The sequence below is a fragment of the Lycium barbarum genome, chromosome 11, assembly GCF_019175385.1.
Source record: "Lycium barbarum isolate Lr01 chromosome 11, ASM1917538v2, whole genome shotgun sequence".
Classification (NCBI taxonomy): Eukaryota; Viridiplantae; Streptophyta; class Magnoliopsida; order Solanales; family Solanaceae; genus Lycium; species Lycium barbarum.
In genome coordinates, this window is record NC_083347.1 from 109,603,386 (window position 1) to 109,747,564 (window position 144,179).

The 144,179-nt window shown below is 38.5% G+C and overlaps 1 protein-coding gene and 3 long non-coding RNA genes across 7 annotated transcripts; 1 reads left to right on the forward strand and 3 right to left on the reverse strand.

The window, feature by feature from the left end:
• The first annotated feature begins 37,600 nt into the window (after positions 1-37,600).
• On the forward strand, positions 37,601-43,435 carry LOC132616642 (uncharacterized). The gene is made up of 3 exons (XR_009573312.1): positions 37,601-37,816; positions 38,300-38,374; positions 43,131-43,435. It is a non-coding gene; the product is annotated as an uncharacterized LOC132616642 (long non-coding RNA).
• Positions 43,436-50,517: 7,082 nt separating this feature from the next.
• LOC132620101 (glycosyltransferase BC10-like) lies at positions 50,518-51,973 on the reverse strand. Its single transcript, XM_060334811.1, has 2 exons — positions 51,737-51,973; positions 50,518-51,165 (listed from the first exon to the last, which is right to left on the reverse strand). Exons 1-2 carry the CDS (start codon positions 51,971-51,973, stop codon positions 50,518-50,520), a joined length of 885 nt encoding a protein of 294 aa, XP_060190794.1.
• A 14,162-nt stretch (positions 51,974-66,135) lies between these two features.
• On the reverse strand, positions 66,136-72,908 carry LOC132618927 (uncharacterized). 4 transcript variants are annotated; one of them, XR_009574391.1, is made up of 6 exons: positions 72,667-72,908; positions 72,182-72,259; positions 70,664-72,044; positions 67,352-70,479; positions 66,490-66,562; positions 66,136-66,352 (listed from the first exon to the last, which is right to left on the reverse strand). It is a non-coding gene; the product is annotated as an uncharacterized LOC132618927 (long non-coding RNA). The 4 variants fall into 4 exon arrangements; XR_009574390.1 differs by having other exon boundaries at positions 67,352-69,373; positions 69,487-72,044; XR_009574388.1 differs by having other exon boundaries at positions 67,352-72,044.
• A 99-nt stretch (positions 72,909-73,007) lies between these two features.
• On the reverse strand, positions 73,008-81,355 carry LOC132618928 (uncharacterized). Its single transcript, XR_009574392.1, has 3 exons — positions 80,314-81,355; positions 74,386-74,534; positions 73,008-73,535 (listed from the first exon to the last, which is right to left on the reverse strand). It is a non-coding gene; the product is annotated as an uncharacterized LOC132618928 (long non-coding RNA).
• Positions 81,356-144,179: the final 62,824 nt, after the last annotated feature.

A 144,179-nucleotide genomic window follows, 5' to 3' on the forward strand; every position in this document is an offset into this window, starting at 1 on the left:
CAGGCTTCCCCCAGTGAGCCACCCAGACAGAGAGCTCTTGAGAGTTCGTTTTCAGACCAGTAGACAGGGTTGTTTTATCTGGGTCCTCAGCTTTAGTTTATCAGCCTTCGTCCCTTCTGATCTGCTTTTCATGTGGAGAGGTTGGACATATTGCTAGGAAGTGTTCCCGACCCAGACGGGATTATCAGCCATAGAGGACTCCGACATCGTCTGGTGGTCGAGGTGGTGCTTCTCAGAGAGGCGGTGCTCAGTAAGGCCGCGGTGGTTCTCAGGGTTCCAGAGGTGGATCCCAGGCAGCTAGAGGTGGGTCCCAAAGTGCGAGAGGGGGATCTCAGACTGGACGTGGTGAGGCTCGTTGTTACTCATTTCCGGGTAGGCACGAGGCAGAGGCCTCAAATGCTGTTATTGCAGGTACCATTTCTGTCAGGCATAGAGAAACATCTGTTTTATTTGATCCTGGTTCCACCTATTCATATGTATCTGCATATCATGCCATTGGTTGGGATTTGCCTTGTGATAGCATAGATATACCTGTTCATGTGTCTACTCCGATCGGAGATTCTGTAATTGTTGATCGAGTTTACCGGTCTTGTTTGATTACTTTTATGGGGTATGACACTTGGGTAGATTTGATGATTCTCGATATGGTGGACTTTGATATTATATTGGGGATGTCCTGGCTCTTTCCTTATCATGCGATATTGGACTATCAGGCCAAGACAGTTACCTTAACCATGCCGAGAATTCCTAGGCTCGAGTGGAAGGGTACTCTTAGTCCCACTCCGAAGAAGATCATTTCATTCCTTCAGGCGAAGAAGTTATTAAATAAGGGGTGTTTAGCCAATCTGGCTCATATTCGTGATACGACTGTTTCAACTCCACCCCTTGAGTCCATCTCTATTGTGAGCGAGTTCGCGAAGGTATTCCCGTTGGATCTACAAGGTATGCCACCCGATCGCGACATTGATTTCTGTATTGACATGGATCCGGGCACTCACCCAATTTCTATTCCGCCATATCGGATGGCACTTGCTGAGTTAGCTTAAGGAGCAGTTACAGGATTTCTCGAGCAAGGGGTTCATTAGACCGAGTGTCTCCCCTTGGGGTGCTCCTGTGTTATTTGTGAAGAATAAAGATGGGACCATGAGGATGTGCATTGATTATCGCCAGCTGAACAAGGTTACTATTCGGAACAAGTGCCCTATTGTCACGACCCATTTTGACTTAAGTCGTACGGGCACTTACCTTTCCCACCTCAGTAAGCGAACCCTCAACCCAACGAAAACGAAATACATGAATAATAAATCAACCAAGCGGAAAAGAATAAATATGTAAGTCTCACAATGATATATAATAGAATAGTGCGGAATACGGAAAAATACCCCAGGGTCTGATCCAAGTCATACAAGAGCATCTATGAAAATATACAAGTCTGGAGTAATAATACATAAATCTGTCTATGTCTCTGAATAGGAATAGTAAAACATAAAATAGGAAGAATCTTCAAGGCAACGAACGACTCGTGCTCACCCTGGAAACTCGCAACAATGCTGATGACGATGATCAGCCACGAGCGATGGAAGTAGACCCAACCTGATACTGTGTATTCATAAAGGAATGCACCAAGTGCAGATCAGTACAAAATAACGGTACTGGTAGGCATCATCGGCTGACTAAGCATAAGTAACATAATTCAGACAATAAAGCAAAATAGGCAGGTAAAACAACAAGTATAAGTGAAACATAATCGAAGCCAAGTACACGTCATCGCCTAAATAGAGCATCTAATCCCAAATGTGTCAAGTCTCAATATATCAAATCCGAATCCAACATCACAAGTACAACACCAAAACATCTCAATGTAAGCTGTGATGCAATGTAATGCAATAATGTGTGGATGCAATGCAACACCATGCAAATGTTGTGTACACATGTACTCTGGACGGAAATATCGACATCTTGGCAGCGTAACCCAAGGTGACTCGTGAAGTCTAAGTTCCACTCGTCCAAGATCTTTTCCCAACAGACAGACGAGACCCCGAATTTTTGGCCACGTGGGGTTCTCACAGGCACCACCCTGGGGGACCCGCGGAGTCCATGCACTTACTCAATCTACGATTCCAGAACTAACATCGGATATTGGACTCTCACGTCACTCTCATATTAAAACCGAGCCCAGCTCATCACAGTGTTTCATCAAGTACCAACAGTGTCTCAACAGTATATCATGAAGAATAAGAGTGCGTCCAATGCATGTATCAACATCAATAATCATGCTCAGTATCACAAGTACCAACAATAGGTAATCAACACTATATCAGAATCACAAGTACCAACAATGGTACGCCAACAATATCATAATCAAGATGGAACAGCAAATTCCAATATCTACTAACAACGCGTGACATCAAGCCAACACAATAGAACAATCAATCACAACACAACGGGGTGGCTAGCCCCAATCACGCAACAGGGCGCAACCTAAGACAATAACCAACCCAACTTCATACGCGAAGGTTTACATGCTTTCTCCGACGATATAATCTAAATGTATGCTTCGCTATACGAAGTATCACCAAGGGTAAGCCATAACCTACTTGGATGGCCGAATAGTAACACCAACAAATCACTCTATAGCCTTGCCCTTCCACTGAGCCTCAATATCAAAGAAGTCTAGGCATATTCGAAATCTAGATTAGAAATTATGAAGAACGATACTAATACTGCTATCATTCAATTTAGGTCAAAACCAACTCTAAAATTTGGGAAAACGGGGCCGACAAGGTCAAAACGAGAAATTCAGGAGTAAAATATCAAATTTCGCACTAGGCGATCATAACCCAACAACTAATTGCTAAATTAGCTTATGGAATCCCCCAATTTCGAAATTGAAGCAAAACCCCCACTTTTGGGTATAAACCCTAACTCTTTGATTCATGAATTCAACACTAATAATGGAAGATAAACGATCAATAACTTTAGATTAATCAAAATCTAGCATAAACTCCAACAATTTCACCATTAATAAGCCTAGATAGCAAAACCACCAAACCCATTTTTAATCTTCCATTACTAAAGAATTGATAAGGAAAGAGAAATTCTAAGATGATTATGATTAATGAAATAGTAAAAGGATTAGGAGAACTTACCACCAAGAATCTTCACTAAAAATCTCCAAGAACAGATCCCAAGAGTTCTATTTTCTTAATGATAATAAATGAGGGACTTAAGGCTTTTAACACTTCATTAACTATACTCACTGCCCGTCACCAGCTTTGGTGACGCTGGGACCACTCCAGCGGTCCCTTAACCGCTTCAGCAGTCAAGCCCAATTAGCTTGGACAGTTCCATGTAGCGGGTCGTATTTTTTCCTATTCAGATTCGCACTTGCCTCATTTAAAATGGAAAGTGTCCCGGGAAAGTACAGTTGTCAATCGTATCTGGAAAAACGAAAAAATATACTTCTACCAAATGGATATTGTTTTAGAGTCGTACCTAATTTTTAGGAAATTAGGAAAATCATTTCGAAAAGGGTTAATTTAAAACGGTTAAATTTTAAAAGAAACCTAATCTGAACCAAAATATAGGTAAGGGTTCTGTTGATCCCCCGGGGAAGGTGTTAGCCACCCCGGTATTAAGGATCCGTAGAATACGGTTGACCTACGGGTTCTAATTGTATGCCTTGTGAATATAAATTATTTTTTTGATAAAACTGCTTTCGTTTTAGATTTCTGCAACAAAAGGTTAGTCATTTATGCAAAAAATACTACATTTTTCAAGAAATAAAAATGGCAGAGTTTTGCCCAAAATTGGGCGTTGGGTTTCGGACTAGAACACCTAGGTTAAAACCCGAAGGCGTTTAACCTAAGTAGAACACCACGTAAGCCACCCGTTTTAAATTTTAATCTTTTAAAAGTTTTTATTTAAGTGTAAAAAATAGTTTTAAGGCATACTATTATTAATCGTTTATTAACCGTATTTAAGATTTTTTAGGCCGATTTTAATTTTCCAAGTTTTTTTTTTAAAATAATCCAAGTTATTAACAATAGTCAAACAGTCCCATAAAATTCCAATTCAGTCCCAATCAGTCCTCAGGTCCACAAAACAGTCCACAAATTTCTTAAATATTCATTTCAGTCGTCATATTTTAAAAATCGATCAGTTTTCATCCAAATTGCGAAATAGTATTAATTTTAAAAGAGTTGTATGAGTCATGTCTCTTTATTCGAATCAATTTGTAATATTTTCGAAAAGTCAAGTTTTGGCAACTCTTAAACTATAGGATAATTTTTAAAGGTTCCAATAAATAAAATAAATGCTCATATTTGAAATATAAAATTCGTAAGTAAAGAGATAAGGAATTGGGCCGACCAAGCCCAATAAGAATGTGTTATGCATTTGGGGTAACCTCGGGTTCAAAATACGTATGCTCCAAGTTTACGCTCCAAGAGATGGGTTGACTCGATCTAGATACGTTAGTGGGCCCTGTTGGGGCCCACCAACTGGTTTGGGTGGACAAAAAATACAAACGGGTATACATGACATTACAATACATTCATGAATTAAGCTAAGTACAAAATTAAAAGCCTACATAACTATTACATAGCCAAAAAATGAATTACAACACCATTGTGCCAAGCCTATATGTGATAAATCACCCAAAAACCTGAATTTTAACAAATAAAGAGAGCCCAGGAAGTAGGCCTAGAATTGTGGCCCAAAAACTGTCTTCTTCTTTAAAATTTTTCTAAGTGTCAAACTGTGGTATACATAATATACCACCAATATACCTACCAAGACAAAGAGCAAAACCCCATGAAGGGCATACCCTTTATCCACCTAATGGAAAGGTAAGTCAACATTTGTATACCCTCAAATATACCCAATATATACATATTCTCAATCAATCCCCACTTCAAGAAGGACTAAAACTGTAACCAAAATTCTCAACATCTTATTTTTTAGCTAATCCTAAATTTCTAATTGGTTTTAACAGACTCAAAATTTCAAAAGAAACTAACAGAAACAATCAGTGATTCAACTATACTTAGAAGAACCATTGCAGTTTACTTAATCTTAAGTCTAGGGTCTCATTACTAATCTCAGAGACAATCAGAATTCTATAGAGTTCAAGCAATGCAAAGAAAAGTAGTGCAAAGACACAGTAGGTGTTAAAACTCAGAAGACAGCAATAGAAAAGTCAAAAAGAGCATGACAAGTTTCAAGATGGCAAACAAATAGCAACAACAGTGGTGGATTAAGGAAGACAAGGCAGCACATGATTAAGAAGTAAAAGAGGCAAGGCAAGGCAAAGGCCACAATCAACATGCTCAAAATCTTGGTTTCTAGTTCTTTTTAGGAAATCAGTAGTTAATAAAAAATAGGGCAATGAATGGTCTAGTCAAAAGTTCATTTTTAGCCAAGAAGAAACTAAATCAAGTGCTAGAAAAACCATTTCTCTAACCCAATCCCCCTTTTTACTGGACGTCTCTGAGGTAAGTTTAAAGTCATTCTTATGTCAGTTTTAACTTAAATACGTCTAGGTATTAAGCAGATTCACAATGCAAGTCCCTCAATATTCCTTAGTCCCTAAATCCTAGTCTAAGTTCTATCATTTGATCACAGAGGTCTCAATTAATATTCAAGGATCACTTTAATCTATAAACAGTCTCATAGGAACATCTGTAAAAATTTAAAATGATGGTTTAACTTAGTTTCAATTCCAGAATTAAATAGATAGGTCCAAACGCAAATGCAGGATCAAGTAGGGTCTTTATAGGCCATAAAGGGCAGTCAAGACAGGATCAGTAAATTCTCAGTCAGCAGAAGGAACATGGAAGTTTTCCTAGGTGCAGATATGTCTCAAACTGCAGTCATAGCAAGTCACAAAGTGAAAAGAGACTTCAAGTGGGAGGAGTGACAGGTTTCAAGAATTCCAAAACTAAGACAAAAAGGTTTATGGCACTTTCCTAGGTGCAAGAAATGGTTCATTAGACATTACTTGATTCAAACAAACAAACAAAGTCAAGTAACTGAACATTCCAAGTGAGTCAAGTACAAACAGGATCACCTAAACATGGTTTCAGTTTTAAGGTTCACTTTAGTCTACTAGGTGATCATATTAGGCAAGAGGGATTAAGCAAGATATAAGAAATATCAGTATAAGGAGGATACAGAACACAAATGGCAAGTTATATGGACACTGCAAACAAATGGCAAACAGGACACAAGATAGGAATAAGATAAAATCACCAACAATACTAGCCCTTTCCCAGATCCATTATTCCATTTTAAAGTCAAGACACAAGTCCTTCTCTTATAGTCTTGAAAATCACATGGCAAGAATAAGAAATCAAGGTTCCTTTTAGAAGTTCTTAGCATTAATAGGTTCCATACTTTCCAAACACCTTTCAAGTCCCAGTTACAAGTTATATTGGCAAAATTGGAAAGGTCATTTTTTCTGGAAAAACAGTGGCCATAGTTTTCAAAATAGAACAAGCCAAGTAAGCAGAGGCCATGGACATCTTTAGTTTAAGCTAGGTAATCAACACAGAGAAACAAAGGTATATTTCAGATTTTCAAAAATCATTTTTTTAAGCTCAAGATCAGTCTTAGAGAGTGTTATAGAGTCCACATATAACATACACTACTATATACTAAAACAACAAGAAACTCCAGGAATACTTAAGCATACCAAAGCACAAGCAACCTATGTTTCAAAACCATTTTCATCCAGTTTTATACCTAAGGGTTTTCAAGTCATTTCAAAAAGACACAAAGTATTACAAGACACCTTTTGGACCAGGTTATTGTCATTATCAACAAGTGAAGGAAAACAAACTCATTTTTGGTCTAAAAACAGTTTCAAACAAAGAATGAAAGGACTTATTTTCAAAAAACCATTTTTTAAACTTTTTGACCGTTAAAACTCATTTCTTAAACTCTAAGCTATAATAAGCAAGTATCAATCTCTAGTCTTTAAACTAGAATCAGTAACTAAGATGATCAAATTCAAGAGACCAAAAGCTACCACAAACGAAAGAACTTCAGAATCTAATGAAACAGTAACAACACAACAAGGATCAGAGAAGAACCACCTTAATATCCTTCAATACAACACTAAACTTCACAGAAAAATCACATGACAAGTTCATATCTCAGAAAATCCAATGTAACAGTAAACTATAAGCTAAAATAGACCCTTCTCCTCATTTTAAACCATTTTCAAACACCAATATCAACTAACAACAACCCCAAACTACATAATATCATCATCATAAAATAGATAAGCTATTCAACGGTTAATAACACAGCAAAATACCAAACATAATCCAAACTTCAATAAACCGATTTCAACATATAAAGACAACATAAAGTAGAGTAAATAAGGTGGAATAGGAGTATTACCTTTTCGAAGGGCAACCTAAAGATCAAAATGAGGGGTTGAATCACAAACTTCAAACACCAACACCCAAAGACCTTAAACAACCCCTTGTTCTTGAAGTTTTCAAAGTAGTAATAGTATTTTCGGTATAATATCAGTGTAATAGTGTAATAATAGTAGATTTTTTAGGTAATATAGTAGTAATATATCAGTACGATGGGCAGATCAATGTGACAATCGAACCCTAGTTGTCAATGAGAGGTTTTAGAACTCAAAAACCATCTCCCTTATAATGTCACCTATACTATATATTTATAGGACACCAAATAAGAACCTTACGGGTATAATCGACCTAAACTGAGTGTCATCCACGAAATTTTCTCTCAAATTCCAAATAATCAAATCAGAATTCAAAAATCAGTAAAGAAAAAAAGAATTCTATCCAAATCGTACCAATTGTAAAATCACGCGTGATAGTACACCAGAGGTACAAAAACGACCCGAATCAGTGTACAAAAATAACAAAAGTCACAAATCGTATGCCTAATCATACAAACAAACAAATTGTACTCGAAATCTATCCAAAAAGGACCGTTATAAATCAATCCAAGCTTTACACGTCGTGCAAACCAGTACAAAGGATGAATTTTGTAGCCAGGTGTCGAGCAAATCACCACAACACCATCTCTCATGTGTGGTGTGGTGGCACCAGATGGCTAAGAGCTCAAGGCTCCGCCCAGGGCATCCCACACCATGAGAGATGGTAGGGAAATACCCAACAATGGCTCAAAAATGGTGGAGGAATGGTGGTGGAATGGTGGCTTATGGTAGAAACCCTAGCACCGCCTCTACTTTCTCTCCCAAGAGAGAGGAGATGAACAGCTAGGGTTAGAGAAAGGCGTAAAAATGAAAATAAAAGGGGAGGGGTAATATTAAAACCCCTCCTTTAATAAAATACCCTTTTTTTTCAAAACATTATACCCATTTTTTAAAATTAAAATGCATCCTCCTAAAACATATTCGTCTAAAATTCCCTCGTAAAATAATTTTTGATGAAAACAAGATTTATAATAAGTAGTTTTAAAATACGAGCTTTAATACGAGCCCAATGCTGACATTGTTCCGAGCAATCTTTAAAAATGTGAAAAATGCGGTCAAAATGAGCCGTAATTCATACGTCGTTTTAATTAACAATTTTCTCTAGTTAGACGGAGCGGGATTTTTATATTCTTTTCAAAATTTGTTTATGAAAGTAAATAACTCGTAATTTTCTTGTAACCGTTAAATTTCAGGAGATAATAATTAAACGTCGAATTTTGCAATCTTCACGGGATTTTTAAAATTTTAAATTTTAAGGGTGCATCCTTACTCCGTCTCGGACTTTGGAAATTTGAAAATCAAAATACGCGTCTTATGAGGTGAAAATTAGGTGTCAACACTGCAGCGGCAGGGTGACCGCTCTAGCAGTACCGCTGCCGCGGTGCTGGTGCCGCCAAAGCGGGCACCAGATACTAGAAATCCACCCAAGTTTCACAATTCAATCCGATTTTCCAACAAATTCCCGAGGCCATCTGCTCACATACCACACACATAGAGACACATGAAAATAAGCTACGAACACGCTCGTGGCCTCAGAATTCCCAACGGAGGTCTCGTTGACCGAGTCAACCCCGATACCTTAATTTCCATTTCCCAACCCAAGTCCCAAAATCCATCCGAGTGCATTGGCAACCGAACCAGATATACACACAAGTTCTAAATGACCATCCGGACCTCTCGGAATTGATGAATTTTCGAAAAAGGTTCGTTTACCCAAAAGTCAACATTGGGTCAACTCTTTTTCACTTTAAGCCCATATTTCACATAAGTTGCCCGAATCGGATCTAGACACCTCGGGAAGCGTGCCAACGGTTCCCTCGGGTCAAAAGTGTGCTAACCAAGCTTGGAAAAAGGGCAAAAATGCCGAAAAGGTTTGGTCGTTACATCAGATACCAATTGAACCATCGCTCTTCCTCGAGCCATTAAGAGAAAAAGAGCGGGAAATACCTGAATCAGTGAATAACTGGGGATATTGGCTACGCATGTCGGACTCGGTCTCCGAAGTAGCCTCCGCAACAGTACAGTGCTTCCATTGGACCTTCACAGAAGCAGTCTCTTTCAACCTCAACTTTCGAACCTGCCTATCCAAGATCACGATAGGCTCCTCCTCCTAAGTCAAATTCTCATCAAGTAACATAGAATCCCAACGAAAAATGTAGGTACCGTCAGCATGGTACTTCTTCAGCGTCGAAACATGAAAAATCGGATGAACTCCTGCCAAGCCTGGCGGCAACCCCAACTCATCAGCTATATCACCCACACGGGCAATAATCTCAAATGGACCAATATACATAGGGCTCAACTTGCCCCTCTTACCAAACCACTTAACACCCTTCATGGGTGAAACCTTAAATAGAACTTGATCACAAAAAACAACCTTTAAATCTCGGACCTTCCGGTCTGCATATATCTTTTGCCAACTCTGAGCTGCCAAATGCTTAGCCTGAATAACTCTCACTCTATTAAGGGACTCCCTCAACAGATCCGTACTCCAAGGTCAATCCTTGAACCCATCAAACCAACCAACCGAAGATCTACATCTCCTACCATATAACGCCTTAAAAGGCGCCATGCCAATGCTCGAATGATAATTTTTATTGTACGCAAACTTTACCAATGGTAAGTGATGATCCCAATGACTACTAAAATCAATAACACACGCTCTCAACATGTCCTCGAGCACCTGGATGGTCCTCTCGGACTGGCCATCGGTCTGGGGATAAAAAGCTGTGCTGAGATCCAATCGGGTACCCAACTCCTTATAGAAAGCCCTCCAAAATCGGGAAGTGAAGATAGTACGCCGATCAGATACAACAAAAATAGGAACCCCGTGTAATCTCATAATCGGTTGAGCGGACTTAGTCAACCAATCAACTATCACCTAAATAGAGTGAAACTTTCCCAAGGTCTTAGGAAGACCTACAACAAAATCCATGGTAATCCCCTCCCACTTCCACATGGAAATGGGCATCCTCTAAAGCACGCCACCGGGTCGCTGGTGCTCATACTTTACCTGCTGACAATTACCACACTTAGCCACGAAATTAACTATAACTCTCTTCATCCGACGCCACCAATAATGTTGTCTTAAATCACATTACATCTTAGTCGCTCCTGGATGAATGGAATGCGAGAGGTATGAGCCTCAGACAAGATCCACTGAATCAACTCACCAACACGAGGAACACACATGCGTCCCTTAATTTTCAAAATACCCTCAGAATCAACCACGACCTCCTTGCCTCACCTCTCAATGCTCTATCTCGAATCATTCTCAACTGAGCATCCTCAAACTGATGAGTCCTAATCCGGTCCAATAAAGATGACCTCACCTCTACACAAGCCAAAATCCTTCCTGAGGTTGAAATATCAAGGCGAACGAAACTGTTGGCCAGAGTTTGTACCTTCATGTCCAACGGACGCTCGAAAACAATCAATCGAGCTAAACTCCCCATACTCACTGCCTTGCGACTCAAGGCATCAGCTACCACATTGGCTTTCCCGGGATGGTACAGAATAGAGATGTCATAGTCCTTCAGGAGCTCCATCCATCTGCGCTGCCTGGAATTAAGATCTCTCTGGGTAAACACATGCTGAAGACTACAGTGATCAGTGAAAACCTCACAATGAACACCGTACAAATAATGCCTCCAAATCTTTAAAGCGAAGACTACAACAATAACTCTAAATCATAGGTAGGGTAATTCTTCTCATGAATCTTCAATTGACGGGAAGCATAAGCTATCACTCTACCCTCCTGCATCAATATAGCACCCAAACCCACACGAAAGGCATCACAATAAACCGCAAAATTCTTACCCTCCACGAGTAATGCTAAGATCGGTGTTGTAGTTAAAAGAAGCTTGAGCTTTTGAAAGCTCTCCACACAATCATCGGACCACTGGAAGGGAACCTCCTTCTAAGTCAATCTGGTCAAAGATGAAGCAATAGCAGCAAAATCCTTCACGAAGCGACGGTAATAACTGGCCAAACCCACAAAACTACGAATCTCAGTAACAGTAGTGGGCCTCGCCCAGCCCCTCATAGCCTCAATCTTCTGTGGGTCAACCATTATCCCATCCTTAGACACAACATGGCCCAAGAATGCCACAGACTCCAACCAGAACTCACACTTAGAAAACTTAGCAAACAGGCTATGCTTCTTCAACAACCCAAGAACAGAACGAAGATGACTCTCATGCTCCTCTCTACTCTTGGAATAGACCAAGATATCATCAATGAACACAATCACGAAGGAATCAAGGAATGGCCTAAAGATGTCATTTATCAAAGTCATAAATGCAGCCGGGGCATTGGTGAGCCCAAAAAACATCACCAAAAACTCATAGTGTCCATATCTCATCTGAAAGGCTGTCTTCGGAATATCCTCCGCCCTGATCATCAACTGGTGGTAGCCTGAACGCAAATCAATCTTTGAAAACACCGAAGCACCCTTAAGCTGGTCAAAAAGATCATCAATACAAGGCATAAGGTACTTGTTCTGAATAGTAACTTTGTTCAGCTGGCGATGATCAAGGCACATCCTCATGGTCCCATCTTTCTTCTTCACAAATAACACAGGGGCACCCCAAGACACTCGATCTAATGAACCTCTTGCTCAATAAATCATGTAACTACTCCTTAAGCTCCCTCAACTCGACAGGTGCCATCTGATATGGCGGAATAGAAATAGGGCGAGTGCCCGGGTCTAAGTCAATACAGAAATCAATGTCATGATCAGGTGGCATACCCAAAAAATTCGACGGGAATACCTCCGCGAACTCGCTGACAATAGGAATATACTCAAGGGGTGGAGATGCAACAGTTGTATCACGAACATGAGCCAAATAGGCTAAAAACCCCTTATTGAATAATTTCTTCACCTGAAGGAAAGAAATGATCTTCTTCGGAGCGGGACTAGGAGTACCCCTCTACTCAAGTCTAGGAATGCCCGGCATGGCTAAGGTGACTGTCTTGGTGTGACAGTCCAATATCGCGTGATAAGGAGAAAGCCAGGACATCCCCAATATAATATCAAAGTCCACCATATCGAGAATCATCAAATCTACCAAAGTGTTGTACCCCATAAAAGTAACCAAACAAGATCGGTAAACTCGATTGACAATTGCAGAATATCCGATTGGAGTAGACACATGAACAGGTATAACTATGCTATCACAAGGCAAATCCCAACCAAAGGCATAAAATGCAGATACATACGAATAGGTGGATCTAGGATCAAATAACACAGATGCTGCTCTATGACGGACATAAATGGTATCTGAAATCATAGCATCTGAGGCTTCTGCCTCAGGCCTACCCGGAAACGAGTAACAATAGGCACCACCATATCCAGTCTGAGATCCTCCTTCAGCACTCTGGGAACCACCTCTAATTGTCTGAGATCCACCTCTAACTTCCTGGAATCCACCTCTCGAACCATGAGAACTACCGCGACCTGACTGAGCACCGCCCCTATGAGAAGCACCACCTCGACCACCAGATGATGTCGGAGTCCTCTGTGGCTGATAATCTCTCCTGGGTCGCGGACATCTCCTAGAAACATGCCCAACCTCTTCACAAGAATAACAGGTAAAATGAGACGAAGGCTGATACACTGAAGCTGAGGACCCGAATGAAGCAACCCTGTCTACTGGTCTAGAAAATGAATTCTCTGGAGCTATCTGCCTGGGTAGCTCACTAGGGAAAGCCTGTAAAGCTGAATGCACAGGACGACCAGAATATGGCTAATACGGCTAGAAGACTGACCGGCGCCTCTCAAACTAGAACCACCATAACTCCAGTCTAACGCAGTCTTTTGTCACTACAACCAAATGTACGGGCCTTAGCACCCTGAACCATAGAAGCATGCTCGATAGTGGACTGGAAGGAAGTCCTCATAGCCTCCATCTGAAGGCAAGGAATCTGTAGAGAGTCGACTAGCCCACCAACAAAAAACCTGATCCTGTCGGCCTCAGAAAGGGATCAAAGGAGTGGAATAACGATCTAGATATACAAATCGGGTCACATGGGTCTCCAAAGACATATCCCTCTGGTCAAGATGTAGAAAATCCTCTCTATGAGCCTCTCTCAAAGATCGGGGCACATACATCTCAAGAAAGGCCCAGTAGATCTGAGTCCAAATCAGGGGAGGGGAACCCTCAGGTCTGCAAGCCACAAAATACCTCCAACAAGTCTTCGCGTCGCCGCAAAACTATTAGGACACATAGTCAACCCTATGGGTCTCCACGATCCCCATCCGATATAGCAACTCATGCATATCTAGAATGAACTCATAAGCATCCTTAAAGAAAGTACTAGAAAACCTCGGCGGTTCTAACTTTCTGAATCTCCCAACAAGTTCCTGATCGGACACGGTCATAACAGCGCCCTCTATGGGCCTAAGATCATCACCAGGAGTGGGTATCATATCAATGTAAGGAGCCATAGCTGCAGCGAGATGTGCTACCCGAGTAGGTCCCAACTCAGGGGTCTGCGCCCCAACTCTGGTCTGTGAATCTCCGCTAGGAGTAGTACCACCGGCGGTCTCCTGCTGGGCATCAAGATAAAGTAGAACCCTAGACATAGTATCCTGCATGGCCTAATTAGAAGTAACCTCAGGTTGTGTCCATGCTGGAGCCACATCCTCGGGCTTTGGAGATAGAGATCTCTCTCACTGTGCTACCGCAAGAGCCCTGCCCCTAGTTGGGGTAGCCCCGCGGCCTCTAGCTTTGGCGTGCCTTCTGGCTGTCGCTCGCCCTAGGGTACCAGTCGTAGCTGCGGGCTCTGGTACCTGGCCTCAGACCATAGTAGCTCGAGTCCTCCCCATCTATGAGAGAAGAGATAAGTGTCAGATACCAATTTGATCTTTCGAGATACCAATTAGAATAAAGTAACACGCAAGAATGAAAGAAAGTGAGATTTCCTAAATATCCTATAACCTCTCGCAGATAAGTGCGGAGATTATCGTATCGATCCACGAGACTCTACTAGACACGCTCTTGTATTGTAGATCGAGAAACCTAAGGCTCTGATACCAACTTGTCATGACCCATTTTGACTTAAGTCGTACGGGCACTTACCTTTCCTACCTCGATAAGCGAATCCTCAACCCAACGATAACGAAAGACATGAATAATAAATCAAGCAAGCGGAAAAGAATAAATACGTAAGCCTCACAATGATATATAATAAAATAGTGCAGAATAAGGAAATATACTCCCAGGGTCTGATCTAAGTCATACAAGAGCATCTATGAAAATATACAAGTATGGAGTAATAATACATAAATCTGTCTTCAAGGAAGCGAACGTCTCGTGCTCACCATGGAAACTCGCAACAATGCTGATGTCGACGATCAACCACGAGAGATGCAAGTAGACCCAACCTGATACTCTGAATTCATAAGGAAATGCAGCAAGTGCAGGTCAGTACAAAACAACGGTACTGGTAGGTATCATCGGCCGATTACGCATAGCTAACATAATTCAGACAATAAAGTAAGATAGGCAGGTAAAACAACAAGTATAAGTCAAACATAATCGAAGCCAAGCACACATCATCGCCTAAATAGAGCATCTAATCCCAAATGTGTCAAGTCTCAATTTATCAAATCTGAATCCAACATCACAAGTAAAACACCAAAACATCTCAATGCAAGTCGTGATGCAATGCAATGCACTAATGTATGGATGCAGTGCAATTCGATGCAAATGTTATGGACACATGTACTCCGGATAGAAATATCGACATCTCGGTAGCACAACCCAAGGCGACTCACGAAATCTAAGTTCCACTCATCTCGAATCTTTGCCCAACAGACAAATGAGACCCCGGATCTTTGCCCACCGGAGGTTCTCACCGGCACCACCCTGGTGGACCCGCGGAGTTCATACACTCACTCAATCAACAATTTCGCAACATACATCGAATATTGGACTCTCACGTCCCTCTCATTTTAAAACCGAGCCCAGCTCATCATAGTGCTTCATCAAGTACCAACAATGTCTCAACAGTATATCATGAAGAATAAGAGTGCGTCCAATGCATGTATCAACATCAATAATCATGCTCAGTATCACAAGTACCAACAACAATAATCATAACCCAACAACTAATTGCTAAATTAGCTCATGAAATCCCCCAATTTCAAAATTGAAGCAAAACCCTCAATTTTGGGTATAAACCCTAAATCTTTGATTCATGAATTCAACACTAATAATGGAAGATAAACAATCAGTAACCTTAGATTCATCAAAATCTAGCATAAACTCCACCAATTTCATCATTAATAAGCCTAGATAGCAAAACCACCAAACCCACTTTTAATCTTCCATTACTAAGGAATTGATAAGGAAAGAGGAATTCTAAGATGATTAGGATTAATGAAATAGTAAAAGGATTAGGAGAACTTACCACCAAGAATCTTCACTAAAAATCTCCAAGAACAGATCCCAAGTGTTCTATTTTTGTAATGGTAATAAATGAGGGACTTAAAGCTTTTAACACGTAATTAACTATACTCACTGCCCGTCACCTGCTTTGGCGATGCTGGGACTGCTCCAGCGGTCAAGCCTAATTGGCTTGGATCGCTCCAATAGCAGGGTGACCACTCAAGCTGTACCGCTGGTGCCGCCACCTAAGCGGGCACCAGACACCAGAAATCCACCTAAGTTTCACAATTCAATCCGATTTTTTGACTAATTTTCGAGGCCATCTGTTCACATACCGCACATATAGACACGCATAAAAATATGCTATGAACGTGCTCGTGGTCTCCTAAGTTCCATCGGAGGTCTCGTTGACTGAGTCAACCCCCGATACCTTAATTCCTATTTTCCAACCCAAGTCAAAAAATGCATCCGAGTGCATCAGAAACCGAACCAGATATGCACACAAGTTATAAATGACCATTCAGACCTCTCAGAATTGACGAATTTTTGATAACGTCCGTTTACCCAAAAGTCAACTTTGGGTTAACTCTCTTTTTCACTTTAAGCTCACATTTCACAAAAGTTTCCCAAATTCAGTCTAGACACCTCAGGAAGCGTGCCAATAGTTCCCTCGAATCAAAAGTGAGCTAACCAAGCTCAGAAAAAGGGCAAAAATACCGGAAGGACTATAACGACCCCGGGTCGTTACACCTATGCCTCGTATTGATGATCTGTTTGACTAGCTTCGGGAAGCTTCAGTATTTTTGAAGATTGATTTGCATTCAGGCTACCACCAGTTGAAAATCAGGGCAAAGGATATTCCGAAGACAAGCTTTCAGACGAGATATGGCCACTATGAATTTCTAGTAATGTCTTTTGGGCTTACTAATGCCTCGACTGCATTTATAACCTTAATGAATGGCATTTTTAGGAAATTCTTTGATTCTTTCATGATTGTGTTCATTGATGATATCTTGGTATATTCCAAGAGTAGAGAGGAGTATGAGAGCCATTTTCGTTCTGTTCTTGGGTTGTTAAAGAAGCATAGCTTGTTTGCTAAATTTTCTAAGTGTGAGTTCTAGTTGGAGTCTTTGGCATTCTTGGGCCATGTTGTGTCTAAGGATGGGATTATGGTTGACTAACAGAAGATTGACGCTGTGAGGGTTTAGGCGAGGCCCACTACTGTTACTGAGATTCGTAGTTTTATGGGTTTGGCTAGCTATTACCGTCACTTCGTGAAGGGTTTTGCTTCTATTGCTTCATCTTTGACCAAACTGACTCAGAAGGATGTTCCCTTCCAATGGTCAGATGATTGTGAGGAGTTCTTTCAAAAGCTCAAGCTTCTTTTGACTTCAGCTCCAATATTAGCATTACCCATGAAATGTAAGGATTTTGCGATCTATTATAATGCCTCTCGTGTGGGTTTGGGTGTTGCGTTGATGAAGGAGGGTAGAGTGATAGCTTATGTTTCCCGTTAGTTGAAAATTCATGAGAAGAATTGCCCTACCCATGATTTGGAGTTGTTGGCCGTGGTCTTCACTTTGAATATTTGGAGGCATTATTTGTACGGTGTCCATTATAAGGTTTTCTCGGATCAACGTAGTCTTCATCATGTGTTTACCCAGGCATATCGTAATTCTAGGCAGCGTCGATGGATGGAGCTCCTGAAGGACTATGACATATCTATTCTTTATGATCCCGGGAAATCCAATGTTATGGCTGATGCCTTGAGTCGCAAGGCAGCGAGTATGGAGAGTTTAGCTCGATAGATTGTTTCGGAGCGTCTGTTGGCCATGGAGGTTCAGACTCTGGCCAATAGTTTCGTTTGCCTTGATATTTCATCCCCGGGTAGGATTTTGGCTTGCATAGAGGCGAGGTCATCCTTATTGGATCGAATCAGGACTCATCAATTTGAGGATGCTCAATTGAGCAAGATTTGAGTAGAATTTTGAGGGGTGAGGCCAATGAGGCTGTGATTGATTCTGAACGCATTTTGAGGATTAAGAGATGCGTGTGCGTTCCTCGTGTTGGTGATTTGATTCAGTTGATCTTGTCTGAGGCTCATCGCTCTCGCCATTCCACTCATCCGGGGCGACTAAGATGTACCGTGATTTGAGACAACACTATTGGTGGCGTCGGATGAAGAGAAATATAGTTGATTTCCTGGCTAAGTGTGGCAATTGTCAGTAGGTAAAGTATGAGCACCAGTAGCCCGACGGTGTACTTTAGAGGATGCTCATTCCCGAGTGGAAGTGGGAGAGGATAACCATGCATTTTGTTGTGGGTCTTCCATAGACCCTGGGCAAGTTTGACTCTATTTCGGTGATAGTTGATTGGTTGAATAAGTCTGCTCACTTTGTTCCAGTTCAGGTTTCCTATACCGTGGAGAAGTTAGCCAAGTTGTACATTCGGGATATTATGAGATTGCATGGGGTTCCCATTTCTGTTGTATATAATCGGGGTACTATCTTCACTTTTAAATTTTGGAGGGCATTTCATAAGGAGTTGGGTACCCGATTGGATCTCAGTACAGCTTTTTATCCCCAGATCGATGGCCAGTTCAAGCGGACCATCTAGGTGCTTGAGGACATATTGAGAGCATGTGTTGTTGATTTTGGCGGTCATTGGGATCAACACTTACCATTAGTAGAGTTTGCGTACAATCACAATTATCATTCGAGTATTAGCATGGTGCCTTTTCAGGCTTTATATTGTAGGAGATGTAGATCTTTGGTTGGCTGATTTGATGGTTTGAGGCTCGACCTTGAGGTACGAATCTGTTGAGAGAGTCCCTTAATAGAGTTAGAGTCATTCAGGCCATGCTTTTTGCAGCTCAGAGTCGGCAGAAGATGTTTGCTGACCGGAAAGCCCGAGATTTAGAGTTTGCTATTGGTGACGAGGTTCTATTGAAGGTTTCACCCATGAAGGGTGTTATAAAGTTCGCGAAGAGGGGCAAGTTGAGCCTCAGGTATATTGGTCCATTTGAAATTGTTGACCATGTGGGTGATGTAGCTTATGAGTTGGCATTGCCACCAGGCTTGGCAGGAGTTCACCTGGTTTTTCATGTTTCGATGCTGAAGAAGTACCATGCCGACGGTACCTGTATTGGTCGTTGGAATTCTATATTACTTGATGAGAATTTAACTTATGAGGAGGAGCCTATTGCGATCTTGGATAGGCAGGTTCGAAAGTTGAGGTCGAAAGAGATTGCTTCTGTGAAGGTGAAATGAAAGCACCGTCCTGTTGAGGAGGATACTTAGGAGATTGAGTTCGACATGCGTAGCCGATATCCCCAGTTATTCACTGATTTAGGTATTTCCCCGTTCTTTTCTCTTCTTCGCTCGAGGACGAGTGATGGTTATAGTCTTTCCAGCATTTTCGCCTCTTTTTGAGCTTGGTTAGTTCACTTTTGACCCAAATGGACCGTTGGCACGCTTCCCAAGGTGTCTAGACTTGATTCAGGTGACTTTTTTTTGAAATATGAGCTTAAGCAAAAAAGAGTTGATCCAAAGTTGACTTTTGGGTGAACGATTTGTTTTTGAAAATTCATGGATTCCGAGAGGTCCGGATGGTCATTTAGATCTTGTGTGTATATCTAGTTTGGTTTCCAATGCACTCGGATGCATTTTGAAACTTGGGTTGGGAATTTAGAATTAAGGTATCGAGGGTTGACTCGGTTAACGAGACCACCGTTAGGAATTTTGAGGCCACGAGCGCGTTCGTAGTGTGTTTTTATGTGTGTCTATGAATGTGGAATGTGAGCAGATGGCCTCGAGAATTAGTCAAAAAGTCGGATTGAAGTGTGAAAACTTGGGTAAATCCTAGTGTCTGGTGCGCGCTTTGGCGGTACCAGCACTGCGGCAGCGGTACCACTAGAGCGGTCACCCTACCGCTGGAACGGTCCTAGCCATTTGGTCTTGATCGTTGTAGCGGACAAGGCACCGCTGGAGCGGCATCGCTGAGGCAGCCTTAGCGTCGCCAAAGCGAGTGACGGACAGTGAGTTCATTTAATTAAGTGTTAAAAGCCATTAGTCTGTCATTTAATACCATTATGAAAATAGAGCTCTTGGGGTCTGTTCTCTGAGAACTATTGTGAAGATTCTTAGTGGTAAGCTCTCCTAGCCTTCTTACTATTTCATTGTTCCTAATCATCTTAAGGATTCCCCTTTCCTTGTCAGCCCTTAGTAATGGAAGATTAAAAGTGGGTTTTGATGAATTTTATATCTAGGCTTATTAATGATGAAGTTGATGGAGTTTATGCTAGATTTTGATGAATCTAAAGTTGTTAATCATATATCTTCTATTATTAGTGTTGTATTCGTGAATAAAAAAGCTAGGTTTTATACCCAAAATTGGGGGTTTTGCTTGAATTTTGAAATTGGATGAATCTTTGAGTTAATTTAGCAATTGGTTGATGGGTTTTGATCACCTAGTGTTTAATTTGATATTTTACTCTCGAGTTTTCCGTTTTGCCCTTGTGGCCCCATTTCCCCAAATTCTAGGGTTGGCTTGGACCTAAATTGAATGATAGCAATATTAGTATTATTCTTCATGATTTCTAATCTAGAATTCGATTATCCCTAGACTTCTTTGATCTTGAGGCTCAGCCGAAGGGAAAAGTTATCGAGTGATTAATGGTGTTTGCTGTTCGGCCATCCAGGTAGGTTATGGCATACCCTTGGTGAGACTTCGTATAGTGAAGCATATATCTAGATTATATTGTCGGAGAAAGCATATAAACCTTCGGGTATGAAGTTGGGTTGGATATTGTCTTAGGTTGGGCCCTGTTACGTGATTGGGGCTAGCTACCCCGTTGTTTTATGACTTGATTGTTCTATTGTGTTGCCTTGATGCCACGTGTCGTTAGTAGATACTTCAATCTGTTGTTCCATCTTGATTGTGATATTGTAGTATCTTACGGGTTGATGTTGATACGGGGATGAAATTCTATATGACTTGTGTAGACTTTCATGATATTGTTGGCGTACCCATGTTGGTACTTGTGACATTGATATGTTGATGGCGTACCCCTTTGTTGGTACTTGAGATATTGAGTTGATACTTGATGTTGACACATGCATTGCACTCATTCTCATTCTTCATGATATACTTTGATACACTGTTGGTACTTGATGAAACATTGTGATGAGCTGGGCTCGGTTTTTAAATGAGGGTGATGGGAGAGTCCGATATCCGACGTTATTTTTGGCATCGTGGATTAAGTGAGTGTATGGACATCACGGGTCCCCCAGGGTGGTGCCGGTGAGAACTCCCGTTGGTAAAGATCTGGGTCTCATCTGTCTGTTGGGAAATGATCTGGGACGAGTGGCACTTAGACTTCGCAAGTCACCTTGGGTTGTGCTACTAAAATGTTGATATTTCTGTCCGGAGTACATGTGTACACAACATTTGCATGGCATTGCATTGCATTCATACATTATTGCATTGCATTGCATCACGGCTTATATTGAGATGATTTGGTGTTTTTACTTGTGATATTGGATTCGGATTGGACATATTGAGACTTGTCACATTTGGGATTAGATGCTCTACTTAGGCGATGATGTGTACTTGGTTTCAATTATGTTTGACTTATACTTGTTGATTTATTTTCCTATCTTATTTTATTGTCTGAATTATGTTAGCTATACTTAGTCAGCCGATGATACCTACCAGTACTGTGGTTTTGTACTGATCTGCACTTGCTGCATTATTTTATGAATGCAGAGTACCAGGTTGGGTCTTCCTCTGTCTCCCATGGCTGATAGTCTCTTTCTGCATTAGCATCGAGTTTCCAGGGTGAGCACGAGTCGTTCGCCGCCTTGAAGACTCCTTTTATTGTTATGTCTTACTTTTCTGCTCTGAGACATAGACAGATTGATGTATTATTATATTCCAGACTTGTATTATTTCATTTAGATGCTCTGGTATGACTCAGAACAGACCTCGAGGGTATTTTTCTTATTTCGCACTATTTCTATTATATATTACTGTGAGACTTACGTAATTATTCTATTCCGCTTGCTTGATTTAATTATTTATGTCCTTACTTATCGTTGGGTTGAGGGTTCACTTATTTAGGCAGGAAAGGTAAGTGCCCGCACGACTTTGTCAAATTGGATCGTGATAAGTTGGTATTAGAGCCCTAGGTTGCCCGGTCTATAATACAAAAGTGTGTCTAGTAGAGTCTCGTGAATCAGTACGATGAGCTTCGTACTTATCTGGGAGAGACTATAGGACATTTAGGGAATCTCACTTTCTTTCATTCTTTCGTGCTACTTTATTCTAATTGGTATCTGGAAAGATCAAATTGGTATCTGACTCTTATCTCTTCTCTCACAGATGGTGAGGACTCAAGCTACTATGGCCTCAGGTCAGGTGCCAAAGCCAGCAGCTACGGCTGGCACCCGTGGGCGCGGTAGTGCTAGAGGCCGCGGGGCTGCCCCAGCCAAGGGCAGAGCTCCTGCGGTAGGACAACGGCGAGAGAGATCTTTGTCTCCAGAGCCTGAGGAGGTGGCCCCAGCAAGGACAAAGCCTGAGGTTACTTCTGATCAGGCCATGCAGGATACTATAGAAAGGGTTTTACTTCATCTTGATGCCCAACAGGTGTCCGCTTGTGTTACTACTCCTGGTAGAGGTTCACAGACCAGAGTTGGGGCGCAGACCCCTGAGCAAGGACCTGCTCGGGTAGCACACCCCGCTGCAGCTATGGCTCCCCATATTGATGTGATACCCGCTCCTGGTAATGATCTTAGGCCCATGGAGGGCGCTGTTATGACCGTGTATGATCAGGATTTGGTTGGGAGGTTCAGGAAATTAGAGCTGCCGAGTTTTTTGGATACTTCTTCTGAGGACGCTTATGAGTTCATTCTAGATATGCATGAGTTGCTACACCGGATGGGGATCGTGGAGACCCATGGGGTTGACTATGTAGCCTACCAGTTTCGCGGCGACGCGAAGACCTGATGGAGGTATGTTGTGGCTTGCTGACCTGAGGGTTCCCCTTCCTGACTTGGACTCAGTTCTACCGGGCCTTTCTTGAGAAGCATGTGCCCCAGTCTTTTAGAGAGGCGCGTAGGGAGAAGTTTCTACATCTTGAGCACAGGGGTTTATCTTTGGAGACCTATGTGACCCGCTTTCTATATCTGGCTAGTTATTCTACTCTTTTGATCCCTACTGAGGCCGACAGGATCAGGCGTTTTGTTGGTGGGCTAGTCGGCTCTCTGCGGATTCCTTGCCTTTATATGGAGGCTATGGGGGCTTCCTTCTAGTCCATCAAGCATGCTTCTATGGTTGAGGGCGCAAAGGCCCGTGCATTTGGTGGTGGTGACAAGAGACCGCATCAGTCTGGAAGTTATGGTGGTTCTAGTTCGAGAGGCATCAGTCAGTCTTCTAGGCCGCATCAGCCATATTCCAGCCGTCATGTGCATTCAGCTTTACAGGCTTCCCCCAGTGAGCCACCCAAACAGAGAGCTCAAGAGAGTTCATTTTTCAGACCAGTAGACAGGGTTGTTTCTTTCGGGTCCCCAGCTTCAGTTTATCAGCCGCCGTCCCCTCTGATCTGCTTTTCATATGGAGAGGTTGGATATATTGCTAGGAAGTGTTCCCGACCCAGATGGGATTATCAGCCACAGAGGACTCCGACATCGTTTGGTGGTCGAGGTGGGGCTACTTAGAGGGGCGGCGCTCAGTCAGGCCACAGTGGTTTTAGGGTTCCAGAGGTGGATCCTAGTCAGCTAGAGGTAGGTCCCAGAGTGCGAGAGGGGAATCTCAGACTGGACTTGGTGGGGCCCGTTTTTACTCATTTTCGGATAGGCTCGAGGAAGAGGCCTCAGATGTTGTTATTGCAGGCACCATTTCGGTTCGTCATAAAGCAGCATCTGTGTTATTTGATCCTGGATCTACCTATTCGTATGTATTTGCATATCATGCCGTTGGTTGGGATTTGCCTTGTAATAGCATAGATGTACCTATTCATGTTTCTACTCCGATCGGAGATTCTATGATTGTTGATCAAGTTTACCGGTCTTGTTTGGATACTTTTATGGGGTATGACACTTGGGTAGATTTGATGATTCTCTATGTGGTGTACTTTGATATTATATTGGGGATGTCCTGGCTTTCTCCTTCTCATGAGCTATTGGACTGTCACGCCAAGACAATTACCTTAGCCATGCTGGGCATTCCTAGGCGCGAGTGGAGGGGTACTCCTAGTCCCGCTCCGAAGAAGATCATTTCCTTCCATCAAGCGAATAAATTAGTCAATAAGGGGTGTTTAGCCTATTTGGCTCATGTTCGTGATACGACTGTTGCGTCCTCACCCCTTGAGTCCATCCCTATTGTGAGCGGGTTAGCGGAGATATTCCCATTGGATCTGCAGGGTATGCCACCCGACCGCGACATTGATTGCTGTATTGACTTGGATCTGGGCACTCGCCCTATTTCTATTCCGCCATATCGGATGGCACTTGCTGAGTTGAGAGAGCTTAAGGAGCAGTTACAGGATTTATTGAGCAAGGGGTTCATTAGATAGAGTGTCTCCCCTTGGGGTGCTCCTGTGTTATTTGTGAAGAAGAAAGATGGGACCATGAGGATATGCATTGATTATCGCCAGCTAAACAAGGTTACTATTCGGAACAAGTGCCCTATGCCTCGTATTGATGATCTGTTTGACCAGCTTCAAGGTGCTTCGGTGTTTTTGAAGATTGATTTGCGTTCAGGCTACCACCAGTTGAACATCAGGGTGGAGGATATTCTGAAGATAGCCTTTCGGAAGAAATATGGCCACTATGAGTTTCTAGTGATGTCTTTTGGGCTTACCAATGTCTCGGCTGCATTTATGACCTTGATGAATGACAGTTTTAGGCCATTTCTTGAGTCCTTCTTGACTGTGTTCATTGATGATACTTGGTATATTCCAAGAGTAGAGAGGAGCATGAGAGCCATCTTCGTTCTGTTCTTGGGTTGTTGAAGAAGCATAGCTTGTTTGCTAAATTTTCAAAGTGTGAGTTCTGGTCGGAGTCTGTGGCATTCTTGGACCATGTTATGTCTAAGGATGGGATTAATATTGACCCACAGAAGATTGAGGCTGTGAGGGGTTGGGCGAGGCCACTACTATTACTAAGATTCGTAGTTTTACGGGCTTGGTCAGCTAGTACCGTCGCTGCGTGAAGGGTTTTGCTACTATTGCTTCATCTTTGACCAGACTGACTCAGAAGGATGTTCCCTTCCAGTGGTCAGATTATTATGAGGAGAGCTTTCAAAAGCTCAAGCTTGTTTTGACTTCAGCCTCGATCTTAGTGTTACCTATGAAGGGTAAGGATTTCGCGGTCTATTGTGATGCCTCTCGTGTGGGTATGGGTGTTGTGTTGATACAGGAGGGTAGAGTGATAGCTTATGCTTCCCGTCAGTTGAAAATTCATGAGAAGTGTTACCCTACCCATGATTTGGAGTTGTTGGTCGCGGTCTTCGCTTTTAAGATTTGGAGGCATTATTTGTACGGTGTCCATTGTGAGGTTTTCACCGATCAGCTTAGTCTTCAGCATGTGTTTACCCAGAGAGATCTTAATTCCAGGCAGCGCCGATGGATTGAGCTCCGGAAGGACTATGACATCTCTATTCTTTATCGTCCCGGGAAAGCCAATATTGTGGTTGATGCCTTGAGTCGCAAGGTAGTGAGTATGGAGAGCTTAGCTCGATTGATTGTTTCGGAGCATTCGTTGGCCATGGAGGTTCAAACTCTGGCCAACAGTTTCGTTCGCCTTGATATTTCATCCCCGAGCAGGATTTTGGCTTGTGTAGAGGCGAGGTTATCCTTAATGGATCGGATCAGGACTCATCAGTTTGAAGATGCTCAGTTGAGCAAGATTCAAGATAGATTTTTAAGGGATGAGGCCAAGGAGGTCGTGATTGATTCTGAGGCCATTTTGACAATTAAGGGACGCGTGTGCATTCTTTATGTTAGTGATTTGATTCAGTTGATCTTATCTGAGGCTCATAGCTCTCACTATTCTATTTATCCGGGGTCGACTAAGATGTACCGTGAATTGAGACAACACTATTGGTGGCGTCAGATGAAGAGAGATATATTTGATTTCGTGGCTAAGTGTGGTAATTGTTAACAGGTAAAGTATGAGCACCAGCGACCCGACGGTGTACTTCAGAGGATGCCCATTCCCGAGTGGAAGTGGGGGAGGATTATTATGGATTTTGTTGTGGGTGTTCCAAAGACCTTGGGCAAGTTTGACTGTATTTGGGTGATAGTTGATCGGTTAACTAAGTCTGCTTACTTTGTTCCAATTTAGGTTTCCTATACCGCGGAGAAGTTAGCCAACTTGTACATTTGGGATATTATGAGATTGCATGGGGTTCCTATTTCTATTGTATTTGATCGGGGTACTATCTTTACTTCCCAATTCTGGAGTGCATTTCATGAAGAGTTGGGTACCCGATTGGATCTCAGTATAGCTTTTCATCCCCAGACCAATGGCCAGTCCGAGCAGACCATCCAGGTGCTCGAGGACATGTTGAGAGCGTGTGTTATTGATTTTGGTGGTTATTGGGATCAACACTTACCATTAGTAGAGTTTGCGTACAATAACAGTTATCATTCGCGTATCTACATGGCGCTTTTTGAGGCTTTATATGGTAGGAGATGTAGATCTCCAGTTGGCTGGTTTGAAGGTTTCACCCATGAAGGGTGTTATGAGGTTCGGGAAGAGGAGCAGGTTTAGCCCCAGGTATATTGGACCATTTGAGATTGTTGACCGTCTGGGTGATGTAGCTTATGAGTTGGCATTGCCGCCAGGCTTGGCGGGAGTTCATCCGATTTTTCATGTTTCGATGTTGAAGAAGTACCATGCCGACAGTACCTGCATTGTTCGTTGGGATTCTATATTACTTGATGAGAATTTGACTTATGAGAAGGAGCCTATTGCGATGTTGGATAGGCCGGTTCGAAAGTTGAGGTCGAAAGAGATTGTTTATGTGAAGGTGCAATGGAAGCACCGTCCTATTGAGGAGGCTACTTGGGAGACTGAGTCCGACATGCATAGTCGATATCCCCAGTTGTTCGTTGATTCAGGTATTTCCCCGTTCTTTTCCTTTCTTTGCTCGAGGACGAGCGATGGTTTAATTGGTATCTGATGTAACAACCCATTTGGTCGCTATAGTTTTTTCGGCATTTTCGCCCCTTTCGGAGCTTTGTTAGCTAACTTTTGACCCGAGGAGACCGTTGGCACGTTGCTCGAGGTGTCTAGACTTAATTCGAGTGACGTTTTGTGAAATATGAGCTTAAGCGAAAATGAGTTGACCCAGAGTTGACTTTTGGGTAAATGGACCTCTTTTAGAAATTCGTCAATTCCGAGATGTCCGGATGGTCACTTAGAACTTATGTGTATATCAGGTTCAGTTCCCAATGCACTCGGATGAATTTTGGGACTTGGGCTGGGAATTTGGAATTAAGGTATCGGGGGTTGACTTGGTCAACGAGACGTCTGTTGTAAATTTTAAGGCCACGAGCACGTTCGTAGCGTGTTTTTATGTGTGTCTATATATGTGGAATGTGAGCAAACGCCCTCAAGAATTAGTCAAAAAATCAGATTAAAGTGTGAAAACTTGGGTAGATCCTGGTGTCTGGTGTCTGGTACCCGCGTTGGCGGCACCAGCACCATGGCAGTGGTACCGTTGGAGCGGTCCTTGCAATTTGGGTTTGACCGCTGTAGCGGTCAAGGCACGGCTGGTGCGGCCTTAGCGTCGCCAAAGCGGGTGACGGATAGTGAGTCCATTTAATAAAGTGTTAAAAGCCATTAGTCTGTCATTTAATACCATTACGAAAATAGAGCTCTTGGGGTCTGTTCTTGGAGAATTATTGTGAAGATTCTTGGTGGTAAGCTCTCCTAACCTTCTTACTATTTCATTGTTCCTAATCATCTTAAGGATTCCCCTTTCCTTGTTAGCCCTTAGTAATGGAAGATTAAAAATGGGTTTTGATGGATTTTATATCTAGGCTTATTAATGATGAAGTTGATGGAGTTTATGCTAGATTTTGATGAATCTAAGGTCGTTAATCATATATCTTCTATTATTAGTGTTGAATTCTTGAATCAAAGAGTTAGGGCTTATACCCAAAATTGGGGGTTTTGCTTGAATTTCAAAATTGGATGAATCTTTGAGTTAATTTAGCAATTAGTTAATGGGTTTTGATAACCTAGTGTTAATTTGATATTTTACCCTCAAGTTTCCCGTTTTGCCCATGTGGGCCCCGTTTCCCCAAATTCTAGGGTTGGCTTGGACGTAAATTGAATGTTAGCAATATTAGTATCGTTCTTCATGATTTCTAATCTAAAATTCGACTATCCCTAGACTTCTTTGATCTTGAGGCTCAACGGAACGGCAAGGCTATCGAGTGATTGTTCGTGTTTGCTGTTCAGCCATCCAGGTAGGTTATGACTTACCCTTGGTGAGACTTCGTATAGCGAAGCATATATCTAGATTATATTGTTGGAGAAAGCATGTAAACTTTCGGGTATGAAGTTGGGTTGGATATTGTCTTAGGTTGGGCCCTTTTGCCTGATTGGGGCTAGCCACCCCGTTGTGCTGTGACTTGATTGTTCTATTGTGTTTGCTTGATGCCATGTGTTGTTAGTAGATATTGGAATCTGTTGTTCCGTCAATATGTTGTTCCGTCTTGATTGTGATATTGTAGTATCTTACGGGTTGATGTTGATACGAGGATAAAATTCTATGTGACTTGTGTAGACTTTCATGATATTATTGGTGTACCCATGGTGGTACTTGTGACATTGATATGTTGATGGCGTACCCCTTTGTTGGTATTTGAGTTATTGAGTTGAATCTTGATGTTGACATATGCATTGCACTCATTCTCATTCATTATGATATACTGTTGATACCCTATTAGTACTTGATGAAACACTGTGATGAGCTGGGCTCGATTTTTAAATGAGAGTGATGGGAGAGTCTGATATCCGATGTTAGTTTCGGAATCGTGGATTGAGTGAGTGCATGGACTCTGCGGGTCCCCCAAGGTGGTGCCGCTGAGAACTCTCGTGGGCAAAGATCCGGGTCTCATCTGTCTGTTGGGCAAAGATCCGGGACACGTGGCACTTAGACTTCGCGAGTCACCTTGTCCTGTGCTACCGAGATGTCGATATTTCTATCCGAAGTACATGTGTACACAGGACTTGCATGGCAATGCATTGCATTCATACATTATTGCATTGCATTGCATCACGACTTACATTGAGATGATTTGGTGTTTTTACTTGTGATATTGGATTCAGAATGGACATATTGAGACTTGGCACATTTGGGATTAGATGCTCTACTTAGGCAATAACGTGTACTTGGTTTCGATTATGTTTGACTTATACTTGTTGATTTATCTGCCTATCTTGCTTTATTGTCTGAATAATGTTAGCTATACTTAGTCGGCCTATGATACCTACCAGTACTGTGGTTTTGTACTGATCTGCACTTACTACATTATTTTATGAATGCAGAGTACCAGGTTGGGTCTTCCTCCGTCTTCCGTGGCTGATAGTCGCCTTCAGCACTAGCATCGATTTTCCAGGGTGAGCACGAGTCATTTTCCGCCTTGAAGACTCCTCTTATTATTATATCTTACTTTTCTACTCTGAGACATAGACATATTGATGTATTATTTTATTCCAGACTTGTATTATTTCATTTAGATTCTCTTGTATTACTCAGACTAGACATTGGGGGTATTTTCCTTATTCCGCACTATTTCTATTATATATTATTGTGAGACTTACGTAATTATTCTATTGAGCTTGCTTGATTTAATTATTTATGTCCTTATTTATCGTTGGGTTGAAGGTTCGCTTACCGAAAAAGGAAAGGTAAGTGCCCGCACGATTTAGTCAAATTGGGTCGTGACACAAGGCATGTAACTTGACCTCGTATTCCGCAATTGACATATCTTCCTGCTCTAACCCCTTAAACTCACTTCTCTTGAGTTCCTTCGAACTGCGGGGAACAAACTGGTTAAGAAATACCTGAGAAAACCGAGTCTATAAAAGTGGAGGTCACCTAGCTAGCCTACTAGAAACATAATCTCTCCACCACCACTTGGTAGCGTCAGTCATATGAAATTTAGTATAATCTACCTCTTGAGACGCCACCAATCCAAGGTATTTAGCTTCTCATGACAACTGATAAGGAACCCATAAGCATCTTCATTAGGATCGCCAGTAAAGGGCCGAGGGTTCATCAACCTCAATTGGTCGAACATTTTCTGCTCTTCAACAAACATAGTGGGTCTGTTAGCCAAATGGGGTGCAATACCCCACCATCAACACGGGGAGCTACAACAGCAGCTGGCTGAGACCCTGGAGTCTGGAACCTTAGAGCAAGTATCTAATCTGGAGTCTGACTTCTAATTGGGGTGTGTGAGCCATGTGGGGTGACAGTCAAAACAGCCGCCTGAGTCATTCCCCTTAGAATCCCAGCATATAAACCAAGGTGTCCTGTAGCACTGGAGTAGCAATAAAATCGGGTGGCACCTATGCTGATCCATAATCCTCAGCATAATCCGACTCACCCTCGTGAACCACCTCCAGATCAGGAGATACTGCTCTAGCATGGCCCTGAGCAGCTACAGGTGCTCAGGCTCTCGCAGGTACTGCACCACGACCTCGACCTCGCCCCTGCCTCTACCTCGTGCAACGTCCCTGAGCAGCTATAGGTGCGGGTACAGGCTCCTGATCTCCACCCACAGATGAACGAGTCCTCACTATCTGTGATAGAATGAAATAATGAAATTAGAATCCAAACAGAACCAAGTACACACGATAAGGAATGAAAGAATAGAAGTTTCATAAATGTCTTATTTCCTCTCGAATATAGGTTTAGACATCTTTGTACTGATCCGCAAGACTGTTCGGTAAGTACTTTGAAAATGATCGAGGCAGAACTATGTGAGAGTACACTTCTGGTGAAGATAAGGTGGATAAAATTTATTTGGTGAGTATATTCCTGAAGCTGATTAAATATTAGCAGCTTTTTAGAAGAAAAAAAAAGAGAATGGTTAATATATAAAGTGTGGCCACACAAATGACGCTAACCATTCTTATATGTTGTGATACTACATTAAGTGTAGCTTATAATCAAATATTGATAGATATTCTCATTATCCATTTATTATATGAGAAGATACTGTAGTCATGGGAAACATTGGGCTATTACCATTTTAATAGAGATAATCTTGAATGACATCTACTCTTTCATGTGAATGTTAGTCATAACTGGGAATTCATATTTTAAGAGTTCAAGGATTAGTCTTCAAGAATTATCCAAGAAATGTTAACGCCGAGGTTACATTTATGGTGCATATATATACTCTAGGAATAGTGGGGGTGATAATACATAGAAATGAATTGCTATTCCTTGAAGGCCTATGTTTGACTATATGCACTGATTTTTCACACAATAAGAAGGCTGAACTTTATTCTTAACAATCTCTAGCTTATAAAGTGGGGTGATAAAGCGGCTGTAGACACCCTTGATGAGATTGCCTATGCATGTAAGAAAGTGAGAGGCCGCTTTCTAAGGATTTTAATGGTGAATTCTATAGAACTTGCTGAACAGGATTGAGCGCAAGGCTCATATTAATCGGCGTCGCCATTGCAGAACAAGAACTCATGTAAATTCGAATATGGATTTTATATTCATATTCATTCTAAAGGTTCAAGGCTGGTTAGTTACCTTTACTTATGTGTTATACAAATACTAAATAATATCCTTCGTGCGTTTTCAAGTCCGGATATTATTATTATTAACTAATAAACGGGGATTGTTATATATATAAATAATAAAGGTCTACTAGTTAGGTTTTTTGAATATTTCTATATATATATATATATATATATATATATATATATATATATATGTGTGTGTGTGTGTGTGTGTGTGTGTGTGTGTGTGTCTATAAAGGGCTACTAGTTAGTTTGAATATTTCAAACGTTGGCTTCTGTTGTTAGTTTAACAGTTGTGTTGTTTCATCATTTAATCCAACTATTGCTTTTTGAGGTTAAAGCACCCATTTGGTGGTGATTTAAGTTTTGCTTTTAAAAAGGCATTGGCAGAGAGCTATAAATTACGAATGTTTCTGCCATTTTTCAAAACAATAAACATATTCCTTCATTCTTTTGTTGTCTTCTCCAAATATCCTTTCCTATTGGGTTGATTTCTTATGGTAGAAGAAATCAAAGAGTGCATTGTTGTAGAAAATTCAAAATAATACAATGGAGTGAAATTGTGCAAGCGAAATCAATAAATAAAAGAGAAAAATTCTGTATAAAATTCGTATACAGAATTCAATGGAAAACACGGAACGAATAGGCAAGGTGCTTCCAGGAATGTTATATATATATATATATATATATATATATATATATATATATATATATATATATATATATATATATATATAAGTATTATTTAAAGAAATAAAAGGAGAAGGGCTACTAGTTAGTTTGAATATTTCAAACATTGGCTTCAGTTGTGTTGTTTCATCATTAATCCAAATGTTGTTTTTTTGAGGTTAAAGCACCCATTTGGTGGTGATTTAAGTTTTGCTTTAAAAAGGCATTGGCAGAAGCTATAAATTATGAATGTTTATTCCATTTTCCAAAAATAAAACATATTCCTTCATTCTCTTGTTGTCTTCTCCAAATATCCTTTCTCATTGGGTTGAGTTCTTGTGGTAGAAGAAATCAAGAGTGCAACTTTGATTTCAAGAGTAGGCATTGTATCCTAAGGATGTACTTTCTTGTTAACCACTTGCACAGTGTGGGGTGACTTAGTATCCTAAAGACAGCTTCATGGAAGTGCCTTGCCTACTTGTTCTGTGTTTTCCATTGAATTCTGTTAATGGATTTTTCTCTTTTATTTGTTGATTTAGCTTGCACAATTTCACTAATTGTATTATTTTGAATTTTCTACAACAAGCTCTACGCGAAATGAATTTTCAACTTGTAGTAGCGAAAGGATAGAAGAGATATGTCACGAACAAAATTCCAAAGTTGTGAAGGCACTTACTCCCACCTGGTAGGCGAACCATCCACAATCAATTAAACCAATTTTAACAAGTATATTATATGGAAAGAAATAAATAACGTCATTTAAGAGCCATAAACTAAATCTCATAATCATAAATATGCGGAATAATTACAACCACCCAAAACCTGGTGTCACTAGTACAAGAACCACTACGAAACTGATACAAGTTTGATAATAGCTAATACACTGTCTGAAACAAGGAGACATGAATAATTAAATGAAGAAGAAGAATCCGGTGCCACGAATCAGCTAGCAGCTCACCCCGAATCCTTCAAGACAGGCTCCTCAACGATCGACGAAGCCTCAAGACACATTAGCGCTAGGGACAGAATTTGCACACAAAAAGGTGCAGCAAATGTAGCGTGAGTACGGGAAACAACATGTACTCAATAGTATCGTCGACCGACCCTAACGAAAATGGAGACGAGGGTTGGCCTATGATTGCTACTTCCACACTTAATCGCCATTAGTCCACACTAATTCTAATCACAATAATCTCAACAATATCAGGTTATAAGCCTAGGTAAAAGCTTCTAATCCACACGTCCGTCAAGTTTCTATGTCGGCATTTAAGGTAAATCAAGCAACAACTCAGGCAAATCACAACCAAATTAATCAATGAAGTCATATAATATGCAATGATATGAAATGCAATGCAATGCAAGGCCTTTCCATCACCCAGTATACACACATTCAGACATTAGTGAAAAGTGACCTATAGGGGACTCGCGAGGTCCATATACCACCTGAAATCATTTCCCTTTGAGTTCCTTAGCCATCATTAGGCTTCCAATCTCATAACTTAGCCCCGTAGGCTACATATCACAAAACTTACCCTTAGGCTCATAACACCTATCTCTAACCCATTGGCTCATAATACCATCATCACTCCATTCGGAATCACTTTCCCTCCGACATTTCACAAGTATCCTCAAATTCACATGAGTCACTATAATAAGTATGAATATGACATGCAACACAGTATGCAATCAAGCTAAGCAATAAAGACTCAATCTTTAGCTCTTATCCACTTTTAAACGAGTATTTAGAAGTAATGAGAACATAAAATCACAGATAAGAGAGGTAATAAGCATGGAAACAATAAATAAGGACCTCATATACCAATCACATACACAAATCAATCTATGCTATTATCTAATGTCCAAAGCATGGCATTCAGACTGGACTATGTAATGGAAATTACACAAATACCCATACATGGAACCGGTACCCAATACAAGTGTTCATCACCTCACAAGCATCAGGACCCCCTTAATTTACCCAATTATTCCATCATATTAGTCAAATTTAAACCAACCATGACGCTTAAGTTAAGGTTCATAGTCTCAACATGCCTAATTTGAAGTCCGAAGAACAAGCGATCACCACGCGCCCTTGCCCTTCTTTCAAGCCCCCGAACGATCCCAACTATTCAAATTCGAAATCTACATAACTATATGAGTCGTAGACACCCATATTGCTTGGATAATAATTCGGGTGCAAAAAGTCACTCAAAAGGCCAATTTCGAGCCTTAAAGGGTAAAATTGTAATTTCATTGCAAAATCGAGTCCAGTATAGTCAAAATAGTACTCTACGAGTTTAAACGAGTCTAATGATACCCATATTGGTATACTTTGATTTGGAACCCAAAAAGGTGACTCCGAGCCCGAAAGGGCAAAACTGAAATTTTATTTCAAAATTGGTTTACCCATAGCTTAATTAGTGTAAATCTAGAAAACTCATTCAAAAATCCTTCATCTTGATCCTCAAATCCATGGTTTACCACTTTTCAACTTTTGGGTTCAAAACCACAGTTTGCCTTAACCAAACACGGATAAAAGCGATAACCAACAAAAATAATCTTGAAGAAACATTAAAATAAGGGTTAGATACTTCCCCCCTCGATGAGATGAGAACAATGCCGCGAAAATCACCTCGAACGGAGCTCTAGAATTACAAATATGCTCAAAATACTAAATATTTTGGACCGGTCGATTTATACACTGTTCAAACATTTTCCTTCTTCGTGATCGCAAAGGACATTTAAAAAAAAAAAAAAACACACCAGAAAACCAGCAATGAAATGTTTTAGTAAAATGGTTATATCTCCTTCTTAGGATGGCGAAACGCGACGATTTTTATTGCTATAGTTCCAAAATTACGATATGGTTCTAACAGTTCAATCGAAACACAAATCAAAGTTGGTTTACTCAATATGGTACCCTTTTTTCTCAAAACGTCGTCAAAACCGAAAACAAACACCATACAACCCAAACCCATCTAAAACTCATCGGAATCTAACCAAAATTTGTGGACAAGTCCAAAATCATCATACGAACCTGCTTGAAATCTCAAAATATCCAAATGGGACCGTCTTGACCCGATCTTGACCGTGGTCAACTCCAAATCACCTCAAAAGTTAGTTTCTCAACCAACCACCTAAATCACACCCGAACCTCTTGGGAATAGAACCAATGACTCGACTAAGTCATAAACTACATTCCGGACCTAATGGAATTGATGAAACTTCAAAAAAGACTCATTTACCTCTTAGTGGACAATATCACTAGTGAGCTGGGCTGTTACAGAATAAACTTGCTCTTAGTTGTAAAATTGTAAAATACATTGGATTGTTACTAGTGAGCTGGGCTGTTACAGAATAAACTTGCTCTTAGTTGTAAAATTGTAAAATACATTGGATTGTTACTTGAGAGCAATCTCTCTTATTTTCCTTTGCTTATGAGGTGATGGACCACTTTACCCGCTTTCTAGTTAGTTTTATCTTTGTTAGTTTATAAATCAAAAATCAAATATTGAAAGAGTGTTTGTCTTAGGGTAGAAAGTAAAAATTCCTTACTTGCTTGATCGCCTAGTATGTTGTTCCCTTTGGGATTCGACCCGAATCATAGTTGGGTAAATTATATTGCATACGACTGTGTACACTTTCTTTTTGAAGAGTGGATTTGGACGTTATCAATTTTCTTTATCATTAAAATTCTCTTAATGGCATTCTTTGTGGTTCATTTGCTTCAGATATTCGTGAGTTAGTTCCTTCCTGAAGTGTTTCATCCAAATGTTGTTCAGTATTGTCAAAGTGTTCTTTGACAACAAGAACAATATTTGTTATTGGTGCGGAGTAGGCACATTCATGGGTAATGGAACATTTACCCTCACCTCATTTATTTCCACACCTTGTCATTTAACAATCCCACTAACTTCACCATTCTTAATGAACCTTGCATTATCGGTTTCAACAAAGCAAAGCCTACACCCTTTAGATTTCTCAGGATAACCAATAACCACTTACTATTCAAGAATCTAATTTCTTTTCATGTGGATTATAAATTTTAGCTTTTGCTGGGCAGCCCCAAATACGCGGGTGCCTTAAACTAGGTTTCCTTCCAGACCACAGTTCAAAAGGGGTCTTTAAAGATGTCTTACTAGAAACCCTATTTAATAAATATACAACGGTTTTTAATAGCATACATCCACAAGGATTTGGGTAATGAGGAATTACTCATCCTACTCCTAACCATATCCATAAGTGTCTGATACGCCTTTCTAACACACCATTTTGTTGAGGTGTTCCTGGCATAGCATACTGTGCACATGTGCCATGATCCTCAAGCAACTTTATATATGGACTTAAACATTGTCTCGATTCATTACGTTTTAATACTATTCACCCTAAACTGAGACATCAAACGGTCTTAATATATTTGGTGTGTATAACCTAAGAAGTTGGATACTTGGCTTCTTGTGGCACTTCTCTTATTTTGTTTCTGTAACAACCTATTTGGTCGTTTAGGTATTTTACCCTTTTAATCCCTATTGACCCTTTCCCCAGCGTCGTTGGATTGTTTTTTACTTGTAGGGATGGGTGGAACGGTCCCTGAGGTGATCGGATGAGTCTTGGTTGATTTTGAGGAATTTAGAAGTTTTTAAGTTGAATAAGTGAAAAATGGTTGACCAAAAGTTGACTTTTGGATAATTGCGTCCGGGATCGATTTCTGATAGTTCCGTTAGGTTCGAAATGTGATTTATGACTTAATGGAGTCGTTGGTTCGGTTTCCGAAGGGTTCAGGTGCGATTTGGGTCATTGGTTGAGAAACTAGTTAAGTTAAGGAATTGGAGTTGACCACAGTCAACATCAGGTCAAGACGATCCCGTGTCGATGTTCTGAAAGTTCCAACAAGTTCGTATGATGATTTTCAACTTGTCCGCAAATTTTGGTTAGATTCCGATGAGTTTCAGATGTGTTTGGGTTGTATGGTGTTTGTTTTTTTTATTTCAACATCGTTTTGAGCAAAACGGGTACCATAATGAGCAAAATACCTTTGTTTTGTGTTTCGATTGAACCGTTAGATCCGTATCGTAATTTCGGAACTATAACAACAAGAATCGTCGCATTTCGTCGTCATATGAGTAGATATGGCCTTTTTTTCTAAATTTTGTTGTTTCTGATTTTCGGGTGAGATTTTTGCTAAAACTTACCATTTTGCCCCTAAGTTCGTCCTTAAATTTTCTGCATTCTTTCAAAACTTGAAAACATTATATCTCTCTCATTTTAAGGCCAAATTGGGTGATTCAAAAGGCTATCTTGGGTGAAATATCGCAAGAATTTTATTGTGCTTGTCAAAAGTGAGCTTCTTGATCATCTAACACCTGATTTGGATCGAATCAACTGCTGCGTTTTTTCTTCTTCACTTGTTTCGGGATTTAGTTACTTTCTTGCAAGTTTGGGAGCTCAGATTGAGGTGATTTTCGCGGTGTTGTTCTCGCCTCAACGAGGGGGTGAGTATATAACCTTTATTTTGGTGTTTCCCCATGATTATTTCCGTTGGCTATCTTTTATATCCGTGTTTGGATTGTAAAAATTGGGGTTTTGAACCCAAAAGTTGAAAAGTTGTAAATCATAGATTTGATGATCAAGGTGATGGTGTTTTGAATGGGTTTTCTAGATTTAGACTAATTAATCTATGGGTAAACCAATTTTGAAATAAAATTCAAGTTTTGCCCTTGGGGGCTCGGGGTTACCTTTTTAGGTTTGTTTTTAGGTTCCAAATTAAAGTATAGCAATATGGGTATCACTGGACTCGTTTAAACACATAGACTACTATTTTGACTATATTGAACTTGATTTTTCAACGAAATTATAGTTTTGCCCTTGTGGGCCCGGATTTCCTTTTTAAGGGTTGTTTTTTCGATTCGAAATTTTTTATGGCAATATGGTTATCGTTAGTCTCTGTTTCTAATGTAGATTATATTGTTGCATAGACTTCGAATGTCCGTAAGCTCTTCAAAAAGGAAAGGCTCTCGTGGGATAGATCGCGGCACCTGCTTGACATTGAGGTAGGTTACGGCTTACCTTTCAGTTAGACTCCAATTAGTGAGGCATATGTATATTGACGGAAAAAGCATGTTAGGCCTTCGGGTATGGAGTTGGGTCATGACAGTTTCATTTGCTTTACCTTAATGCATTCCAAGAACACATCAAAATTAGTAAAATTTAGATTCGGAAGAATCTCATTAGTTACTAATCTTTTAACCTTTCTTGAGATATATATGACCCCGAATGTGTGTCACAAGAAAGTTAGAATATTTATCTGGTGAACTATACTTAATTTCAATATGGTGATGAAAGAGATTCAAAAAATTACATTATGAAGATTCAATCTATGTAGAAACCATTAATAAGAACACCATGACCTTACTAATAGTATTCTTTGTGTATAGATTAAAACAGTCATGTCCAAAGCTCAAAATTAAAGCCAGAATCATCAAATCTTGAAAGAGAAAGCATATTCCTAAACATTGAAGAGACATATAGTATCGATAATTGATCAAGAAGATATTCATTATCCAAGATAAAGTCATAAGTCCATATTTCCTCAATTGGCATCTTCAAACGATTACTCACAAACAAGAAAATTCTGGATAAAAATCCTTTCAACACAAAAAACATTTGAGTAATTACGCTAGAACCCAAGCACCAAGTATTATGAGGAACTTTAGCTAAGTTTGATTCGAAACATACAAAGCAGTTAACGTACATTTCTTTTCAAACCAAGCTTTACTCCTAAGGCAATCTTTCTGATAGTGTCCTTTTCATTTTATGGAATTAAAAACTATCTAGCTTAAATTCATTTATAACATCTAGTAAAACATTAGTAGGTGTTTTATTTTATTTCTTATACCTGTTGATTTAGCTTTATATCATTTACCAACTACTTGACTTACATGATGACAGGATAACTCTTCTAATTCTTTGATCTTGTTTCCTCTTAAGTAAATATACTGGACAATTCACAAATATATCACTTATTCTTAATAGTGTAATTATTTAGAAAAGTCCATTCTTAAAAGTAAACAAGTTAGAGATCAATTGCATGAAGAATGAGCTATCCATCATCCTTACTAACTTTAATCTCGTTGCTATCGTTACACAATGAATTCAGATGCACCGATTATTAGAGTGTATCACAGTTCTCCTTCGGGTAGATACTATGACATACTATCATTATTTAGGTGTCTTTTAATCTTCATTAGGAAATTAAAAATTCTTAATCAATCATATCAGATATCTTTGGATACACAAATATATTTCAATAAAGAATATTAATTGATCCCATCATGTTCACTATTCATAGAGTAATTAATTCACCTTTGGGTAGATTCGTCTAACGATAATGAATGTCAATTTATCCATTTATTTTCAAGCAATAGGCATCTCATTAATATCATGGAAAAATGATAAAATTTATGCATGTATGTCTTTCATGAACATACTAGTTTGGCCACTTTGGTGACTAACAAACTAGATGAATGTGAATACATGCATGAAATAAACATTAGGTCACTTTATGCATGTGTATATTCTCAACATTTTAGTTTGGCCACTTTGGTGACTAACAAACTATAAACATTAATGCATGCATAATATCCATGTATGGACATTCTATGTATGTGCATAAATTATCATTCTAGTTCGGCCACTTTAGTGACTAACAAACTATATAAGCATAATCACGTACATAGAATGAACAAATAAGTAATTTTTTATGTATGTACAAATCATAAACATTCTAGTTTGGCCACTTTGGTGACTAACAAACTATATAACATAAATACATACATTAAACGAACATAAGATTGTTTTATGAATGTTGATACTTTTCACATTCTAGTTTGGCCACTTTGGTGACTAACAAACTATATAACATAAACACATACATTAAACGAACATAAGATTGTTTTATGAAAGTTGATACTTTACACATTCTAGTTTGGCCACTTTGATGACTAACAAACTATGTAACATAAATACATACATTAAATGAACATAAGATTGTTATGAATGTTGATGCTTTACACATTCTAGTTTGGCCACTTTGGTGACTAACAAATTATGTAACTTTAAACACATACATTAGGTAAGGACCACTTTCAGTTATTGTACAATATAAATTTCAAATCATCATAATTGTATTACTTGAGATGTAAGTGAAATGAAATTATGCAAAATTCATGGTCCAAAAATTTTAAGATTAAAACTTTATTACCTTAGTGGTCCAACTTAGTTTAGATAACCCAGGAACATAAGAGTGATGTACTAACTTTCATGGACCAGAACATTATAATGAGCCTTATCCAATTAAATTAAACTCAATTTGAAATAAGCAACCCACGCTTAATATGCTCAAGTGCATGTCCGTAATTCATTCACTAATAAATGACTTTAAAGTCGAACAAATAAAATAGACTTACTGTGGATTGAATATCATTTTAATAGGGTCATTAAACGAATAAACTTATAAAACACTAAAAAAATATGTCTTGGCCGAGGAGGTTACGAAACTAGCCACTTTAGCCGTCAATCATCAACCTCCAACATCCTTCAATTACTTCAATGGCCAAAATATTTAAACAGTGGAAAATTCTTACCATTAAAGCCCAAAATACTAATTGGCCGAAAACCTAAAATAAATGAATTTTGGTTCAAGGATCTCAATTGATGATTCATACTAGAGCAAGATACAAATCACAATTACACTAAATTAATTCTTTAATATATATGTCAGGTGTAACACTTTGTAAATCCGGATTAGGTGTGAATGTCTTAAATGAGTATTAAGGTGACATTTTAGCCACATGAAGTCCCATCAGAATGAGTTTGGGTGGAAATAATTGTTTCGGAATCAAGACGAATAGTGAGGTGTATAAGATTCGATAGAATCAACTAAGTTTACGGTAGGTCTGCCTTCCAGCCTGATTTCTGAAAATCTGTTGGGAATTTGAGAAAACTTAAAACATGAAAGTTGTAGTCCTTTGAAATACCTTTCCAACGATATATGGGAGAGCCCAAACAGAGCTCCATGCTGGGAGTTATGCCCATTATACCGAACACTGCCAGAACGGCGTAGCGCCCCGCCAAATTTTCAAGAAAACTCAAAATTTTGACACCGTGTGTGACGTGGGCTGCCGCACCCCCACACACCGGGTCAGGCCATTTTATTCTTGAAACGATTTTTCCCGAACTTTTATAAAATCCTAACTTCATAAAACCTTTCCCACTTCGTTCTAAACCGTCTTTTTGGAGAGAAAACACCCTTGGGCTTCCACAAAGCATCCAAGGTGAGTTCCTTCTCAAACCCCATTAATTATTACATCATTCTAACAAATATTAACGTTAGAATCCTAATCTATTCCGTAGATAATAAATTGAACCTTCATCTTGGACAAAAGAACCCTAGAATCCGAATTCAAGAGACTTGAACGTCAAAAGGTTAAGACTTTCCTATTTCAATTGATTATAACCTTGTATTGGTGATTATAGACTATAAGTTCATGAGATATGAGTTGATGGGTTTGATAAAGAGAATCATATGAATGATGGTAGGGTTTTGGATTGTTGACTTAGGATTGTTATAACCATATGGGTGATGAAGAATGGTGTTAATGCTATCAAATTGAGATTGTAGAATCACCTAGAAGTAATAGAATGAGAATTGGGTGAAGAGAACACCATTAATGGAAGTTGTGGAGCTTTATGCCCACCAAGTGTTTGATAAAATGGCCAGATGGCCAACAACTTGAGTGTTGTTGCTAATAATGATTCCTTTGACATATATTGATATAGATTAAAGTCGAAAGGAGGAGACGAACGTTGTAATACACTTCAAGGTAGGAATTAAGGTATGTAGGGCTTTTATCCACGTGTGGGAACATCATTGTTCCTCCCCACACCACGTTTAATTCATGAAACACGTTTTCTTCTTAGAGTTAGAGAATTATGTCTCAGTTCATGATAGACCCTAGATACATGTCAATAATTCTATATTACCTTGCTTAATCATGTTTCCGTCATTTGTATTCATGAATGTCAATTCGATTACCGTGAATCTGTCCGTAATCCACGAGTACTCATGTTTTGAATTCCATGGGTTTTTAGCTACAAGTCATGAATCAAGATTACTCTATTCCATGCATTTTACATGTTTCCATGCTTTACACAAGTTATATATCTATAGACATATAATATTATACTTACAAGTCATGTTTACAACTCATGTGCATAAGTCATGTTTACAAGCCATGTTAACAAATCATGCTTACAAGTCATGTTATAAAAACCATGGGCTCATATACCACATATATTCATGTTCATGTTTTGGGAGTAGTTTAGGTTTACCGAAAAGGTGTAGACCACCTGAAACTATGTATGCCAATGTAGGGTGAGGATTGCTCTGCCCAGTTAGGACGATACCTTCAGACTATTGATTGGATCCTTTCATGCCATGTTTATGTCTCATACTCTGGCAAGGTATGAGATTGCTCTGCTGATCAGGCCGGGTACCAAACTCCACGTACTCAAGTGGTGATTTCATGTTGTCGGTTATACTAAGGCTCTCCCACTTAAAAATATTTTATTATGTTATATTATATTCATGTTCTTGCACAGCTTGTAGTTTTGTTTCGTATTTCTTAATGTATCCATGTTATTAATTGGGGTTTCCATTCCCCGAGCAGTCGACTTACTATTCTTTCATTCAGTTGCTTTACATACAAGTGCAATTCAAATGTACTTACGTCTCTTTTGCCCATGCAGGCATTGATTTACAGGATATCGGATCTACTCACTAGGATTTCTCGTATCAGCTATTTGTGAGCCCCACTTCATACAGGGTGTTATTATTATTTTATGTCAATGTCATGTCATGTCATGTCATGCAGTAGAAGTATGTCGGGGCCCTTGTCCTGGAAAATAGTTTAGCGTTCAGATTCATGTTCAGAAGTTTCATAGACTAGTCTAGCATGTCATGTCAGATACTCAGTTATGTTTAGCCTTGTCGGCTACATTATCATGATTTCCGTACTTATGTTCAAAACGTTATTTTCAGACTTATGATTACAAAATTTCATGCTTATTTAGACTTTCATGATTTAACCTATATTCCGCATCAGTATATGTCCCATGTTAATTCAGCAAGACATGTGGTTCGCTCGGTCACATGCAGCAAGGTACCGAGTGTTGTGTTACGCCCAGGCCATGGTCCAAGGCTTGACAAAGCTTGGTATCAGAGCACTAGGTTCAGGTGTCCTAGGAAGTCTTTGAAACCCTGTCTAGTTGAGTCTTACTTATGGGTGTGAAGTGCGCCACACTTATAATTGGGAGGCTACAGGGCATTTAAGAAAGGTTACCATTCTTTCTACTATAGATCATGCCATAGAGCTATGTGATAAGATATTGTTTAAACTTCTGTCCTTTCTATCGAATACGCCTCATCTCTAAAGGAAGAAGAAGATGTAAAGCTAATCATTATCGACTTGTTTCTTTCAGATGGAGTTGTCAGGAATGGAGCAAGTTGCACAGGAACATGTGGGGAGAATAGACCAAGCCCATGGTGCATTTGAGGCTTTTATTTTGAGGAGATGTGCTATTATTCCCCCTTCCGGTAATGCAACTCTGACTCCAACACCTAATAGAGTTGCTCGTACATAAAAAGATAGAAGAGGGCCACTTTTACCAACATACCAAATTTCCCTACCTGTGGGAAGCGCCACTTAGTGGAATGCTACATGAGACTCGAAATATACTACCATTGTGGTAAGAGGGGCCACAAGAGGACCCAGTGCCCCAAGTTAGGTTTTGGGGAGCGTCGCTCAGCTCCTTATCAAAATAATGCTCTTAAATGCTTCGTTTGCAAAAGATTGGGAAATCTACAAAGGGAATGCCCTCAGTTTCATAACAGTATAGGTTTAGAGTTTCAGCGGCATCCTCCTTGCAGCAAGTGTAGAAAAAAGCATGCAGAAGAGTTTCGTATAAGTATGGATGTGTGTTATAAGTGTGATTTGCGAGGCTACATGCAAAGAAATTGCCCTTTGATCAGGTATAGCAGTGCCAATAGTGGTGGTGGTGGTGGTGAAGTTCCGCCCACCGCACCAACTACAACTGCATCAGTAGCACCTTTCCCAGCCCTTAGAACTCAAGCATCAGCAAGCCGAGGCACAGGTAGGGGCGAATTGTCAGGATCAAATGAGGATCAGTTCTGTTATCATGATATGGGGGTTCATTACGATTCAGAGGCGCCAGTAAATGTTGTCTTGGGTATACCGACAGTTTTTTTCCTTCTTGATATATATGAGTCGGTGGGCTCCTGGATATACTTTGTCTTATGTGGCTCTCTTATGTTTGAAAGTTCAGAGTGGAGTATTTTAATTCTTCCTTCAAGGATGTTGACATACTTCAGTGTGACTATGTATGTGGCTAAAGAGGGTAGTGTTCAACCAAGAGAGATGATTAGATGATGTTGAGTCTTTTGATATAGTCCTAACTTGCTTAAGTGTTTTAGGCAGAATTAGAGGGAGTGGTGTTAGTAAGTCGTCTTAAGAGGATTAATTTTTTGATGGTTAATAGAGAAGGTAGGTGAGGAAATAAGAGGATAAGTCTTACAGTGATAGTCTTAGATGGGGAATCAGAAGTATGATCGGATGACGACTTATTGCTAAACTTAAGGGACCCACAGGTTTTAAACGTTAGCTTTTGAACTAAGGGTGAGATGGTACGATAAGGTACTAAGGTATATCATGTGTTCCATATATAGATAAGTGTCGAGCAAGAAAAAATTAAAGTGATGTAACGTTTCCAAATTCAGAGTAATTCAAGTACCATATGCTACTTATGCCCAGATGTACTCTACTCAGACCTTATGAACCTATGTCATGCCCATGTTAGAGCTTTACTCTCCACATTTATGATTCAGGAATTTAGACTCCATAAAGATAATAAGCTATACGAAAGAAATGTTTTATCGAGTTTCAAGCATTAGGTTGTGCTCATGTCTAAACTTAAAACCATATTCTTGTCTCACGTATCTATCATGCTTATATACCCATGACCATGTTCTATCTTCTATGTTCTTTCCAAATGTGGGGGATCCACACCCATTTCTTGAACAATAGGAGAATGCCTTAGGTAAATGATCCTAATGATTATGCCACCCACCTTACCATGTACTCATACCCACCACTTCTATTCTTCATGCATTCTACTTATAGCGGTATCATGTACTCATACCCACCACTTCTATTCTTCATGCATTCCACTTATAGCGGTATCATAATAATGATGTTGATAGGTAATGATAAAAGTAAGTCAAGATGGACGTCCTACCCATGATTCTATGTATTCGTGCTTATGTTCCTCTCGCTAATGGTTTACGATCATGATGACAATAACCAATTATGAGGGTAGGTTATGAGTGAAGGGATGTTGGGCAAATGCTGAGTTTCCTCTCTGAGGGAATTTTTTAAACCATTTTGTAACTTGGCACAAATGATGCCCTTTTCTTTTCCTAAGTACCTATGCCCTGTTTATGTTCAAAGTGGCTTTCTACTCATGCCTTAGGTGCTTGATGAACGAAGTATTCATGCCTATGATCTCTTCTTTCATGAGTCTTATTTTATAATGAGGATGTCGACTTACATTTATAAGAGTAAGCTATGTTGAACCATGTCCCATTCTTTCAGTATATTTAAGTTCTAATGGTAATGCTTTATCCATGCCCTATGTCCCTAACTCAAGAGTGAAGCCTACAATTGTACTCCATGCAAGTTAGACTTATGCCTTATTCTTACTTCAATGCTCATGAACTCATGTTCGAACGCCATGGTATGCAGCTTCAATGTACTCATGTAAATATCAAGTTACTCATGTACCCATGCCTCATGTCATGCTATTCACATTTTATGCTATATAGTCACGTTTCCATCTATGCATATTTCATTATACGTCATTTATGTTCAATATACCGAAGCCATGTTTATGCTCTGAAATGAAGTGTCTCATATGATTCGTACGAATGATTCCTTTTGTCTCAATCCTTCATGATCCGCTCACGATAATAAGCAAGGTAAGCCAAGGTATTCATATCTATGTTTCAGAGTGAAGAATGTAAGGTTTAAAGTAAAGTATGTTCCAATTTCAAAAGGAGATAGTATGTTCCAATTTCAAAAGGAGATCCTTTCAGGTACCCTGTGGTACTTATCTCAGAAGTATTCCACTCAGGTTCTACGTATTCATGTCATGCCTACTCTAGAGCTTTATGCTATATATTAGGATCATATTTCTGTTATATGACTCAAGTATGTCCCTTTCGCACTGAGTTGCGCTTATATTCAAAGCGTAAGTCCTACTCTTATCCCATGTGTCTATCGTGGTGCCATACGGACATCTTTGATCAAGTCTCTAAGTGTTCTAATGACGATAGTAAGGTCAGAGGAGAAAAATAAAAAACAATGAGTCATGTTAAAAGAAGTTGTCCTTATATGTTCGGATGTCGACAACGATTAGATCTCAAAGACATCGAGAAAAGTAGCGGAAGGTTAAGCTAATTCAGGGGTGTTTGAAGATGGCTCAAAGTCACCAAAAGTCCTATACATATGTGCGACGTGGAGAGTTAGAGTTTCAGATTGATGATTGGGTATTCCTAAAAGTTTCACCTATAAAGGGTGTCATGAGATTTGGGGAAAAGGAAGCTTAGTCCCAGATACATTGGACCATATAGGATTCTACGAAGGATCGGGCAAGTGGCTTATAAGTTAGAGTTACCACAAGAGTTGGTTGTTGTACACCCAGTATTTCACGTATCTATGTTGAAGAAGATCATGGGGGTACCCGTTTCTAGTTGTTCCTACAGAGATCACGGGAGTTAAAGATAGCCTGTCTTACGAGGAGATTCTAGTGGCTATTCTTGATCGTCAAGTTCGCAAGTTGAGAACCAAGGAAATTTCTTCAGTGAAGGTGTTATGGAGAAATCAAAAAGTTGAAGAGGTTATGTGTGAAGTTGAAGAGGTTATGTGTGAAGACGAAGAGGACATGAGGTCCAAATATCCCCATCTCTTTGAAGAGCAAACAGAAAATGTTGAAGGTAACTAACCTTTTCATTCAGACCTTATACTATAATCTCTATGTCCTTCAGTATTCAGTAGTCATTTAGTTCAATACCTATTCAGTTCATGTATTCATTCAGTTCAGTATTCATGCATTCATGTCAAATAGTTGTCCCCATATTTCTGTGAGTCACGTTCATGATCCAGAGTTACCCATATTTACAACCAGGATAATAATTCAAGGACGAATGATCCCAAAGGGGAGATAATGTAACACTCTATAAATCTGAATTAACGTGAATGTGTTAAATGAGTATTAACGTGACATCTTAGCCACATGAGGTACCATCTGAATGAGTGGGTGGAAATAGTTATTTCGGAATCAAGACGAATAGTGAGGTGCATAAGATTCGATAAAAGCGGCTAAGTTTACGGTAGGTCTGCCTTCCAGCCTGATTTCATGAAAATATGTTGGGAATTTGAGAAAACTTAAAACGTGAAAGTTTTATCCCTTTGAAATACCATTCCAACTATATATAGTGGAGCCTAAACGGAGCTCCATGCTGGGAGTTATGCCCATTTACCGAAGGCTGCCAGAATGGCCTAACGCAGCACTCCCCGAGGGTTGCACAAGGCCAAATTTAAAGGAAAACTCAAAATTTTGACATCGTAAAAAAATACACCGTGTGCGCCACGCGCCGCACCAGGACATTTTATGCCTGAAGTGATTTTTCCCGAATTTTTCTAAAAGCCTAACTTCGTAAAACTTTTTCCACTTCATTCTAAATCGTCTTTTGGGAGAGAAAAAACCCTAGGGCCTCCACAAAGTGTCCAAGGTGAGTTCCTAATAAACCCTATTGATTATTACATCATTCTATTAAAGATTAGCGCTAGAATCCTCATCTATTCTTTAGATTATCGATTGAATCTTTGTCGTGGACAAAAGAACCCTAGAATCCGAATTCAAGAGACTTGAACATCAAAAGGTAAGACTTTCCTACTTCAATTGATTTTAACCTTGTATTGGTAATTATAGACTATAAGTTCATGAGATATGAGTTGATGGGTTTGATAAAGAGAATCATATGAATGATGGTAGGGTTTTGGATTGTTGACTTAGGATTGTTATAACCTTATGGGTGATGAAGAATGGTGTTAATGCTATCAAATTGAGATTGTAAAATCACCTAGAAGTAATAAAATGGGAATTGGGTGAAGAGAACACCATTAATGGAAGTTGTGGAGCTTTATGCCCACTACATGTTTGACAAAATGGCCAGATGGCCAAAAACTCGAGTATTGTTGCTAATGATGATTCCATTGACATATATTAATATGGATTAAGGGCTAAAGGAGGAGACGAACATTGTAATACACTTCAAGGCAGGAATTAAGGTATGTAGGGCTTCTATCCACATGTGGGAACATCATTGTTCTTCCCCATGCCACATTTAGTTCATGAATCACGTTTTCTCCTCAGAGTTAGAGAATTATGTCTCAGTTCATGATAGACCCTAGATACAATGTCAATAATTCTATATTTCCTTGTTCAATCATGTTTCCGTTATTTGTATTCCTGAATCAATTCGATTACCATTAATCAGTCTGTTATCCACGAGTACTCATGTTTTGAATTCCGTGGGTTCTTAGTTACAAGTCATGAATTAAAATTACTCTACTTCATGCATTTTACATGTTTCCATGCTTTACACAAGTTATGTATATCTATATACATGTAATATCATACTTACAACTCATGTTTACAACTCATGTTTACAAGCCATGTTTACAAATCATGCTTACAAGTCATGTTATTAAAACCATGGGCTCAGATGGCACTTGTATTCATGTTCATATTTTGGGAGTAGCATAGGTTTACCGAGAAGGTGCAGACCACCAGAAGCTATGTATGCCAACGTAGGGTAAGGATCGCTCCACCCAGTTTGGACAATACCTTCAGACTATTAATTGGATCCTTTCATGTCATGTTTATGTCTCATACTCTGGCAATGTATGAGATTGCTCTGCTGGTTCGGCCAGGTACCAGACTCCACGTACTCACGTAGTGATTTCACGTTGTCGGTTGTACTACGACTCTCCCAATTAAAAATGTTTTACTTATGTTATATTACATTCATGTCAGATGTTATTCATTTTTAGTTTCATATTTCTTAATTTATCCATGTTATTAATTTGGGTTGCCCATTCCCCGAGCACCCCACTTACCATTCTTTCATTCAGTTGCTTTACATACAAGTGAAATTCAAATGTACTTACGTCCCTTTTGCTCGGGGCCTGCATCTCACGATGCAGTCATTGATTTACAGGACGACAAATCTGTTCACTAGGAATTCTCGTATCAGCTATTGGTGAGCCCACTTCGTTCGGGGTGTTATTGTTATTTTATGTCCATGTCATGTCATGTAGTAGAGGTATGCCAGGGCCTTGTCCCGGTAAACAGTTTAGCATTCAGATTCATGTTTAGAGGTTTCATAGACTAGTCTAGCATGTCATGTCAGATACTCAGTTATGTTTATCCTTGTCGGCTATATTATCATGTTTTCCATACTTATGTTTAAAACGTTATTTTCAGACTTATGATTACAAAATCTCGTGCTTATTCGGACTTTCATGATTTAACCTATATTCCTCATCAGTACATGTCCCATGTTGATTCAGCAACCCATGTGGTTCGCTCAGTCACATGCAGACCGGGTGTCGTGTTACGCCCAGGCCATGGTTCGGGGCAAGACATCAGGAACCTATAAATCATGATATCGTTTTATGAGACATCATGGTTTATAGGTTCCTGATGTCTCATAAAATGATATCATAATTTATAGATATACTCATATACTCGTATGAGAACAACAAAGAATCTTTTTAACATTTACTATAAGAAAACCTCTCTACCGCACAAAGGTAGTGGTAAGGTCTGTGTACACCCCACTCTCCTCAAACCCCACTTATGAAACTACACTAAATATGTTATTGTTGTACTATAAGCAAAATGATACAGTTGATAGTTAAATTGTCCTTTCTTCTTTTCATATGTAACTTAGATACAATATATAATGACAGTATTATCGGATTATCAGCGTATATTAAGGATGTAAATGTAATCCAAGGACCACGGGCGCAACCCGCAACAAGGGCTCCAATGCATCCGGCATAAATTTCCTAGCAAAGAGATAACAAATAGTTGTACTAATATTCCCATTATACATACATTCAGTGCCAAATCGAATTTGATTCAAAAACTCGTCTGTAATATCATGCCATCCAAATTTCCTAGGATGAGGGCCACCCCTTGACCAATCAACCCAAGTGATTGTGCTGTTAGAATTTATCTCAGGATATAAAATGTTCACTAAAGTTGGCAAATAATGTTCCTCGTTGCAACAAGGAGTTTGACAATGTTTTTGAAAAACAGGGTAAAACTTGTGATCGGAAACAATTTTCGCAGCGAGGTCCCGTTGAATTTCGAACCACTGGGACCCTTTTCGCCATTGTTCAATTGCTATGTCCGGCCACATCAGGTGGTTGTATCGGCCGCGGCCAGGTTTTCGAGGATCGTCGTACGAGGCTAAGAAGCTTAAGTTTGACCCGAGAAGGTGATTGTATATGATGGTGAAATTGAATAGTGGGATGCATGAATCCGAGAGTAGTACAAATCTTTGATTCGAGAAGTGAGCGTTTGCTAGAAGTCTCCTTTCTGCGTCTATCATGGTTATAGTGCCCCAGTAAACTGGCTGCATTGAAATAAAAATGAATAATGTGTAAATTAAAATACATTATTGTACCAAAGTCATAAAAAGTAAGCTAGATCGGGTTGCAAGTATATAGGTTGTCACATGTAAATAATTGTCATGTAAGTAAAGTCACGTCAACAACTACTATACATAATATTTAACTGTCACCACTTAAATAAAATAGAAAAAAGGGGTCATTTTTATGACTCAACCTAATTCCCCAAGTTGTCTTTCACCATGTGGCAGATTATGAGGTTTTTATTATTGTGTTTTTTTAAGTGGATCAAGAAATGATGGATTCTTATTATTTTCATAAGTGGTGTCAGGTGGATATTTTGTAAGGTGAACTGAAGTGACAACTTGAGTGAATTTAGCATTTTTCAATTTTTTTTTTCTATGATATATAAATAGAATTGAGTGATTCGTTCGTTCCAAAAATTAGCTTTATGACTTTAATGCAATAAACTAGTAAAAGTTAAATAATCATCCGTGAAATCTAACACTTCTAATCTTTTATCCTAAGTATTTTTGCTCTTGATGATACGAAATAAGTATAATCAGATATGCAAACCTGGCTAGGTATTGTTCTCCCATAGAAGACAGAAGTGTGAGGCACATGAGAATCATTATAAGAAGGATGCGGATGAACATTTATTGAATACAATCCTTGATGACCATTAAAGAGCATGTCCCACAAAGCAGCAAGTGGCGATGGCCCTGGTGTCAAAAACATGAATGCTATTTTTGGGACATATTTGTGTGAAAATTCTACCATAGATGCTTTCAATAATAACTCCTCATCACTCATAGTGTGCATCAATGATGTTTGTCCATCGAGAGAAACACTAGTCTAATTAGATGTTTCATTTGGTGTACCAGTCGATACTACTGACTCCCCTTTGCCAAAAATTTTGGAAATTTTAGTAGTGAGAGGAGGAGTAGATAATGGTTGTGGATGTTCAACAGTTCAAGGTTTAGTGAAGTGATTGAAGACAGAAAGAAATTTAGAGAATTTTTTGTGGCAAATGAGAAGGTTTTGAAATATAGAGTAGAAAAGATACCAATTGATAAACCAATGAGAAGGAAAAAGAAGTTCTTGAGAAGATTGGGGTGGGAATTATGGACATTATTAGGAACCTTGGAATTCATGGTGATGAATGGCTTTAGTTTGTTTAGCTAATATTTTTCAGTGGTACATATATATATGTTGAAGGACTTTGGAATATGTACAAAAGCTATAAGGTGGCCGAAAGTGATCAGTACGTAAAAAATTAATTCGAGGCGCAGCTATCATGTAAGGTACGCGTCGCAAACAGGTAAGCAGAGCCTACAGAAGGCTTTGGGTAGCAAGGATTGATTCTCAGGATCAAGCCCGTATTAGAGGCGTGCCTACCGATACCGTTTTTTTCATTCCTTCCGGAAAAAACCGTGCGACAAGTAATTTTAATCTAAATACTATATATTTGTTAAGAAATTCACTGAACATATACATATAATAGATTTCAAAACTCAAATAAATTTCAGAACATGTAGATATAATAATATATTGTGACGTTAGATCCGATGGTATAGTTCCACATTTTGTGTATTCTTCCCAAATAAGCAAAGCAACTTGGGTATCTGGTACGTTGAAATTAATGGTCAATTTCTTAACTTGGGTATTACGATTTCATTCTATAGTGAAAAGATAAATCTAATTGGAGGAACTTGCAATATATAAAATCTAGAAATTGGCCAACTTAAAGTCAGTGGAAACTAGCTAGAGATAGGTATTAATATTTGGAGCCCAGCTAGAATTTAGAGTTTAAGGGTTCTGAATTATAATCTATTTTATATTATTAAGCCGAGGGTCTTTCGGAAACAGCCTCCCTGTCTTCCGAGATAGGGGTATGGTCTGCGTACACTTTACCCTCCCCAGATCTCACATTGTGGGATTTCACTGGGTATGTTGTTGTTGTTGAGTTCTAAATTAAAGATTTTTTTACATATTGAATATAGTTTTTTAAAAAATATAGGGCTAAACCAAAATTACTAAGCTCGATCGAATCCGAAACCGACACTCTAGCTCCGCCCCGGCATGGAACGTAAGGTATGTTATAGTTTTGCATGTGTTTATTCTTGTACTTGTCAGAATACTGCTCCACTCGTTACGTGGAAATTATGGTCAATTTCTTAACGTTGCAGCAATACTGGTGCATGTGCAGCAATTTGTACTATTCAACTATTGTACACAGTTTAAAAGATGTATATGTTTGTGTGTATATATATATACACACACGCACACACACACAGCATCAAACTCCTTACAACTAGAAGACTATTATAGGTAGGCGTTCATAATAAGTGAAATTAACAATTTAAAAAATAGGACATAATATGCTACAACAAAAAGTTGCAAAACTAGAAATTTCGTCAAGGTTGTGCAAGATATCTTATACATTTTAAATCTAGCAAAAGAAAGGATATGATGCTTTTCTTAAGGCAATCCATAAGTCAGAAATAGAATGAGGAAGAGAGAGGACCCCTCGGAATGGTATGTGGGCCTTCCTCAAGCAATCCCCTATGACTTCTTTCCTAATCCCATCGGCCATAACGTGGTCTATCTGGGTTGGTCTAACTCCTTGGCTTGGATATGGTTATTATTCCCGGGTCACAGTAAGAAAGGACAAGCTATATATAAATACACCACGAATGGCTTCGTGAAGCTCCTCGCAATATATCGTTAGGAGGATGGGACGACGTGACGGATTGGAAAAATCATGCTATATATATATATATATATATATATATATATATATATATATATAGAGAGAGAGAGAGAGAGAGAGAGAGTAATTTATATAATTTTTCGATAAAGGGTGTTCACCTGCCATCCTTCGGTCTATGTAGCTCTACCACTGTTGACAAGTTAAAATTGTGAAGACCTGTAATGATTCGTCTGGTCGTTTTGAGTACTGGAAACCTTTTCCCCCAAATGAGACTTCATATAGGTTCAACATGCATATTATGACTTGTAGGGTCAGTTGGAATGGGTACCGAAGCAACCAGATGCGTATCAGAGAAGAAAACAAAAAACTAGAGGTTTTGAGAAAAAAATAAAAGAATTAACTAAAGTCAACATTTGGAAAAACAGAGTCGAAATCGAGGTTTGAAAGTTCTCATAGTTCCGGATGGTGATTTATGACTTAGTTGGATAGTTTGGAAGAATCTCGGGGGGCTCGAGAATGATTCAGACACTTAAGTTGCATACTAGTTAAAATAGGGATGAAGAATTGACCACGGTCAAATAGTTGACTAAACAAGCTTGAATTCATGATTTGAAAGTTCCAATAGGTTCATATGAAAATTTTGGACTTGTCCGCAAATTTTGGTTTAATTCTGATGAGTTTCGGATGGGTTTTAAACGTGTTGGGTGTTTTGACATTGTTTTAAGCATATTAGTGTAATGACTCAAAGATCAATCTTTAGTTTTAGAGATGGAAATTTGATTCTGAGACTTCTAAGAGTTTGAGAATGATTTGTAGAACTAATCTGGAAGGTTTGGTCTAATTCCGATAAGTTATGCTCGAATTTTTATAGCGAAATGTGAAATTAAACATTTAACGAGCGGACTCATTGAGAAAAAGAGCTCGAAATTGAGTTTCGACTAAACGAATAGGTCAGTATCGTGATTTTGGACTTGTAAGAACTGTAATCGTTGAATCCTGAGGTCGTAGGAGGAAGCTAAGGTCATTTTAGTGAATAAAAAAGGATAGCTAGTGCCAAACAAAAAAATAGGTTGTTGGTGCACACTTTTAGCGGTACCTTTAGTGATGATATTGGATTTTTAGCGACCATATTCCTTTTTTATATTGTGCAGTGTTTTTCTATAAGTTCATTTCACCATTTTGGGAGCTAGAGAGCGTGGATTTGGGATATTTTTGCTGCGTTATTCTCGTTTCAACGTGGTGGTAAGAATCTAACCTCAATTTTGGTACTTCCACTTGATTACACTTATTTGTTAGTGAATTAATCCGTGTTTTGGTTGGGGATTTGTAGGTTCCCTCCCCCCCCCCCCCCCCCTCACCCCCACAAACTTAAGAGTGTAAGTTATGAATTTGGGGGTCGGTTTGGGCTGAAATTTCAGATTTGACCCGAGGAGTGTGTAGCCAGATTTTAGAAGAAAATTTCGATTTTCACCCTGGGGGCTTGGGGTTGAATTTTTAGTACGAATGATTTTATATAGCAATATGAATATCGTTGGACTCGTTTAACCACGTAGAGTACTATGTTGAATAGATTGGACTCGTTTCGCATTTTCGAACGTGATAGAGCTTCCAGAAGACTTAAAGCTTCACTTGAATCGAGGTAAGTTAAACTTTGACCCCAACTGGATGAATATTTTTATTACTTAAATGATAATAAGGGTTAATGTAACACCCCGCATTTTGGGACTGAGTTTAAGCTCATACCATTAGAGTTCTAGTGGAAACATGGAAGGTTTGAACGTTTTGCGAAAATGGTTGATAGGCCTATTTCGGGCAGCGATAACTCCTTGATCAGTGTTGAATTTGGGAAAGTAACCCCAATGAGGTTGTAGTATGTAGAAATACCTTTCTAACGATATAAGGATCAAGCCAATCAGAGATCGGAGCAACGAGATATGATCGTCTCAATATGGCTAATAGTAAGACACTTGAAATCCTATAGAATCGGCTAAGTTTTTGATACGTCTGCCTTCCAGTAACATTTCATGAAAATACGTTGGGAATTTGAGAAAACTTCCTTGATGAAAGTTGTAGCCCTTTGAAATAGCTTTCCAACGGTATCTTACGGGGGTCAAACGGACATCTGTGCAAAGAGTTATGCCCATTTTACTGAAGCATGTTCGCTGGAAATTCTGCCAGCGTAACGGTGACGTTACGGGCTGTATTTCGTGTTACGGTCCGTAACAGTGGACCGTAACGTCCCGAAAATTTCCAGAAACTCACTGGAAATTTTCACCAAGATACGGGACCGTAACAGTGACCGTATCTTGGTCCGTATATACGTTTCGGGTCACCTGACTTCGGGAGGCCATAACCCTATCATAACTTGGGAATTTAGGAAAACTCAAAGAACGAAAGTTGTAGATAATTGAAAGCCTTGTCCAACCATAGGTTGTGGGTTCACAGGAGACGTCGGGATAAGGAGATATGGACGTTTTAAGACAGATAGGTCCCAACCCGTTTTCAAGTTGGGTCAACCCATTTTCCCCTTGGTATATAAAGAAAATATTACCCTAACAGCCCATTTTTCCTCCAAAACTCAGATTTTAGAGAGAGGAAGTGAGAGAGAAGGGAAATTAGAGAGAGAAAGTAGAAAATCAACCAAGTTTAAGGCCCCGAATCCCAAAGCTCGTGAAGGAAAAAGTGTAGTACAAGTCGTTGTCGTCATTTTAAGCCCAAGATCGGACTTGGGGGTGTTGATTTCGTGGTGACTACCCAAAAGGTAATATTTCTACTCCCTAATCACTTATAGTTATGAATTGATGAATTCTTGGGAGTATAATAATTGGGTTTGTTGAAGAGAATTATATGGACTATGCTAGAATTGTTGGATTGTTGGTTTGGGATTGTTGTATTCATATGGGTGGTGAAGAATGATGTTAATTACACCTAATTGAGATTGTAGAAATTGTTAGAAGTAAAATAATGGGGATTTGGTGAAGAAAACACCATTAATGGGGGTTATAGAGCTTCATGCCCACTAAGTGTTTGATAAAATGCTTAGATGAACAAAACATGGATATTGTTGCTAATATAGAATCCCTATGACTTGTATGCTATAGATTGAAGTTGAAGGGGGTGAAGGACATTGTGATACGCCCAAAAGCGGAAGGTTAAGGTATGTAGAACTTCCATCCACATGTGGGAACTTCTATGTTCTTCCCCATGATCCGTTTAGTAAATTCTATGAAGTTCAACTCCTAGGGCATTAAACCCAATGTATTGGTAGCCCGTAATTATGTATGTATGTATGTACATGAATTCCGTATATATGTTCGTTATTGTGTTCCTAAACCTCCATTTCGGACATTAGGAATCCTAGCTTAATCCATGAATCATGAATTCTTCCTCATGCGTTCTCATGATGTTTATATGAAATTGTAAAATGTTATTTTACAAATTACAAGCATGTTTTCAAGTCAACTACAAACGTATGATTATGCATTATGGTATTTCTCATGATCAAGTTTACAAGTTATTTCATGAAAATATGTTTACAAGTCCTTTCGTGAAATCATGATTTCAAGACAAGTACAAGTTAATTCACGAAAGTCATGGGCTTCTTAGCCAACTATATTATTTTCATGTTCGGGAGTTGTAATAATACCGAGAAGGCTCAGATAGCCTGAAACTACGTATGCCAACGTAGGATAAGAATCGCTCCGCCCAGTAGGACGATTCCTTCATATGTTCCCCATTGAGGGATTTGGATCCATTCATGTTATGTTCATGTCTCGTGCCCCGGCAAGGTACGAGATGGCTTAGCTGATCGGGCAGAGATCAGACTCCACGCTCCTCCCCGTGGTGGTTTATGTCGGTATTATAGATTATTACAGATTATTACAGATTACTACAGACTATCTCATGCTTCCAGTACTCAGTTTCAGTTTTAAATTTCATGATTTTGTACTCATGCTCATGCTCATGTTCATGTCCAAGTTTTCAGTTTCAGTTCTTACTATGTTATTCCATGTTCCATGTTATTTCTTCCGGTTGCTTTACATACCAGTATATTCAATGTGCTGACGTCCCCTTTTTATTGCCCGGGGACCTGCATTTCACGATGCAGGTACTAATATACAGGACGACACATCTGCTCAGTAGGACAGCATTCGTATCAGCTTATTGGTAAGCCCCATCTCGTTCGGGGTTTAGTCAACTTTTATTTTATGATTAATTATGCATCTAAAGGTATGCTGGGGGCCTTGTCCCAGTAAGTATGTTTTTCAGTCAGACTCATGATAGAGGTTTCATAGACTAGAACAGACAGTTATGTCATGTCAGATAATCGAAGTCGCATAGCCATTTTGGCTCACTTATGTTTAAACAAGTACTTTATTAAGTATTATGACTTATTATGTTTTATAAAGGATCATCATGCATTCACATTATATTCCGCTTATGTTATGCATCATGATGATTCAGCAAGTCATGTGGTTCGCTCGGTCACATGTAGTTAGGCACCGAGTGCCGTGTTACGTCCAGGCCATGGTTCGGGGCGTGACAAAGCTTGGTATCAGAGCCTAGGTTCAAGTGTCTTAGGGAGTCTATGAAACCGTGTCCAGTGGGGTCACTTTTATATGTGTGTGCGCGCCACACATATAAACAGTTGACCACCAAGACATTCAGGATTGTCTCATTTCTTTCTACTCTAGATCGTGCCATGAAGCTTAGAGCAATAAGAAACTTCTCTTCCTCTCGAATTACGTAAGTTTCGAATGCGCAGGAGATGAACAAAAAATTCAAGGTCCAAGCAAGGATGTTTACCCATAGGGGGTACAATTGTGCAGTACTTACTGGTAACGAATGAGACTTCAAGTGCTATTGAAAGTGGAGTACAATGTAAGTTGCCCGAGAAGGGGTGTAGTGGAATGAATGGTATGTTGAATGATAATGATGTTCTTGAGAAAGGTAAATCATGGAGGATCTCAAAGGAGTGGTGGTAGACAGTTTTCTACCGGAGGTCATCAGGACCCACTCTATCTGCAGTTAAAGATTGAAAGGGAAAATAAACAGGAAAGTGTAACAGGTACAGTTTGAGTTGGACATATGAGGTAAGTTCATCATTTCTATACTGTTGTCAAAATTGGGAGCCCTGTGTGGCTACGATATGATATGATATATGTATATATGTTGGCCTTGTGAGGCATTGTTGGTATTTCCTGCGTGCAGGTTTTGGGATAGTAAGAAATACATAGGAAACTCTGCCAAATTTTTTCCTAGAAATAGAAGGAGAATAAGATATAAATTTGTAATATGTCTGCAAAAGCCATGTCAACAGTAATGATAGGATTTGACTAAGTTACGAGTACGGCTGACCTTGAGAAATATAATTTGATTTCCTATTCAGATGAACACCTTGAGTGGGTGACAGTTCGGATACATCCGAATGTGTGTTAGAAACCAAGGGCTTAAGTTAAGTTCAGAGTAGAGTGATTAGTGGAAGAAGAAATCAGCTAAGCCGTAAAAGAGCAAACTACAGAAGAATAGCCTTTAAGAGTTGTCAAAAAGGGGTTGTCCTAATATTTACAATGTGAGCAGAGTTAAGTCGTTAAGATGGAGTATGCCAGTTATGAATACAGTAGCAAACCGTTCATGTAAGTAAATTTAGTTTTTCCCTATGAGAAATTGCTCAGATGTGAGTCAAAAAAAAAAATCGTCAGTGTTGTAGAGTACAAAGAAATTACAGAAGATAAGGAATGTTAATTGCAATCCCATCAGAAGAGAAGAATTTATAAGTATAAGATGTTAGCCTTGGTCTAAGGGGGGGATGCATAAATCGCTAGTAAGTCCAGCGAGATAATTGAAGACCTGAATGGTTAGTATGAGATATGAAGAACCTCAGTTCAGTTAAGTTGGCATAATGAGATAGTCTCCATGAGGAATATGCCTCATCTTAGAGGAAACCCGAAGTGAGTAGAATGATCGTCGAACGAATCGTGTCAAGTTCAATCACTATCGATTAGGCGATCACAGAAAAGCTATAAGATCATGCCCAATTATATGTCAAAAGGGTAGTGCCATTGCACAAGACTCTAATCTTTAAGGTTCTAGTGAAAGACTTAGCACACAACAGTACTATGAGTATTTTAGGAAATATCTCAAAAAACAAAAAAAAAAAAAAACAAGTATGGGAAGTACAACTCATGATTTAGGAAGACAAGAGAACTAAGGTGAAAGAATTTCACTACTTCTCCAAGCTAAGAATTCTACTTTCAGACTTCGAAGTGGGTGGAGTATTGCCCAGAACATGGCATTCCTGCTTGGTCATTTAAGTTAGAGAGAAGCAGTTTGGTGATTCCTACTTGCTGCAGATGATAGAGGGGATTCACGAATAGAAATCCTTAGCTTTTAAACAGGAGGGAGATAATGGTACCTTGAGATATCGAGGCAGATTATGCGTTCCAGATGTTGATGGGCTTAGAGAGCGAATCATGTTAGAAGCTCACAACTCTAGGTATTCCATTTACCCAGGTTCCACTAAGGTGTATCATGATATTAAGGAGATTTACTGGTGGAACGATATGAAGAAGGATGTTGCAGATTTTGTAGCTAAGTGCCTGAATTGTCTGCAGGTGGAAGCCGAACACCAGAGGCTTGGTGGCTTGACTCAAAATGTTGATATTCCTGTCTGGAAATGGGAAATGATCAATATGGGCTTTGTATCTGGTCCACCTCGTTCAGCTAGGAGGCATGATTTAATTTCGGTGATTGTGGACAGATTTACGAAGTCAGCGCACGTCTTACCAGTTAAGACCGCAGATTGAACAAGAAGATTATGCCAAGTCATATGTTAATGAAATTTCCGGATTGTATGGGACCCTAGTGTCCATTATTTTAGATTTTGGTGCTCAGTTCTCAGCGAACTTCTGAAAATCCTTTCAGAAAGGATTTGGGTACGGAGGTGAACCTTAGCACAACTTTTCATCCTCAGACAAATGGTCAGACAGATACGCTATTCAGATCTCATGTTATGATATTCATGTTAGTTCAATACTCAGATATTTATGTCAGCTTAGTACTCAGGTATCAGTCCAGTACTCACGTATTCATGCCAGCTCAGTATTCAGCTAATCCAGTATTCAGTTAGCTCAGTATTCAGTCAGTTCAATAGACATTCAATTTAGTATCTCAGCAGTTTAGTAGTCATGTATTCATTCAGTTCAGTAACCATGTGTCCTTGATTTCGATGGTAATTGGGATGACCACCTGCCTCTTATTGAGTTTACTTGCAAAAATAACTACCATGCTAGTATTGGGATGGCTCCATTTGAAGCTCTGTATGGGCGAAGGTGTAGATCACCAATTGGTTAGTTAGAAATTGGTGAAGCAGAGTTGCTAGGACCAGGTTTGGTTTATCAAGCTATGGAGAAAGTCAAGTTGATACAGAAGCGTTTGAAAATGACGCAGAATTTCCAGAAATTTTACACAAATGTGAGACAGAAGAGATTTATGATGAAGCACCAAGAGTTTGAGGTATGTAAGCTTTCTTTTCATGCTTTTGGTCGTGTGTGGCCAATGTATAGTGCTATTGTGATGCATCCCTGTGAGGCAATGATATTATGGGCTGTTGTGACAGGTTGGTAGTGCCATATTACAGGGGAAACTCTGGCGAAATTTTTGTAGAATCCCGAATGTTATCATTTGAGGACGTATGTTCCAACAGAGGAGGGAGAATGTTACACCTAGGAAATTTCTCCTTTAGCATACCGCGAATAGACCCATGAAGGGTATGACGTATACGACATGTTGATGAGTAAGGAGTAATATTTAATGATTCTAAATGAGATTTCAAACACATTTGAGGTAGGAGACGAAAGTTGTTAAGGAAAGAAAGGTATATGTTGTGTGTCGGGAAAGGATTACGAGTATCGACATAATGATGGCTTAATGACATTTTGGAGAAGAGTTATAATGTCCCTTATGTATTCCTGCCTCACGTTTCACGTTCGAGTTCATGTATTCGCTATTCATGTCTCATGTTTGGGCACTGATGTTTTCTAGAAACTATGTCATGTCAGTTTTCATGCCCCAAGTCATGCTATGTCTCATGTTCCACGCTCATGTCAGCTATCCAGTGCCCATGTTCATGTCTCAGTATTCACGTTTCCATGTAACCATGTCATGTTAGTTCAGTCTCCATGCTTCATGATATGTTTCCTTCACGTTCATGTAATCAAGCCATGTCTAGCCATATTCTTAACCATGACCCATCATTCGAGGACGAATGATCCCAAGGGGGAGATATTGTAACACCCCACATTTTGGGACTGAGTTTAAGCTCATACCATTAGAGTTCTAGTGGAAACATGGAAGGTTTGAACGTTTTGCGAAAATGGTTGATAGGCCTATTTCGGGCAGCGATAACTCCTTGATCGGTGTTGAATTTGGGAAAGTAACCCCAATGAGGTTGTTGTATGTAGAAATACCTTTCTAACGATATAAGGATCAAGCCAATCAGAGATCGGAGCAACGAGATATGATCGTCTCAATATGGCTAATAGTAAGGCACTTGAAATCCTATAGAATCGGCTAAGTTTTTGATACGTCTGCCTTCCAGTAAAATTTCATGAAAATACGTTGGGAATTTGAGAAAACTTCCTTGATGAAAGTTGTATCCCTTTGAAATAGCTTTCCAACGGTATCTTACGGGGGTCAAACGGACATCTGTGCAAAGAGTTATGCCCATTTTACTGAAGCCTGTTCGCTGGAAATTCTGCCAGCGTAACGGTGACGTTACGGGCTGTATTTCGTGTTACGGTCCGTAACAGTGGACCGTAACGTCCCGAAAATTTCCAGAAACTCACTGGAAATTTTCACCAAGATACGGTACCAAGTTACGGTCCGTATCTCGTGTTACGGGACCGTAACAGTGACCGTATCTTGGTCCGTATATACGTTTCGGGTCACCTGACTTCGGGAGGCCATAACCCTATCATAACTTGGGAATTTAGGAAAACTCAAAGAACGAAAGTTGTAGATAATTGAAAGCCTTGTCCAACCATAGGTTGTGGGTTCACAGGAGACGTCGGGATAAGGAGATATGGACGTTTTAAGACAGATAGGTCCCAACCCGTTTTCAAGTTGGGTCAACCCATTTTCCCCTTGGTATATAAAGAAAATATTACCCTAACAGCCCATTTTTCCTCCAAAACTCAGATTTTAGAGAGAGGAAGTGAGAGAGAAGGGAAATTAGAGAGAGAAAGTAGAAAATCAACCAAGTTTAAGGCCCCGAATCCCAAAGCTCGTGAAGGAAAAAGTGTAGTACAAGTCGTTGTCGTCATTTTAAGCCCAAGATCGGACTTGGGGGTGTTGATTTCGTGGTGACTACCCAAAAGGTAATATTTCTACTCCCTAATCACTTATAGTTATGAATTGATGAATTCTTGGGAGTATAATAATTGGGTTTGTTGAAGAGAATTATATGGACTATGCTAGAATTGTTGGATTGTTGGTTTGGGATTGTTGTATTCATATGGGTGGTGAAGAATGATGTTAATTACACCTAATTGAGATTGTAGAAATTGTTAGAAGTAAAATAATGGGGATTTGGTGAAGAAAACACCATTAATGGGGGTTATAGAGCTTCATGCCCACTAAGTATTTGATAAAATGCTTAGATGAACAAAACATGGATATTGTTGCTAATATAGAATCCCTATGACTTGTATGCTATAGATTGAAGTTGAAGGGGGTGAAGGACATTGTGATACGCCCAAAAGCGGAAGGTTAAGGTATGTAGAACTTCCATCCACATGTGGGAACTTCTATGTTCTTCCCCATGATCCGTTTAGTAAATTCTATGAAGTTCAACTCCTAGGGCATTAAACCCAATGTATTGGTAGCCCGTAATTATGTATGTATGTATGTACATGAATTCCGTATATATGTTCGTTATTGTGTTCCTAAACCTCCATTTCGGACATTAGGAATCCTAGCTTAATCCATGAATCATGAATTCTTCCTCATGCGTTCTCATGATGTTTATATGAAATTGTAAAATGTTATTTTACAAATTACAAGCATGTTTTCAAGTCAACTACAAACGTATGATTATGCATTATGGTATTTCTCATGATCAAGTTTACAAGTTATTTCATGAAAATATGTTTACAAGTCCTTTCGTGAAATCATGATTTCAAGACAAGTACAAGTTAATTCACGAAAGTCATGGGCTTCTTAGCCAACTATATTATTTTCATGTTCGGGAGTTGTAATAATACCGAGAAGGCTCAGATAGCCTGAAACTACGTATGCCAACGTAGGATAAGAATCGCTCCGCCCAGTAGGACGATTCCTTCATATGTTCCCCATTGAGGGATTTGGATCCATTCATGTTATGTTCATGTCTCGTGCCCCGGCAAGGTACGAGATGGCTTAGCTGATCGGGCAGAGATCAGACTCCACGCTCCTCCCCGTGGTGGTTTATGTCGGTATTATAGATTATTACAGATTATTACAGATTACTACAGACTATCTCATGCTTCCAGTACTCAGTTTCAGTTTTAAATTTCATGATTTTGTACTCATGCTCATGCTCATGTTCATGTCCAAGTTTTCAGTTTCAGTTCTTACTATGTTATTCCATGTTCCATGTTATTTCTTCCGGTTGCTTTACATACCAGTATATTCAATGTGCTGACGTCCCCTTTTTATTGCCCGGGGACCTGCATTTCACGATGCAGGTACTAATATACAGGACGACACATCTGCTCAGTAGGACAGCATTCGTATCAGCTTATTGGTAAGCCCCATCTCGTTCGGGGTTTAGTCAACTTTTATTTTATGATTAATTATGCATCTAAAGGTATGCTGGGGGCCTTGTCCTAGTAAGTATGTTTTTCAGTCAGACTCATGATAGAGGTTTCATAGACTAGAACAGACAGTTATGTCATGTCAGATAATCGAAGTCGCATAGCCATTTTGGCTCACTTATGTTTAAACAAGTACTTTATTAAGTATTATGACTTATTATGTTTTATAAAGGCTCATGATGCATTCACGTTATATTCCGCTTATGTTATGCATCATGATGATTCAGCAAGTCATGTGGTTCGCTCGGTCACATGTAGTCAGGCACCGAGTGCCGTGTTACGTCCAGGCCATGGTTCGGGGCGTGACAGTTAAGAAGAAAAAAAAAAGGGGGGGGGGGGGGGTCCCTTATTCGTGAGGTAACGAGCACTTATGCGGATAGCAGTGTCATGTTGTAAGTATTTTGTCGAATTACATGACCATTTAATGAAATCCATGAATGCTGAAGAATGCTTTGACTGAGTTGAAAGACGATTAACATGATTAATTGATTATCTGTTCATACATCACTTCGAATAACTCTTCCACTTTTGATAAATAAAATATGCCTAGATGTATTTACTGTACAGTATATATGCCTCATATGTGTGCATAGGATACCTTTATATGATCATTCGGGCTTACATTTTGTGATGAATCATAAAGTTTAAGGTCGGACGCGCCGGTTGATATGATTGATTTTTAATCATGCTCTTGTATGATCGTTTGTGCATATTTACTATAATGACATGCATGGTGTTGACACCTAATTTTTGACCTTCCGTAATTTATTTTAAGTGCTCGGAGTCCTTGGACGATAAATAAAATCAGCTGTGCACCCTAAAGGGTCCTGATAATTTTTTATGAAATTATTTGAGATAATATTTCACCCCTTTAAATTGATAAAGAAACCTCCAGAGTATTTTAAATTTTTGTGGAAATTAATGATGTTCAGGGAATATTTTTATTAAAATTAATCAACGGCAAAACCATTTTGCATAATTATTTACTTGATTGACTAAATCAAGGAAAATTAGATTAATGAGTAATTTTATTCTATTTTTATTGTCCAAGGCACTTTGAGTAATTTAAAGAATTGACCATTTTCCCCCTTAAATCTTGATTCTGTGTGTGTTTGCGTAGTTGCGTAATTTTCTTTGTATCTGGTTAATTAATTTAGACCAGTATCTGCAAAATGATTTTAAATGAGTCATGTTTTAGATTAATTAAGTCCTAATAGACTAATACTTAGTTTTATTTATATATATATATATATATATATATATATATATATATATATATATATATATATATATATATATATATATACACACACCAAGCCCAGCATTTTTAAAATAACTAGATAGCTCGTGCCCATGCAAGGCATGGGCATTTTGCGTTACACTAATGAGATGGAAATAAAGAAAACATATTATGCTTCATAGTATATTATATTCGTTTGGGGAACAAAGTTATACAGTGAGCTTCTTAGAAAGACAGAAATAGTGAATTATAGGTGGACCAACATATGTATGAGATATGTTACAGTGGCATGGAATTTGAATTTTGGTAGTTGTAACTGATAACAAATTCAGCAGTTGTGGTTGATAACAAAAGTAAGTTGTTGCTGGATGAAACTCTTTCATGACCTGAAAAGAAATATTGAAGAGGATTAGTCCGTAAAGGGAATGTTTAGTTACAAAAAATTTCACAATATTTGAAGGCTCTTTGATTCAATTGATATCCTTAGAATACATATGACGGGAATATAAGTGAAAAGGCTTACAACAAAATCTGCTAATATATTTTCCACCGCATCAAGTGCCTTTAACGTGTCTTTTCTAGTACTGATAGACAACCTGCAGAATAAAAAAATAAAATTGGTTTAAAAGACTTCAAGCAAAAATACAATAGAAATCAGCAGAATGAATCTCCCAGGCCATCTACATTCTTAAAGAATGAATTAAGTGAGGCACCAAGGGCAGAAAGATAAGAATGAAAAGCATATGGTCAGGTGACATCGTAAGTACTAAAAGGAGGGTAAAACAAAGCAAAAACCAGGAGAAAAATAAAATGAGAAACTTTTGGCATTCTTAACAGAAGCTCCTGTCATTATGCGAGGTTGTTTTCTTAATTGCCGACGATCCACTGACAAGGAAACTTCACTTTTGCAAGTGTCAGTACTGCGATCACTTTACAACTTCAATGATCATTCTTTCTCATCAGGCAGATACAAATACCAAGGACGCATACGGAACAGCTAATACATGCCAAAATAATAGCAGGTCTAACCATTTTTCACATATCATTTACATGATATTGGCAATATCTAACTGTCTCAACTCTATTTGGACTGCAAAGCAACTACTATAACACCACACAAATGTAGAAACATAATTTTTTTAACCGTAGATAAAATCAAGATTAATAATGTGATCAAATATCCCATCTTTCGTGAGTAATATACCTCACTCAAAATGCTGCAGAAGTACTAAATGGCTATGTTTACGTGGCACAAATTTATTGGTCCATTGATACTTCTTATAGTATTAGTATTGACTATGGTGTAAATGTGCACAAATGAGTAAAAAACATCAAAATGATCATTTTTCCTGGCAAGTAACAGAAATTTACAGTACTACTATTACCTGCCCACTACCATTCTCATCATCATCATGACTTCAAAAACGCATCTCAGATTCTTCTTTGCCTGCGTAAGTTGTGCTTTCTGCCACCTTGGCTCATTAGAAGATTTTTCAGGAAGTAAATCAATTGTGGATAGAAAAACCCATCCCTTGATCGCGTTCCCACAAAATGAACTCGATTAGCAGCAGATATGAAGTGTTAGATGGTAAATCGAAGAGAGAGTTTCCAATCAACTCTTCCTCTCTAATCGGTTATTATGAAACACTTCACATCCTAGTTTGAGTCGTCTATCTCTCAAGTATATAAAACTATTTATTGTTAGATACCCAATATAAGGTACTATCTCAACTTAAGTTTGAACATAAGTTTGGTTCCTTCACAGTCCAAATCAACTAAAAGTCTAAAACGTATCTACCAATCTTAGTTATTAAGCATCCTTATAAAATTTGTTTTAATTATGATACAACAAATGGAAACAACAATCTTTCACAGTCCAAGTAAATTTAATCTAAGCATGCAACATATCAGAAGGTAATAGAAGCTTGAAAACTATTAGAAGTAAAAAATCATATCAATGTGTTCTGCAATAGAGCTAGAGGACATTATTCAAATCCATGTCTAAATCTAATCGCAGGTACGAAGCATAAAAAGACCATGCAGCTCTAACTAACTGCAAAGAAAAGAGCATGTAACTGTAATTGACTTTTATCTTGCAGCAGATAATGAATTCCTAATGTTTCTCATGAAACTACGAGCAACCAGAAGTCTAATCTAAAAGAAGATGTAAACCTCTATATTCAGTTTGCTCTTCCTTGAGAGGATTTTCAGTTTCATTTTAAGCAATTTGGAGTTCCTCGATCTAGTTCTTTATTGAATTCTAAAGTTCAGTTAAAGAATTCAACAAAATAAGATAGAGGAAAGGAAATAAAGTTACAGATGACAAGAGACAATATAAACATACTTCACAACAAACAATATCCAACAATGACTTATAACTCGGAGGGTACTCAAAAGCTCCAGCAACAAACTTAACTCTTGGGAACCTTTCAATAGCATCATTAATTTGGTCACTTGAATCCTCCGAAATTCCAAAAAGAAAAGGTCAAATTATCGAGAATATCTGATACCTAACCACCTGCAAAATTGTACCAGTAAGAGCCTAATCGGTCATAAGGATGTGTCTTGTTTATTGCTTATGTGAAGACTATTGAAGGAAGAACTCTTTGAGCATTCTTGTGGAGCATTGTTCTTCCACGTTTTGTCTTCCAGCTTTTCAAAATTGCAGCACACCCCTATTCTACCTTTTAAAACATGAAAGAACTATGACACGGGCACTCTTCAATTAATTTTTAAAATTCTCAGCATAGGATTTATGTGCACTTTTATCAACTCTCAATGCAATTCTAATATGTGAAATGGTCCAAGCATGTAAATGTAAAAGGTTCTTACTCCTATGTAGTCTAAATATTGTCTTTCTTATTCTTTTTCAGTTCTTTATTTTCATCCTTTATACCAAGAATAATCACCATTATACATTTTATTATTTGACATAAACATGTCCTGAGTATTGACCCACAAATCATAATTAATCTCAGAAGAAAAAGAGATCCACAAACAATTGTCTTGTATGCAAATAGAAGTTAAGGTGAAATTTCTATTGGACTTGAGGATAATTGATACTACCACGGTTGCACATTCCTACGGAAATCACACATCAAAATAGTTCAAGTTGCAAAGCAAATAACAAAGACATAGACATGCAACAACAGAAAAATAAGCTTCTCCTTATCTATTTCTTTAGCTAATAATAGAGCAGCTCCCTAAGGTCCAAGTAGTATAAGAAAGTAAGAGAACATATCTGGCATATCTATATCATCTCTATGTATTATTTCAAGGTATCAACAACTATTGTAGAGCCATCTCCTGATGCAGTAGACACTATTTTCTTGCAGGACATTTTATCAGATATTTTATGTGCATCATTAGCACCCCCTGATCTTTCTCTAATCAAGAGCACCTGTCACCTGTGATGCCATTTTCTAAAGGACGATGAAGAACCCAGATATCAAACGAAAAAAGAAACAACCAATATGCATAAAAAATAAAACTATATCCAATAGTAGGATATTATACTTACTCGCCGTAACAGCTGAATCTAATCTCTGTCAGCGCAGAAGATTCTGATTAATCGTCAATATTCATGTCAGATTCAATCTTTCAATTTGCCTGTACATCTCTAAAAGGAGACTTTAATTAAATTTTGAAAAACCCAATTTCAAAGGGAAAACCTCAAAATCCTTCTAAAACTACAAAAGTAAAATAAATTACCATATGCAACACTTCATTGACGCAAAATAAATAATATCAACCAAACCAAGAGCAATTAACTCGAACATATCTTGTCAGGTTCATGAAACTGCCATTACTTTCTGAGAAGCATTTTCACCCCCTTGTCACCAAGTAACTGTTGTGACAAGCTTTGGACCTCTAGAGTCTTATACTGATGCACATTATCAGATATCTCACCTTTAGGTAAACATAATGCTTAACAGACTCGTTTAGGTAGCGGGCAAACTTAGGATCACACTCAAAATCAAAATTTAAATAAAGAAAATTCATATGAAAGAACTATAACGAGAGAACCTTAAAACTTCAAAGAATAATGCTCAATGTAAGCATTGTGCCATCAGCCACATCTAGTTATAGATTCCTTAAAAATACATACTTTGAGCTCGTAGATTAGAGTTTTAGCAAGCATCCTTTTTGTTTTGTTCCTGCCATTGCCATTTTCTAAATAATTTTGATGATTTTCTACAGCTACTCAAACATAACAGAACATCAAGCAGCCAAACAAATAATTATAATACAGGCAACACAAAGCAGCAAAAGTAGTTAGCATCTTCGTTTCCCCTATCTGTACTAACAAAAAAGAATCATAGAACTCATGACTGAAACAGTAAACCATTGAAAAAAATGATCAAATCAAGCCAATAATCAGGTCAAATAGAAGGGGCTAATAGCTAAGAGAGGAATGAAAGAAAATCATTAACCTTCCGATGGAACATAGCCAAAAACTATTGAAGGCGAATAATAGGACTTTTCAGCTTCAAAACCATTGCCTAGACTCCCTCTAGAAAGTAAAAACAGAGTTAAAGAGTAATGGAACGTAACCTTCAGTTATTTTCATATAGAGAAACTAATATAACATAACAGAGGCATTCTGGAAAAGTAATATTCCTTTGTTCACCAATTCAAAGCTCGAAGATTAAAATATAAAGCACTACCTCAAAGTAAAATCTGTCGTCTTAACATACCTTGTAGCTGGTAGCCGGTAGCCGGATGAACCTAATATCAGCAAAATGGTTGCTCAGTTCAACAGCTGAGACTACTTGATTACTGAGTGAAAGGAGGAAATATAAAGTGTCAATTGACTGTTTAGAATTTAAACCACCCTCCATATGTACTTTTCTTAGCACTCAGTAGAACTGTAGCAACCAGCTATCTGAAACTCATATCATCACAAAGCATAGACATAACTGCAACATCAATAACAATCTAATTTGGCATCTGTTTTAAATTATCGAAATTAAACATACAAGCACTAATATGGCGTTTCTAACAATAGTAACCACAAGCCACACTCATCTGATCACCTTTTAAGAAAATAATTACATATTCAGTTGGCACTTCCTCTAATCAAAATTTGAAATGGACACCAGACCTTCATCAGATGTTTGTAGAAGCAGTGAATCAACTTGGTGGAGCAGACAGTAAGTGCACACAATAATATAAATTTCAATAAGCAATAAGAGGAGGATTTTTCATAATTAACTGCAACATCTTTTATTGCAGAAGCCACTCCAAAATCAGTTTTAAAGCTTATGGGGATCCAAGGATTAACCTTGTACCACTTAAAGTGCACTCTTTTGATTTACATATGTATCTTAGGGAGGTAAAGTTTAATTTATCTCCCCTCTTATGTAAATTAGTCATATCAATAAATTTCTCATTTTATTAAAAGAAAAAACTAACATTACTTGATCTTTCTCCGAAAGGAAAGAGATGGTTCCAAAAATTACCAAGTTTAGAGCCACTCTACAAAATTATAATAGAAAGAAATGTAATAAAAATATATGCTTCAAAAGAATTCTTACCTATCGAGTACACAAAATTCTTATTGAGTGGTGAGTCAGTAAATATAACAACCATTGTTACAAAAGAGAAGATGCATTCAGCATAAAGTAACTTATAATGGTCAAGCAGTTGTGACATTTTTTTTTTAGTTTGAGTGCTGGCATAACTAAATCTCATGCAATCTCAAAGAGATTTGATTCCATATGCACTGTGCGTCACATTTAAAAAACTTAAAGCTATGCAAGTATTTTGCAAATTGGATAAAAACATATAATGGAAAAATTAAAATTGGTAATATACATATTGGAAGTTTCCTGGCAATGTTGTTGAGTTCACCCAAAATGTATCTCCTTGCCTTCTAGTTCTTACATAAAGATGAAATCTCCAGCTTTTGATTACTTCAGGCCGATTCTTCAATTGTTCTAGAACTATCATGGCCAACTAAAAAGATTTCAAGCTGATTCTTAATACCCAAAACAATAGACCAGATGATGTGTTAAAAGGTAATTATATAAATTATCCTCTGTGCAATCACACAAGCAGATCATTTAGTTCTACAACCTGCGATGAAATAGAGCACCCATATATGTAAGAAAGTACCTTTTAAAAATAACTAACCACATATCCCGGTTGAATTTAAATATCAAATAAAGCAAGAATACAAAAAATTTACATTGATGACTTGTAACACGACTTACTTGTTTGGAAAAAGGAACTTCAAGTTATCCCAATTCCATGGTCACCTTCTCAAAAGTTTCAAGTTCAGCCCTCACAACCTGGCATAAAATATGAAGTTGCAGAATAAAGGAGATGACATGTGAATCAAAGTAAAAAGAGGCATGAACATTCAATACCTAAATTTATGAACATTCAATACCTTAATTGTAGAGCGGAACTCTACTCGACTTGAACAAAAGTATCATAATCAAAATCAACCTTAGTACGGCATCTCATTCAATGAAATTGATATGAATTACTCCTATCTTAAGTGGATGGGAATAGTGGCGAAATGATAGACTTGTTTATTAAACTGAGATTCATCTCGTTCAGAAAATGCTACAGCATATAAAAAGGACATAAGCTCACTTTGAACTGCATTTTGCGGTTTATAGGGGTAAGTGTTAGCACCAAAGCGATTCGATGTCGACAGCCTAGACAAAATATGTGAATCAGGGAAAAGTACCATTTGAACTATGAGGAAAGATAATATAGCCGTCATGCAAAATGTACCCAAGAATTATCTTCTTCCTTTCAGTTGCTTATTCACTTCTCAACCTTACACAAGCAGCACAGACAAGTAACAGGGTTGAATTAGTACCTTGTATATAGCACATCGAAGGTTTGTGTTTTACTTCAAATAGGTAAAGAAAAGGTCATTAATTTCCTTCATTCAATATCAATGTTAATGCAAAAATCAGTGTTTTCACTTTTTCCTTGGCTAAATTATTTAAGTTATACACTATAACTTTAGACCGGAAAAACGACACCTCAACGTCTTGCATCAACTTCCTACCCCCAGAGATGAATAAGCATTGATTCCAAAGAACATCACATATAGTAAAACAACTCTAGACCCACACGTCGGTCAAATCCATGCTTACATTCTTCAGATTCTGATTCTGATGGAGATTTAAAGTTCTGCCTGCAACCTGTTTGATGATTTGCCTGAGAGAAAATTTCATTAGTTGAGCCTCTCACCTCCTATTTTCATGCATAACCTTATTTCAAGATAGTTGCTTATGGCTTTTGCGGCCAGTGGCCAGTCCTCCGGTGGGGCTGGCCAGCAATTAACTTTTGCAACACCTAAGGAAGGAGTGATAACACAACCAAATGAGAACAAATTACAATATGCAAATCTCTTGAAGCCTACAGTTTCACATCCTGTTCCACCAATTGAGATTAAGCAAATATCTTTTCTTCATGGGGAGCCATATCTTAAATGGACTGAGGAGGAGGTCGAAAGAATGAATACCATTGAGAAACTACAACATGCTGTTGTGGGTAAATTCTCTTATGGATGGCCAGAGATGGAGCAACTTGACAAACTTATTCCTGCACAATGTGGAATAAAAGGAGAATGTAAGGTTGGTTTCTTCAGAAGCAGGCATGTACTTATAAGATTATCATCACTAGAAGATTTTGTGAACTTGACATCAAAACCAGCGTATTATATTACTGATAAGGAGGGATATTCATATCAAATGAGGCCACTCATTTATGACTCCAAGTTCAAAATTGATGAGGAGACATCCAAGGCAATGGCATGGATCTCTTTTCCAAACCTATTGCCTACCTACTTTGTGAAGGAAGCTTTATTCTCTATGGCATCTGCAGTAGGCATACCAATACATTTAGACAGGGCCACCATCAACAAAACTAGACCTAGTTGTGCTAGGGTCAAAGTTTTGGTAGATCTACTATCAGATCTACCTAATTCAGTGAGAATGGATATAGAGGATGAAAAGACAGGAGCAATAAGAACTGTCAAGGTTAAAATTCACTATGACTACATTCCCAAGTATTGTTCAGAGTGTAAACTACAGGGCCATAATGAAGAAAACTGCAGGGTTATTAATCCAACACTGGGACAAGTGAGTGATGATCAAGAAAAGAGAACAGAAGCATCTGTTCAGGCTCAGGAAAAGAATAATGAAAGGAGAGTAAGTACTAAAGAAAGGGCTTCTTATGGACAACAAGGAAAAGAGAAGGAAACAAACAAAGAGGAGAAAATAGTGGGGAAGCAAAAACATGGAAATTCAAAGGAGAAAGAAAATGGAGGAAACATACAAACAAATAAGCAACACTACAGGGGATATCATAATTCAGCCAGAGTTTTACATAGTGGAAGAGTGCTTGGAAATCCGGGAAACTGGAATGCTATAAAAGATAATAGAATTCTTACCAAAGATGATGCATCTGGTAGCAGTAGCAAGGGAAAGAAAGTAGAAGCTCCAGGGAATACTTTGCAAACAAGCAACCAATTTGCAGCCCTATCAGAGTCGGGGCATCCAGAGGATAAAATTGTAGCAAATGAGGATCAGCAACCATATCCTGCAAAGAATACACATGAAAGTAAAAATGAGCAATATGGTGATAATGAAGAATTACAGAATTCTAATAAGGCTGAAGAAAGCAAGGGTGAACCTTTATGGGATAATTTTGAACAGAAGGAATTAAACACTCCAACAAAGGTCAAGGGTAATAATGAACATGAGAATATGGGGGAGCAATCAGGAGATATGGAAGACATAAATAATACTTCACAGGTGGAAGAGGTGAATGGGGATGAATTGAGGAAAAGGAAAATACAAGAAACATCATTACAAAAATCTAGTAGTGAACAAGAAAGTTCAAAAGTTCAATTTCATGAAGCTGGTAAGTTAGAAAGACCACAACATCTCTCAGCTGGAAAAGGTGGAGATGAATATGATAGTAAGCAGGGGGATAGAGTGGAGGAGACTGAGGGAAATAAAGAAGAGGCGGAAGGCAGTCAGGGGTCTTCATTTCAGATGCTGGAGTCTTATGAATCTACTAAGGTTCATTATGGTGGAAACCGAGGAGATTCATTAATTTCTGATGGAAATGACTCAGGAAATTATGATACAGCCAATAGCGTTGCAGAGCAGGACCTGGGCAAATTGACAGAGCATATGGGAGTGAAATGTAAACCACCTGATGCAACAACTATAACAATTCACAATGGGAAGCAAGAACTTGAGCCTACTAGAGAAGCAGCATCACAACAGTTGAACAACACAGAAACAGTGCTACAAGTTCAAGTAGATAATAAGGAGCAACAATTGTATACTCAGAGCAAGCAATCATCACCAAATGCAAAGCTACAAGACATTGTGGCTCATAAAGTGACAGAAGTTGAAGTGCAGCTTGCTATAAAGGAATCACAACAATTAGAAGAGGATCAAGGGACTGAGATAGACCCTAAGTTAATCCATAAAGTCACTACTGAAGCTGGTTTATCCCCAAAAGCTATTGCAAAGAGTGGAAAAAATTCAAAAGTGCAGGATAAATCACAAACCAGGAGGGCTTCAAAGAGAGTTACTACCTCTAAGCATAAATGATAATTAAGGCTCTAATATGGAACATAAGGTCTGTTAATACACAACAGGCTTTTCAGAGGTTAATCATGCTTCAAAGGCAATACAAGTGTTTCATTGTTGCTTTAATGGAACCTTTTCAAAATTGTAGGCATCTTCAGAAGTATAAAAGATTGCTGGGAATGGAATCTGCCATTTCTAATGTTAATGGGAAGATTTGGATATTTGTGGATGCAAATGTACAGTGGCAGGTTTTGATGGATACAGAACAACAAATTACTTTGAGGTTCTTTCATCAAGACATTGGGAAAGATATGATTGCTACTTTTGTTTATGCAAAATGTGATGAAGAAGAAAGACTAGAATTATGGGATAACATGTACCAGTTAGCCAGTACCATGGACTTCCCTTGGATGGTTGGAGGTGATTTTAATGCTATTTTATCAGAGGATGAAAAATTGGGGGGCCTGCCTGTTACACTATCTGAGTGTGAAGATTTTGCATTTTGTGTAAATTCTTGTGGTTTATTTGATATGGGTTTCAAAGGAAGTCCTTTTACTTGGTGGAATGGGAGAGCTGCTGAGGATTGTATTTTCAAAAGACTTGATAGAGTTGTGGTTAATCTTCCATTTCAGGAGACCTTCCCTCAAATAGAAGTGGAACATCTATCAAAGACAGGGTCTGACCATGCTCCTTTGGTCTTATCTTGTGGAGAAGAGGCTGCTAATTTCATAAAACCATTTAGATTTCTGAACTTTTGGGCTCAGCATGAATCCTTTAAGGAGACTGTTAGGCAAAACTGGATAACACATTTTGCAGGATCTCCTTTTTTGGCTTTCAAGCAGAAGTTGAAAAATCTTAAAGGGGTTCTATCCAAATGGAGTAGAGACACATATGGAGATATCTTTCAACAGGTGGCAATAAGGGAAGAGATTGTGAAAGTAAAGGAGGCACTGTTTGAAGAGGATCCTAGCATTATTAACAGAATTGTCCTTCAAAAGGCTCAAGCTGAATTAAAGAAGTACCTGAGTCTAGAAGAACAATATTGGAAGCAAAAAGCAGGCTTTGTGTGGTATACAGAAGGGGACAGAAACACCAATTTCTTTCACAATTATGTTACTGGGAAGAGGAAGAAATTACAAGTGAATTCAATTCAGAATGGAAATGGTATTTGGTTGGAATCTATGGAGGAAATCAAACAAGAAGCTGTGCAATTCTATCAGAAACAATTCACTCAGGAAGGGGACATTACTGACTTTGAAATGCTAAGAAAGATTCCATCATTGATTAATCTTGAGCAAAATATACAACTATGCACCTATCCATCAAAGGAGGAAGTCAAGCAGGCAGTTTTTGCTCTAAGTGGTGACAGTGCAAGTGGACCAGACGGTTTTACAGGTGTATTTTATCAACAATGCTGGGATATTGTGGGGAATGATGTGCATGCAGTAGTATTATCTTTTTTTGATGGTGCTGAACTTCCAAAGTCTATCACTCATACAAATTTGGTCCTTATTCCTAAAAGACATCATGTTCTCACATTTTCTGATATGAGACCAATTAGTTTGTCTAATTTCATTAATAAGGTGATTTCAAGGGTAGTACACGGAAGAATGGAGAAGATTATCCCATCTCTGATTTCTTCAAATCAATCAGGCTTTGTAAAGGGAAGGAGTATATTTGAAAATATCTTGCTTACACAGGAAATTGTGTCTGATATTAGAATTAGAGGAAAGCCTGCTAATGTGATAATCAAACTGGACATGGCCAAGGCTTATGATAGGGTTTCTTGGAAATACCTATTGCATGTTTTAAGGGCTATGGGTTTTGCTGAGCACTTTATTAACTTGATTTGGAGGTTGATAGGCAAAAATTGGTATTCAGTACTTTTGAATGGACATGCAACAGGTTTCTTCCGGTCTTCAAGGGGGGTGAAGCAGGGGGACCCTTTATCTCCCACTTTGTTTCTTCTATCAGCTGAGGTCCTATCAAGGGCTTTGAATTCTCTATTTGATGATTCTAATTATATTGGATATGGAATGCCAAAGTGGTCTAATCCTCTAAACCACTTGGCATATGCTGATGACACTATAATATTTGCTTCTGCTCATCCAGATTCTTTACAGAGTATCATGGGAGTTTTGAATAAGTATGAGGTGACTTCAAGACAGCTTATTAACAAGGAGAAGAGCTCTTTCTATATGTACTCTAAAGTGGGAAATGATCTAATCCAATCAGTGGCTGCTATCACAGGTTTTACCAGGGGGCGGTTTCCATTCACCTATCTTGGGTGCCCCACTTTTCACTCCAGGAAAAGGAAGGTGTATTATGCTGATCTTATCAAGAAGATTAAAGGGAGATTGCATTCGTGGAAGGGCAAGTTATTATCTTTTGGTGGTAAAGCAGTATTAATAAAAAGTGTGTTGCAATCTATGCCTTTACATCTCTTATCAGTACTTGTTCCTCCTAAATGTGTGTTGAATGAACTTCACAAGATCTTAGCTAGATTCTTCTGGAGTAATAAGGAGGAAGGGAGAAGCAAACACTGGGTATCATGGAAGGATGTTTGTTTACCTATTCAGGAAGGAGGCCTAGGGTTCAAATCTTTATTTGATGTGTCTAAAGCACTTTTTGCAAAACTTTGGTGGAGATTCAGAACCACCAGTACTCTATGGGCAAACTACATGTGGAACAAATACTGCAAGAAAGTGATTCCTACCTTGGTTCAATGGAAAGGAGGAACTCAAGTGTGGAAAAAGATGCTAGAAGCCAGAGAAGATATGGAGCATGAAATTTGGTGGGAAATTAAAGGAGGGTCAGTTAATGTTTGGTATGAGAACTGGACAAAGCTGGGGCCACTACACTTTGTGGTGCCCAATGAATACCCTATCAATGAAGGACTAGAGGATGTAGCAGATCTCATTGAAGATGGAAGGTGGAAAGATACAGTGCTACAACAGTCTTTTCCCACTGATATTGTAGAACATATTAAGCAGGAAATTTATATAGAGCAGCTTCAAGGGGTATGGGATAGGCCATGGTGGATGCCCACAAGCACAGGGCAGTTTACAGTAAATAGTGCTTGGCAACTCCGAAGGCAGAAGGGGCAAATACACCCTGATTTTCAACAATTGTGGATCAAGGGAGTACCATTCAAGATATCATTTTTCCTTTGGAGGCTATGGAGGGGAAATATCCCAACTGATGATAATCTTAGGAGAATGAGAATAGCTGTGGTATCAAGGTGTTACTGTTGTATTAATCCTCAACAACAAGAGACAATGATACATCTATTCCTGACAGGAGGATTTGCAGCTGGGGTATGGAAGATCTTTATGGAGGCAGCAGGCATTCAAGTTCACATGGTACAATTACACCAAGTTATTAGATCTTTGTGGCAAGTCAAATGTGGAGAGAAGCTCAAGCCTATAATCCAAGCTTTGCCAGCTATGATTGTGTGGGAGTTGTGGAAGAGGAGAAATACCATGAGGCATGGAGGAAGGGTAAGCTTCAAAAGAGTAGTACATGAAATCAATAACAATCTATTTTACCTCGCCAAGATGAGATATCCATGGCTAATTAATATCCCTTTCATCTGGCCTGATTTAATTGATTTTCTGGAGAACTATAATCCCTCTATAATTTGCAAGATTGTGCACTGGAAACTCCCTTATAATAGGTGGTTTAAATGCAACACAGATGGGGCTTCAAGGGGAAATCCAGGACCTAGTTCCTACAGCTTTTGTGTAAGAAATTGGGAAGGAGACTTGGTTTATGCACAATGTGCAGAGATAGGCGATACAACCAATGTAGTGGCTGAAGCTAGGGGAATTCTGGAGGGTTTGATATATTGTGTGGAACAGGAGATCCATCCCCTAATTTTGGAGACTGATTCATTGTTGCTAAAGAATATCATTGAAGAAGTATGGCAAGCACCATGGTGTATTATCACAGAAGTTGGGAGAATCAAGAAAGCAGTGAAAAACTTTAATGTGATAATACAACATACATACAGGGAGGGAAATAGTCTGGCTGATTTCTTATCTAACGTTGCTTTTGATTTTGCAGGTACATCAAAATTTTATAGCTTTTCTGAGCTGCCTGGTGCAGGAAAAAAAATTCTCAATCTGGACAAGAATCAAGTACCCAATCTGAGAATCAGAAATGCTAGGAATGGAAGAACCAATGGAACGTGAAGTGACAATGTGATTCAAATATTGATAACTCTCCAACGTGTGGTATTAGCCTTTGGCTCATTCTTTTGAAGAGTTAACAATATATGAAGATCAGAAATCGCAACACTTCCAGAGAGAATTTTGAGTTTAAATTGAAAGAAATTTGGGATCCTATGACCTTATGATTCTCCCCATGGAAAGTCCATAGTGATTGCTACATAGTGTTTTATTTAGTTCACTTTAGAGTCTGGAGGCATACTCCCGGTGGTTGTTAACCATGTCCTTGGTGAGAGCTTTGAGGGGCATATAAATGGGATCAACCAAAGGCTATTAAGTGCTACTTAGACATTATAAGCATTTTCTATAAGCATACAGATGAGGAAAACATATATTTCAGCCCTCACAAGCTGAGATTTTCATCAAAACACTAGGATTCACCAAATTCAAAGCAAGATGAGGTCACATCAAACAGAGCTGGAATCAAGATAATAGCAGATCTTTTATTTTATTTTATTATTTTTTAAAGATCTGTTACAAATTCAATCATGGCGGATCTATCAGTTCAACACAGAGAAGGCAAATGGTGGAAATAAGTCTTACCTGAGTAAATTAGAGCTTATCAAGCTGAAATCTTAAGATATCTTCATCAATGAGGGCTGCTAGCACCAGATTTGGAGCTTCAAGAAGATGAATTGGCAGTCAACAAGGAAGATAAGCTGAAGGGTCTACAGGAGTAAAAAGTGGCTAAATTCTCAAAGTTCATAGGATTTGGACATCAACAGAAGGAAACAAACAAGTAGCATTTGCAACATAATTCACAGAAAATAACAAATTTCAGCTCACAAAGAAGAAGCAAAAGAAAGAGTTGATCTTCAACTGCAGATGAGAAGGAAAAGGCGAAATCATCTTGAACAACAGAGGTTCAGATGAAGATGATACGATTGCTATGCTTTCATTTTTAATTATTTCCACTTTAGTTTCTTTTGTAAAGACATTGCTATTAATTCTCTAATAAAATAGTCAGTGGGGACCAAAACCTACTGACCTTCCTAAAAAAAAAAAAAAAAAAAAAAGTGTTTTCACTTTTCAACTAAGAAACACAAGCACAAGTAAGAAGCCTTTTACGAAGAAGACTTTGAAATCTGCATTTGAAAGAGTGACTATCAAAATACCACAGAGTTCTGCGATAATTGTTTTGTGCTTACAAAAATAAGTCAATTTCTTTTTAAATCTAATCTCTAACAGCACATGCATGTACATACGTAATGCGCCCAGCTGAATGGCCGATATACTCTACCTCAAAAGTTAAAAAAAAATAAAATAGAAATATGAAAATAAGCATACAGATTCACTCGAGGCAAGAAAGGTACACTTAATAAATAAATAAATAAAATCAAACATAATTGAAGAAGAAAAAGCTTTTCATAACAAGCCCAACTGAAAGAAAATCTACTGTAACCCAAAACATGCAAAGAAAAAACTTGTGAGGACAAATATTAGCAATCATTCACCCAGCTCAACCAACAACGAAAATCCAAAAAAGCAAAGAGAAATTTACCAAAACAACAACCAACTGAGAGCTAATATACTATTACCCAAAAAAAAAAAAGTACTATAAAATGAGTATTTATTCCCAAATCAAGCAAAGAGCAAAACTTACAGAATTCACAATGCTAGCAAGAGTCTTGGAAGCGGAAGGTGAAAGATAATTTTTTTGCTTTTGTTATGAGGGTGGAACCTTGAGGAGAAAAAGAAAAAGAGTGTCGCTGCTTTTGGTATCAAATTGATGGAAAATATTATAGTGAGGTCTATATAGAGAGGGAAAGAAAGAAAACAGTAAAGCTAGGGCTCAAATTTAGTCTCCATCGTTGTTTGATAGGGAGACATGAAAGAACCGAAGAAGTAAGTAAGTTCCAGAAGAAACGGGGAGGAACTGAAATAAGTGGAATAAGAAAGTGGGATTCACATATTAAATGACCGTAATACCCTTCGTCGTACCTAAGCCTTCACTTATTAATAGTAGAAAAAGGACCAGGCCTAGTCCAATATGGACCAAGACCCGGTCCATTAGCAGTTAAAAGAGAGGAAATAATACTCCTCTCCTTCATTTTCAATCGAGACCCTAGGGGTCTTTTAGCAAAAAGAGAAGAAGGGAGGCAGCTAGGGGTAAAAGCCTAGCACCGCCCCACTGTTCCTCCAATCACCCCGCCTCTTCTGGCCTTGTCACATCATATAGTTGAGTAGGTGGCATGAGAGAGAGGACGAAGCATTAATGGCTTCGTCCTTCTCTCCATAAAATCCGGCCAAACATGCACTTGAAGGTATAGCCCCCCCCCCCCCCCCCCCCCCCCTCTATATTTTTCATCGTTATTATAGTGTTAAAGCATTGTGAATCGTTGATTTTGGTTTCTATCTTGAATCTGGACTGCGTATTGAGTTTATGAGTGAGGACTTGTGTAAAACTACAAGTCCCACATCGATGGTTGGGATTCTACAACCCCCATTTGTTCAAGAGGAGGGGGTTGGAAACCAAAAAGAGGCTGAAAATTACGATTTTTAAGTCTTAAGAGTTCCATCAGTCAAAATTTTTAGTTTTTAACCTAAGGGTTTCAGTTTTCTAGTTCTAAAATTTTTATCTTTCATTTGTTTGTGTGGTGTTGGTGGCCTGAGTTTGGCATTGGAAGCCCAAAAGCCTCCAAGTCCATCTTTTGACCTAGGTTGCCCTCACAAAAGGTAAAAGCCTTTTAGTTTATTGCTTTTCCTTTCTGTTTGTATTAAGTTTAGCTTAGTTAATATGATTATGTATGGTTTAGGATAAAGTTTAAGTTAATGTGCTAGTTTATTGCTTTTATATTTAGACTCTTGTCTATATTATGCTTAGTTAATATGATTATGTGTGGTCTAGGATAAGGTTTAAGTTAATGTGCTAGTTCATTGCTTTTATATTTAAATTCTTGTTCATATCATGCTTAGTTAATATGATTATGTGTGGTTTAGGATAGAAGTTTAACTTAATGTGCTAGTTCATTCCCTTCCCTTTTAAATTCTGTCCATATTATGCTTAGTTAATGTGGTTATGTGTGGTTTAGGACAAAGCTTAACATGATGTGCTTGTTATGATTGTTTTCCCTTTTTAGTTTCTATCTATATTAGGCTTATTTAAGGTGCTTTATGTGTGGTGGGAACATAGTAAAGCTGACGGGTTTGTTGTGACTCGGATTGCCATTATTAGAACTTATGTTCATATCATGTTTGCTTAATATGATCATGTTCCTTTTATGTGTGTTTTGGAACATAGTTTCAAGCTAATAGGCTAGTCTGGTCTGGTCTTTTCACTTAGATTTCTATCTGGATCATGTTTGGCTACTGTGTTGAATAATACTGTGTGTTATTTAGAATAAAGTCTGAGCTGATATGCTTGTTTTGGTTTGGCGTTTCCATTTAAATTTTCTATTTAGATCCTGCTTGCTTGATTGTGATCAAGAGTATTTAAGGGTGGCTTAGACTATAGTTTGAGTTGATGAGTTTGGTTGATTTGGATTTCCCTTTTGGTTTCTGTTCTATCATGTCTGTCCAAACATCACTAAGTGTTATAGGTGAGGGTCTGGATGTAGTTTAAGTTAATGTATTTGCTTGATGTGTGTTATAAGTCCTGTATTTTAAATTAGGGTCAAAGTAGGTATGTTAAATGTCATGAGGGGTCTAGTCCTATGTGTCCCATGTGATAGGCTTGGTTCAGGGGGCTTAGTTTGAAGTCACAGGCTCTTTGAGTGATTTACTTGCCTTATGTTCTTGTTTGATGTTTATTTGGAGGTGTGTCTTGGTCTGAAGGTCAATTAAAGAGGGGGTCAAGAGGTCTGTTTGAAGTAAGTTATCTGATCTGGTGCTGAATAATCCTGCCTGATCATGTATTAGTTGGGAAGTTTGAAGTCTTGAACCTAGTCCGGCTATTGTTTGTCCTACCTGATCATGTATTTGTTTTGGGAGGTTGGAAGTCTAATAGGAATTAGACTTAGTCAGACCATTACTTGTTCTACTTAATCATGTTTGTTTGTTTGGAAGTTGGAGTGTTGATATGCCTTAGACCTAGTCTGATCATGTTTGTCCTATCTAGTGATGTGCTTGATTCCAAAAGAGTGAGGGTACTATGTGTTTTGTGGGATTTCTATTATTCTACCTGGTAACATGCTTGGCCTTAAGGGTGTTGGTGGTTACAGGGGAATTACATGCCTTTGTTTGGCTTGATCTCTGTTGTTTCATCTAAGTACTATTTACTTGATTAAAAACTTGGCATTTTGGGTCACATTAGTATACATTGAGATAAAGGTCTTAAAAATGATTCTGGGAAGGGAAGGGGTTTAAGTTTTGATCAAAAGTATTTCCTTGGGCTTTGCCTTTGTCTGATTGACCTACTTATGGTAAATGTGGGAACTTGCTGAACCCACCTCTGAGTAGGATCTCTGAAGTGTGTAGTTGTGTGGTGTTGAGTCTAAAAGGTCTTCAATATTGCCAAAATGAGCTGAGTTCAGGGCAGTTTTAAGATGGTCTATGTTTTAGTAAAAAATGGACAATCACTTAGATTAATAGGCTTGTTAAGTAGTAATTTTCATGTTTTGCCTTAACCTAACAATGAGATGTATCTACTCTGATAATAATGGCATAAAAATAAGGGTTTAAAGATTGGTAGTTTGACAAGGAGTGTGTGTGCATGTGTGAGTCTAATTGGTTCATCAATGTGTAGAAACTGTCCATGAATCATGTTTGTGTGAAGATAAGCTTTATTTTGAGGACTGATCACCTAGTTATGATACTTGAAAAGATAAAGGATAAAAGGAGGGAGAGTAATGGGAACCTTGGCATAAGTTTTTCCCCATCCTGTCTTTGTGTGGCTTCCCTGGATTCTTCCTGTATCTTCCTCTTGATGTTATGAACTAAGTTTTTTTTTTAGCGTAATGATAAGGCCAGAATAAGGGATTGAAGTCTGTTATTGTTTCTTTCAGTGTGATTTGATCCCGAGAGGAAAGGGAAATATATGTTTCTTTGAAATACAGTGTGGTCAAGAGCAAAGATATTTTTTTCATGATTATAATTTTGGTTTAAAGCTGCTCAGAAACATCAGCTTGTGGTAGTTTGTTATATGTTCAGGGTGGGCCTGTTCCTAGTATATCACATTTGAACTTGATAATAAGGGTTTGTCTTTAGAATTTGGACATAGTTTTCATGAGTCAACCAGACTGTTATGGTTTGCTATGTGTTATGGTGGGTCTATTCCTAGTGTGCCATGTTTGAGCTTAATAGTAAAGGCCTTAAAAGTGAACATAGTCCCATGAGTCCATTGGGGAAGCTGTGTGATAGAGTTGAGTTGTTCTAGATCTTCCCATGGCCCTTAGTGGTGTCACTGGGGTATGAGAAGGAGCTCATAAAGGAGAGGAAAGAGGTCTTGGGAGAGTGAAAGGTGAGCCTGGGCATGAACTAGAGGTAATGACCAATGGAATCCAGGATCCCTTTTGCTGAAAGGAGATTCAGGAGGACGAGATAGGGAGGTGATGACCCCACCCTATCTTTCTTCCCTTTCCTTACCCTGAGACCCCATCCTTTTCTTTTAGAACTCCTCTTCATGGTCCTGGGACACTAGAGGGGTCTCAGGTAGATTAGAATGACTCAGCTGTGTCTAAAAGGGAGGGGAAGATACACCAAGAGCTAAATAAGCTATTGTTAATACTTGTCAAGTCTAAGTGTTATATGATTCACACCTTGCCTTCTGAAAGTTTCCTTTGTCTGAGAAGTCTGCTTGTTTTTTAGCCTTATTGTTTAAAATTAGTTGTGTGTAAGGAAAATGGGGCTGATGAGTGTGTTATATGGGCATGAGTCCACCTATGAGAAGACTAAGTGTCCACTGGGTTATTTCCCATTTACTTTTGTTGTTGGCCAAGTATCTTTTATCCACCTTTGCCTAACTTGTTTATCCATGGTTGGTGTTTGAAACTTTGCCATTTTTGGCTCATTGATTAAGGCTTACTCTTTATGTGATGATTGAACCTTTTGTTTGTCAAACTGTGATCATGCCATGAATCAATTTCTTGCCCTTTTTCCTTCCCTTTTGTTCTTTAAGAAAAACTCCTGGCTTAGTCAAAATATGTTGAAAGACCACCTCTAGGAATTAAAACTGTTTTAAGGCTGGTTGGTTAAGTGTCCATATGACTTACCCATTGGGAATCTCTTTTTCTTTAACAAAGGTCTTCAAAAACTTACCTACTTACTAACAAGTGGCCCTGATTCATGAACCAGCTTGTTATGTGCTTGAGTTAATAAAGAGGGGCAAGTTTTAGAAGCTGCCAGTTTTAAATGTGTGCTTTAAAAAATCCTAAGTGATGTCAAACTTCGTTTTACCTGGGACAAGTGACATTGCTGTGAGCCTTGGTTGTTTGTGAGACTTTCCTAGACCCCTGTCTGTGAGAATGCTGTGTTGGTTTTTAACTTGGTCATGTGTAATCTGGAGGTTAGTTGGGATGAGACGTAGGCCACCATTTAAACTAGTCCTACCATGCCTCTTCCTCCTCTAGGAAATGTCTTGGATTTTAATAAATGGATAGGTCTGTCTGCTTGAATATGTGCATTTGGAATCCTTTTAGGATGAATCCTGGGCCAAGTGTGTCTGGAAAGAAGCAAATCTACATTTGACCATAGATCCTCCTATATTTGATTTGGTATGCCTGATTTGTTTCAGCTTATCCTCCTGTTACTATGATTATCTCAACAAGTCCATGTCTTGACTGATCATTATCTATGTTCCCCTCTGAAGCAATTTGTGTGTATTATCTTTATTGTCATCCAGTTATGTAACTACCATCACCTCTTACTTGCTGATCTTTTAGTCCCATCTAAATGCTGTTATTGGCTGTGTTTTGATATGAAGGCCTGTCCTTCGAATATGACACTTGACTGCTGTTTGTTTGTGAGCTTGCTCAAAATCTGTTGCCACTCCTAATTTTTGTACTCTTGTTTTTTTTTTCTTGCTTGGGTGTATTGGTTGAAGTAAACTATGGTAGTTTGAGGTTGTCCAGGCCTTCCCGATGTTAGCCATGCCTGGGGTTCTTAGAAGCCCCTTGGAACTTGTGCGACATCGGGAATACAAGGCAAGGACTTAGTCCCCATGCCATTGGAAAATCTCCAACCAAAACAAATCCACTCAAGGATAAAAATGGGGCAAGTATAGAAACAATATGAGTACTCTTTATGTTTTATTTATATATATGTATAGTTTGGTTATTCTGGTGATAAGATCAGTGTTTATAAACTAACTGGGTCCTTTTTTCTTTCCCCCCTCTCCTCACTCTCATGGCTATAGAGATCCAGTCAAAGCCTACCTATTAGGCCAAAGGCCCAATAGGAAATTAATTCAAAATCGAGTTCGCGAAGGCGAAGTAGATAGCGAGGCGCGCAGAAGGCCCAACCATGGGTGAAAATGGCTAACTAGGGGCTTGGTACGCCCCTAGTCTAACTCTACTCCATTATCAATTCATTCTTATGTTATTTGTTTAAAGCTATGATGTATTTGTAATTTGTATCAAACTCATATTATAGTGGAAACTATTATGGTTGGAATTAGCCATCTTAGGACAACGGTGCTTGTACCATTTAGATGACTTTAAGGTCCCCAACGAATTTTCAAAACCCCGATCAAATTCAACGGTTTCTTAAGGCTAAGTATAAAAATGAGATTTTTCAAACTATTTTTTCAGGTGATACCGACATTTTAAGCTCCAAACGGTTAAAAACAAATATTGGTAAAAGCATTTTCAGAAGTTTAATAGCTCCTATTACAAGCTCTTTAAAACAAACTTACTCGTTTTCCTAAGTTTGTACAGAAAGAGATTTTTTACAAAATGACTTGAAACAATTATTTTTTTGCCTCAGCCCACGGATGATTTCAAGTCAAAAAACAAACTTGTATCACTTATAAATTTCAGGAAAAGACGGACCAATTCCACACTTAAGTTTTAAAACTGGAAGGGACCAGACTTTGATAAAATGTGTGTACAACTCACTTTCCTAAAATTTAAACCAAGCTTTTTTTACCATACTGCAAATTTTGGGCCAAGGAAAGGCCAGAAAGATGAATATATACAGCCGAGATATATTCCTTTGGACACATAAAAATGCTCTTTTATAGCATAAAAATCAAATCGTAATATAAAGTTCCGGATAAGACTGAACGTACCAAAACGGATCGACACGAGCCAAAGTATGAGTATGACATAAAACTAACTCTATAAAAACCAAAACCTCTCTTTTCCCTTTATTTATGAAATAAAATATACTCCTTGCATATAAAAGGAGACTATCTATACACAGATATTGTAAATCCGAAAATTACGATACCCTCTATATAAGGGGAACATATTCAAATTCTTTTAAAAAAAAATGATATGCAATTTACAAAAATGACATTTCTTTTTGTGAGAATAAACACTAAATAGACAGTTCAGGCAAATACTCATACTTTTGAATTCGAAGGTCAACCGTATAGTACGGATCCTTAATACTGGGGTGCCCTAACACCTTCCCAGGGGATCATCAGAACCCTTACCTAGAACTCTGGATTACGAAGGTTTTTTCACGGTATTTGAATAAACCCTTCACCCTAGTTTTTCTAATTTCCTAAAAATTAAGTGGCGACTCTTTTCAAAACAAAGTCCGAAAGAGCACCAACGAGTTCGTAGTACCCTTTTATGCCTTAACACCGCATAAAAAAGCGAACCGCAACACATGGTTTTAGTGTATGTGATCTAGTTGGATCTGGTTCCAGGCGAAGTGAGAATATTATAACCTATATTGACTGGTTGCCGATGTGGTCTGGTTGGAGGTGGTTTCGTGTAGAGTGATGATATTATAATGCCTGTATTGGCTGGTTGTCCGATGAGGAATGGTTGGATCCGGGTGGGTATATGGACCTCGCAAGTCTTCCATGAGTCACTACTCTCCATTAAAGAAGTGTGTTTATACCAACTGCATACGTCCAGTGCATTGCATAGCATATCATCTCATCTTTATTTGACTCTATTGATGTGGTTTTAACTTATCTTTGGATTCTTTTGGAAGAATCGTGCTTATCTACTTTACTTGGTTAAATACGAAATGTTATCTGATTTGTGGAGTTATTTTCTCTGTTATCTGTTGATTATTTATTAACTGTTGAGAATTATTTCTATTTAAACAACATTTTCCCAACGTCACTCGAATTTGTACAAAAAGGCAAGCGAACTTGTTACATTGTATGATCTTAACATTGGAATAGTATTCTTTCCCCCTGCATGTAAGCCTTTCTCATTTTTTTCACCCTAGAACTGAAGCAATCATTGATCATTTTTTAATTCCCAATTCATAATTAAGTAAAAGCACTCGTGTAACGACTCAGACAATCGTGTTGAGAACCAATGCTCTGTTTTGCGCGTCATCTATTCCAAAAGCTCCGTAATAACTATTTTGACTTGCTTGCCAAATTTGAAGTCAAACAGATATCATTTGATTCACTTTGGGAGAAGGTTTCACTTTGGAAATTCCAGCATCCAATTATTTGGATAAATTATTTATTTTGGGAAAACGTGCTCTGACTGGTGATCTGAAGATTCCGTTAGATTTGAAATATTATTTATGACTTGTAGAAATTGACGGACCTAATTTTAGAGTTCATTTGGTTGGGTTTTTACAATTAAATCAGTTTTAGCATTAAATGTGCCTATTGATGGTGAAAAGATGGTCACGGGAAGAAATAAGACTTGGATTCGAAATTTGTTGGTTCTGTTAGCTTCGTAGTGGTGCTTATGACTTGTGGGAATGGATGAATCGATTCCCAAAACTTTTGGGTGAGTTTTGGGTAAGGAAAAGGACATTTTGAAAATCCTTAAGTTAAGAAATGAAGAAGTTTGACCAAAGTCAAAACCGGGGGTAAATGGGTTTTTTTTCAAAGTTTCGTCGATTCCATTAGGTTCGGAATGTTATTTATGACTTAGTGGAGTCATTGGTTTGATTTTCGAGAGGTTTGGGTGTGATTTAGGTGGTTGGTTGAGAAACTAACTTTTGAGATGATTTGGAGTTGACCACGGGCAACATCGGTTAAAGCTGGCCCCGTTTGGATGTTTTGAGAGTTCGAGCAGGTTCGTATGATGATTTTAGAGTTGTCCACAAATTTTGGTTAGATTCTGACAAGTTTTGGATGGGTTTGAGTTGTATAGGGTTTGTTTTCAGTTTCGATGTCGTTTTAAGCAATAATGGTACCATATTGAGCAAACGACTTTTGTTTTGTGTTTCGATTAAACCGTTAGATCCGTATCGTAATTTTGAAATTATAGCAATAAGAATCGTCGTGTTTCGATATCGTATGAAGGAGATATGGGTATTTTACAAACACTTTGTTGTGCTGGTTTTCTTGTGTTAAAAAAAACACAAATTGGCCTTCGCGATCGCAACACATGGAATCACGATCAAGAAGAAGAAAATGCCTGGACAGTGTATAAAATGAGTAGTGCAAAATATTTAGTATTTTGAGCATATTTTGAGTTCCAAAGCTCCGTTTGAGGTGACTTTCGCGGCGTTGTTCTTGTCTCAATGAGGAGGTAAGTATCTAACCTTATTTTGATGTTTCCTCAAGATTATTTTCGTTGGTTATCATTTTTATCCGTATTTGGTTGGGGAAAATTGGGGTTTTGAACCCAAAAGTTGAAAAGTGGTAAATCATGGATTTGAGGATCAAGATGGAGGCTTTTTGAGAGGTTTTCTGGATTTAGACTAATATTAAACTATGGGTAAACCAATTTTGCAATAAAATTCCAGTTTTGTCCTGGGGGCTCGGGGCTACCTTTTTGGGTTCGTTTTTGGGTTCCGAATTAAAGTATAGCAATATGGGTATCATTGGACTCGTATAATCTCGTAGAGTACTATGTTTAATATATTGGACCCGATTTTGCAACAAAATTATAATTTTACCCTTTGGGGCTAGGAATTGGCTTTTTGGGTGACTTTTTGGACCTGAATTATTATCGTACGAATATGGGTGTCTACAGACTCGTGTTCTAACGTAGATAAAGTATTTGAACAGTTTGAGATCGTTCGAAGGCTTTGAAGAAGGGAAAGGCTGTGTGGTGATCGTTTGAGCTATGGGACTTCTATTCAGGCAAGTTGAGATCTTGACCTTATTTTAAAGCGTCGTGGTTGGTATAATTGGTCTAATTAAGAGGGAGTAATGGGGTAATTAAGTGGGTCCCGATACTTTTGATGTGACGACCACTTGTGAACTAAACGCAGTTAGCTGTGGAAGTAATATTCGGAAGTCTAACCCCCGTCTTCATTTTAAGATATGGTCGGTCGACAATACTGCTGAGTAGACGTTGTTTCTCTTACTAACTCTACACTTGTTGCACCTTTTTGTGTGCTGGTTCTGTTCTCAGTTCGAGTGGGCCTCACGACTATCCAGCCCGTTGAGGAGCTGATTGGAGGATTCGAGGGAGCTACAAGATGATTAGCATTACCGGATTCCCCTTCTGCTATATTTCTCTGTCTTTTTCATTCCTAGACAGTATTCGGGTTGTACATCCAAACTTGGTCTTATTTATCTTAGCAAGTTCTTGTACTAGTGACACCAGTCTTGGGGGATGTATTTACTTATTTCGTATTTTATGTCTATAAGCTTTAATGACTTAAAAAGTTTAAGTTGAGTTGTATGTTTATTCTGCATTATTCCTTACTTAATGTTCTTTTATTTGGGTTGTGGATGGCTTACTGATTCGGGGAAGTTAGTGCCTTCACGGCTCCGTAATTCAAGTCGTGACAAATCGTCAAGATTCACGAAGTAAATCAACTCAACAATATAACCAAAGAGCTTGAGAGCATAGAAGAAGCTGCAAACAAAGAGCTTGAGAGCATAGGAGAAGCTACAAGTGCTCAAGCACTTCTACACTGATGAAATGAAAGAAAATGGCCAAAATGCTCAAGCACTTTTATCCTGAAGCTTGGTTAAATACTGCTGTTTTCAATATGAATAATGGTTTGAAGCGATTGAAAATGGGGCTTCATCTTTGTAGTGAACGTCACCTCAAGTTATTGTTACTTATGTGAACCACAAACAGCGACAAACTTTTAAATTCATATTATTGGGATTTACGGGATGTTAATTTTTTTATGTTGTTCGTTTTAGTTTACTTCAGTGATGCTACAAGTATGTATTTTGTTATCATTTCCGTTATCAATATATATCATGGTTTAATATATGTTTTCTCATATGCATTAGAATATTCTTCTAGTTTAAAATTTAAGGAAGAAAGAATTTCAAAATGGAAAGAATAAAATCTGAATTCTAAAAAAGGCAGTTTAGTAGATTTTGAATGAGTAGAATTTTAAATACAAATACAAAGTTTTTGTCTATTGAATTCTGGTGAAATCCTAGCTAGCACTGTAGCTCCTCCCCTGACTGCAGTACTCACCAATCCCCATTGATCAAGTTCTTAACTTTAATTACTGTAACACATGCAAAGCATGCTGAACAATAGCGGAATACATTATTAAAATTTGAAAAAAGAGGCACGCAAGGTATTTAAAGTATTATGTAACATTCACCTGCTTCGTGTGTGTGTGTGTGTGGGGGGGGGGGGGGGGAGGTATTTGGGTTATGTAAACGTGGTGGAACCCTAGATCATGGATGAACCCAACCGCACTAGCTTTCTAATAACTTACCGGGGTCTTAGCTAACGAAACCTAGTCCAATAATTTATCTCATCTTTGTCTATTGCCTATCATGTTAACTTTTGAATGTACATCTTGTGGAAATTACTATTGTTTGAGAGTTCTATTTAATTTGAGGAACAAATTATCCTGAAATATACTAAAATAGTGCAAGGTATAAGCTGAAGCTATGTGAATATTTTTTTAGACGTGTAGTGATAGAAGAGGGGGCTCATTATTTACTGGATTTCAAACTATAGGCCACTAGACTTAGGGAATTTCTCGAGTATTATACTAAAAAGGTAAAGTAATCTCCCTTTCAGTATTTTGAGATGATTATGTCAAAGAAGAAGAGGTGACAAAGATAATTTAGTCCATTTATTCAGTACCATTTGATGATTTATTTGTCACTTTTTTTTGTTATATGTTGTTTTATTTTTATTGAAGAAATATTTATATCGCTAACTTGTCTTATTTTGCATTGCGTGTATAAAATGTATGGCCGTGATCAATCTTCAAGCATTATGTATTTCCATAGTTCTTCGTACATTTGAAACTTTTGGCATGAAATCGGTGTCCTCTTAAATGTTGCATTCCAAAATAGTGCCTAGTAAAATTAGTGAGTACATTAAATATTTACCTATTTCTGTTTCAATTTCAGACTTTTATTGTATTAATTCACTTATAATGTTTCTTCTCAATTTGGTAATCTTTTAATTAATTTTCACTTATTTCAGTATTAGAACATTAAGAAATTTCCAACTACAGTTAAAATTTCATATTTGATTAATGTTAATGCACATGCAAACCTTGAATTTTCATTGTTTTAATTCATTAAAATATTTCCATTCAAGTTAAATTTCATTTTTTTTCTTAATGCAAGTCGTAAACTTGATTTTGGCTATAACATGTGAAATATTTTAATGCATAATTGGTATTTCTTTAAATTATATTCACACTTTCTAACCGTAATTGGTAATTTTATAAAGTGTGTTAGAATATTTACTTCTTTAGCTTAAAATTTTAGATTCCTTTAACTACTTTCTATTGTAGCATTTGGTTAGTAAATTACTGTGAAAAGGTTCTTGGTGCATATAAATAGTGTCATGATATTCTATTTCTCATAAGTGTCATTTCTTCAAGAAACATATTAATTCATCATTAATCTTTTACTCTGTTCTTTTTCCTTTTAATTTTAGCCATGAAGGGTAAGAAGACTAGAGGATAGAAAATGAAGTGATTGCTATGCGATATTTGCGAAACGTTGTTCGGGTCTTCACAAAAAGGCAAGCGAACTTGTTATGCTGTGCAATGTTGACATTGAAATAATACTCTTTTGCCCTACTGGTAAGACTTTTTCATATTTTTCACTCTACAGTTGAAGCATTTATTGGTCCGTTTTTGAATCCTAATTAACAATTAAGCGAAAGCACTCATATAGTTGTGGCTCATATTAAATGAATTACTTAAGGCAAATACAAAGTCCAAATAAAATTATTTGGGTTCTACCGATAAATAAAAGGTGAAACCTAACCATATATTTTATAATATTTGATTCATAAATCTGTCAATAAAATTATGCAAATATTGCACTTAATTCTTATTTAATCCTCTTCTTTTCTTTCACTAACAATTGATTTTCTTCAACCTCCTATTGTATAACATCTTCCACTTCCCACACTTAAACTTCAACATCGGATGCATTCATATGTTGTGAGACCAATGTAGGTCCGACCGATTTTGATAAACAAGTAGCTGGAAGGAACCGCTCAATTTCTTTGGAAAGTTCCTTTCAACTACTTGTTATCAGAATCAGTCGGATCTACATCGGTCTCACAACATATGAATGCACTCGTGGAGGAGAATGTTGAAGTTTAAGTGTGGGAAGTGGAAGATGTTATACAATAGGAGCTTGAAGAAATTTAGGTGTTAGTAAAAGAAAAAGAGAGAATTCAATAAGAATTGAGTGCAAACGTTGTTTAATTTTATTGACAAATTTATGAATCGAATATTATAAAATATATGACTATGTTTTACCTTTCTTTTTATTGAGTAGAACCTAGTAATTTATCTTTAAACTCTGTATTTACCTTAAGTAAATCATTTAATATGAGCGACAACTAGACGAGTGCACTTGATTCATTGTGAATTAGAGTTAAAAAATCGATCAATAACCGCTTCAATTGTAGGGTGAAAAAATGAGAAAGGCTTACCAGTAGGGGAAAACAGTATTATTTCAATGTTAACATCGTACAGCTAAAAACAAGCGCTTCCTTTTTAATGTGTTTTGGTGATGTTACTAGTATATACTCTGTTATGATTATTGTTATCAATATAATGATGGTTTAATGTATATTTTCTCCTATGCCTTTTAATTTTCTTCTAGTTAAAATTTAAGAAAGAAATAAGAATTTCAAATTTTCAAATAATAAAAGACGAAAAGAAATGACATTAATTTGGATGAATAAAGTTGCAATTATTGTTACTTGTTGATGATTTAATATACATTTTCTCTTATAAACCATAACTCTTGTTACATGAGGCAGATTAAGAGTTTTCAGTTTATGGATTCTGAATTATGAAAAATATCACTTACTATATATTGAATAAGTTATTTATACATATTAAATAAATTTTTAATATAAATATAATTTTTTTGTCAAAGCTATTGGATTCTACCGAAATCCTAGCTCAAACTCTAGCTTCGTCCCCGATTGCAGTACTCATCAATCACTATTGATCAAGTTCTTAACTTTTACCACAACACAAAGCATTCTAAACAATAATGAAAAACATTATTAAAAAAAGAGTCACATAAGGTATTTGAAGTATCTTGTGACGTGCGATCTGCCAATTTGTAAGCTCCCTTATTTCAGTTTTATTTTTGTTGATTGTTGATTAATTTTTTGGGCGATTTCCTTTTAACATTTCTTCATCTGCAAATAATTCTCGATGTGAGAACACAAAACCAGGGGCTGATCTTTGAATACGAAAAAGAGTGGATCTACATGGTCCCAAATGAATTGGCTTAGTAATTTACCTATTCTTTTATTTACTGATGCAAGCAAGTCAGCAAGATGCTCTTTCGTATTGACTTCCATTTTATTCTTCCTCCTTGTTTTATTAGTTATTTTAATATAAATTCTCTATATTTATTTAAGGTCTTTTTGCTCTGCATGTGTTCTAGTGATATATAAAATTAATGATGGTGATTGAAATAGTAAATTTGCTAATTCATATTGAATATTTGTTCATTTAAAATTAATGGATCAGATTTTAGATGTCATTTATTAATGTTCTTAGAAGTATAGCTATTGATGTTTTGCAAAATGGAGAAACTTTTATAAAATAAAAGAGGCAACATATGAATACTTATGGCTGGAAGATTGGAACTTTACATATTCAGTTTCGGCATATTTATGATGAATGGATATTCATATATAGAATATGTAATAAAAGTTACAATATAGGATAAGTGTTGCTAGAGAAGAGCATTTTCTCTTTGAATGCACACACACGACGTGAATCTAAATTAGGCAGTTTAGTGAATTTCAAATATTAGATAGTTAAACAAAAAAATATATTATAAGAGCTCTTAAGAATTTTATATTATTATAAAATGGACCATGTTCAAAATTTCTTCTCTTACATTCCTATCAATCTTAAGAAGTCAATTGACCTTTTAATTAGGAATGTCATTCCGTCTTTTTGTTGTTAGCTTTTGTATGTAAGCCTAAGTTTGGTGCACTGTCTGTGTATACAACTTTTACATTAACTAGGTAAATTTAAATGTAAATACTATACTTTCTTAAGTAATATGTTTATGTTTTCTTTTTAATAAAATTATTTTATACATAATGGTAATAGCATTAAGAAAAGTTGAATCTTACTTGTACTCTAACCAAAATTATTTTTTCTATTTTTACATGTTTAAGTGAATAAATTGTAGTTTTACTTTTAAAAAATGAAAAGAAGACATTGTGGAACTAGTCAAACTACATGAACCATAATTGGGGTTAATTTCACAAATTGTGACTCAATTTTTACTTTATCACAACAAAGTCATTAAATTATCCTTGTAACAAAAAGATCATCAACTCTGTTTAAGCATCACAAAAGGTCACAAACTATTTTTGTACATAACATTTACTGAACTTTGCATGCTGTGATAATTAGACAAACTCGAGTGACTTTTTTTGTTACAAATCTTTGTTGTTAGAAGAGTCAAGTAGAACGTTTGTTAGAAGTCTTCTTTTGCATCTATTATGGATATAGCGTCCCAATAGAGCGGTTGCATTGAGATAAAAAAGACTATTGTGTAAAGATAAAAGCGAAAACGAAATTTATTTTCCCAAACTCATAAACGCAATATTCATAACACAAAAAATAATTCAACTAGCATATTATATAAATGACCACACAAAATAAAAGCACCCAAAAAAGAAAAGCTAATTCGGGTCGGCAGTAGATATGTTGTCACATGTACAAAATTCTTATGTAAGTCTTGCACTAGCAACATCATTAACTTACCCAACATAATATTAACCTGACACCACTTAAATAAAATAAAAAAAATGTAATTTAATTTTGACCACTTAACCTAATTCCTCCGTCTTTCGTCATGCGGCATGTCATGATGCAAAGATAAAATGACGGTTAGGTAAAATTAATAAACTGAAATCATAATTTGTGGTAGCAAAGTGATAAAGCTACAATCAGCAGAAAAGTAACTCAATTATATATATATATATATATATAATCACAAAGAATAAAAATAGAAACATTAGAAATTGATAAATCGGATCACAAGCGGTGTCACGATCCAATTCGTGAATCGTGAAGGCACCTACACTGTCCCCCCAGATAGGCGAACCATTCCCAAATCATTTTAGTCATTTATAAGAATTATGTGAAATTAAATAATGATTTAGCTAACAGATTCAAATTATATAAATGATAAGTACGGAAGTAATAATAAACCCAAAATCTGGTCTGGACTAGTACAAGAACCATTATTACATAGATACAAGTCTGATAGGAAGTACAAATCTCAAATATTAATACTGTTTCAGAAATACAAAGTAGACAGTAAAATATAAAGAACAGTCTCCGAGTTGCGGATCTAGCCCCAAAGCTCACCCTAGAATCTCTGTCAAGTAGACTCGGATCACTCTCGGGGACGGGAACTTGAACTAATAACAGAATCTACACTCAAAGAAGAGTACATCAAGAGTAGCATCTGTACAAACAACAAATACAGGTAGATACTCGCAAGCCAGGCCTCGGAACTCAGCCTCGAGAAGTAGGAGCGGAACCTGTCTCAAACTCTACACCTCGAAAAGAAGTGTAGTAAGGTAGCATCAGTACAAACAACACGTACTGAGTAGGCATCATAGGCCGACAACAGTTAGTGAACATATATAAGGAAAGAGATTGTAGAATATACATGCTCGCAATCAGCTATAAGGCATAAACACATATCCAAGAATAATAGTTCAGGTATCGAAACATCCAAGAAGCCCTTAGTGAGTTATATCCAGATCAAGCCTATAGTGAAGCATCTAAACTCAGGTCCTGCTAAGTTTTCCACAATTTCCCACAATAATCAAACACTAGTACCACCTACAATATTATCCGAAACCTCAAGTCTTATCCTAGGAGAAAGTCTCTACTCCTCGAATACATCATTCCTTAAGTATATACAAATCAGGCCCAAGACGATCTCAAATCAGGAACCAAACAGGAAATCAATGTTCATGAACACCATACAGTACAAATAATAATCACAACTAGAAATCAGGGTATGAGTGGATGAAATATAAATGCAATGCTATGCAATGATACATACATGCTCTGGGAGGACGATGTCCACCATTTGACAGTCATGACCTAGGGAGAACCGCTAAGTCCTTTTATCGTCATTCTGGAGCACACAACCTAGAATGACTCATCCATCTTAATACACACATGCTTCGGGGGGACGATGTCCACTTTCCGATAGTCATTACCCATGGGGGACTGTTAAGTCCATGTACTGTCATTCCGTATCACACAGCTTAGAATGACTCCTCCACCAAACTCCCTGCTAGCCACTCTGTATCACACAGTATATAGATGGCTATGCGATATAATAATGTCATAAGAATCATAATTACTTCCCTTCTCATTTATCACCGTCACACCAATATCAAGATCACAACAATATAGCATGGATATAAAAATGTATGTCATGCAATGAGAATATCGAATGAAACATATTCATTTCAGCCGTGCCACACAAGGACACTTATAAAAACAACAACATCAACAATATCATATCTTTCATTACCCTTCCAACGACATCAACATATGATAAAATATGGTCTCCAACTCATAAGGTCAACCATTAAGCATCCAGTCTAGAGTCATTCAATGTTTCTCACGACCCAATTTCACTAAGTCATGCGGGCACTTACCTTTTCCACCTCGGTAGGCGAACCCTTGACTTAATATTCACAAATAATAGAAAAAACCGGAAGAAGTAAAATAGTGAAAGTCTCACAAATATAATATAAATAAGAAAATGCGGAAGTAAATGAAATTCTCCCCAGTATCTGGTCTAGTCATACAAGAGCATCTAACTAAATACTATAAGTCTGAATCATAAATATACATCAGTAGTCTCAAAAATATGTCTTAGAACAGAAATAAAGACATAGTAGATAGAGGAGTCTTCGGGTAGCGAACGTCCACATGCTTACCCCGTAAGACTCGAATAAAAAAATCCTCAAAATAGTCAACCACGAAGAGTAGAAGTCGATCTCTCTTGATACTCTGCATTCATAAAAGAATGCAGCAAGTGCAGGTCAGTACAAACAACAAGTACTAGTAGGTATCATAGGCCGACTAAGTTTAGCTAACATATATCAAGTTAATACAGTAAGATAAACAGGTAATTAATCAAGTATAAGTCAAACACAAGCCAAAAATCAAGTACACGTCATCACCTAGGTTATAGCATCTAAACCCAATTGTGTCAAGTCTCAAGTACTCAGTCTGAATCTGTATATCACAATTACATCACCAGAATATCACAACAGAAGCCAAGTGCAATGCAATGCAATAATGTTAAATGTATATGCAATGCAATGTTGTGTTCAAGAGATGATTCAAGTATGCAGATGACACAACAAGATCTCTTATCAACACTCATTCCGCTACGGTACATGACCTCGGATCACGGACTCTCAGCTCTCTTTCACGCTCTCCGGCAAAGACCTCAGAGGCTACACTCTCTCATTTATCATCATCAATACCATAATCATGTAATATCAATATATTATGGAAATGAGTATGAATACGATGCAATGCAATATGAACAACCAATTCAATCAGTACCACACAGGGCACACAAGTAATATCATAAAAAGGCTACACAATAAGCCATATAGAACACTATCATCATATCAAACATCAACAAGATACTACAATATCATGAAAAGGTTACACATGCCATATAGAACACTATCCACATATCAAACATCAACAAATAAGATACCATAATATCATGAGAAAAATATGTCAATAGTCTCCAATATCTACTATCACCACGTGGCATCAAGCCAATAATAATAGAACAAATCAAGTCACAACACAACGCGATGGCTAGCCCCAATCACACAACAGGGCCCAATCTAAGACAATATCTAACCCAACTTCATACCCAAAGGTTTACATGCGTTTTCCGACAATATCGTTTAAATATATGTTTCGCTAAATGAAATCTCACCATAGGATAAACCGTAACCTACCTGGAAGGCCGAACAATAATATTACCAACAATCACATCTTAGCCTTTCCTTTTTTTTTTAAGCCTCGAGATCAAGAAAATCTATTCATATTCGAAATCTAGATTAGAATTCATGAAGATCAATACCTATATTGCTATCATTCAAATTGGGTCAAAAACCAACCCTAGAATTTGGGGAAACGGGGCCCACAAGGGAAAAACGGGAAATTTGGGGATAAATTATCCAATCAAACATTAGGTGATCAAAACGCATCAATTAATTGCTAAATTAGCACAAGGATTCATCCAATTTTAAAATCCAAGCAAAACCCCCAATTTTGGGTATAAACCCTAACTTTTAAATTCAAGAATTCATCACTAATAATGGAAGGTATATGATTAACAACCTTAGATACATCATAATCTAGCATAAACCTAATCAATTTCATCATTTAAAGAAACTTAGGAAGTCTAACTAAAAACCCCATTTCATGAAAACCCCAATTTCTAATTTAGAAATCATGGATTAAAGTTTAAACCAAGGGAATGAATCAAAGGAAAATACTTAGAGTATGGTTCAGAACTTACCCCATGGAAGAAACTTGAAGAGCATCCTTGAATTCTCCCAAACTCAAGCTTTCAAGGTGAGAGAAACGCTAAGCAAAATTAATAGCAAAAATGCCCAGCTGTTCCACCTCATGTTTTGTTCCAAATGATCCCAAAACTTGATTTTGATGCCTCCAATGGATTCTTTGAGAAATTTCACTCAAGTTAGGCTTTTGAATCACTCCATTTGACCTTATAATGAAAGAGATATGGTGGTTTCAATATTTGGAAGAATGTTGATTTTTAAATACGAATTCAGTGGTAATTTCGTAATTAATCTGAAACTTTTGACAATCCAATTCTTAGCAAAATGACCACAATTATCTCATATGATGTAGAAACTTGATGATTTCAGTTGCTATTGATATGAAATTACGATGCAAATATAATAGTTTAGTCGAAATACGAATCAAAGGCCGTTTGCTCAATATGGTACCCTTTATGCTCAAATCGACGCCGAAATCGAAAATAATCACCATATAACCCCAACTTATCCAAAACTCATTGGAATCTAACCAAACTTTGTGGACATGTCCAAAATCATCATACAAACTTATTAGAACTTTCAAAACATAAACACGAGATCATTTTGACCTGATGGTGACCTTAGTCAACTCCAATTCTAACTTAACCAGTTTCTCAACCAATGACCCAAATCACACCCGAACCCTTCGGGAATGCTACACCTCTAAAAAAGTTCATGCCGTTGCACGGTAAATAGACTAACTCAGGGTAAGAAGTATATGATTTCCCTACAAGTAAGAAGGGTTACTTAACGATTCTAATTAAGATTCCAAAGACATTTGAAACAAGAGAAGAAATTTCGTTGAAGAATGTAAAGTATAAGTCGTGTTTTGAAAGGGGTTTGCAAAGTACCGAGATAAAATTGATTTAATAATGTCTTGAGGAAAAGTTATAACACTCCTTAGATTGGTAATGAATTGTTAAAAAAGTGCTAATAAGGTTCCATAAGGATTGGAGATTAAACGAAACGACGAGATTAACTTCAGAAAAATGGAGTTATACGACCACTTATACGGTCCGTATAACTTTATACGGTCCGTATAAGGGGTCCGTATAACCTTACAGAAAAAGGGATTTCCCTAATGGTGAAATACGGCCACTTATACGGACTGTATAATATTATACGGACCGTATAAGGGTCCGTATAACTCCTGACGGGCTGAGTATTTTTCCAAGTATAAAAACATGTTCCACTTCTAATTTTTCATTCTTCCGACTTCTCCACTCCTCTCAAGACCTATAGAAGATTCCACACATTTCACTAACATAAATCCAAGGCAAATCAAAGATCAACATCATCAATTCAAGGAAATCAAGTGCAAGGAAGCTCTCTAGGGTTGATGGAAGCTAGAAATCGCTTTGGAATTGAAGCTAGGGTTTTCTCCAAGTGAAGCATTTCCATCCAAAAATCATTCCTTCACAATAAAAGGTGAGTTTTATGATCATTTCATGTTGTTAAGAATATTGACTGGTTGAAAGACTTGGACTAAGGAGGAAAGTGAAATATGGAGCTCAAATATGAAAATAGTGGAATTCTTGAATAGTAACTTGATTTGAATTATAGTTCTTGATATGTTATGAGTATAATCTTGTTATAAATGATATTAAGAATATTGGAGAAGCATTATATGAGGAGGAATGTGGTGTTATATTATGGCTATGGTTATGAATGACTTTGAGAGGGAATTTTGAGAATTGGATAATGTCAAACTTGTTGAAGTTATTGATTATGATATTATGAATGTTGTTATTGATGTTTGGGAGTTGTTATATTATATCGAGAAAGTTGTAGAAACAAAGGAGATGCTGCCCAATTTTCATTAGCTTTAGCTTAAGCTTAAGTATGTTTCTGATTATCTAATCTTAGTACGAATTCCCTTGAATGTAGAATGACGAACTTGGAAGGAAGTGTTTGGTCAGCAAGTTAGAAAGGCGAAAAGGTATGTGAGGCTAGTCCCTTCTTTTCTAAGGCATGACTCCTATAATATGACTTTCTTTAACTTTCCATGATTTTCTTATATTCCGGAAACTATGAGTTTATGATTATTAAGAGCTTCCCATGAAATAAAGATAAGAAATGCATTGTGAATATGACAATGATGATGATAAGTCTAAGTCTAGAGATTCCAAAGCTTATAATATGACATTCATATGAAGCTAACAATTCTTTGATGTTATTCATTATTGCTAGCCTCACCTTATAATGTTAGTTCCTTCAAGGTGAGACATGATAATCATGACTACTCCATAATGGAATCGGGAGTTATCGACCTTACGTCACCCCGATAGAGTTGTAGTATGTAATGGATTCCTAATGCATGCTTTATGATAAGTATATGATGATGAGATTACATCGTGCCTAAATGGCCGGGCATGACACCGCTAAAGTGGGCTTATGATTACGCCATGCCTAGATGGCCGGGCATGACACCACTAATGGGCGGCGTGCGATAGTGACTCAGACGCTGGTTAACGATGATGGTATATTGGATATGCATAACATGTGTTTTCTTTTAAAGGTTAAGAAGGTTATATCTTCGCCTCATGTTTCATTATTTTTTTATTGTGATAGTATTATTCATGCCTTACATACTCAGTACATTTTTCGTACTGACGTCCTTTTCTTTTGGACGCTGTGTTCATGCCCACAGGTAGACAAGGAGGTGGCCCAGATTCGTAGGAGTCTATCAGCAGCTACGCAGGAGCACTCCATTATTCCAGAGGTGACAATTATTGATGTATTCTTTTGTGTATATATAGATTTAGGCACGACGGGGTCCTGTCCCATCCTTACGTCTCAGTATTCTAGTAGAGGCTCGTAGATACGGATGCGTAGGTATTTGTTGCCTTATGGATATATCAGTGTATATTTTTGTATATCATTTTTTGTAGCCATGAGGGATTATGTGTATATATATATATATATATATATATATATATATATATATATATATATATATATATATATATATATATATATGTATGTGTTTCCTTCGACACTGTGTATGTCCAGGTGGGGTATGATGATTAGCATAATGAGTGGTGCTCAGTAGTCAGCTCCGGGTACCCGTCATGGCCCCCTAGTCTGGTCATGACAAAAGTGGTATCAGAGCAGTTCCGTCCTCGGGTGTGTCTAGGAGCCGTGTCCAGCAGAGTCTTGTTTATGGGTGTGAAGCGCGCCATACTTATAAACAAGAGGCTGCGGGGCATTTAGGAAAAATGACCATTTTTCTTCTTATTAGATTGTTCCATAGAGCCATGTTTTAAGATTTTCTCCCCCTAATTGTGCGTTATGATTTCAGCGATGCTGATAAAGAGAAAAGCTACAGCCGCCCAGAAGGGCAAGGCTACGATGGAAAGGCGGATGGAAAGGGAGCCGCCAATGAATGTAGAAGAAGGTGAATCCCATAATTAGGCTCCATCCCATACCTCCCACACTCCACCTATTCTAGAAGAACAGGAAGGTGTTTCAGCTCCGGCCCCTATGCCTCGAGTTCCTTCGCCGGGTGCTTTGGATCAACTAAACCGAAGCTATTCAGCTATTGACACAGCTAGTTGCCGCTCAGGCACAGCGGCAGAGTACGGGTCAAGGTGACAAGGCGACTAGTGCTAGAGCCCATGATTTCATGAGTTTAAATCCCCCAAATGTGTTTAGGCCAAAGCCGGATGAAGACTCGCATGGTTTTATTGATGACTTGCTGAGAACGTTGAGAATCATCCATGCCTCCGATACTGAATCTGTGGAATTGGCATCTTACAGACTCCGGGATGTAGAGGTCCTTTGGTACAATAATTGGATTACTTCAAAAGGAGAGGATGCACCTCCTCCGGTTTGGCAAGAGTTCGTGAATGCTTTTATTTGTTATTATTTGCCACCCGAGGTTCGAAGGGCCAGAGCTAATAGATTTTTGAATCTAAAGCAAGGGAATATGAGTGCCCAGGAGTATGGCTTTCACTTTAATTCATTGGATAGATATGCTCTGACTATGGCGGCTGACATGGGAGATAGAGTGCATAGATTTGTGAGTGTCTTAGGGCCACATTTGTTCAAGGATTGTCTGACGGCTTCACTACAGGAGGGGATGGACATTTTCCGTATTCAGGCTCAGGCCCAGAATTTAGAAGAGCAACAGCAGCCACAAAGGGGTGAGCGTGATATTGACAGAGGACAGAGCAAGAGGGCCAGATCTGCTAGTAGTGAGTATAGAGGGGGTCAGTAACAGTATTCTAGATATTCGGGCCAGTCCGCGACGAGTGCACCTCCTCGGTTCGCGGGTAGGAGATTTGATCGCCCTATTTATTCTGGTCCAGGTCAGAGTTCGAGGGTCTTAGGTTCCCAGTTTGGAGGTGATCCTAGCCAGCGGAGACCACGGGTTCCACGATGTAGTCAGTGCAGAAAATTACATTCGAGCCCGTGTTTCCAAGGTTCAGATACTTGTTATGTTTGTGGATAGACTGGCCACGTGATGCGCGATTGTCCCTCGAGGTACGATAGAGGTGGGGTTCAGCACACAGGATCAGCAGCTGGTTCTTCCTCATCTGTGCGCCCGATAGGGTAAACTCCTCAGACTTCAGCAGGCCCTGGTAGGGGCAGAGGGAGAGCATCCAGTTCAGGTGGCACCCAGCCCCGTATTTATGCTTTAGCCGGACGTCAGGATCTTGAGTCCTCCCCGGATGTGGTTACAGGTATACTATCCATATTCTCTCATGATGTTTATGCATTGATTGATCTGGGTTCTACATTGTCTTATATTACTCCTTATATTGTTGGCTGTATTGGGGTGAAACCCGAGCCAATTAAACCTTTCGAGGTGTCTACTCCGGTTGGTGATCCAGTGATAGCCAGACAAGTGTATAAAAATTGTGTGATTATGGTATGTGACTGTCAAAATAAAGTTGATTTGGTTGAGCTGGAAATATTAGATTTTGATGTGATTATGGGCATGGATTTGTTGGCCTCTTGTTATGCTAGTGTCGATTGCATAATGAAAGTAGTTTGATTCCAATTCCCGGGAGAACCCGTGCTTGAATGGAATGGTAATACAGCGTCCCCGAGAGGTAGTTTTATTTCCTACCTCAAGGCAAGGAAGATGATAGCCAAAGACTATATTTATCATCTAATTCGAGTTCATGATACTGAAGCAAAGCCACCGACTTTTCAATCCGTCCCGGTAGTGAATGAATTTTCGGATGTATTTCCAGATGAACTTCTAGGTCTTCCTCCGGAACGAGAGATTGAATTCACTATTGATGTGTTACCGGATACTAAACCAATCTTTATTCCTCCTTATAGAATGACTCCTGCAGAATTGAAGGAGCTAAAGGCGCAATTGAAAGATTTACTTGAGAAGGGATTCATTAGACCCAGTTCATCACCGTGGGGAGCACCTGTCCTATTCGTGAGAAAGAAAGATGGTTCCGTACGAATGTGCATTGATTACAGACATCTGAATAAGTTGACGATAAAGAATAAATATCCACTCCCAAGAATAGATGATTTGTTTGACCAACTACAGGGTGCCAAATGGTTTTCCAATATTGATCTCAGATCGGGGTATCATCAAGTGAGAGTTAGAGAAGAAGATATTCCCAAAACAGCTTTCAGAACGAGATATGGCCACTATGAATTTAGGGTGATGTCATTTGGGTTGACTAATGCTCCGACGGTGTTTATGAATCTGATGAATAATGTATTCAGGCCCTTTTTAGACCTATTTGTGATCGTGTTCATCGATGACATCTTAGTATATTCTTGGTCAGAAACGGAGCATGCAGACCACTTGCGTATTGTCCTTGAAATTCTTCTGACTCGAGAATTGTATGCAAAATTTTCAAAATGTGAGTTTTGGCTAAATTCTGTGACTTTTCTGGGCCATATTATCTCAGCTGATAGCATTCGAGTAGATGTTCAAAAGATTGAGGCTGTGTAGATTTGGCCGAGGCCTACAACATCTACAGAGGTTCGTAGCTTTCTAGGATTGACAGGCTATTATAGAAGGTTTGTGGAAGGGTTCTCTTGTATTTCAGCACCCTTAACGAAGCTTAACTCAGAAATCAACAAAATTACAGTGGACTGATGCTTGTGAATGCAGTTTCCAGGAATTGAAAGACAGATTAACTTCAGCCTCAGTCCTGATACTCCCAGAAGGGCTAGATGGTTATGTTGTGTATTGTGATGCCTCTGGTGTGGGGTTAGGTTGTGTGTTAATGCAGCATGGTAAAGTTATTGCCTATGCTTCTCGGCAATTGCAAAAACATGAAAAGAACTATTCAACTCATGATCTTGAATTAGCGGCGGTTATTCATGCGCTGAAAATGTGGAGACATTATTTGTACGGTGTACATGTTGATATTTATATAGATCACAAGAGTCTCCAATATATTTTCAAGCAGAAGGACTTAAATCTACGACAGAGGCGATGGTTAGAATTATTAAAGGATTATGATGTGAGTATTTTATACTACCCCGGAAAGGCGAATGTAGTTGCTGATGCACGTAGCCGCAAATCAATGGGTAGTCTATGTGAAGTCCCTCTGGAGAAGAAAGAATTAATTCGTGAGCTTCACCAGCTAGCTAGTCTCGGAGTTCATCTAATTGATTCAGGCAATGCAAGAATTGGTATTCACAACCCAACTATTTCATCCTTAGATATGGAGGTGAGAGAGCGCCAATATGAAGACTCTCAGTTGAGTCACTATAGAGATACATTTCCGGAGAAAGATAAGTCACCATTTGAAGTTTATACAGATGGAATTCTTAGGTACCGACACAGGCTATGTGTTCCAAATGTTGCCGGACTATGTCGTCAGATTCTAGAAGAAGCTCATTACTCTCGGTATTCTATTCACCCAAGAACGACAAAGATGTATCACGATCTCAAGTTAATGTATTGGTGGGATGGAATGAAGAAAGACATAACATAATTTGTAGCTCAATGTCCAAATTGCCAGTAAGTGAAAATTTCAAAAGCTAGGAGGATTGTTACAAGCCATGGAAATTCCTACCTGGAAATGGGAAGTGATCAACATGGATTTCATTGTAGGGTTGCCTCGTTCCCGAAGTAAGTATGACTCAATATGGGTGATTGTGGACAGACTTACGAAATCAGCTCATTTTCTTCTAGTCAGAACCACATATTTGGTAGAAGATTATGCAATGTTGTATCTTAAAGAGATTGTGCAACTTCATGGTGTCCTGGTATCTATTATCACCGATAGAGGAGCACAATTTACAGCTAAATTTTGGAAGTCTTTTCAAGAAGGTTTGGGTACTCAGGTAAGGCTTAGCACAGTGTTTCATCCACAAACTGATGGGCAAGAGGAACGCACTATTCAGACCTTGGAAGATATGTTACGGGCATGTGTGCTAGATTTTGGTGGTAGTTGGGATGACCACTTACCTCTTATTGAGTTTGCATACAACAACAACTATCATTCCAGTATTCAGATGGGCCCATATGAAACTGTATATGGAAGAAAGTGTAGATCCCCAATTGGGTGGTTTGAGGTAGGAGAGATGCAACAAATAGGTCCGGAGTTAATTCAACAAGAGGTGGAAAAGATCAAGGTTATCCGAGATTGATTATTGACAGCCCAAAGTCGCTAGAAATCTTATGCGGATAACCGGTGGTGAGACTTAGAATTCTGAGTTGATGATTGGGTATTCCTGAAGGTATCATCGATAAAAGGCGTGATGAGATTTGGCGAGAAGGGAAAATTAAGTCCTCGATACATTGGACCTTATAAGATTGTCCGCAAGATAGGCCAAGTAGCTTATGAGCTGGACTTACCTCCAAAACTGGAATCAGTCCATCCAATTTTCCATGTATGAATGCTCCGTAAGTGTGTCAGAGATCCTACTAGAATCGTACTGGTAGATGATGTTCAAGTTACCTAAAAGTTGGCCTATGAGGAGGTACCCATTGTTATACTAGATAGGCAAATACAGAAACTTAGGAATAAAGAGGTAGCCTCAGTTAAGGTCTTGTGGAGAAACAATAATCGAGAGGAAATGACTTGGGAAGCGGAAGAAAACATGGAGTCCAAACATTCGCAATTGTTTCCACCCCCGGGAGTGATTCAAGATGAGATATCAATATTATGATGTATGTAATGCTTTCTTTTTAATGCTTTTGGTCATGTGTGGCCATAATTTCTTGCTATTGTGTTGTATCCTTGTTAGGCGATGTTATTGTGGGCTGTTGTGACAGGATGGTAGCGCCATATTACAGGGAATACTCTGGCGAAATGTTGGTAGAATTCCCGAGAACTTAACATTCGAGGACGAATGTTTTTAAAGGGGGAAAGAGTGTTACACCTCGGAAAAAGTTCACGCCGTTGCACGGTAAATAGACTAACGTAGGGTACGATGTATATGATGTCCCTACAATTAAGAAGGGGTACTTAATGATTCTAATTAAGATTCCAAAGACATTTGAAACAAGAGAAGAAAGTTCGTTGAAGAATGTAAAGCATAAGTCGTGTTTTGAAAGGGGTTTGAAAAGTACCGAGCTAATGTTGATTTAATAATGTCTCGAGGAAAAGTTATAATGCTCCTCAGATTGGTAATGAAGTGTTAAACAAGTGCTAAGAAGGTTCCATAAGGATTTGAGATCAAACAAAACGACGAGATTAACTTCAGAAAAATGGAGTTATACGACCACTTATACGGTCCGTATAACTTTATACGGTCCGTATAAGGGGTCCTATAACCTTACAGAAAAAGGGATTTCCCTGATGGTTAAATACGGCCACTTATACAGACCGTATAATATTATACGGATCGTATAAGGGTCCGTATAACTCCCGACGGGCTGAGTATTTTTCAAAGTATAAAAACATGTTCCCACTTCTAATTTTTCATTCTTCCGACTTCTCCACTCCTCTCAAGACCTCTAGATGATTCCACACATTTCACTAACATAAATCCAAGGCAAATCAAAGATCAACATCATCAATCCAAGGAAATCAAGTACAAGGAAGCTCTCTAGGGTTGATGGAAGCTAGAAATCGCTTTGGAATTGAAGCTAGGGTTTTCTCCAATTGAAGCATTTCAATCCAAAAACCATTCTTGCACAATCAAAGGTGAGTTTTATGATCATTTCATGTTGTTAAGAATATTGACTGGTTGAAAGACTTGGACTGAGGAGGAAAGTGGAATATGGAGCTCAAATATGAAAATAGTGGAATTCTTGTATAGTACTTGACTTGAATTAGAGTTCTTGATATGTTATGAGTATAATCTTGTTATAAATGGTATTAAGAATATTGGAGAAGCATTATATGAGGAGGAATGTGGTGTTATATTATGGCTATGGTTATGAATGACTTTGAGAGGGAATTCTGAGAATTGGATAATGTCAAACTTGTTGAAGTTATTGATTATGATATTATGAATGTTGTTATTGATGTTTGGGAGTTTTTATATTATATGGAGAAAGTTTTAGAAATAAAGGAGATGCTGCCTAATTTTAATTAGCTTAAGCTTAAGCTTAAGTAGGTTTCTGATTATCTAATCTTAGTACGAATTCCCTTGAATGTAGAATTAGGAACTTGGAAGGAAGCGTTTAGTCGGCAAGTTAGAAAGGACAAAAGGTATATGAGGCTAGTCCCTTCTTTTCTAAGGTATGACTCTTATAATATGACTTTCTTCAACTTTCCAAGATTTTTTCGTATTCTGAAAACTATGAGTCTATGAATATTAAGAGCTTCCCATGAAATAAAGATAAGATATGCATTGTGAATATGACAATGATGATAATGAGTCTAAGTCTAGAGATTCCAAAGCTTATAATATGACATTCATACGAAGCTAACAATTCTTTGATGTTATTCATTATTGCTAGACTCACCTTCTAATGTTAGTTCCTTCAAGGTGTGACATGATGATCATGACTTCTCCATAATAGAATCGGGGGTTCTCGACCTTACGTCACTCCAATAGAGTTGTAGTATTTAATGGATTTCTAATGCATGCTTTATGATAAGTATATGATGATGAGATTACACCGTGCCTAAATGGTCGGGCATGACACCGCTAAGGCGGGCGGCTTAAGACTACACCGTGCCTAGATGGACGGGCATGACACCACTAGTGGGTGGCGAGCGATAGTGACCCGGACGCTGGTTAACGATGATGGTATATTGGATATGCATAACATGTGTTTTCTTTTAAAGGTTAAGAAGGTTATATCTTCGCCTCATGTTTCATTATTTCTTTATTGTGATAGTATTATTCATGCCTTACATACTCAGTACATTTTTCGTACTGACGTCCTTTTCTTTTGGACGCTGTGTTCATGCCCACAGGTAGACATGGAGGTGGCCCAGATTCATAGGAGTCTATCAGCAGCTACGCAGGAGCACTCCATTATTCCAGAGGTGCCAGTTATTGATGTATTCTTTTGTGTATATATAGATTTGGGCACGACGGGGTCCTGTCCCGTCCCGTCCTTACGTCTCAGTATTCTAGTGGAGGCTCGTAGATACGGATGCGTGGGTAGTTTTTGCCTTATGAATATATCAGTGTATACTTTTGTATGTCATTTTTGTAGCCATGAGGGCTTATGTGTATATATATATATATCTGTGTGTGTGTGTGTGTGTGTGTGTGTGTGTGTTGCCTTTGAGACTGTGTATGTTCAGGTGGGGTATGATGATTAGCATAATGAGTGGTGCTCGGTAGTTAGCTCCGTGTACCCGTCATGGCCCCCTAGTCGGGTCATGACAGGGCGCCAAACCAATGACACCACTAAGTCATAAATCACCCTTCGGACCTAATGGAACTGTGAGAATTCTATTACAGACACGTTTACCTAAAAGTCAACTTCGAGTCAAACGATTTTCGCTTTATGGCCAAATTTTTTAAAAGTCATTCCAAAACCTAAAATGATGCCTAGGGAACTGTGTCACCTATCCTCGCGGGTTAATATAGTACCAACAAGGCTGGGGAATGAGTCAACGAGGGAAAAAATGGTAAAAATACAATAACGACCAAGCGGATCGTTACAATGTTCCATTCTCTTTTAACATCATTGGTACCAATTTATGGCTCAATATTAATAACATATGAAATGAAGATGCATACCATGCATAGAGTCATCATTAACAGTAAGTCATAAGTCAAGTTTCCATCCACCTAGTCTCTCATGATACATAGAATCCTCAAATCATATATGAAATGTTAAGCATACATGCTGCCTCCGACAATCAGTAACTCTAAATATGCTTTACTAACCGAAGTCTAACCATAAGGTAAGCCGTAACCTACCTGGAATGCCGAACATCAATCTTGAACTATCAAACTTGAGCCTTGCCCTTTCTTTGTGCCTCAAAGTAATGGAAGTCACAATGAAGAATCACCCTAAAGTCTCTTGAAATGCCCTCCTAGAAGCTTAGAACCGAATAGAAATGAATGAGGCACTTAAGGGATTTATCATTTCATTAAATACTAGACTGCCTCATCACCCACTGCAAAAGTCAGGAGACCACTATTGTGGTCCTACTGTAGCGGTGACATAATTGCTATGGTTGTTATGACCCAAAATGGAGGGTAATGACGGGTACCCGAGCCATGCCAACCGAGCACCGCTAGTGTGTGTGTGTATATATATATATATATATATATATATATATATATATATATATATATATGTAATACATAATATAAGCGTATATAATGCCTAAGGGGTCACAGGTCAGTATATGCATATGTATATATATAAATGTAATACGAACCAATGCATAAACATGATAAGAATACAAGTAACTCTTGAGATCACACTAAATCTGAAGGAAGACTTTTTGAAGATACATTATGGAACACGAAACAAATGGTTGTCCCTAACTGTAAGAACAAAATCATTATGGATAAATGTTACGTGTGCATCTTGTTCATAAGGATAATGCCAAAAAGAAGGAAAACGACAGCCTTAACATCCCTTGTCATCTACTTAACCACTCAAAGTCTATCCTCCCGGGCTTGCAAATCTACATTCGAGGTGATTCATACTAAGGTTAAGTCATTATATTCTCATAAGGTCAAACTAAACTAATTGGTGAGTTAACGAAAATAGGGAAGCATTTCTCCAATATTATCTACTTCCACCAAACTCCCAAACATCAATAACAACATCAACAATACCATAGCCAAGATATTACATTCAGATTAAACTTAAATCAATCTAAAAAACCCTTTCAAAATTAATCCATAGCCGACAACATCAACTTAATATCTTATGACTTCTCTACCATGATTTTCTTCACTTTAAGACCTACTAAACCTCCAAATCAACTCAACATAAGTAGTAGAGTGACGAACATACCTTATACTTGATGAACTTCAACTCACCCAACTTGTTCCAAGACTTAATCACTTCCAATCCAACTAGAATCAAGAACACACTTTTTATGAACTAGCGTAGGGTTTTAAGACTTGATCTTCTCTTAATATAATTTGGGATGTTTCTGGGTACTTAGAAGGGTTGAGAGAGCTTGGAGAGGGCTAGGAATCTGTTTTGGTAAAAAATAATAGATCCAAACCAAGCCAATCGATCTATAACAAAAGGGAAAAAATTTCACCGCCTCATTTTCATGGTCACTTTCACGGACCGTGAATTGTTCCACTGGCCGTGAAAGTGGCCATGAAACCACTCCAGAAACTCCTCCTCACTGCCACCATTTCACGGTGGCCAACCACGATCTTCACGGCTATCACGACCCAACCCGCTATGATTGGTACCCAACTAAATCCTAGTGGGCGAACCAACACACGAGACATCTATTCATTCAAATCCAACTTATATTAACCCAGTCAAATGATTATTCTCATTCACGCATCAAATAAATGAAATATGTCATGCCATAAAATATTGAAATAAGTGCGGAAGTTCTAACTATTACAAATTCCCAAAATTCGAAAGTCATCGTACAGGACACTAATCTAAAACATGTCTAGGAACTCAAGTCTAACAAATAAATAACCATAACATCTAGAGTACGAAAAGATATCATAGAAAGAAGATATACGGGCGGCCTGGTATGGGAAGAAGCTTACCCTAAAATCTGTCAGCAAATGTCCTCCACACTAGATGTGAGGACGAATAGCGGTCTCTGGATCACAATATGCACTCAAACGAATGCAGCAACGTAGTATGAGTACAAACACTATGTACCGGTAGGTATCATAGGCCGACTAAGATTAGTATCATGAATATTTCATAAAATTAAAAGAATAAACAAGCCAGTCAACGGACACCAAAATCAATAAATCACAGCAAGTCAACTAAGGACAATCACAATAAAATCACCAAGATGTCAAGAATCACAATCACGTAAGCCACAACGGAAGTAAATTTACCACGATAACCTCACTTGTTGTACACACATGCTATCTGATGTCATAGCTCAATAGTCATGACCTGCAGAGGACCCATGGTGTCCATGTACCACTCATTCCGGATTCACTCCTCGGACCCAAGCATAAATCTTCGCTCCGGAACGAACCTCGGACGTGGGACATAGTAATGTACCTCTCATTTCTGGAACTATCCTCGGACCACGAGCCCATAATCTAGGTCACATATGTGCCTTTCTATACCTCTTACAGAACAGTGTTTCCTTACCTTCTCAGTATCAATACTCAACTCATCATTTCATGTCACACTACCATCGAGAAGATTATATTAGCTTCTCATCACAATACATCCATTGCAGATTCACTCACACAGGAATAATGTCACGAAGCCTACACAACACTCAATCGCATTCACATAAGAGTTTAACCGTACAATATTATGCATGAAAACTAGACATGCTTTCTCCTAAGGAAATCACAAAACATACAATCAACTAACAAAAGTATAACTCAAGTAGACCGTAACCTACCTCAAAAGAAAGCTGGAACAATGCAGGTCACTCTGCTATAGCCTTTCCTTTCCTCAAAGCCTCAGTATGCTCAGGGTCTAGAAATAGAAGGCTCAATGAGTCACATTGCTCAATTCATAAGTAACAAAGTAAGTACCCTTCCCTTACCCCATTCCAAGGGGTGGGTGATTTTCTAGGTGGTAAACAACCTATCTAGGCCCCTAGTATTCATTAATCATCAATTTACAACAACATTCTATCAAATATTCCCATTATAAGCAGTTTCTATGGTAAAGACACCATTTTTTATAGAACCCTAGGTCTCCAATCACTTAGATTATGTCTTTAAATGTTCAATTTATGATCAAGAGCAACTAACCAATGCATTTAGATGATAACTAAGCGATAATAACCATAACCCATCATGTTTAGAAGGTTTATTAACATTCTAGGGTTTCTATTTATATTTTACCATTACATACCCATGAAGAGGATTACAGTAATGAAGGAAAATGGAATGATAGAATTGGAATCAATGGAACTTACCTCTAAAAGTTATCTTGTCCTAGCTTGAAAATTCTCTCTAGGTACTTGTTGGGAAGTGTGTTGGTGTTTTGTGAAAAGAGAAAATAAAATTGAGTATATAAAATTTGGGTTACTGTTTTACGTCGATCGCTACAACGGTCATCACGCCGCTGCAATGGTACCACTATAGCGGTAAAGTAACTGCTATAGCGGCCCACCACGAAACCCCTGTGACCGCTATGGCGGTCCATCCACCGCTATAGCGGTGCCGCCATAACGGTACACTGCCCGCTACAGCGGCCACCAAGGAAAATGGATGGCCGCTGGCAGTGGTCCAAGTACCGCCATAGCGGTACCGCTGCCGCGGTACTCCTACCGTCGTAGCAGTACGTTTTGGGCAGTGAGCTCAACTTTTGTCCAGTTTTTCCCCCTATCACCCCACATTTCATCCAAGGCCTCAAAAACACAAAACAAACATGCACATATACAAAAAGACGCCCTACGAATCCATCCGTGACCTCGGAATTCCCAATAGAGTCCTAATTTCCCATAACAACCGGAAGGGTCCTTACACCAGATACCAATTAAAATCTCGGTCGTCACCGAACGGACAAGGATGATAAATCTAGGGAGGAGTTACCTGACTCGACGAAAAGCTGAGGGTATTTGCTACGCATATCAGATTCTGTTTCCCAAGTAGCTTCTTCCAATGGGTGATTCTTCCACTGAACTTTCACATAAGCTATTTCCTTGGATCTCAACTTGCAAACATCCCTGTCTAAGATAGCAACGGGCTCTTTCTCATACGACAAATTCTCATCTAACAAAATCGAATCTCAACAGATGATGTAGGAACCATCGCCATGGTACCTCTTCAACATTGACACATGGAACACCAGATGAACGCCTGATAGACCCGAAGGTAAAGCCAACTTGTAAGCCACTTCTCCACGCGATAGAGAATCTCAAATGGACCAATGTACCTCGGGCTAAGGTTGCCCTTCTTTCTAAACCTCATCACACCGTTCATGGGTGAGACCTTGAATAGTACTTGCTCTCCTTCCTCAAACTCAAGATCTCAGACCTTGCGGTCCGTATACTCCTTTTTCCTTCTTTGCGTTGCCAGAAGCTTAGCTTGAATCACCTTCACCTTCTCTAGGGACTCTCTCAGAAGATCAGTACCCCACGGCCTCACCTCGAACGCATCAAACCATCCAATAGGATACCTATACCTCCTTCCATACAACGCCTCAAATGGGGCCATATCAATACTCAAGTGATAGCTATTATTGTAGGCAAATTCAACTAAGGGTAAGATCTGATCCCAATGCCCACCGAAATCTATCACACAAGAACGAAGCATATCCTCAAGAACCTGAATAATCCGCTCAAACTACCTGTCAATCTGAGGGTGGAATGTTGTGCTAATATCTAACTTCGTACCCAATTTCTCGTGCAAGCACTCCCAAAACCTGGATGTGAAAGTGGTGCCCCTGTCGGACACAATGGATATAAAAACCCCGTGAAGTCTAAGTACCTCACGAATGTAGACCTTAGCCAATTTCTCCGCATCATAAGTTATCTTCACCGGAAGTGGGCAAACTTAGTCAACCTTTCAACAATAACCCAAATAGAGTCAAACATTCCTAACATCTTCGGAAGACCTACCACGAAATCCATGGCTATCCTTTCCCACTTCCACTCAGGAATGGACATCCTTTGCAGTGTACCCCTAGGTTTCTGATGTTCAGACTTCACCTGTTACCAATGCAGGCACTGAGCAACGAACCTTACTATATCCCCCTTCATCCCAGTCCACCAGTAATATTACATCAAATCACGATACATCTTAGTGGTATCAGGATGGATAAAATACCTCGAACTATGAGCCTCTATCAGAATGGTCTTGATCAAGTCGCCCACACGTGGCACACACGCTCGCTCTTTGATTTCTAGCACACCTTCCTCATCAATAACGACCTCTTTGGCCTCACTACGCAATACTTTATCACGTATTTTACACAGCTTAACATCCTCAAACTGCTTAGCCTTAAACTGCTCTAAAAATGATGATCGAGCCTCAACACAAGCCAACACCTTACCTGTGTTAGAAATATCCAATCTCATAAAATCGTTAGCCAGAGTCTAAATCTCTCTAGCCAACGGACGCTCAGAAGAAATCAAACGAGCCAAACTCCCCATACTAGCCGACTTCTTGCTCAATGCGTCAACTACTACATTTGCCTTATCAGGGTGATACAAAATGGTGATATTATAGTCTTTCAGCAGTTCCATCCTCGCCGCTGTCTAGAGTTCAGATTCTTCTGAGTGAATAGATGTTGCAAACTGTGATAGTCTGTGTATACCTCACAATGGATACCATACAAGTAGTGCCTCCAGATTTTCAATGCAAACACTATTGCTGCCAATTTTAGATCATGAGTAGGATAGTTCTTCTCATGCACCTTCAACTGCCGAGAAGCATAAGTGATCACCTTCCTTTCCTGCATCAAGACAACACCCAAACCAGAACGTAAAGCATCATAATAAACAAAAAAATTCTTGCCCTCCACGGGCAATGCAAGAATCGGTGTTGTAATCAACAATATTTTACGCTTTTGAAAGCTCTCCTCACACTTGTCAGACCACTGAAACGGTACCTCTTTCTGAGTCAAAACGGGTCAAATGAGAAGCAATAAAGGTAAACCCCTTCACAAACCGACAATAGTAGTTAGCCAGACCCACAAAACTACGGATCTCGGTCACTGATGTGGGCCTAGCCCATTCCCTGATTGCCTGAATTTTCTGAGGATCCACCATAGTACTCTCTTTTGAAATAACATGCTCCAAGAAAGACACAGAAGACAACCAGAATTTATACTTGGAGAATTTAGCATACAATTCCTCCTCCCACAATTCCCCAAGAGCAATTCTCAAATGTTTCTCATACTCTTCCTTACTCCTAGAGTACACCAGGATATCATCAATGAACACTATTATGAATGAGTCTAAATCAAGCTAAAAACCACTGTTCATCAGATCCATGAACGCAGCTGGGGCATTTGTAAGCCCAAAATGCATAACCAAAAACTCATAGTGCCCATACCTGGTTTGAAAAGCGATTTTAGGAACATCCTCTGCCCAAATCTTCAATTGATGGTACCCGAACCTTATGTCGATTTTAGAGAACATAGAAGCTTGCTGTAACTGATCAAAAAAGTCATCAATACGGGGAATGGGATACTTGTTTCGGATAGTTACCTTATTCAGCTGACAGTATTCAATACACATACACATAGACCCATCCTTTTTCTTAACAAACAACACAGGATCACCCCACGGAGAGGCACTCGGGCGAATAAACCCCTTACTCAGAAGATCTTGCAACTAATCTTTCAATTCTCTGAGTTCTGCTGGCGCCATTCTATAAGGTGGAATAGAGATGGGACGAGTCCCTGGGTCTAAGTCAATCCTGAAGTCAATGTCATGATCTGGTGGTATACTAGGCAAGTCCGCGGGGAACACATCCGCAAACTCGCGTACCACTGGAATCGAATTAAGGGATGAAGTATCTGTACTGGTGTCATGGATATGTGTCAGATAAGCTAGACATCCCTTCTCTACTAGCTTCCTAGCACAAACAAAGGATATTACTTTCTTAGGGAAAGGACTAAGGTTATCCTTCCACTCGAGTCTAGGCGCTCAGGGCATGGACAATGTAACAGTCTTAGCATGACAATCAAGTATAGCATAATGCGGGGACAACCAACTCATACCCAAAATAACATCAAAATCTATCATGTCTAAGATCATCAAATTCCCCCAAGTACTATACTCTATAAAAGAAATTGCGCACGAAGGGTAGATGTTATCCACCACCACAGAATCCCCAACAGGAATATATACATAAATAGGGTATCATACATCATATCCAGACCCACAACAAAATAGGTAGACACATAGGGAAAAGTAGAACCCATATCAAATAAAATAGAAGCAATACGGTCATAAACTGAGATAGTACCTGTGATGATTGTATCGAAGGCCTCATCCTCTGGTATACCTGGAAAGTCGTACAAATGACCACGCCCTCCCGTCGCCTATGAACCACTGCGATTACCATTACCGGTCTGAGCCTCTCCCCTGCCGGGCTGCTGTCCACCTCTACCTTCCTAAGGACCACCTCGGTTAGGCTGGGCACCACCCTTACTCACGGTGTGGCCGCCCTGCCTTACCGGTGCATGATCCTTACCCCCTCGATCTGGTGCAAACAGAGCTCGAGGAGCTTGATACTGAGTCCCCTGCCTATTCTATTTAGGTCTGGGGCAATACCACTTGATATGCCCTATCTCACCACACTCGAAGCAAGCACGGTCCAGCGTAGGGCACTGAACAGTAGCTGATGAAGCAATATTTCCTCCATGCTAACCGGAAGCTTGATAATTTACCCTGATGGGCCCCCAGCTGACACTTGCATCGCGGACTGGACCGGACGCCCTGAATATACTTGCGAACTCTGAGCCCTCGAGTAGGAGTTATTGAACATCCCACCCTTACGGGCTTTTTTCTCAACCTGCTTAGTATAACACATAATCCCCTCAACAATACGAACATGCTCCACTATCTCTTGAAATGAAGCCTCAGTGGCTACAAGCTGATGAGTCGATAACTGAAGTGCAGTGTTCAACCCCTTCAAGGACTGCCGTATCCTCTCCTCCTCAATGGGAAGCAACTGAAGAGCTTAACGGGAAAGGGAGTGAAAACGGGACTCATGCACAGCAACTGACATGTTTCCTTGATCAATAGTAGCGAACTCATCCTTCCTTCGGTCCTTAAGAGTACGCAAAACGTACTTGTCCAAGAACATAGAGTAAAACTGAACCCAAGTCAACGGAGGAGACCGAGCTGGCCTACACTCCACATAAGCCCTCCACCAAAGCTTGGCACCACCCAAGAATTGGAAAGTGACAAACTCTACCCCGTACTTATCCACGGCTCCCATCTTATGGAGCCTCTCATGATAGTTGATGATGAACTCATATGTGTCCTCCGACTCAGTACCATAGAACACAGGAGGCTTCACTGTAGTGAACCTCCAAAATAGATCATGTTCCTCGCCTGTCATCACTGGCCTTGCAACTGACCTCGGGAAGGCCTCAAAACTCGGAACCTCCTCCAAGCGAGGTGCCACCGCTGCTGCATACTGAACCCCCGGAGCCTGTGCTATGTCCTAACCTGGGGCTACTACTCCTGTGCCACTACTTGCAGGACCGGCTGATATAGCGCCGGCCTGTGCTAACCCATATAACCAATACAACACTTGTACCATAGCATCTGGTATACCCTGAGCAGCTGCAGCGCCTAGTGGAATTGGTACTGCTACTGGCTGGGAGTCATTAGGAATCACTGGAGGCACGGGGTCAGCCATTGGGATGCCGCCCGTCTGCCAGTTCCTCTGCCTCCACCTCTATCTTTAGTTGCTGCCGCGCGTGTTTGCGCCATCTGCGAGAGCATAAAGGATAGTCAGATACCAATTTGAATCAGCAGATACCAATTGGAATCAAGTAGCATAAAAGGAAGAAAGAGAAGAGAGTTTTCCAAGTGTCCGACAGCCTCTCGAAGATAAGTATAGACGTCTCCATACCGATCCGCAAGACTCTACTAGACATGTCCTTGTACGATGAGATCGACGAACCTAAAGCTCTGATGCCAACTCTGTCACGACCCAACCTGCCATGACTAGCACCCAACTAAAACCTAGTAAGCGAACTAACACACGAGACATCTATTCATTCAAATCTGATTTTATATTAACTGTTACACCTCGGAAAATTTCCCGATTGGTACGCAAGTAAATGAACTAATGAGGTGTGCGAGGAGTGCGAGTGTATAATGTTTCATGGGAAATGTATGTAAAGGGATGTGGATGATTAGAATGAAAAGTAGAGAAATGAGAAAAATTGAAAGTTGGCAAAACTGCCCAGTGGTCGTATATTGCAAAATACGGACCGTAAAGTGCAATACGGTCCGTAAACTGGTAGTCATAAACTGCCATGCAAAAGCTTCAGCTTTCTGCCAGTGGTCGTATAGTGCAAATACGGACCGTAAACTGGTATACGGTCCGTAAACTGGCAGGTCGTAAATTGGCATACCAAACTTCAACTTTCTGCCAGCTGAGGAAGAGGTATAATACGACCTGGTGGACGGACCGTAAAGTGATTTACGGCCCGTAAACCATGGTCGTAAATCACCATGCATGCAGGCCAAAGTTTCTGGTTCTGCTTAAGCTTAAAAACGACCACGAGGGACGGTCCGTAAACTGAAATACGGACCGTAAACCTCCATGGACGACCACTGTTCACCCAGCACAGACTTTTCAATTCATTAAATATGAGGATCAAGACTTGTCTTATTTCATTTACAACATTACACCACTTCTCTCTAGAACTTCCCTCTACATTTATTTTATGAGTTTTCAAGGATTATAAGTCATCCATAACATTAAGACAAGTAAATCAAGGATAAGGGAATCATCAAGGATCATCCAAGTCAAGAAATCCAAATGGAGAAAAACTAGGGTTTTGCTCAAAGAAGAGTATTATCAACCAAAGCTTGTTCCTACAACTTCTACGGTAAGATTCATGATTTTTAAAAGATGTTTGAGGTATTGGAGAATTAAAATACATGAATTGTAGAAACTGTGGTCAACTAGGTCATGAATGATGAATAGTGACATTTTGAGAAATAGTTTGAATTGAGTTATGAATGTTGTTGTGTTGTGATATGAATGTGTTATAACTGGTATTAAGATCATGAACTAAACACTTTAGACGAATGGACGAAGATGGGTGTTATAATCATGAATGTGGGTGAATTAGAGGCAAATTGAGGGATCTAGATAATGTGGTTAATGTGAATGACTAATGGCCATTGTTATGACATTAATGAAGGTATAAACGCTAGCATTGGAAGGGACCGTGCAAGTGTAGAATAGTTCGACGGAAAGGTATGTAAGGCTAACCCTTCTTTCATAAGGCATGGTTCTTGGCCAAATTCCTCTATATGAGTATGTTGTCTCCGCATGGTTGGCATTCCGAGCTCATAAGCTCACGACCCTTGATATGTACTATGATTTTTCTATGTTCCTCGCTTGACAAGTAAGTTCATAATGTAGATGTAACGATAGTGATGAGGATAGAAATGATGATGAGAGTAAAATGAGATTAAAGATGCTTACGAGCTATGATGTATGTATATGTGCCTATGAAGGGCTATAATGATACGCCGAGCTTATAACGCCGGGTAGGATATATATATATATATATATATATATATATATATATATATATATATATATATATATATATATATATGATTATGTATAAAGTATGTATACGATTACGTAACGCGCGCACACCTCTGCAGAGGGTACGGATAACCCTGATGCCTTGGTAGGGCCAGGTATGTATGACCTTGAGCCTTGGTTGGCCAAGTATGTATAAGACACCGATCCCATGAGGTCGGGTATGCTATGTAAATGCTATGTAAATGAAATGACTATGTATATAATACGAATATGAATGTGAAAAGACTATGTATAGGAATACGGATAAGGACATGTATACGAATATGAGCACAAGTATGGTACGAGTATTACTATAGGATACGAACGACGATGTATGCAAGTAAGTGACATGATGATGATATTACTGTCTCCCCTCCTATGCTATCTTCATATGATATCTATTATGCTTCTATATTGATGTTGATCATGCTTTACATACTCAGTACATTCTTCGTACTGACGTCCTTTTGTTTGTGGACGCTGCGTCATGCCTGCAGGTGCGCAGGGAGGCAGATTTGATCCTTAGCTGCCTATTCGGAGATTTCATAGAGAGCTCCATCTCCTTCGGAGCCATATCTTTTGGGTACTCATTCTTTTGTGTATATAATTATGGGCATAGCGGGGCCCTGTCCCGCTAATGTGATATGTTATACTCTTAGAGGCTCGTAGACAGGTGTGTGTGTGGGTAGATGTGTTTGGCCTTGTCGGCCTATGTTTTGTATATCCTTTTGGCGGCCACGTTGGCCCATGTATATTGATGTGGCATGAATGCCTATGATGATATAAATGTGCGGTTGTCCATATGGGACTAGTTGACGAATGAATGGAAATGCATGTATGATTATGTGGATCACCTAGATATAAGTATAAGAGTAAGCTAAGAGGGTGCTCGGGTGGGTTAGCACCGGGTGCTCGTCGCGGCCCCGAGTCGGGTCGTGACATTAACCCAGTCAGACTATACTCATTCACTCATCAAATAAACGAAATATGTCATGCCATAAACTACTGAAATAAGTGTGGAAGTTCTAACTATTACAAAATCTCAAAATTCGAAAGTCGTCGTACAAGAATCTAATCTAAAACATGTTGACACCCAATTTTGTCCCGCCTCTCCTCCGAAATACCTATTTGTGCTTCTAATATTTTTGAGAAAAATAAAATAAATATATATTATGTTACTATAATTATTAGCCTCTTATCAATACCACCATTGCATTATTCTATCAATTATTATTATTACTATTACCGCATTTATTATAATTCACAATTTTATCATTTCGGCATTTTACCAGCTTACGCACACGCATCGCATTTACCTTTGCATAATTAAATAATAGTATTTATTTTACTGCGGATTTTAAAAAAAAAATATATATATATATTATTACACGACTATTATAACACTATATGATTTTATTACCCGAGTCCTAATAATCACACATTTTGTATTAAGCAATATTTTGTCACCCTCGGTATATCATTAATTAAAATGGGTCTTTTATTCAAATTCAGAAGCCAAACTATTTCTTGCACTCAGTCCGTATTTTGATTTATCGGATCCCGAATCAAAGCCCAATCAACTCATAAATACTTTTTGACCAGCCCATATTTTGATCTCAATCTTTAGACCAGTCCGTGTTAATTCGCTAGCCCATTTTTTTAAATACCCGGTCCAAAAATTGACCCAGTCCACAAATGGACCGGGTCTGACCCATACCCGTTCACAATAAGGGAAACCCTAAAAGGGTTTCCCCTCATTTTCCGCCGCGCCTCACCTCCTCTCCCTTCCCTCTCTCCTTCTCCGCCTCTCCACCTTCCCATCGTCTTCTCCACCTCCCCATCGCCGCCTCCACCATACCACCGTCTCCCCCATACCTCTCTTCTCCTCTTCTTTCCCTTTACCCCTAAACCCTAGCCGCCGCACACACCCTCCACTGTTTCTCTCCCCCACACCACGTTACCATCCACTTCATCTCTGACACCTCCACTACCTCCATCACACCCCCACTCGACTCTGTTCCCCTCACGCATCTGACACCCTCCACGTTGCTCACTGCCGCCTCCACCATGCCCTGTTCCCCACGCCCACTGTCATCTCCCACTTCGACCGTGTCCCCGCTCCTCTCTCTCTTTTTCTTCAACACAAAACTCTAGAATCCCCCTATAAATAATGGTGGAGTGGAATCGAAGCAAAGAGAAAAAGAAAAAAGGGGAATTTTTCAGGTTCATGAAATTACCCTCAAGAAACGGAGAAAAGTTCGAACTAAGTAGGAGTCGCACAAAATCCCTTAAAACGTTAAGTCCGTTAGCCGCCTATAATCCCCTAAAATACGAGTTCGATTAACAGTTTTTATCTTGTTTTGTTATCAAGTCAAAATATCAAATCAATCTTGTTTTCTGTCGATTACTGTGGTGTTTCTGCGAATCCGAACATCGCGAGCTCGAATTTGGTAGTGTTCGAGTGTAGATCGAAGATTCGAAGCCTCATTTCGCTGCACCCGAAGAAGGTAAATACTCCTCCTTTTATTTAATTTTGGCAATTACTGCGTTTAGCATGTGCGTTGGTCAGTTATTATATCTTCATTTCAGTTATCTGTTTGATATATGTGTGTCGATAGCTATGTCCTTTCAGTCTTATGTTAGCTTTGCTTAGTTTCTTAAGATGAGTTAGTTTAGTTAATTTGTGTGTATGTAGGTGTAGTTGGTTATCGCATAATGAATACAAGTCTTGTCCAAGTACTTGTTTAACTATATTTTGTTTTAGGCTTTAATTAACTAATATGATTAATTAATCAATTATGTTAACCATTTAAGCCTGATGTGTTGTTCATCCCTGCTCATCTTCCTTCCATGTAATGTGTTTTATCCAGCTTATTATGGTTTACTTGTTCAAAAATGGTATGGCTACCTGCTTGGTTAATGGAAAAGTTGATTATTAGCACGTAATAACTTAGAACGATTCAGGATGCCCAGCGTTAAGAATTTGACAAATTGTCCATCTGCGTTTAACACATGTCTTTGCTGGTTTACTCACTCATTTGCGAAACTTTGCTATGAGTCGTTGTGCCCATCTGTTGCTGTGATGCTGCCTAAGGCATACCGATACTTGTTAGTCGTAGCCAAAACCAGTCACAGTCCCTGTTATTGGCTTGCTAAACTGCTTCTCTGGGACAATTAGTTTAAGTCAAATGCTATGCTTCACAACGTATTGTGGATAATGTGATAAGATCTCTATGTTTATCATGCCAAACTGTGCATAGCCAATGTCTGCAAAATGGTCAGTCCTGCTTAACAGGTCATTTCCTTGCCTTGTCTCCCTGTGCGTTGATCCTACGGCTAACTGAATATCGGGTCGAAATTCTTCCCCTTTTAGCCAGTTGTTACCTGTATGATTAAAAATAATAGCAAAATAACTCTAAAACCAACCTTACCTTCTGGTCCTGGTTAATTTTGAATGCTGTTGTCTGATGTGGTTCGCTTAAAAATCCTGTTTGGCCATAATGATGGTCACTGATTTAGTCATTTAGAATATTCCTGTTCTATCCATCTTTCTCACATGGTTAAGGGGGCTCGTCTAGCCAATGCCTTTGCCTAATTTAAATCGGTTTGGGGAGTGAGGAAGATAGCAGTACTAGTTACGTTTACCTGGTTTAAATTGGTTTGCACTGTTTCGCCTAAAATACTTCAGTTCTGTCTGGTTCCATTGTGCTCGTCGCAATCCTGCTACAGTGAGTGTCAGTTTCATTCTAGTTCTGTTTTGCTACTGTCTGTGCGAAGTTTATTAACATGAAGCTCCCTAGACATTTATAACATGATTATGCATACTTTCATAAAGCTGTCTTATGTGCCCATTTAAATTTCAAGAATCTTGGAGCTTGTCTAATAAATTAAGCTCGCGTAATTAGTAATGGTTGGTCAATTGGTGGTTATGTTTGAGTAATATATAAACTTAAACCAAGCACGAGTAATATGCACAAAACGTCCCATTTGTCTATTTTTTTTTTAAATGTCCTGTTTGTACATCTTTACATAGATAGGTTCCAGTTCCCTCTTCTTTATATTTTGCATGTCTAATATTATCCGTTTGATCGTATACTAATCCTTTTCTTTCACTTTTTTTTTTTTTGCATGACTACCGCATACGAGTCCTTGGACTCGTTCCTCCCCGCCTTCGGCGTTGGGCTAAAGCCCAAACTAACATTCTCGTGTCCAGCCTAGTCCGATCAAAAAAAAAAAATGAATGAAAAGATTCTGGGCTAAAAGCCCAATAGCAGCGGAATCAACAACACTAAATGGGCTGAGCCCATTCGATTTTTTTTCTCTTTTCCTTATTTCATTTGCATTTGATTTGTATTACGCAACTAACCATTTACTTTGCTTTATTATTATTATTATTATTATTATGATTTAGACGAACCTTAGTGAATTTAGTAATTTAACTTTAGTATACGGGGTAGTGAATTTAGGAGAAACCCACAACTAATCTCCCACAAGCTTTCCCTTTCCTCCTTTTATATTAAAATTGCTTATAGTATCCACCGTATTCATTTCTAGAAGAATCGATAGTATAAACTTATATTTTTGAATTAAAGGAGTTACATCCTTATCATATTAATTTCACAACTTCATTAATAGGCAAGCATAAATTCGAACATATTTCAAGTAACTCTCCAGGTTTGAATAGATCACGTGTATTCTTAATTAATAGTGATTAAAGATAAAAACTGAGTAAAAAATCCGTTAGTTATTTTGTATTTTATTCATGCTTCTAAGATTTAAAGTCAATAAATACCTCATTGCTAATTCGTTAGATATTTATCAAACAATGCACAAACTCAGCTTTTCTTCTACTTATACACTTTTATGCAAATCTTATTTAAATAGCATTATTACCTAAAGTCTTTGTAACATTTATGAGTTTATTTTAAATGGCATTTGAAGTTTTCTTTTTTGTAAACTATTATATTTTCTACAAATCTCATTCTAAATAGCATTTTTTAAAGCCTTAACAACTTTTATAAGTCTTAATCAAAAAATGACGTTTAAAGTTTTCTTTATACAAATTATTATATTTTTCTGTAAATCTTATTTTAATTAACATGATTTTCTTCTCAAGACTTTAGCCGTATTTTAAGTTATTTTCTAAAATTTAAACACTATATTTAACTTTAACTAATTAACCTAAGTTTGGACGGATAACCGTAAGTTAACGGATTCTAAAGGATGCCTAACCCCTTCCCTTTAGGATAATATAGAGCCCTTACCTAGAATCACACTGGTTAAGCAGACTATTAATTGAGGTCTAGCTTTAACTTTGCCTCAGTTAATATTTAGGTGTCCTAATTCACCGTTAAATTAATTAGGTGGCGACTCCTTAAAACAAAATAAATAGGAATCACCAATACGTCATACTCCTTAAATCTATCCGGTTAAAATGGGGTGTGACAAAACATATCTAGGAAATGAAGTCTAACAAATAAATAACCATAATGTCTAGAGTACGAAAAGACATCATAGCAACAAGATCTTCAGGCGGCCTGGCATGGGAAGAAACTCCCCCTAAAATATGTTAGCAAATGTCCTCTACGCTAGATGTGAGGACGAATAGCGGTCTCTTTATCACAATCTGCACTCAAAAGAATGCAGCAAGGTAGTATCAGTACAAACACTATGTACCGGTAGATATCACGGGCCAGCTAAGATTAGTATCATCCATATTTCATAAAATCAATAGAATAAACAAGTCAGTCAATAAACACGAATATCAATAAATCACAGCAAGTCACCTACGGACATTCACAATCAAATCACCAAGATGTCAAGAATCAAAATCACGTAAGCCACAACGGAAGTAAATTTACCACGATAACCTCACTTGCTGTACACACATGCTATATGATGTCATAGCTCAGTAGTCATGACCTACAGGGGACCCATGGTGTCCATGTACCACTCGTTCCAGATTCACTCCTCGGACCAGAGCACAAACCTCCGCTTCGAAACGAACCTCGAACGCGTGACATATTAATATACCTCTCATTTCCGGAACTATCCTCGGACCACGAGCTCATAATCTAAGTCACATGTGTGTCTTTCCATACCTCTTACAGAGCAGTGTTTCCTTACCTTCTCAGTATCAACACTCAACTCATCATTTCATGTCATAATACCATCGCTCATCACAATACATCCACTGCAGATTCAATCACAGGAATAATGTCACGAATCCTACACAACACTCAATCGCATTCACATAGGAGTTTAACCACACAATATCATGCATGAAAACTGGACATTCTTTCTCCTAAGGAAATCACAAAACATACAATCAACTATTCAAAGTGTAACTCAAGTAGACCGTAACCTGCCTCAAAGTAGAGCTGGAACAATCAGGTCACTCAACTACAACCTTTTCTTTCCTCAAAGCCTTAGTACGCTCACGTTCTACAAATAGAAGGCTCAATGAGTCACATTGTTCAATTCACAAGTACTAAAGCAAGAATACCTTTCCCTTACCACATTTCAAGGGGTGGATGATTTTCTAGGTGATAAGCAACCTATCAAGGCCCCTAATATTCATTAATCATCAATTTATAATAACATTCTATCAAATATTCCCATTACAAGTAGTTTTTATAGTAAAGACACCTTTTTTTATAGAACCCTAGGTCTCCAATCACTTAGTTTATGTCTCTAAACGTTCAATTTATGATCAAGAGCAACTAACCAATGCATTCTGATGATAACTAAGAGATAATAACCATAACCCATCAAATTTAGAAGTTTCATTAACATTCTAGGGTTTCTATTTCAATTTCACCATTAAAGACCCATGAAGAGGATTATAATAATGAAGGAGAATGGAATGATAGAATGAAAATCAATGGAACTTACCTCTCAAAGTTATCTTGCCCTAGCTTGAAAATTCTCTCTAGGTGCTTGTCGGGAAGTGTGTTTGTGTTTTATGAAAAGAGAAAATAAAACTGAGTATAAAAAATTCGGGTTACTGTTTTACATCGATCGCTACAACGGTCATCACGCCGCTGCAGCGGTACCGCTACAGCGGCCAACTATGACGGTCCATCCACCGCTATAGCAGTACCGCCATAGTGGTACACTGCCCGCTACAGCGGCCACCAAGGAAAATGGATGGTCACTGGAAGCGGTACAAGTGCCGCCATAGCCGTACTGCCACCGCGGTACTCCTACCGCCTCAGGGGTAAGTTTCGGGCAGTGAGCTCGACTTTTGTCCAGGTTTTCCCCCTATCACCTCACATTTCATCCAGGGCCTCTCAAACACAAAACAAACATGCACATATACAAAAAGACGCCCTACAAATCTGCCCGTGGCCTCAAAATTTCCAACAGAGTCCTAATTTCCCATAATGACCAGAAGGGTCATTACAACGACCCATGAAATTATTCACGGTTCATGGAAATGGCCATGAAATGGTCTCAAGCAAATTTTGTAATGAAACGTATTCTTTCCTATTCGTTTAACGTTCAACGTTCATACTCCTTTCCAAATATGCTAAGAACTTATATAACTCCAAGATATACCCATAATCCTCATACACAACTTCCCAAATTATCTATAATACGAACCTACGACAATCGACTCGAAGCTTTAACATATGCGAAAATTGAGATATAACATTTTTCCCCCTTAAGAGCATTCGTCCTCGAATGTTAAACTCTTAAGGGTCTTATAAAAATTTTAGCAAAGTTTCTCCTGTAACTGTACCACTACCAATCTGTCACAACAATCCAAAATAGACAACACCACACAGGGCCACAACAAACTATAACAACAATGGCCTCAAACGACCAATAATCATAAGGAATGAAATACTATGCACCTGAAGACAATGGTGTCTCAGTCTGGACCTCCTCTAGAAGTGGAAACAAGTGCGCAAACTTGGATCTCATAACTTCCTCATCTTCCCAAGCCATCTCCTCAACATTCCTGTTCCTCCAAAGTACTTTAACTGAAGCTACATACTTGGTCCTCAATCTCTAAACTTGTTTATCTAGTATAGCAATGGAAAGCTCTTTATATGATAATTGTTAGGTGACTTGAACATCATTAATGGGGACGACTCTGACGGGATCTCCGATACACTTACGAAGTATCGACACATAGAAAATCGGATGGACTGATTCTAAATCTGAAGTTATATCTAGTTCATAGGCTACCTGGCCTGAATAATCTTGACCTTCTCTACTACTTGTTAAATTAGATTTGTCCCTATTAACTTAGACTCCCCTACTTTGAACCATCTGATAGGTGACCTACACTTCCGTCCATATAAAACCTCACACTGTAATGACCCATTTGGTTGTTATAGTCTTTTCGATACTTTGACCTTTTCTCGAGCTTTTTTAGCTCACATTTGACCCTAGGGGACCGTTGACATACTTTCTGAGGTTTTTAGATTTGATTTGTGTGACTTTATGGGAAGTTTGGGCTTAAAGCGAAAAAAGTTGACTTTTGGGTAAACAAACGTTTTTTGAAAATACGTCGATTCTAAGAGGTCCGGATGGTACTTATATTATTCGTTAGGACTTGGTATTACTCGATGAGAGTTTGACTGACGAGGAGGAGCCTATTACGATTTTGGATAGGCAGGTTCGAAAGTTGAGTTCTAAGAAGATAGCTTCTGTGAAGGTGCAATCAAAGTATCGTCTTATTGAGGAGGCCACTTGGGAGACTGAGTCGGACATGTGTAGCCGATAACCTCAGTTGTTTGTCGATTCAGGTACTTTTCTATTTTTTTTCCTTCGCTGTTTGAGGACAAGCGATGGTTTAATTGGTATCTGATATAACTACCCATTTGGTTGTAACAGTCTTATTGATACTTTTTACCCTTCTCCTAGCTTGTTTAGCTCATATTTGACCTGAGGGGACCATTAACATGCTTTCTGAGGTCTTTGGATTTGATTTGGGTGACTTTGTAGGAAGTTTGAGCTTAAAGCGAAAAAGAGTTGACTCAAAGTTGACTTTTAGGTGAAAGGATCTTATTTAGGAATCTGTGGATTTTGAGAGCTCCGGATGCTCTTTTAGAACTGGTGTGTATATTCGGTTCGCTCCCAATGCCCTCGGGTGCGTTTTAAGACTTGGTTTGGGAAGTTGGATTTGTGGTATCGAGAGTTGACTTGGTCAACGAGACCTCTGTTGGGAATTCTGAGGCCACGAGTGCATTTGCAGTGTATTTTTATATATTCCTGCACATATGGTATATGCGCAGATAGCCTCGAGTGATAGTCGGATTTCGGGTTGAAGTTAGTTAAAAACAAGAAAATCTAGTTCTATTGTATCTGGTGTCCTTAGCGATCGCGAAAAAGGAGGCGCGTTGGCAAAGGTTGGGGGAGGAAGTCCCTCGCCATCGCATGTGGTGGCCCCACAATAGCGATGAGGCAAGCAAGTGGGCGGCAAGCCGCGGTGCTTTGTGATCGCATGGTATCAAACCATGATCGCGAAGGTGTTACTGTAGCTTCAGTGGTAAATCCCTAGAATCCGAGAGCTAGCTTCCATTTCCAAATTCTAAGTTCTTGAGATTGGTTTGGAGAGTTTGTGAGAAGTTTCTTCAAATCTAAGGCTTGGTGTAAGTTTCTAATCATAAGTTTTATTTTTCCCCATTGATTATTATTCTTATTTAGTAATTATAAGCATGTGGGGTTGAAGTTAATTGTCTACAAACATTAGGTTGAAATTGGGGTTTTTTGGTTTTAGCTTCCTAAATGAGATTGGTTGATGAAATAGGCTAATGTAACCCTAAAATTGGATAGTTTCTTAGTTGTTAAGCTTGTATCTTCCGCTATTAGAGTCTAAATTATGATTTGAAAAGTTAGGGTTTATACCCAAATTTAGGGGTGTTGCCTAGAATCCGAAATTAAGTGATTTGTTAGTTCTTCTAGCTTATAATTAATGGGAATTGATCACCTAGAACATTAATTTCATGTTAAGACCTATAGATTCCTAAACTCATCTCTTTAGTTCATAAACCCCATTCTATAGGTTGGAATTTGGGTCTTTAATAGTAGTAAGGTTGAATGATGTTTCTTCTTGATTCTAATTTCATGATTCGAATATGATTAGACTTCCATTATCTCGGGGCTCAAAGGAAATGAAAGATTAAGGTTTGACTATTAGAGACCTTACTCCTCGGCTCTCCAGGTAGGCTACAGTTTACCTTATGTTGAAACTTCAATTAGCGAAGCATATGTTTAGATGATATTGTCGGAGAATGCATTTAAACCTTCAGGTATGAAGTTGTGTTGGATATTGTCTTTGGTTGGGCATTATTGTATGATTTGGTGGCTAGCCACCCCGTTGTGTTGTTGACTTATCTTGATCTATTTACTTATTGGCTCGTTGCCACGTTGAAACATTGGGTATTTGTGACTAGTGATATATAATGACTATGATATTGTGGTACTTTACTTGATTGATATTGAGATGAGAATTGTGATTCCAATGTGGCTTATTGTGTTAGCCTTATTATTGATATCACTTGTGTGCCTTGTGTGGTACTGTTTGGGATTGAATTGGTTGTTGATATAACATTGCATTATGTTCATACTCATTTTCAAGATACATTGATATTGCATAGTTATGGTACTGATAATGATAAGTGAAAAGGAGTAATATCCGAGGTCTCTGATGGAGAGTGTATAAGAAAGATGTGAGCCTGTGATCTGAGGTAATTTACCAGAGCAGAATGAGTGTATGTTGCCCGAGGTTTCTGGTTGAGAACGAATGAGCGTGCGATGCTCAAAGTTTCTTGTCAGGATCGAGAGCGTGCTCGTGATCCGAGGTCATTTTTCGGAGCGAGTGGTAGATGGACTTCGCGGGTACCCCATCATGGGTTGTGCTGCCGAGATGTGATGTTCCATTGTTGGAGTATATGCGTACGGTGTATATGCATTGCATTCATCCTACATACATTATTGCACTTAATTGTACCTTTTGGTTTCCTTTGAAATGGTTGTGATGTGATTGGAATATACTGGTTCAGAATGATTATACTAAGACTTGGCACAGTTGGGCTTGAATGCTATAACATAGGTGATGACTTGTTGTGATACGATTATGATGTACTGGTGATTGATTATATTGAGACTTGGTACAATTGGGTTTAGATGATATAACATAGGTGATGACAGGTACTGTGGATATGGATTCGTGTTGACTTGTATTTGTTGGTTTATGTGTTTATCTTGCTTTGTTATCTTTATATACGTTAACTAGTCCTAGTCGGCCTATGATAGCTACTAGTACATGTTGCTTGTACTGACCTGCATTTGCTGCATTCTTTTATGAATGCAGAGTACCAGGTGGGATCGACTTCTACTCCTCGTGGCTGATATTCGAGGATTTTCGATTCGAGACTTTCAAGGTAAGCATGAGAACGTTCTCTACCCGAAGTCTCTTCCTTCTATTGTGTCTTTATTTCCATCCTGGGACATGTTTTTGAGACTATTTATGTATAACTATTATTCAAACTTGTGGTATTTAGTTACATACTCTTGTATGACCAGACCAGATACTGGGGTGTATTTCATTTACTTCTGCATTTTCTTATATTATTATCGTGAGACTTACGTTATTCTATCTTCTCCGCTTTATTTATGTTTTTTGTGATTATTGGGATAAGAGTTCGCTTATTGAGGTGAGAAAGGTAGGTGCCCGCGCGACTTAGTGAAAATGGATCGTGACAAGTTAGTATCAGAGCCCTAAGTTACCCGATCTATAATATAAGAGTGTGTCTAGTAGATTCTCATGGATTAGTTCGATGAACTTCATACTTATCTGCGAGAGGCTATAGGGCATTTAGGAAACTTCATTTCCTTTCATTCTTTCGTGTTACTTTATTCTAATTGGTGTCTGTAACAATCGAATTGGTATCTGATTGTTATCTCTTCTCTCGTGGATATAGTGCCAGCCCCGGTAGATGACCTTATACACGTGGCAGGCCCTGTTATAACTTTGACTGATCAGGAGGTGGTAGGGAGATTCAGGAAGATGGAGCCACCGAGATTTGCTGGTACTTTTGGAGAGGATGCATATGAGTTTATATTGGACATGCGCGAGTTATTGCACAGGATGGGGATTGGTGAGACCCATGGTGTTGATTATGTGTCATACCAGTTTCGCGGAGACACGAAGACCTGGTGGAGGTATTTCATTTCTTGCAGAGGGTTCTCCTCCACTTGGACAGAGTTTTATCTAGCCTTCCTTGAGAAGTATGTGCCTTGGGCTTTGAGAGAGATACGTAGAGATGAGTTCCTCCACTTGTAGTAGAGAGGATTGTCTGTTGATGCTTATGTGACTCGCCATTTGTATTTGCCCATTATTCAGCACCCCTGATTCCTACTGAGCCTGACAGGATTCGACGATTTGTTGGTGGGCTCTCTACCGCTCTTCAGATCCCATGCCGCCAGCTTGAGGCCATAGGTGCTTCCTTACAGTTCATTGTTGAGCATGCTTTCTTAGTCGAGGCTGCTAAGGCCCTCGCATTTGGAGAGGTCAGTGAGAAAAGACAGTGACAGTTTTGGGGTTATAGTGGTTCCAGCTCGAAGGGGGCCGAATAGTCTTCTACGCAGTATCAATCGTATTTCGGCTGCCCTGTACAGTAAGCATTGCAGGCTTCTTCTTATGGGCCATCCAGGCAGAGAGCTTCTGAGAGCTCATATTCTCGACCAGCAGACAGAGTTGTTCCAGCTGTCTGTAGTTTCGATTCATCAAACTCCACCTCCTAAGGCTTGTTTTACGTGTAGAGCGCTTGGTTATTTTGCTCGAGATAATCAGAGACCCAGAAAGAGTTATCAGCCCCAAAGGACTCCGAGAGCTTCAGGTAGCCGGGATGGTGCTTCTTCGAGAGGTGATGCTCAGTCAGGCCACGATGGTCACAGATTTATAAGGGTGGGTCCTAGACTGGTAGACCTGAGGCGGAGGCCTCAGATACTATCATTTTATTTATCATTTTTGTCCGACATAGAGCAGCATATGTATTATTTGATCGGGGATCTACCTATTTGTATTTGTCTGCATACCATGCTGTTTGTTGGGACTTGACTTGTGATAGCATAGCGGTACCTATTTATGTGTCTACTCCAGTTGAAGATTCTGTTGTGGTTGATCGAGTCTATCGGTCGTGCTTAGTTACTTTTATGGGTTATGACACGTAGGTAGAATTGATGATACTTGATATGATGGATTTTGATATTATTTTGGGTATGATTTGGCTTTCTCCTTATCATGCTATTTTGGACTGTCATGCCAAAACAGTTACTTTAGACATGCCGGGCGGTCCTAGACTTGAGTGGAGGGGTATTCCTAGTCCCGCTCTGAAGAAAATTATTTCCTTACTCCAGGCAAAGAAATCAGTCAACAAGGGGTGTTAAGCTTATCTGGCTCATGAGCATGACACTATTGTGGCATCTCCACCTCTTGAGTCCATTGCCATTATGAGTGAGTTCGCAGAGATATTCCCGTCCGATCTTACCGGATATGCCACCCGATCACAATATTGACTTTTGTATTAACTTAGATCTGGGAACCTACCCTATTTCTATTCTGCCATATTGGATAGCTCCCACCGAGTTGAGAGACCTTAAGGAGCAGCTGCAGGATTTATTGAGAAAGGGCTTCATTAGATCGAGTGTCTCCCCTTGGGGAGATCCTATGCTGTTTCTAAAGAAGAAAGATAGATTTATGAGGATGTGCATCAATTATCGCCAGCTGAATAAGGTTACTATTCCGAACAAGTGTCCTACGCCTCGTATTGATGATTTATTTGACCAGCTATAGGGTGCTTCAGTATTCTCAAAGATTGATGTCACGACCCAACCCCGTGGGCCATGACTAGTGTCCGACCTGGACACTCGTATACGTACCTGTTGGATGTAGTCAAACTGAATCTAAGAACATTATGGAAACTTGTAAAAGAACTCCAAGGTTCATAACGTCGTCATGTATATATGTCCACGTAAACTGTCTCCTGAGGAGTCACAACTAATCAAATCATAAAATGATACGCAAGCCGACAAGGCTGCTCCTACAGACGAACACCATATCAAATGCAAGCCGACAAGGCTGCCACTACAGACGAACACTATATCAAATGCAAGCCGGCAAGGCTGCCACTACAGACGAACATATCCATAGCACATCGTATAGACACAGCTGAACAGAACTTATACACAACCCACACATATGTCTACAGACCTCTAAGAATAGCGATAGCGAAATGTGATGGGACAGGGCCCCGCCGTACCCCTGGGTAAACATATATATATATATATATACATACATACATACATACATCATAAGATATGTACCAAAAGTCTAGGCTCCGGAACAACGGAGCTCTCCAAGGAAGCTGAGTAGAAGCCCTATGCTGAAGGGTCACCAAACCGACTATCTGTACCTGCGGGCATGAAACGCAGCCCCCCGAAGAAAGGGGGTCAGTACGAAATATGTACTGAGAATGTAAAGCATGAAGTACAATAAAGAGGATCATGACTGAAATAGAGATTACAGAAAACAAATATGACTTTCAAAATATCAATACACTTGCCTTATGAAATGAAAATCATGCATATCATATCATATATCATATCCGGCCCGTTATGGGACTCGGTGAATAGGGTCGCCACATACCATCCTTGGCGCCATAATCACATCATCACACCTTCATATCATCACATCATCACACCATCATATATATATATATATATATATATATATATATATATCGTACCCGGCCCTCTAGTGAGGGACTCGGTGAACAATGCAGTGAAACTGTGCACGATAACATACCTGGCCCGGGACTCGGTGAAAGATATATTGAGGCATGAACGAGCAGAGTAGAGAGCAACCATATGCAAACTAAATTATATTTGAGACTCAATAGAATAATCAAATGAGCTATTATTTGGAAATCAAGACAATAGTCATATCAGGTATCCTTCGAATGTCACTATGGATTATACCAAAATAGAACTTCTGGAATCATATACACGTATCAAGACATAATGAAATAGCTTCTGGAAATCAAGAACATTGGCCATCCTAGTGGCTCTAAGAATAGGAACTTCTTTGGAATCATATACACGTCGTCTGTTTGTTTCATAAAGATCATGCCAAAAAGAAGAAAGGGTTAGCTTTACATACCTGTTACAGGTTAACCGTAACCAAGTTCGCTTCGTCGCCCCTTTATCCTATTTAATATGAAATTAACGCTATCGTTAGTAAACTATACTTTCTAGCTTATAAATCTATAGGAATCATCCTTTAATTCATGCTTTATTGATTAGGATTTTCATTAGTTAGGAACTTAACGGAAATCGGGCAACATTTCCCCTATATAACTCGTCTAACCCGAACTTCCAATTAACCTCCTGTTATCACAGCAATACCAACAATGACAGTAATAGAAATATTCATATCAAATCCTTACAATCCAGCCCATAAAAAACTCAAATAACTCAATAACCTTTCTTAACCCTTTTCCAATCCAAATCATTAACGTTTAAGATTATACACCAAACCGACCAATATACGCTTCGTATACGATACGTTATACACTTATTCCTTCCGAATTTAGAAGCCACATCAAAGACGACACGACAACAACACGAACAACAACGTATGAACATAAACCACACTTTGAATCTTTTTAACTCAACAATTCCATATAACGACTACAACTCCTAATATCAACGATTTCATGCAATTTCTTACTTCCAATTTCATCCAATCCAATTTTTATCCTTCCATTACAACACCATTAATACAATTATACCATAAAATGAGAAAATCTTACCTTAATTTAATCGGAGGAAATTCTACACTTATTTGCTCCTATTTCACTATTTCTTCTTCCTCAATTCAATACCCAATGTTGCTATCACCTCCTTTAACTTGAAATTCACCTTGGAACTTAATCAAAACAAGAAACAATTTTTTTTTCCATTTATCCAAGGTTGGCCGAGAGCAGCCATGGAAATGTTCTCTTTTTTTTGCTTCAAATTATGAAATGAAAATGATGAATCAACTTAGTCAATAATCTGCTATTTATGGGCTGCCCATTTTTCCTACACGTGTCCATCATAGTGACTCACCATTTTGTTTTGTTTTCCTTTTTTAAAAAAAATTAAAAATGGGTGGGGCCCACAAGATATAATTTACTTAATTAATCACTAATCCCTACTTAATAATCTAATCATAATTAATTAGTCCCTAATCTCCAAAAATATTTCTACACTAAATAAAATTTATAAGAAATTCGTGTACTAATTAAAATTGAGAATTAAAAATTCCTATTTCATATCCAAAAATAATCCCGTCCTTAACTTATGTCGACTAGCTTGCGAATAATTCTACGTATGAAAATACGGGATATAACATTCTTCCCCCCTTTGGAACATTCGTCCTCGAATGTTAGACTAATCCTGCGCTCCCAATACTTCCTTAAACATTCTTTTACTAAATTATGTCCTTCACATGCCTCTTTCATTGGTTGTTCCCTTTACTTTATTATAACGCATTCCAGATCTCTACATAACCATTCCCGTAATATTTCCTCCTTCTGTTGCTTCTCGAGGTAATTATTCCACGTCGTTGTCTTTACTCTCCTCTTTATTTCGCAGTCGGTTGTCAGTTGTATTGCGAGCTCTTTTGCTGAAGTGTTACTCTTTCTCTTGTCTGCGTACTGTTCAGTTGTACTGTCACTAATTGATTTGGACTTGTATTCATGGTGCACTTAGTCATAACTCGACTCTTTCCTTTTCTATAGTTACCCCCTTAAGATGATACATCGTTCACTTCACTTTACCTTCTAATCTTTAAATAAGATCTTGTAACGTGCAAACATCCCGCATCGGTTTATTAGACTTTATAATTCTTGGAGTATTTCATACCTCCGGTAACTTATAGACCCTTCACAGACTTTACGGATAAAACGACCTTTCCCAAGGTATAACATTATTTTACTCCAATAACCTTGCATTGCTCTGCTGTTACAGTCCATGTTCTGGAATCTTTCGCATCATGTGTCACTTCTCGACTTTCTTTTAAAGGTTCTTAACTGTCACTTTGCTTTCAGCTCTTGATCTCGATCTTAGGGTTGGCTATCAAATAGCGCTAGAGTTCCCTCATATTATAACTTCACATAGCTGCCCTGTGATCTGTCTATTATTAGCTGGTATAATTCTGAAAGAATTTCTCTTGATTTGACATATAAATTTACTGTCACCCAGTAACCAGTTACCCGTTTGTTCTGACCGTCTCGGTTAAACCGTTTCTCAACTTCCCTTAATCCAACTTGTAATATTTTAGGCATATTATCCCGTGTCGTTTCTTTATCTTTACTTCAAACTCTTCTATTGCCCCTTTACTTAAATTTGCTCTTAGTTTTCCTATCACGCACCATATTGCAATCTTTACAAGAGTATGTGTAGGTGCTCAAATCAGCCCGAGAAACACCTTAGCGTCGCCTCACTGGTCTTTATGCAGACCCTACATTCTTCTCTTATATCTTTCAATTGATATCAAGGCTCAACTATGGCTTTTGCCCTCAGTACTAATTTCATCTCGGTACTTTGGTTCAAACCATCTTACATCTTTCCCTAATGTATCCAAAATATCGTAACCACATTGTTATTACTGAACCCTTACTCTTCTTATCTAGTATTCACTTGCTCTCATTCTTAACATACAAATATGTGTAAAGCGCACAACTATTCTTGTATAACTTGTACAAAGTACATCCAATCTTAGTCATAGTCTTTCCTTCTCCTGGTTCTTTCTGCTTTACATATCTTATTTGTACTAAAACTCACTTGCTGTCTATCTTGTCGTACTCCTTTCCCTTCCTTTATTTACCATTTAATTTTCTCATATTCTACTATAGGAGATTCCCTATCCCTTCTTCTTTGCTACTTATAAGTCACAATATCATTAGCAAGCAACCCCATTGCCAACGTCTCAACCTCCAACCCAGTATAGCATTTCTATTCTTTATAATATCTCTTAAGTTACTCGTTACTATTTTGTTGTCGTATTCTTCCTTTTTATAAGCATCCACTTTCTAATGTCATATTGTCCAAGATCTTTACCAATAATTCTCAGCACTGTCTCAAATACCATCCTGGCTTCTATCCGTTTATTGCTGGCTTTCAAATCTTACTAACTTGTTTCAGCAAGGGATCTCACTTGAAGTTTAATTATTCACATTAATTGTATTGCAGTGTCAGTTGTTTTCATCTTACACTTGCATTTCTCTCATCCGCTTCCCCCCCTTTGGGTGTACTCACATCATTATCTATTTATATTCTGCTCTATGTCCCCATTTCCAATTTTCAAATTCATATGATTCTTTTTCCAATACATTTGGTATACTGCACCATATCCATGTCTTTTCTTTATCATCTATAACTTAGATTATCCGGGTACGAAATCTTAACAAAATCTCGAAGCGACGAGAACCCTTCTATGTATAGTACAATATCTTATCTGATGGTTGGCACTCGAGTAATGTAATCAATGTAGCAATTCACCCAAGGCCACATTCCACTTATTCCAATCAATAATTAATTAGTACTTGTAGTCATTCCAAATTCTCAATTAGGTAGCACTTATATTCTGATGATAAGTGTCCAAGGTTCTCTTGTAAAATCATCTTTATCCCCACCTGTATCATCTATTTCCTTTAATAAATTTACCCCGCATTATTTGTTCCTCAGGCCTACAGTCCTTGTCCTTTATGGATTTCACCGTTTCCGAGGTAAAGTCATATATATGCAGCATCCCTTTATGCCTCATCCCCTTTCACCCTTGTTGTGTACCCAACACTAACTTCTAACTTATTCAAAATCATATCAAATTCATCTTAATAATGGTCTTATCTTACCACCTTGTCGTCGTACTGCACCATTAAGTTCGCAACTATATATTTTCCTTTCTATCTTATACTCGTACTCAATTGATTATGTCTATCTTGGGTGCTTTCTTTAGTATTCCTTTCATTTCTCCAGTCTATGTCCATCTTTTGTTTTGTGCATGAGGAATCTCATGCTACTCTTGTATCCTTAGAAAAACACTACTTCTACACAACCCCTTTCTCATTTTCAAAACATATTCTGTTCATCCTTATTTGTTCTTATCATACCAGTCATTTCTGGCACTTATTCTGTCTCATTGCTCATCTTCCTTTAGTTTGGTCTTTCACAATTCTGTCGCTTATATTACTCGTTTTCCTAGCTATACATGTCATAACCATCGCTACACTGTAATCCCACTCGGTTTCTTTTTATTTTCTTCTTTCAATTAACTCCTTCTCTTCCTGTGCTTGCTTTCGCTTTCGTTACCACTTGATCTCTATTCTGAACTTTCCTTATGGGACTTTGTAAGTATTTCTTATTCGTTCTATATTTGCTTTTCCGTTTCACACTGATCACACCATATCCTTTAGTTACTTCCTCGCTAGGTTTTACTCATTTCTATAACCATCCTCATTATATTCACATTATATCCTGTTAGTAATCAATCCTATAGTGTAACACTTCTTAACCTTAAGGATTCACGATTCTTACTATGGTTTTAATTTCACTCTGTGGAATAGGCGTACTTAACCCTTCACCCTTTCTGATCAATCTTATCCTTAATATCTCACAAGCTGTCTTATCAATACCTTCATATTTGTCACCTTTTTCTAAATCATTCCTTAGTGTCACAAGCCCTTTCAAATTATCCTAGAATTTCATCATCAACACGTGAAACACATGATCCAAGACAGCCCACAAGTTTGAGTTTTCCTTCCACAAATTTCATTTCCAATTAGTTGATTAAGAACTACTAAACTCAAGAACATAAAGATATGATGAAATGTTACCTCAAGGACACAATAACGTTCCCACTCCAAGGTTACGTCACCATGAAGCATCCTCCGAAACCACACAAGAAGAACTAGAATCTGACCAGCACCACGGGACTTCTAATGCTTGATTCGCATAGTTTACCTTCACATTCGTTCTTGGGTCATGAACGAACTATTTAATTCACAAACTACTTACTGTATGCTTTGTACTCTTCAAATAAAAGTGAAACTTAATTGCTGGACTTTTTTGCTCTTCAACATGAGCCTCTTCTAAGGTAACATGTGGCTGGAAGGTATTAAAGTATTCTGGTCCGTCCAAATGAGTTCCAAACTTTGCTGCTCACATATGCTTCTTCGAAATAAAATTTCCCAAATAAGAATGGTGCCTCTTACGGATGACATGGAAGGTATCTCTTAAAGCTTTAATCCAACATAATAAATTAACCCTATCGATATCAACTTTCAAGACATATTATGAACTTATATCTCATTCTCTTTTTTCTATTTCTGGGAAAAAATTTGGCAGAGTTTCCTTTGTATTTCTTACTATCCCAAAATCTGCACGCAGGAAATACCAACAATGCCTCACATGGCCAACATATATACGTATATATCATATCATATCATAGCCACACAAGGCTCCCAATTTCAAGTAAAAGTATAAAGATGTCGAAACTTACCTCACATTTCACATCCCGAGACGCACTTGATCCTTTAACGATTTGTCCTGTTATACCTTCCTATTTACCTTCCCTTTCATTCTTCAATTTTATATTTCAATCATACTTCAATATTCTTACCTTATCCGACATGCATCTTTCGTACCGTTGCTTACCGGTGTACTTTGTTGCTTCCAATATCATCAGTCACTTTTTTCTGTCGATGCCGTTCTTCAGCTGAAATCAAGGGTCAGTATAAGGAATTTCATTTCCTATGGCTGGGCTCTATCGCACGATCTTAGATATGAAAGAAAAGTAACATCCTAAATGTCCTGTAGCTTCCTGTTTATAGATGTGGTGCACAACACACCGATAAACAAGACTCTACTAGACACGGTCTGTAGACACTCCGAGGATAAACTACTCTGATACCACTTTTGTCAAGACCCAACCCCGTGGGCCATGACTAGTGTCCGACCTGGACACTCGTATACGTACCTGTTGGATGTAGTCAAACTGAATCTAAGAACAATATGGAAACTTGTAAAAGAACTCCAAGGTTCATAACGTCGTCATGTATATATGTCTAGGTAAACTGTCTCCTGAGGAGTCACAACTAATCAAATCATAAAATGATACGCAAACCGATAAGGCTGCCACTACAGACGAACACCATATCAAATGCAAGCCAACAAAGCTGCCACTACAGACGAACACCATATCAAATGCAAGTCGGCAAGGCTGCCACTACAGACGAACATATCCATAGCAAAAGTCTAGGCTCCGGAACAACGGAGCTCTCCAAGGCAGCTGAGTAGAAACCCTAGGCTGAAGGGTCACCAAACCGACTATTTGTACTTGCGGGCATGAAACGTAGTCCCCCGAAGAAAGTGGGTCAGTACGAAATATGTACTGAGAATGTAAAGCATGAAGTACAATAAAGAGGATCATGACTGAAATAGAGATTACAGAAAACAAGTATGACATTCAAAATATCAATACACTTGCCTTATGAAATGAAAATCATGCATATCATATCAGATATCATATCCGGCCCATTATGGGACTCGGTGAAT

What these genes read in the sequence shown, in the direction of transcription:
- LOC132620101 (XM_060334811.1), bottom strand. Translation starts at nt 51,973, where the DNA reads ATGAGTGATGAGGAGTTATTATTGAAAGCATCTATGGTAGAATTTTCA. An exon ending in GGAGAACAATACCTAGCCAG is followed by an intron (nt 51,166 to 51,736) that starts GTTTGCATATCT and finishes ATTTCAATGCAG; the next exon opens with CCAGTTTACTGGGGCACTAT.